This window comes from Bufo gargarizans, chromosome 2, assembly GCF_014858855.1.
Source record: "Bufo gargarizans isolate SCDJY-AF-19 chromosome 2, ASM1485885v1, whole genome shotgun sequence".
Classification (NCBI taxonomy): Eukaryota; Metazoa; Chordata; class Amphibia; order Anura; family Bufonidae; genus Bufo; species Bufo gargarizans.
The window spans coordinates 598559352-598685976 of NC_058081.1; the positions used below are offsets into that span (position 1 = coordinate 598559352).

The 126625-nt window shown below is 44.9% G+C and overlaps 1 protein-coding gene across 3 annotated transcripts; it reads left to right on the plus strand.

Moving 5' to 3' along the window:
• The first annotated feature begins 41909 nt into the window (after nucleotides 1-41909).
• Nucleotides 41910-120830, plus strand: LOC122928746 (collagen alpha-1(XII) chain-like). Of its 3 annotated transcripts, XR_006387925.1 has the most exons (17): nucleotides 41913-42594; nucleotides 80500-81066; nucleotides 86040-86318; nucleotides 86499-86774; nucleotides 87703-87978; nucleotides 88555-88827; nucleotides 91050-91325; nucleotides 92195-92461; nucleotides 95115-95390; nucleotides 97915-98190; nucleotides 98659-98925; nucleotides 100097-100372; nucleotides 105579-105854; nucleotides 107013-107285; nucleotides 115380-115649; nucleotides 117621-120394; nucleotides 120451-120830. XR_006387925.1 is itself a non-coding variant. In XM_044281912.1 (16 exons), exons 1-16 carry the CDS (start codon nucleotides 42522-42524, stop codon nucleotides 117659-117661), a joined length of 4242 nt encoding a protein of 1413 aa, XP_044137847.1. In that variant the 5' UTR covers nucleotides 41913-42521; the 3' UTR covers nucleotides 117662-120830. The 3 variants fall into 3 exon arrangements, 2 of the variants coding, with proteins under 2 accessions (XP_044137848.1, XP_044137847.1); XM_044281912.1 differs by having other exon boundaries at nucleotides 117621-120830; XM_044281913.1 differs by lacking the exons at nucleotides 98659-98925; nucleotides 100097-100372 and having other exon boundaries at nucleotides 41910-42594; nucleotides 117621-120830.
• The last annotated feature ends 5795 nt before the right edge of the window (nucleotides 120831-126625 follow it).

Below are 126625 nucleotides of genomic sequence, written 5' to 3' on the forward strand. Positions count from 1 at the left end.
GAAGACGGACGCAGCTGAAAATACAGCTTGCATGACTCTTTAAAGCGGATAAAATCATCCACACCCCCAGAAAACCGATCAGGGAGAGCAACCTTAGGTTCAAGGCTGGACTGACTCCCACCAGCAGAGCCATGAAGCAGAAAATTCTGACTAAATGAAACTGCATTGCGGATGTCAGCTACCTCCCAAGTTAACTCCTGCATGCGATCAACCAACGAATCAATTGACTCCATCTCAAAGCTGCTGAGAAATGGCAGTCTAGGTTTTGGCGGGTTATAATGTCACGCTGGACAGGATACAAGATACCACAGAAAACCACAAACAAGTGTCTAGGCCAGAAGCTGGGGAAAAAAGGTCACCTAACAAATCCCTACCAGCTCTCCCTAGACTATTGTGCCCACGTTCAGACCCTGAAGGTGGGAATAAACGTGCCCCCGTGCCTAAGGCTGAAGATACCCTCAAATCCCTAAGATGGTGACAGGGGAAAAAAGACAGCCTGCTTCCTCAGAACCTGGAGGAGGCAGGCGTCTCCTTAACAGCCTAGACAGAACACCCAAAAGAAAACCAAAATCAACTTATCTTGTCACAGAGCAGAAATGGCCCTTACTTCCTTCCTTCCTCTATAACCCGCACGGAACACTGGGAAGAGGCGTGATATAAACTCCTACAAACAACCCCACCCAGAGCACCTGAAGGGAGGCGGATACAGCTCAACTCCAAAACAAAAAATAAAAACTACACACGTGCTGCTAACCTGGCAGACCTCCGCACATAATCTGAGCAGGGCATGACATCTGAATACTTAATGTGGATGCAAGATTTTAGTTTTTCCTTTTTAATAAATTAGCTAAATATTTCTAACATTATGTTTTCACTCTCATGGGGTATTGGATGGGGAAATTTTTGAATTCATTTTTATTTTAACACAAGACCGCAATATAACAAAATGTGAAAAAAGGAGAGAGACTATTATGCCACTGTGGGTTTTTAGCCAATATATGTGCATTGTCTGAGGGTATTCTTTCTCATTATAGAGAGCTCCTAGTGTGCCAGGCCAGGTAATGCCCCTCTGGGATTCCTAAGCCTGCCTGATGCCAGTAGATGTAAGCTCTGCTAATTTTCATGTACTTTTCCCAGAAACCCAGAGGAACATTAACTAGGTTACTATACTCTTCATAAATACCCAGTGCCTTCTATAAGAACAAATAGTACCCCAAAAAGGCATCTCAGGTGTTCTTGGCCACTGTTAGGCACCTTTCACACGGGTGAGATTTCCGTGCGGGTGCAATGCGTGAGCTGAACGCATAGCACCTGCACTGAATACGGACCCATTTATTTCTATGGGGCTGTGCACATGAGCGGTGATTTTCACGCATCACTTGTGCGTTGCGTGAAAATCGCAGCAAGCTCTATTTTGTGTGTTTTTCACGCAACGCAGGCCCCATAGAAGTGAATGGGCTGCATGAAAATCGCAAGCATCCGCAAGCAAGTGTGGATGCGGTGCGATTTTCATGCACGATTGCTCGGAGACGATCGGGATGGGGAACCGATCATTATTATTTTCCCTTATAACATGGTTACAAAAAAAATAAAATAATATAACTCACCTTAATCCACTTGTTCATGCAGCCGGCATCTCTTCTGTCTTCTGTGAGGAATAGGACCTTTGATGACGTAAGTACGCTCATCACATGGTCCGTCACATGATCCATGGTAGCGTAGTGACGTCATCAAAGGTCCTATTCCTCACAGAACAAGACAGAAGAGATGCCGGCTGCACGAACAAGTGGATTAAGGTGAGTTAAAAAATTATTATTATTTTTTAACCCCTCCAGCGCTATTGTACTATGTATTCTGTATTCAGAATGCTATTATTTTCCCTTATAACCATGTTATAAGGGAAAATAATAATGATCGGGTCTCAATCCCGATTATCTCCTAGCAACAGTGCGTGAAAATCGCACCGCATCCGCACTTGCTTGCGGATGCTTGCGATTTTCACGCAACCCCATTCACTTCTATGGGGCCTAAAAAACACGGAATATAGAACATGCTGCGATTTTCACGCAACGCACAACTGATGCGTGCAAATCACCGCTCATGTGCACAGCTCCGTAGAAATTAATGGGTCAGGATTCAGTGCGGGTGCAATGCGTTCAACTCACGCATCTCATCCGCGCGGAATACTCGCCCGTGTGAAAGGGGCCTTATGGTATCTGTACATGGACATACAATGGTCGCTTACATTCATCTTGTTCTTTAGCGTCTATTCTTTCCAACACGCCCCCAAAAATGTATTTTAATACCATATGCCATTTTAATCAATGAGCTCTTTGTCATGTCCTTGTAAGAGAGCCAAAACTGAGTGAAATCTCCGTCTGTTCTGGGGTCAGAAAAGAAAGAGTATTCCAGATATGTTGATGTAAAGCTAAAATGATAGGCATTACGTTATTTGGTTAGATTTCAAGAGTGCTTTCTCTAAGGGACAAAAGTCGCTAAGAAACATGTCATGATCCTACAGGAAGATTCCTCAACATCAGAACAGAAACATCCATTTGTAACTCAAAGGAACTTAAAGAATTGCTAAAATGCAGTACTGAACAGGATTTTATGAGAGAGGATGCCTACACAGGTCATTCCCATGTTTCTGGTTACTTTGGAGCTGCTAGCCTTTTAAGGAATCAGAGGATTTGTGCGCTTACAGGAATTGTTTGATTTTAAGAAACTCTTAACATAATTCCCCCGAATATAAGTTGATCACAGGGTGACCCACTCCGAAGACCCATAGTGATCAGCTTTAATCTGCTTGGAGAACGTTGTAGCAAGTGTTCAGTGCTCCCTCAGCGCCATCACTGGGGAAATGAAGTGTTTCCTGGTGCTGATCAGTAACATTGGACTGTGTAACGCATGGTACTTCACAGATAGAGACACTTTTTGTAGCTTTTCTCCATTTTAGCTTATTGACAGAGGTCCCGAATTAAATATCTCCCCTTCTATTGACACATACTTCTGTAATATGGGATTTGGAAATGGGCCAGACAACACCTTTAAAACGAGAAGGCAGTCCAAAGCATAGACTATTGCTATCACCATAGTATACTCATGACCATGATACATAAGAACCTGACTAGAGAAGCCAGACATCACAAAATTACATCTTTTTATATTGACAAGAACCTCAAAGACCAGCCTAGAACCAGCCCTGTACCTCACATGAATCCACATGGATCTACTAGATTCTGTTCAGGCTGACAGCCCAAAGGGAGTGTTCCTTTCTCAGGCCGCATCGCCGTTCTGCTGCAACTCTCTCCCTGTAGCCGCCACATCTTCTAACACAAGCTGGAGGCAATTTTAAAATGGAACTGAGCATGTGCGACCACCTGATGAAGTAGAGAGAATATCTCTATACTGGAGCATTGGTAACAGAAGCTAAATTACATAACATTTAATGGCGGCACAACACATTTAATAATTGTAGAATTGTAAGTTCTTCTTTTACTTGGGTGATGTCTCATTTCCAAATGATGATTGTCAGGGGTTGCAAAGGTCAGAGTCACCTAAAGAGGGGCCCAAAAGCCTCTCAGTCTCATAAGACAACACCATTATGACACATGGTAGGTGGGGGCCTAGAAGTTTCAAGTTACACCTCTGACCATATGCATCTTATATTGGTCACCCATAGTGAAAGGTAATAGATGACATATTTCTAAGAATAGCAAAAAGTTATCATGGAGAAAAACCACCACAAACTGCTACAATGTGGAAACCATACTGTAACAGTGAATGCAAGGAACCTAAATCTTTACAGTTACAAAACACATGGAGGGAGTGCAAAGACTGCACATCTGTAGCCCCAGAAACCACATAAGGCATTTAGAGAGACTTTACAAAAGAAAACTAATCCGAGTCCATGATATGTCGGATGTTTGGTATTGTAGTCTATATGGCAGGTGCCAGCAGCCTTAGCTGACGGTGAGATGAGAAGGTTCAGTCTATACAAAATGATTTACTTTCCATTTGACTCATTATACGGTATATACTTACATCACTGTAATTTACCGCAGGGACTCGAAAAGACTTTCTGGGGAATATATTATTTCTTTGCTCTTTCTACATTTCCCAGTAGACTTGATCCTGTGGTTTCAGAATTTGCAAGCGAGAGAAAAACATATGAAAGTAAGGGGATGAGGCATCCAAATGACATGCTAATTAGAAGGTAATTATAAAGGACAGTCATTGACAGAAATGGAAGTATCGCACTGATTATATTTCCCACGGTTTTCCTTACAAAATTGCTAATCTACAGACTGCACAAGTAGAGCATGCATAGAGAGAGAGAGCGCTGCATTGTTACTTTCTATGGGTTTATTGTGGAGTAATTATTATACATGCATTACTCTAATGGAGTATAGAAAGAAAGCGAATGCTTATTCATAACCCATTACTGGAGCAACAGAACTGAAAACGAGTAAAGAGGAACCTAGGGAGATGTGAGGATAGATTAGGTAGATGGATGGACGGACAGATACAGACTGTACACCTTCTAAGCATTACATTCAGGTGTTTCATTCTGTCCCATAGCCACAGGTGTATAATGTCCATCCTCTAGCCTTGCAGTCTGCCTTTACAAACATTTGTGAAAGAATGGGGCATTCTAAAGAGCTCACTGCACTCCAGCGTGGTCCTGTAATAGGATGGCACCACTACTCCAAATCAGCACATGAAATTTCTTCCCTCCTAGATAGTCCACCGTCGACTGTGAGTGTTTTTATTACAAAGTGGAAGTGTTTAGGAACCACAGCATTTCGGCCATGAAGTGGAGACCACATAAAGTTACAGAACGGGTTCACCGAGTGCTGGGGAGCATAGTGCATAAAAGTCACCAACGCTCTGCTGACCCAATACCTGCAGAATCCAAACCTCCTCTGACATTAACATCAGTGCAAAAACTGGGTGCTGGGAAATTCATGGCATGGGGTTCCATGGTTGAGCAGCTGCATGCAAACCTTACATTACCAACCGCAAAGTGTTGGATGGAGTGGTGTAAAGCATGCGACCACTGGACCCTGGAGCAGTGGAAGTGTTTTCTGTGCAGTGAGGAATCACATGTTCTGATGGACGAGTTTGGGGTGTAGCTATAATAGAAGCAGGGGAAGCGTCTGCTATGGGGCCTGAACTCAGAAGTGGCCCGCCCAAGAGGAGGACTAAAATATTTTATTATCAGTGCCCTGTATTGTACAATAACATTATATACAAAGACATGACATACAGTATATATGGGTGCAAAACGGACAGAGTGGCTTCCGGGCCTGACCTAAGAGAGTGATCTTGACTAGCCGCAGGAGTGGGGGTTGCACGGGAGGAGGGGGTTGTAAAGAAGTTGCTGGGGGGAGGTAGGGAGAGTTGCTGTGGGACCCTGTCAGTTCTAGTTATGCCACTGCGTGGTTGGTAGAGTTGGTTTCAATGAACTTGACTAGCCTCCACTGAGTCCTGACCTCAACTGCATCGAACACCTTTGGGATGAACTAGAACAGTGATTGTGAACCAGACCCTCTCCTACAACATCAGTGTCTGACCTCACAAATATTGTTCTGGATAAATGGGTAAAAAGTCCTACAGACACAATCCAACATTCTGTAGAAATTTGCCCTAGAAGAGGGAAAGTTGTTTTATTCATTTTATTCATGTTAGTGGCCATTGCTTTAGAATAGGATGTAAAGCTCCTTTTGGTGTAATACATAGGCACCCTCATACTTTTCTTTACAAAGTGTAGATAGATGCTAGATAGATAGATAGATAGATACATACATACATACATAGCATTTGGAAAGTCTTCAGACCCTTTCACTTTTTCTACATTTTGTTATGTTGCAGCCTTGTGCTAAAAAAAATAAAAAAATCTTTTTCCCCCCATCGTTATGCACTTTGTACCCCAAAATAAGGCTACTTTCACACTAGCGTTCGGGCGGATCCGTTCTGAACGGATCCGCTCATAATAATGCAGACGGAGGCTCCGTTCAGAACGGATCCGTCTGCATTATATTAGCAAAAAAAAGCTAAGTGTGAAAATAGCCTGGGACGGATCCGTCCAGACTTTCAATGTAAAGTCAATGGGGGACGGATCCGCTTGAAGATTGAGACACATTGTGGCATCTTCAAACGGATCCGTCCCCATTGACTTACATTGAAAGTCTGGACGGATCCGCACGGATCCGCACGCCTCCGAACGGCCAGGCGGACACCCGAACGCTGCAAGCAGCGTTCAGCTGTCCGCCTGTCCGTGCGGAGGCGAGCGGAGCGGAGGCTGAACGCCGCCAGACTGATGCAGTCTGAGCGGATCCGCCTCCATTCAGACTGCATCAGGGCTGGACGGCTGCGTTCGGGTCCGCTCGTGAGTTCCTTCAAACGGAGCTCACGAACGGAAACCCGAACGCTAGTGTGAAAGTAGCCTAACAAAGTGAAAACAGAATGTTAGAAATCTTTAGTAATTTATTGAAAAGGAAAAACTAAAATCTTGCATTGACATAAGTATTCAGACCTTTTACTTCTGTACTTAGTTGAAGGACCTTTGGCAGCGATTACAGCTTCCAGTCTTCTTGGGTATGATGCCACAAGGTTTGCACATCTGGATTTGGGGATTTTCTGTCATTTTTTGTGCAGTTGTTTGCTTAGGGTCATTCTCTTGTTAGAAGGTGAACCTTCAGCCCAGTCTGAGGTCCAGAGCACTCCAATCAGGTTTTCATGATAAAACTCTCTGTCCTTTACGACTTTCACCTTTCCCTCAACTCTGACTAGTCTCCCTGTCCCAACCACTGAATAACATCCCCAGAGCATGATGCTGCCACCTCAATGCTTCACTGTGAACCAGTGCCTGACATCTTCAGACATAATGTTTAGCATTTTGGCCACAAAATTAAATTTTGCTTTCATCAGACTAGAGAATCTTGTTTCTCACAGTCTAAGAGTCCTTTAGATGCTTTTTGCAAACTCCAGATAGGCTTCCATGCAGCTTTTATGGAGGAGAAGCTTCTTTCTGAACACTCTGCCATAAAGCCCTGATTGGTGGAGTGCTGCAGTGATGGCTGACCTTCTGGAAATTTCTCTCATCTGCACACAGGATCTTTGGAACTCAGACAGAGCGACCATTCAGTTCTTGGTCTCCTCTCTTACCAAGGCCCTTCTCCCCCGATTACTTTGTGTTATGGATCAGTCCAACCAATTTGACTTAGGGCTAACAATAAGAGTGTCATCCTGGTGCTTCTCCAGTATTCACCCTTTAACCCTTGCACAGGGATCTGAACTTCACTGCAGGTAAGCAAGGGCCGTTACCTCCTGGGATAGCCCCGGTGTGGTTGGCAGATGACCCACTGGGATCAGGGACTTACAGTCAGGTCCATAAATATTGGGACATCAACACAATTCTAAGATTTTTGGCCCTATACACCACCACAATGGATTTGAAATTAAACAAACTAGATGTGCTTTAACTGCAGATTGTCAGCTTTAATTTGAGGGCATTTACATCCAAATCAGGTGAACGGTGTAGGAATTACAACAGTTTGCATATGTGCCTCCCACTTGTTAAGGGACCAAAAGTAATGGGACAATTGGCTTCTCAGCTGTTCCATTGCCAGGTGTGTTTTATTCCCTCATTATCCCAATTACAATGAGCAGATAAATGGTCCGGAGTTTATTTCAAGTGTGGTATTTGCATTTGGAATCTGTTGCTGTCAACTCTCAAGATGAGATCCAAAGAGCTGTCACTATCAGTGAAGCAAGCCATCATTAGGCTGAAAAAAACAAAACAAACCCATCAGAGAGATAGCAACATTAGGCATGGCCAAAACAACTGTTTGGAGCATTCTTAAAAAGAAGGAACGCACCGGTGAGCTCAGCAACACCAAAAGCCTCAGAAGACCATGGAAAACAACTGTGGGGGATGACCGAAGAATTCTTTCCCTGGTGAAGAAAACACCCTTCACAACAGTTGGCCAGATCAAGAACACTCTCCAGGAGGTATGTGTGTCAAAGTCAACAATCAAGAGAAGACTTCACCAGAGTGAATACAGAGGGTTCACCACAAGATGTAAACCATTGGTGGGCCTCAAAAACAGGAAGGCCAGATGAGATGTTGCCAAACAACATCTAAAAAAGACTTCACAGTTCTGGAACAACATCCTATGGACAGATGAGACCAAGATCAACTTGTACCAGAGTGATGGGAAGAGAAGAGTATGGAGAAGGAAAGGAACTGCTCATGATCCTAAGCATACCACCTCATCAGCGAAGCATGGTGGTGGTAGTGTCATGGCATGGGTATGTATGGCTGCCAATGGAACTGGTTCTCTAGTATTTATTGATGATGTGACTGCTGGGAAAAGCAGCAGGATGAATTCTGAAGTGTTTCAGGCAATATTATCTGCTCATATTCAGCCAAATGCTTCATGACCCAAAGCATACTGCAAAAGCAACCAAAGAGTTTTTTAAGGGAAAGAAGTGGAATGTTATGCAATGGCCAAGTCAATCACCTGACCTGAATCCGATTGAGCATGTATTTCACTTGCTGAAGACAAAACTGAAGGGAAAATGCCCCAAGAACAAGCAGGAACTGAAGACAGTTGCAGTAGAGGCCTGGCAGAGCATCACCAGGGATGAAACCCAGCGTCTGGTGATGTCTATGCGTTCCAGACTTCAGGCTGTAATTGACTGCAAAGGATTTGCAACCAAGTATTAAAAAGTGAAAGTTAGATTTAGGATTATTATTATCTGTCCCATTACTTTTGATCCCTTAACAAGTGGGAGGCACATTTGCAAACTGTTGCAATTCTTACACCGTTCATCTGATTTGGATGTAAATACCCTCAAATTAAAGCTGACGGTCTGCAGGTAAAGCACATCTAGTTAGTTTAATTTCAAATACATTGTGGTGGTGTATAGAGCCAAACATCTTAGAATTGTGTCGATGTCCCAATATTTATGGACCTGACCGTACATGCAAACACCAGGAGCTCAGGATGCAGAAAACACACCAAAACCGCAGGTATGTGTGAACAGGCACTTAGACAGGCTTTTGGTAACTAGGCGTCCTGGCCTTACAGAATCACGAGGACACAAGTTGAAGCTTGTAGACAGAGTGGTAAGCAAACTTAAGCAGGGCAAATAGGCTGAATACTGGGCAGGAGCATATGCAGACAAACTAGGTAAACAGAACTTGACACTGAAAGCTAGAGGTACTGGAACACACGGGTGGAGCAGGTAAACACTGGAGAACACACAGTAACACAGGTAGGGGATAATGCAGATATAACGCAGGCAAGAACCCTGACAATAGCTGAAGCACCAAGGGATCAAGTAAGGCTACTTTCACACTCGCGTCATGAACGGATCCATTCAGATAATACGACCGTCTGCATATGTTTGTATTATCAAAATGGATCCGTTTCTATTATCTTTAACATAGCCAAGACGGATCCGTCTTAAACTCTATTGAAAGTCAATGGAGGACTGATCCGTTTTCTATTGTGCCAGATTGTGTTTTTAGTGTCCGTCTCCAAAGAATTCATTAGAATGCAAAATGATCCATTTTGGACTGCTTGTGAGAGCCCTGAACGGATCTCACAAACGGAAAGCCAAAACGCGGGTGTGAAAGTAGACTAAGGCGTAGTTTGAACACAGTCCAAGGTCAGGGCAGGATTAATACATGCGTATTCCAGATAGCAAATCCAAAGTCAGGGCAGGCAGCAAGGAGCAGACTCGGCAGATAGGCAAGGTACGGTACATGTGTAGTTAGACAAGAGATCACAACTTCACTGGTTACTAGACACAAGAAAACCCAAAGGTTAGGCACCATCCCGTTGGGGAGGCTGTCTTATATACCAAAGAACCTTAGCCATTGGCTAGGGAAGGATTTGCAGGTGTGCACAATGGCCCTTTAAGAAGCCACATGTGAGCGTGAGCACCAAAGGCCCTATTCACATGACCATATTTTTGCTCCGTATCTGATTCACATTTTTTGCGGATTGGATGCAGATTCATTTTGTCAAGGCACAATGCCAAACATGCCAATAAAAGTACCAATAAAAACGTCTACTTTTCCTGCAAAAAACAAGACCCTACACAAGACGATCAGCAGAAAAATTAAAAAAAATCGGAGACACAAAATAAAAAATAATAATAATACACATATTTGGTATTGTCGAGTCGGTAACAAACTGCTGTATAAAAATAACACATGATCTATCTTGTCAGGTAAATACAGTGAATACCGTAAAAAAAAAAAATACAAAAAGCAGAATATTGAGCGATCAAAAATCATATGTAAAATATCACCAATAAAACTGTCACCTTCTCCTGTAGATTCCAAAATAGGGTTACTTTTTGGGAGTTTCTACTGTAGAGGTGCCTCAAGGGGTCTTCAAATGAGACATGACAACTTAAAATTATCCCAGTGAAATCTGCCCTCCAAAAATCATATGGTGCACTTTCCCTTCTATGTCCTGGCGTGTGCCCTTACAGCAGTTGATGACCACATATGGAGTGTTTCTGTAACCTGAATAATCATGGTTATAAATATTGAGGTTCGTTTAGCTGTTTACCCTTGCTGTGTTACAGGAAAAATTGATTAAACTGGAAAATCTGGAAAAACAGATGTTCTTGTGGAACACTTAAACAGTTAGCAAAGTTTGTAAAATCCGTTTTTGATAACTTGAGGGGTGTAGTTTCTAAAATGGGGTAATTTATAGGTGGTTTCTACTATGTAAGCCCCACAAAATGATTTAATAACTGAAGTGGTCCTTAAAAAAGTGGGATTTGGAAATTTTCTAAAAATTTTTAAGAATTGCTTCTAAAATTCTAAGCCTTCTAACATCTAAAAAAAATAAAATGATATTTAAAAGTAGACATATGAGAAATGCAAAGTAATAACTATTTTATGAGGTATCACTATCTGCCTTAAAAGCAGATAAATTTAAACTTTAAAAATTGCAAATTTTTTATAATAAAAAAAAAAGGTAAAACATATTGACTCAAATTGATCACTATACTCAAGTACAATGTGTCACGAGAAAACAATCTCAAAATGGCTTGGATAAATAAAAGCATTCCAGAGTTATTACCACATAAAGTGACATGTCAGATATGTCTTAATATGCTTAAATAAACTACCGTATATGCCGGCGTATAAGACGACTATGCGTATAAGACCACCGCCAACTTTTACACTGAAAATATAGAGTTTGGGATATACTCGCCGTATAAGACTACCCCCTTTTCAACACACACCAAAGAAAAATTTAAAAAGCATTAGATCTGATTTCAATATGGTAATTTTAATTCAAATAAGTATGACATGCTGTTTGTCATCAAACATGTAAAAATAAAACAGTGCAAGTGGATTAAACTGACTTAATGGGATAGAAGAATCACCTTCCGGCTTCCCACTTAACCTCCCAACTTCCCCTAAATAACACACCAGCCATTATAGTGGTAAAATATGGCCGTAGCGGCTACCTTTATTAACTTTACATAAAACATACCTTTTATTTTAACATAATACACATTTTTCAACCATAATAAATAACAGATCATCATTTAAACTTGTAAAACCGCTGTTATCCTTTACGAGAGATCCTGGGAGGCAACCCCAAACACGTTGTATTCCCTCATCCAATTCCTTATGACTTTCCTTGCCCTTGGCCGCATTTCACCGACCCAAGGACACCTGTTCCACAAACTTCCAAGTATTCAACTCCCTAGGCCTTCTTAGCCTACAGGAGCCGCAACCACCATATTTACCTCCAAGAGACGCGTATCACACTATATAACGCATCTCTTAGCCATGAATTGCCCCCCAGGATCCCAATATCAAACACTGCCACCAACGACCACCGGTGACACCTCACCTGTGGGCGTCCTGCCACACCTTGAGAGCCAATTCCAAACCATTCTGAATCCCTAGGGCCCACATATCAATCCCCAGGTCATTCAGATGCACCCCGTCCGCCCTTTGAGGCGAAGCAGCCTCCAACTCTTGATGACGCACCACCAATCCACCCTGGCGACGGACAAAGCGCCCCACCTCTTTATTTAACTTCGCCCGCGCCTTGTTAATACGGTTGACGGACCGCGCAAACCGCCAACACCTCCTGGCCACTACGTCCGACCATACCACAATCAAATCTGGGAATTCCGCCAGTAAGTGGAGCACATCCAACTTTATATCCCGAATAACGTCCCGGGACCTGCGGACTCCCAAATCGTTCCCCCCCACATGGAGCACGACAACGTCGGGTACCTGGTCCAACGCGACATTGGCGTGAAATTCAGGCAGCACCCGCCCCCACAGAAGGCCTCGCAAACCAATCCAGCGGACCCTTAACACAGCCGGGGAGAAAACCAGCTGCCTACCATTCCGCCGTATGTCAGCCCTCAAGGCACCCCAGTAGACGTACGAATGGCCAAAGATCCACGCCAAGCAGGTCGCCGAACCTACAAAACAAAATAAGAACATCCGGCTTAAAACTCCACCCCACGATGAACCAAACAAATAAACGTACCAACAGAACAGCCCTTTGTCCTACCCTTAAAGCAAATGGGGCCGCACATACGCTTTAAAACACGATGACTCCCAACGACCTATTCCTTTTATCACACTCTCCCCCATCTTGCTGCCTCTGTTGCCGCGCCTATGCGAAAGGAATGCGATGCATAATCCTGCGACGGCAACCCCGTCGCCCTCAAACATTTCCGAAAAACCGCAACAAATTGGAAAACTGACAAACTGGATCCGTCCTGATGCACCAGCAACGGGATAGGCCCAGCCGGCCGCACCGCCAAAAACTCCTCCACACACCGCACTGAGCATAGCGCCGAGCCCGCCAGAGACCGCAACCACAACACCGCGCCCCTACCCTCCTGATCGGTTTTCGACCTCCGCAATCGACACCTCAAAACTCCGTCCTGTATACTAACATCTTCCCGCAATAAACCCCCGTTACCTCTGCGAGTAGCTGACACCAACTCGGAAATCTGAAACGCCCCAAAAAAAGCCAAAGAAAAAGCAACCCGGAACAAAAGAACCTCACAATAAGACACACAAATAACCCCCAGCTGTTCCCACAGTTGCAACAACACCTCAAAAGAAACCGGACGTCGGGCATCCCGATGAACCCTTCCCCGCCTATAACCCTTCAAGGCCTGCCGCACCAAAAACCCTTTTGTCCCATCCACCAAGCCCCACAGCCGCAACCAGAAAGATACTGCAGCAACACGCTTAGAGGCAACCGAAAAAGAGACTCCCTCGCCAAACATCATCCCCAACCAGTATATCAACAAGGTCTGATGGTCCGCAACTGAACCACCTCCCCCCGTTCGCACCAATAAATCCTCCCACAGAGACCAAACCACAGAATAAGCCGACCATGTCCCACTACTCACGGACCGACGAATCAACTCTGCCGAGACCCCAAGGCCATGCTCCAGAGCCACTGGGGGCATGACAGCCCGTCCACTTCTGCCTCCGGGCCAACTCCCGAAACCGTTGCCACTGAAAACGAGAAAGGGTGTCATCAATCGATTTCTCCACCCCCGGAAGATGAACAGAAACAAAACAAGCACTCAACCTCAAACCATTCAACACCAACAACCGAAGCAATCTCAAGGCCGGAGGAGAAAACGCAGATTGGCTATTGATCGCTTGCACCACACCCAAATTATCGCAGTAGAAACGTATCCGCTTATTCCGCAACCTGTCTCCCCACAGAACTGTAGCCAGTACGATCGGGAAAAGCTCCAACAGAACCAGATTCCCCAGAAAACCTGCCTCCCTCCACTCTGCCGGCCAAGGCCCAGCACTCCACTGCCCCCGGCAATAAACGCCGTACCCACACGAACCCGAAGCATCCGAAAACAACTCCAAGTCCACGTTGGAAACAGGCGCCTCCATCCACAGAGCCCGACCATTAAAATCCGCCAAAAATACCCGCCAAACCCGCAAATCATCTCTCACCTCCCCCGACAGCCGCAAATAATGAAAGGGGGCTGAAAACCCAGCAGTGGCCTGCGCCAGCTGACGACAGAACACGCGCCCCATGGGCAATATCCTACATGCAAAGTTCAACTTGCCCAAAACCGACTGAACCCTCCGCAATTGCACCCTCCTGGCCCGAACCAGATAAACCAACTCCTCAACTAAATCCCGCACCTTATCGCCCTGGCAGGCGACATTCCATTGCCACGCTATCTATCTCAATCCCCCAAAAACGCAGCACCGTGGAAGGACCTTCGGTCTTGTCCCGCGCCAACGGCACTCCAAAACATGCCGCCACCCTCTCCATAGTATGCAACAACACCGAACAAACCCGCGAACCCGCAGGGCCAATAAACAAAAAATCATCTAGGTAGTGCAACACTGAGTTCCAACCCGACTCCTGTTTCACCACCCACTCCAAAAAAGTACTAAAACGCTCAAACAAAGAACAAGAAATCGCGCAACCCATCGGCAAACAACAATCAACATAAACCCCCCCCCCCCCCCAATGAAAATCCAACAGGTGAAAACTCTCAGGGTGGATAGGCAGCAAACGAAACGCCGCCTCTATGTCCGTCTTGGCCAATAGAGCCCCTTGCCCAAAACGCCAAACCCACCGCACCGCTGCATCAAACGACGTGTAAGATACTGAACACAAGCCATCCACTATCCCATCGTTCACCCCACCACCCGGCGGAAAAGACAAGTGGTGAATCAACCTAAATTTATTGGGCTCCTTCTTGGGGACCAACCCCAATGGTGAAACCCAAAAATCCGGTAACGGCTGATGGCTGAACGGACCCACAACATTACCCGCCGCAACCTCCTTAGCAATTTTTTCCGCCACAACCTCCGGATAACGCAACGCCGAAGTCAAATTCCTCGGAACCGCACCACTACCCACACCCTGACACGGAATCCGGAAACCCCCCTGAAAACCCGCCAACAAAATCTCAGCACTCTCCCTATCTGGATACCTCCTTAAATAGGGCACCATCTCTCCCACCTTCACCGGCATCGCTCCTCTTTGCAGCAACCTCGGGTCCTTTTCCCTTTCCCCTCCGAAAACATTTGGACAAACTATGCGCTCCGCCACAACCGGAGCACTCATGTTTGAATCTGCAATCGGCCATGAACCGGCAATGACCCTCGTTAAATTGCCAACAACACCCTTTTCTCCCAGACCCATGTGATTCCCCGGCCGAGGGACCCCCGGCCCCGCCCCAAAATGGCGCCGCACTCCCTTTTGGCGCCGTCATCAACCTCATCCAAAGACTAATGTCTTTGTGATCCCAACGAATGCAGGGCCTAACCGCTTTTCTCTGCCGAAACTGCTCATCATATCGCAGCCAAGCAACTCCCCCATACAATCGATGAGCCTCACCAATGGCGTCCATATAGCAAAACAACGCAGAGCAATGTTCTGGCGCCTTCTCCCCGATCACACTAGCAAAAATGGCAAACGCCTGAAGCCAATTCTGAAAATTCCGCGGTATAAGCCTATACCGCCTTTTTTCTTCCTCCTCCCGTTTACCTTCGTCCGGCCTACCCCTATCCAAGTTGAACTTCTCCAATGGAAACAGCGAAAAAATCTCAATGTACTCATCACGCCATATCTTTTCCTTCACTTCCTGCTTCAAATTGGCCCCCAGCGGGCCCTCAAAACAGACGTATACCTCACCCTTTGCCGCATCCGCCAACCGAACCCCGTCCCCTGCAACGCTCCCTCGCAGAGGGGGAGCCGCCACAGCCGCCTCCACTTGGACCACTGGGCCCACAGTCCCACCAACAACCCCCGCACCCGCCTCAGCCGTGCCAACCACCGCACTCCCGGGGACCCCAGAGCCAGTAGCCCCCCCAGAACCAGCACAAGCCGCACCCCCGGCCGAATCCCCTTGGACCCCCGGACCAGTAGCAGCAACCACCCCTGGACCCGCTAAATTCGGAGCAGGCGCCCAAACCGCCGCAGGGGACGGCGGCGCCCCCTGCCCCAACCGCGACAACAGGGCCAACATCCCGGACAATAACTCCTGCACTATCCCCGCCGACCCCAACCCCGCCAACTGCCCTGGCATAACACCCACATCCCCCCCACCCTCCATCCCCAGCCCCGTCGTCTTCTCACCTGGCCGTTCCCGGGCAGGAAAGCCGGCCGCCGCGCCATCTCCACCAGCAACCGCAGACTGGACCACAGGAACACCCGGCCCGGAATCCAGATCCACCACCTCCATCGGGCCAACTGCCACCATAGATGATGAAGATTCCTCTTCCAGCTCTCCCTCCTCTGGACTCGCCTCAGACATTGACCCACCGCTACGGCTCCTAGCGAGGGTGTGCTGACCATCCTCAGGCTCCAATCTTCCCAGCCGAACCGATGACCCTGAGGACAATCCCGTCCCAGGCACCGCAACATCTCTTCTTGCCGGGTCCCCAGCGCGAGTACCTCTACCCCTCTGCTGGGACCGGCCAGACCTCTGTCCCGGGGGAACAGGCCCTGCAACCCCCACTTCCAAGTCCTCACTGCAGTGCCGCCGGCCCACCACTAGGGGCCGCGGCACACCCCGCTCTTGACTGCTCCTTACTGAAGGCCGGGCCGCACCACCCGCCTCACGTGGCCATGCCACTCCCGACTTCGATCCTCTCTCTGCGTCCACCTCTGCCCGGGCCTCAGCAAGCTCCCGCCCGGGTCGGCGGTCTCGCCAGTGCCAAGGCGCAGCGTGCGGAGTTCGTCGAGAGAGGAGCGGGCGTCCCCTGGGCCGGTCCCCCAGTCTGGGAGGAGGACTTCTGGAGCGGTAGTGCCACGGCGGATGGCGGGGGCACGGGGTCGGCAGCTGTTGGCGGACTCACCTGCAGCTACGGGGGGGTGTCCTTCCTGCGGGAGGCAAGACGGCCGGGCGGGAGCTTGCTGAGGCCCAGGGCAGAGGTGGACGCAGAGAGAGGATCGAAGTCGGGAGTGGCATGGCCACGTGAGGCGGGTGGTGCGGCCCGGCCTTCAGTAAGGAGCAGTCAAGAGCGGGGTGTGCCGCGGCCCCTAGTGGTGGGCCGGCGGCACTGCAGTGAGGACTTGGAAGTGGGGGTTGCAGGGCCTGTTCCCCCGGGACAGAGGTCTGGCCGGTCCCAGCAGAGGGGTAGAGGTACTCGCGCTGGGGACCCGGCAAGAAGAGATATTGCGGTGCCTGGGACGGGATTGTCCTCAGGGTCATCGGTTCGGCTGGGAAGATTGGAGCCTGAGGATGGTCAGCACACCCGAAAACAACTCCAAGTCCACGTTGGAAACAGGCGCCTCCATCCACAGAGCCCGACCATTAAAATCCGCCAAAAATACCCGCCAAACCCGCAAATCATCTCTCACCTCCCCCGACAGCCGCAAATAATGAAAGGGGGCTGAAAACCCAGCAGTGGCCTGCGCCAGCTGACGACAGAACACGCGCCCCATGGGCAATATCCTACATGCAAAGTTCAACTTGCCCAAAACCGACTGAACCCTCCGCAATTGCACCCTCCTGGCCCGAACCAGATAAACCAACTCCTCAACTAAATCCCGCACCTTATCGCCCGGCAGGCGACATTCCATTGCCACGCTATCTATCTCAATCCCCCAAAAACGCAGCACCGTGGAAGGACCTTCGGTCTTGTCCCGCGCCAACGGCACTCCAAAACATGCCGCCACCCTCTCCATAGTATGCAACAACACCGAACAAACCCGCGAACCCGCAGGGCCAATAAACAAAAAATCATCTAGGTAGTGCAACACTGAGTTCCAACCCGACTCCTGTTTCACCACCCACTCCAAAAAAGTACTAAAACGCTCAAACAAAGAACAAGAAATCGCGCAACCCATCGGCAAACAACAATCAACATAAACCCCCCCCCCCCCCCCAATGAAAATCCAACAGGTGAAAACTCTCAGGGTGGATAGGCAGCAAACGAAACGCCGCCTCTATGTCCGTCTTGGCCAATAGAGCCCCTTGCCCAAAACGCCAAACCCACCGCACCGCTGCATCAAACGACGTGTAAGATACTGAACACAAGCCATCCACTATCCCATCGTTCACCCCACCACCCGGCGGAAAAGACAAGTGGTGAATCAACCTAAATTTATTGGGCTCCTTCTTGGGGACCAACCCCAATGGTGAAACCCAAAAATCCGGTAACGGCTGATGGCTGAACGGACCCACAACATTACCCGCCGCAACCTCCTTAGCAATTTTTTCCGCCACAACCTCCGGATAACGCAACGCCGAAGTCAAATTCCTCGGAACCGCACCACTACCCACACCCTGACACGGAATCCGGAAACCCCCCTGAAAACCCGCCAACAAAATCTCAGCACTCTCCCTATCTGGATACCTCCTTAAATAGGGCACCATCTCTCCCACCTTCACCGGCGTCGCTCCTCTTTGCAGCAACCTCGGGTCCTTTTCCCTTTCCCCTCCGAAAACATTTGGACAAACTATGCGCTCCGCCACAACCGGAGCACTCATGTTTGAATCTGCAATCGGCCATGAACCGGCAATGACCCTCGTTAAATTGCCAACAACACCCTTTTCTCCCAGACCCATGTGATTCCCCGGCCGAGGGACCCCCAGCCCCGCCCCAAAATGGCGCCGCACTCCCTTTTGGCGCCGTCATCAACCTCATCCAAAGACTAATGTCTTTGTGATCCCAACGAATGCAGGGCCTAACCGCTTTTCTCTGCCGAAACTGCTCATCATATCGCAGCCAAGCAACTCCCCCATACAATCGATGAGCCTCACCAATGGCGTCCATATAGCAAAACAACGCAGAGCAATGTTCTGGCGCCTTCTCCCCGATCACACTAGCAAAAATGGCAAACGCCTGAAGCCAATTCTGAAAATTCCGCGGTATAAGCCTATACCGCCTTTTTTCTTCCTCCTCCCGTTTACCTTCGTCCGGCCTACCCCTATCCAAGTTGAACTTCTCCAATGGAAACAGCGAAAAAATCTCAATGTACTCATCACGCCATATCTTTTCCTTCACTTCCTGCTTCAAATTGGCCCCCAGTGGGCCCTCAAAACAGACGTATACCTCACCCTTTGCCGCATCCGCCAACCGAACCCCGTCCCCTGCAACGCTCCCTCGCAGAGGGGGAGCCGCCACAGCCGCCTCCACTTGGACCACTGGGCCCACAGTCCCACCAACAACCCCCGCACCCGCCTCAGCCGTGCCAACCACCGCACTCCCGGGGACCCCAGAGCCAGTAGCCCCCCCAGAACCAGCACAAGCCGCACCCCCGGCCGAATCCCCTTGGACCCCCGGACCAGTAGCAGCAACCACCCCTGGACCCGCTAAATTCGGAGCAGGCGCCCAAACCGCCGCAGGGGACGGCGACGCCCCCTGCCCCAACCGCGACAACAGGGCCAACATCCCGGACAATAACTCCTGCACTATCCCCGCCGACCCCAACCCCGCCAACTGCCCTGGCATAACACCCACATCCCCCCCACCCCCCATCCCCAGCCCCGTCGTCTTCTCACCTGGCCGTTCCCGGGCAGGAAAGCCGGCCGCCGCGCCATCTCCACCAGCAACCGCAGACTGGACCACAGGAACACCCGGCCCGGAATCCAGATCCACCACCTCCATCGGGCCAACTGCCACCATAGATGATGAAGATTCCTCTTCCAGCTCTCCCTCCTCCGGACTCGCCTCAGACATTGACCCACCGCTACGGCTCCTAGCGAGGGTGTGCTGACCATCCTCAGGCTCCAATCTTCCCAGCCGAACCGATGACCCTGAGGACAATCCCGTCCCAGGCACCGCAACATCTCTTCTTGCCGGGTCCCCAGCGCGAGTACCTCTACCCCTCTGCTGGGACCGGCCAGACCTCTGTCCCGGGGGAACAGGCCCTGCAACCCCCACTTCCAAGTCCTCACTGCAGTGCCGCCGGCCCACCACTAGGGGCCGCGGCACACCCCGCTCTTGACTGCTCCTTACTGAAGGCCGGGCCGCACCTCCCGCCTCACGTGGCCATGCCACTCCCGACTTCGATCCTCTCTCTGCGTCCACCTCTGCCCGGGCCTCAGCAAGCTCCCGCCCGGCCGTCTCGCCTCCCGCAGGAAGGACACCCCCCCGTAGCTGCAGGTGAGTCCGCCAACAGCTGCCGACCCCGTGCCCCCGCCATCCGCCGTGGCACTACCGCTCCAGAAGTCCTCCTCCCAGACTGGGAGACCGGCCCAGGGGACGCCCGCTCCTCTCTCGCCGAACTCCGCACGCTGCGCCTTGGCACTGGCAAGACCGCCGACCCGTCCGGTCGCCGCCGCTGGGAACAGGAGGGACTCTGCAACCTTCTCCTCACACGTGGAGTCGCCTCAGGGCTGAGCCGTTCTGGAGGGACCGAATGGCGCGTCCTAGTCCTCACCTCCCCCGATCCTCCAGAGGTAGGAGCCGCATGCAGGGCCACTCGCAGTTGATCCTGCAACCACGCCGTCCCGTGCTGCTGCACCGCGTCCCGTACCGCCGCCATCAATGCTTCAAACTCCGCCATCCCTAACTTTCACCTGGTCACTCTCACCCCTTCCTACACTTCCTTCCCTCTCTCTATATACTGCCCGCGAACTCGTTCCCTGACTCCGCCCCCACTCTAACTCCCGTCTAGCCCTTCTCCACATTTAACCCCTGCTCTGCCTACAGTCTTCCTCCCAAGTCAATGGTGCATTCCGCTATGCTGCGCACGCTTCATTGCTGTTCTTTTCCTAATTCACTCTTAAGCTGAAAGCAAGGGAAATACAATAAACCCATGGGAGCTGCCATGCTGTCAACCAAACTGGAACTGATAGTGATAGGAGGAAGATAACGATGCACATATGCACATCTGCGCCGCACTTAGATACGGCGCACGGAGATCTCGCACATGCGCAGGATCGACATGCGAGCGGCCGTGAGGATCCCGTGTATCCACGCTCGCCGCATAAAAATCCCGCACATGCGTAGGAGCGAGATGCGAGCGGCCGGGAGGATGGCGGTACAAGGAGTATACAAGGTACAGAGCAGGGGGGAGGCATACAAGGTACAGAGCAGGGGGCGGTATACAAGGTACAGTGCAGGGGGGGGCATATGCCGTGGGTTACATCGCAGCTCTCAGCTGCTGGGGATGCATGGCAATAGCCCGGGCTCTCTCTGTTGATAATTCGGGCGTCCCGGCACTGCAGCGCCCGCCATACCCGGCGTATAAGACGAACCCCCACTCTAGAAAATATTTTCTAGGGCTCAAAAGTCGTCTTATACGCCGGTATATACGGTATGCCATTATCACCTCTCACTGCCTTTCCATTGCTTATAAAAAGTGTTTTATCAATATGCAAATTACCTTACTTTGTGCCCAAGGGGCTGTTCCTCATTCAGTTCTGTGCCCAGCCGCGCCCCAACTGCCGTCTCCTAGTGCCGCCCAGCTCATTATTATTCACTGCACTGGGCGGCTTTATTTTCTCCCGATGCGGCGAAATACCGCGCATGCCCAGTATTATCTTCCTGGCATCAGCTTCATCTTGTCTCTCAGTGCCTGCGCCGGATAAGGTCCCCGGCACCCTTCAGCTCCAGTAGAAGATAATACTGGGCATGCGCGGAATTTCGCTGTGTCGGGAGAAAAAAAAGCTGCCCAGTGCAGTAAATACTAATGAGCTGGGCGGCACTAGGAGACGGCAGTTGGGGCGCGGCTGGGCACAGAACTGAATGAGGGACAGCCCCTTGGGCACAAAGTAAGGTAATTTGCATATTGCTAAAAAACACTTTTTATAAGTAATGGAAAGGCAGCGAGGGGTCATAATGGTATAGTTTAATTAAGCATATTAAGACCAATAGAAGAATATACTGTATGTCACTTTATATGCTCTAACGGCCTGTCAGTGTCCCTTTAAGGTGAAAAGTGGCTTGGTACTGAAGGGGTTAAACTTAATGGTTTAATATAATTTAACAACAGTTCATACAAGTTACAGACAATACAAAGCTACTGTAGATAAAAGAAAAAAGGTTTACATAAAAAACTAAACTTACGTCCCTAAAGATGTGGGTCATGTTTTTCTGCCAATGAATTTGCATTTTCTTATAGTCCTTTCATCCAGGGAGCTGTTTCCTGATGTCATCTAATGGCCCCACATACATATTCTGCCCACACATGACTAGGTGGGTATTTTAAAACTTTGGCTGGGCAAACACACCCTATGTTCACTTTGCCCAATCATATGGTTAACATAGAATGTTATCTGATGTGTCCTGCCCTCAAGTCAATCCATTTTGGTGACCGGAACTAAAGAGGCTTGAGGCTGCGGACCAAAAAATATATACAGTCTTGTGAATGCACCCCAATGAAATGGAGACTGGACTAGTGGAGACAGCTGCTTGTAGAGGTCACAGGATGTCATGGTAAGTAGCAGGCAGTGATGGCCAGTTTCAAATGCGGTCACCGGTAGCAGGCAGTTCCGAGAACAGCCCGATGAAGGCCCCGGCGGCTGTTCTCGGAACTGCCTGCTCCCGCTGACCGCATTTGATTTCAGACCGGCTCGCAGCACAGGCACAGTTAAGGGCTTACCTGTGCATCGCCGGACTTGTGCGTCAAGATAGCAGTCCGCATTTGTTCGCAGACGAACACTGCGAACTGGCCATCACTGGTAGCAGGGCAGCGATGGACAGGCACCGCTGACCTAACACTTAGTTTGGTGGGACAACCAGCTCTAGGAAGAGTCATGGTTGTTCCAAACTTCTTCCATTTATTAATTATTTAGGCCACTGTGCTCTTGGGATCTTTCAGTGCAGCAGAATTTTTTTTCACTCATCTCCAGAACTGTGCCTCCACACAATCCTGTCTCTGATCTCTACAGGCAGTTCTTTCCTCCTCATGGCTTGGTTTTTAATCTGATATTTATTGTCAGCTGTGAGACCGACAGAATTTCCCCATAGTGGACTCCAATCAAGATGTAGAAACACCTTAAAGATGATTGAGAGAATTGGGAGGCCTCCAGAGCTAAATTTCAAGTCGTAACATGGAGTCTTAATACTTATGTCCTTGTGATATTTTAGTTTATTTTTATTTTTTTATGATTTGCAAAAATATTTAAAATTCTTTCTAACTGCTTTATTATGGGGTCTTGAGTGCAGATTGATGGGGAAAACTCAATTTTAAAAAAATTTTTAGAACAAGGCTACAACATCACATGTGAAAAAGTTGAAGGGGTTCTGAGGGCTATCCTCAGGATAGGTCATCAATATCAAATTGGCGGGGGTCCGACACCCGACTCCCACGCCGATCAGCTGCATGAAGGGAAAGCGTGCGCAGTGCGGGTGAGCCATCTCCCTTCTCTCTTCCTGCTCACCATAGATAATACAGCAGCGAGTAGGAAGAGAGAAGGGAGACGGCAAGTGCATACTGCGTGCACTTTCTCTTTATACAGATGCACCCCTGCCGATCTGATACTGATGACTTATCCTCAGGATAGGTTATCAATATTAAAAGCCCAGAGAACCTCTTTAAGAGGTCTGAAGACTTTCCGAATGCATTGTAGATAGAGAGAGCTTAGCTTAGGTACTGGAAATAAAATAGAGAGAGCAAATTAAATCTTAGACAGCGTCTATAAAAACTACTTCCTGAAAATGCATCTTGTTTTTCCTACTCTTGATCTTCACAGTGATAAAAATAAATAAAATTGTATAAAGTTATATATACTCCACACCGGAGGTCGTGTTAAATACAGGAAGTGACTCCCGTCTAAGAAGGAAGTGAAGCTCTCAATCTAGATATGGTCAATCTTGAGTCACTTCCTCTAATCTTCCCTGTTGGAAAAGTTGCACATTCCATGGCAAAAACATTTTTTATGGAATCTTATTTGTCTCATCAGTATTCGGTTACTATAAATTGATTCCTTTTATAGGACTAACGCAAGATCGTGAAGCTATACTGAATTAGTGAAGACTCTGTTTTTTGGCACCTGCTAAGTACAGAGAGATCAGTCTCTTCTGTCAGGGCCTTATAATTAATTCTGCAGTTTTATAACACAAGAAGCCTAGCTAAGGAGTCTCACAATTGACTTTGCATCATTTGTCCAGTAGCTGGCAATGGTCCTGGATGTTGTCAAGATAAAAAATAGTTTAACAGAGTACTCCCCTTTGTTAAGCCACATGCAGAACTTTTACAGGACTTGGCCTAGGTATTATGTTCATGGTGGTCTTTATTAAAGATAAACGGAATGGGGGAAATTTATCAAAACTAGAGCAATGGAAAAGTGGAGATGTTACCCATAAAAACCAATAAGATTCAATTTTTTTTTTTTGTATGGCCTACCTAGTCCCTACTGGTTTGTACTCTCTTTGTGCATCGCCATATGATGCAATGCTTCTATGGGGAGAAGACCTATATAACACAACATGTCTGAAAAACCTCTCTGTAGGTTCATGGCACAAATAGGTATAATATGGGCTCATGGTGCAGTATTGCGCATCTGTATAACGTGAATCGTAACATTCCTGACTCCCAATCTACTGAAGGAGTATATTGGTACGTGACTACCAGGGCAATGATTGCCATGAGTGAAGTTACTCTTGCACCCCCATTGTCCTTTTGCTCAATCAAAATTTCAAGTCATGTTCGGACAGCCATAGGATCGAGATGTCTTAAAAAGAGTGAAAGACAGTGGACCATATATTTAATGTCGTTGGCATACGTAGAAGAAAGGAGAACTCATAGCAAAGATCAAATTGATCCCCCATTATGGTGTAAGTTTTTGACACACAAGGACAGAAGGGCCTGTTGTTTTTTTTACAGCTCCATGTCCTTTTCATTAAAGAGGTATCCCTACCTGGGAAATGTATGCCATATCAATAGGATATGCCATAAATGTCTGATAGGTGCAGACCCCACCTCTAGAACCCCCTCCTATCTCAAACATAGGGTCCTTGAAATGACCAGAGAGCACACTGTGCATGCAGTGTGCTCCTGGTGAATGGAAGGACGGCTGGACTTGAAAGGCTTGCACTCCATTCACTGTTATGGGTCATCTGAAAATAGCCAACCTTGATCGCTAGACAAAATCCCATTGCAGTGAATGAAGAGTACACCATGTAAGTACGTTGTTCTTTCCATTAACTTCAGGACCATGTTCCTGAGATAACTGCACTTTACCCACTCCTATCTGACATGTATGGCATATCTTATTGTCATGTCTCATGAGTGTCCACTTTTTCAACAGCAAATATTTGGTGTCCAAAAGCAATTCCTACCTACTCCCCTGGTTGTCAAAGTATAGAGGGGAATAAGCCATTGTCAGACACCTCTGGTGGTGGCTTATCCTCTGCTAGAACACATTGCTGAATGATTTCCACTGATAGATGATGTCAGGGAAAAGAAGGATCAGAATATGAAAAGAGTCTGGATAAGCTCCCTCTCTCCTCGCCCACATGGTAAGGATTGACAGTTTTATCCCTAGATGAAAATTGTCAATCATCAGTGGCTAGGGGAGGGAGATGGAGCTCATGAATCACTGTGACTCGTCACCGGCAGTGTGTGACTTCACCCACAGCGTGTGACTCTTCACAGGCGGTGTGTGACTCTTCACCGATAGAGTGTAACTCTTCGCTGACAGTGTGTGACTGTTCACCGACAGTGTGTGACCCTTCACCCGCAGTGTGTGATTCTTCACGCACAGTGTGTGACCCTTCACCAGCAGTGTGTGACTCTTCACCGACTATGTGTGTCTCTTTACCGGCAGAGTGTGACTCTTCACCACAGTGTGTGACTCTTCACCGGCGGTGTGTGACTCTTCACCGGCGGTGTGTGACTTTTCACCGGCGGTGTGTGACTCTTCACCGGTGGTGTGTGACTCTTCACTGATAGAGTGTGACTCTTCACCGATAGAGTGTGACTCTTCGCCGGCAGTGTGTGACTGTTCACCGGCAGTGAACAGATCCATCACCCACAGTTTTTGACTCTTCACCAGCAGTGTGTGACTCTTCACCGGCAGTGTGTGACTCTTTACTGGCAGTGTGTAACTCTTCTCCAGTAGTGTGTGACTCTTCAAACACAGTGTGTGTCACGGATGGTGTTGCAGAAAACTAGAAGACACAAATGAAGATCCGACTGACTTGATCCAAAACTAAGGAACAAGAGGGTAAGCCCTGTAACAGCCCTAGCACTCTCCCTAACTGCTCAGCCTATGCAAAAATCTCTATGGTAGATAATTGCATACCCTCGTTCCTCGACTGTATGACACCTGAACACCCTATAATAGTGAGGGGACACGACCACCGGCTCCCTACACTAAATACGGAGGGAGTCAGGGTCATCTAGGATCAAGACCACAGGAAAACAGAAATAAAGGAACAGACTTATCTTGTGGATGCAGCAGTAGCAGCAGCTTCTAGCATCAGCACAGTCCAGGAAGTTGTATAAACCGCCAGGTGAGGCAGTATGGGGAGGAGATATATAGGGAGGCAATCACTGCTAACAGATGACAGCTGGGAGAGGGAGGAGAGATGTCAAAACAAAAGCAAAACAAAAGAAGATCATGCAGGAAGTACTGAAGAACGTCTATCAGAACTTCTCAAAGATCTGGTGGTGACAGTGTGTGACTCTTCACTGGCAGTGTGTGACTCTTCACTGGCAGTGTGTGACTCTTCATTCGCAGTGTGTGACATCTTCACCAGCAGTATGTGACTCTTCACGCACAGTGTGTGACTCTTCACCCGCAGTGTGTGACTCTTCACCGGCAGTAAAAAAAAGGCACCTTTCCCTGTCTCAATTGTATTCACTGTTCCAGTGTTATTAAGGGACCACATATCTCACATCCGCATGTGAGCAGATCCCAGCGAAAGGACACTTTACTTGTAATAGTACATTTGTTGTGTATTTATTGAAATGCCCGTGGGGTCTTTGCTACGTAGGGGAAACTACTATGCGCATGAAGGACCGCTTTGGCAAGCATAAGTCCACTATACACAACAAAAGGTATTGTTACCCATCCCATACCATTTCAATCTGTTGGGACATAGAGCCGAAATGCCCAGACTGTGGGGGAAATAGAGCTGATATGCTACTCAAACTAGAGGCATATTGGATTCACAGAATTTTTGGTTTGTAGAAATTAACACCCACCCAAGGGGTTAAATCGGGATTATGCTATGACAAGCTTTTTATGATTAATTTTCTTTTTGTGCATATCATTTTTCAGGATAATTTGATATCTTCTCTTGTCTTATTATGCATATTTATAACTTTTCACAGTGCAACTAAGAAATTTCCATAACCCGACTACGGAGAGGAACTACAGAATTTGCATAGTCACTATGTATATTTTTTTCACTTGTTTTGTTACCGCCCACTGTTTCCCTGGTGACGTGACGCTGAGGTCATGTGACTCGGGCGGGCTATTTAAATCCTTGTTCCTTTGTTTCTTTGCAATCAGCTGTACACTCACTGTTTGACAAAGGCACATGTACGTGTCGAAACGCGCGTCACTGTATTCATGAGTGACTAATAAAAAGAATCATTCAGCAATTTATTGGAGTGCCGGTTTTCTCTCATCGACTTATCTGGGATGACACCCGCTGACCGAGCACCCACATCGCAACGCAGTGCCGCCCGACAATTTTGCATAATCTTCACCGGCAGTGTGTGACTCTTCACCCTCGGTGTGTGACTTTTCACCGGCAGTGTGTGACTCTTCACCCTCGGTGTGTGACTCTTGACCCGCTGTGTGTGACTCTTCACCCACAGTGTTGGACTCTTCACCCGCGGTGTGTGACTCTTCACCGGCGTTGTGTGACTCTTCACCCGCGGTGTGTGACTCTTCACCCGCAGTGTTGGACTCTTCACCGGCGTTGTGTGACTCTTCACCGGCGTTGTGTGACTCTTCACCCGCGGTGTGTGACTCTTCACCCGCGGTGTGTGAGTCTTCACCGAATGTGTGTGACTCTTCACATGCAGTGTGTGACTCTTCACATGCAGTGCGTGACTCTTCACATGCAGTGCGTGACTCTTCACATGCAGTGCGTGACTCTTCACATGCAGTGCATGACTCTTCGGCTCATACTGCCAGGTTAAAACAGTAAGTTCTCGGTAACAACTTTACATAACCAAATACATGACAGACTACTGAAATCAGCATGTCTGTCACTACTTTATACTGCCCTTAGGGTACGCCTAATGGTCCCCTGCCATGTGGCAAGCTACACGATGCAGGCCATGCACACCAGTGTCTCATACGGTTATCGGCTGCAGCTGGCGGGATTGAGGTGCAGCCGGCCATACTGCAACCATTCAGTTGTCCATGCCTTCAGTGAGGGCAGCATAAAGGCTATCTCAGGTTCCTGTACATTGCACAGACCTGAGCTTTTAACATATTCCTGTGTAGTGATCTAGGAGGATAGAGATTGGCAATAGATATTTTTAAAAGACACCATTAAACAATCCAAGGTCTCTCCATCCCACGCAGTTCTTGACTGTGGTATTTTTGTACCGCTCTCGTAACTTGTCACGTAAACTGAGTCACACGTGTAATTGGAGGAACCTCCTTTCAGACAGACAAGCTGACACAACTCTGCAACTTCTAACACAGTCCACACCCATAGACACAAATTTAGTTACCCTGAGTCAGAAAGGCAAACATGATCCAATGGTTGGAAAGGTTCCTAGAGGTAGGTAAACAGAGGTGTGAAGACACAGGCAGCGTCAACCAAGAATTAGCTGCTGGAATCCTTGCAGGACACAAGAAGATCACTACTACACGTGTAGAGCAATGCTATTTAGGGAGCTATAAATACATTAAACTGCTTAACCAGCAATTCCCTGATGTAGGAACAGTATTGGTGCATTCTCTATGGCCATGCACCTATGTATAATGTAACTCCAAGGTAGAGATTCAGTATTCTTAATGGGGCACTGTTACTAGGATTCACGCATATGTTTTTGTGGCTCTTTGCTATTTTTTTTAAGCATTTTTTTTTTGCACCTGTGTTTTCTTTCTTTCTTTATTTATTTATTTTTGCAGAAAAACAACAGCTCCAAGTGTTACTATGGGGATGTATATATATATATATATATATATAATTTTGGTGCTCCATATCTGATTGTAAGGCTCTGGAAAAAGTTATGGTGCTTCTTGTCTTGTATAGAACTATATGTTATGACTGCACTCCACATATCGCTATAGGCTGTGTATAAAATCATTGAGAGAGATTTATCAAACTGGTGTAAAAGAAAACTGCCCATAGCAACCAATCAGATTCCACCTTTCAGTTTCCAAAGGAGCACTGAAAAATGAAAGGTGTAATCTGATTGGTTGCTATGGGCAACTAAGCCAGTTTTCCATTACACCAGTTTGATAAATCTACTCCATTGTGTCATTGTGGCCCATTTTTCACTCTAGGACTCTTAGGACTCTCTCTCTCTCGCTCCTTGTCTCACTATAGGACGATAATTTTATATCTGTGTCCTAACTATACTATCTGCTCCATGTGAGTGGGAAAGGTATATAGGGGAGCATTTAATAAGACCAGTGATTTAGACGTCGGTCTTAGTCCATGTCCGCTGACGCTTGATGCCCCTAAGTAAGGAAAAATCGCAGATTCGGACGTAAATCCAGTCGCAGATTCGGCCGCAAATCCCCTTTGCAACCGAATCTGCGGCAAAAGTTTGCCAAAAAGATCCAGTTTCTGCCGTAAATAGAAATAATGATGAATGAGCTGGGGTCCATGGCCCCATCGACCCTTTGCCCTTACCATGCCCCCTTTTCATAAAATTTGCCTAGAAACAGCCTGAAAAAATCTATTTCGACTAGAAAAGTTGCAATGGCATTGAAAAGCCACAAAACGCATGGTTTTGCGACTTTTCTATGCCAAAACCAGAATGAATTATGTCCATTGTTGCCAGAAGTCCCAAATTCTCAGAGACACTCCTAGCAAGTTTAGCTTGCCCCAACCCATTCTGGGGTGAGTTTGGGGTTTACCCAGGGGTAAGGCTTAAGTTTAGCAACACAAATGTAAGTATGCAAAAAAATATAAATTGCATCACACTAGTGTAATGACCCGGAGTGCCATTACCACTTCCGCACCCCGCGACTGTCTCCTATAGGCTAATTCCATCTCATCTGTGTATTTATTTCAGGTCCGTCACAATGTGCCTATCTATTTCTTGTAACTGTTATGTTCAAATGTAATGTACCTAGTTCACCAGAGGTGGCAGCAAACATGTCAGTTTTACTTTGCAGAGGATGGAACCCTTCTTTCCATTCTAAACTCCCTCTCTAAGGAAGGGAGGAGACTAGTTAGTGAGGAGTCAGTCTAGCTTATCACCTTCTAGGGGAAAGTTTTGTTTTTTACTCCCTGCCAAGCGAGGAAGCAGATCTACGTCACTGCTGGACGTGGCTTGCCTAGCCAGCTAGAGCACCTTCAGCTCTGCTGGATATGGAGGCCACAGCTTGGAGCCTCATCAACCAGGAGGTATAGTTCCCTGGATTAATCTAGAGTCAGACTACAGAGAGAGAAGTTGCAGCCGAAAGCAGAAAGAAAAGATTCCATTTGAGCCTGTCAGTACAGCAGAGCCAGAGAGCAACAGATGTAGCAGAGAGGAGTTTGCCTGCCAGAGTTAATGCTAATGCCTGCTGGAGCCAAGATAAAGTTTGTAAACTGTTGGAGAAACGTTTATTCAAGTAAAGCTGCTATTGAACTTCACACAAGGTCTGGACTCAGTTTATTACTTTTCTTTTGCACCTAGCGGTGCTGGCGTCACGAACACCAGGGACCCTGCCACCAAGGCACCTTAACAAAAACCCATTCCATTTAGGGCACCTCAAACACCATCTGGTGGGATTCCCTGGACAAACAGAGAGTGCCCAGAAGGAACTGGTGCCGTTCTTCCAATCACTGCATGCCGGCCCAGGGAGGCTCCGCTAACCGTGAGTAAATTAACTACTACCCCCATCAGCCCACCGTGCCTCACGTGTTTCCCCTGCGCACCCGGTCGCTGCACTAGTTCATATGGTGCAAGATGAGCTGTAGAAAAGTGAATCCAGATGGGCTGCAGTGCCAGTAACAGCCTTTGGACATGAATGGCACTAATTTTTTAAAGAAAAAAAAAACATACCCATAAGATATTCATTGTAATTGCAAATTGGTGTAAACCTCATCATCATTATATATTAATATAGCTTTGCTACGTCAACCTCCAGAGCAACATGGGCCTCCACCATATGTCACCTGGGCAGGGCTGTAGCTATAATAGAGGTATTAGTATTATGAAAAGTGGCCCCATGTAGGTGAGTCCAGTTTGACAGAAGGCAGGGCTAACACAAGTAGACTGGGCCAGCAAGACCATATTGCCGCCAGGGGTGCACCACCAACAAGGCCAGGTGAGGCGATCGCCTCAAACAGCACCAGGTAGGGGCAATAGGGGGTCAGCGGAAGGGCCATAGGCAATGAGTGCTTTCATTGTGGCAAAGGAGTAAGAAATTAGCATGGGGGGGGCGCCGTTTCAGTTTTGACCTCAGGCAGCAGAAAGGCTAGGTGCACCCCTGATTGCAGCACAAAATACCACCCCGGTAGAGCAAAATATCTCAGTGTAACACAATAAACTGCCCCAGCAGCAGCAACAACCACAATGCGGAACAAAATAATGTCCCAGCAGCACAAAAATACTATTTTGTGGTGGCCAGCACCAGCTGCCACGTTCTTCCATGTCCTCCTACTTCAGTTGAATTCAGGAATCAGAAGGGTATCTTTGGTCGCCAGCCAGGTACATAACTACTTGACGCCCCCAGTAGGGACAGATAATTACTTACCTGGCTGGTGGCCATGAGGATGACTCAGGCGGCCCACTGGGCATCAGCCCACCTGGAAATTTCCCTGTAGAGTCTATGGCCAATCTGCCCCTAGTAAGGTCCAGATTTTGCTTTTGGACCTAGGAGCTCCAAATTACACCTCCGCAACTGGCAAAGTGGGTGATTGAGGGGGGCATGCATAATAATGGTTTCTCTACTATGCCATAACTGACATTTTCAGCTCATAAAGGTTCTTTGTGTTCTGCAGTTTTAATGTCAATAAAATCATGGGATTACTGCGTTGCACTGCCTCAGGTAAAGAAAAGTTCCGTATTACTTTACAAAACTTTTCCGGACATTGTGTCGCCTAATATGTGTAGGATTATCTAAAGACTCAGCAGGATTTGCTGTCTGGGTGGCTGTAAATCAAGAAGGTTGTCACTTTATGTGTTTGTCTAGAGAGTGAATAACCCATCTGCGCCTTTGCTGCACCACAACCAAAGAGATGACAATAACTACATTTTATTGGAGAGAGTTCCTCCTTTTTATGAGGCCCAGGTCACCTATAGAAATTGCATCATATCTATGAGCTGCCACATCAGGGCCAGGTTTGCAGAAACTCAACTGCAAAATGCAGAATAACAGAACCGCAGTTTCTGATTCTCACCTAGGACCAGGGCTGTAATCACAATTACCTTAAAGGGCTTCTGTCACCCCACTAAACATTTTTTTTTGTGTTTTTTTTGTGTACTTAAGTTATAATCCCTATACCGCGATTTATCCATACATAATGTGATTAATCATTTTGGTTCAGTAGATTTTGCTAAAAACGTACTTTTATAATATGTAAATTACCTGTCTACCAGCAAGTAGGGCGGTTACTTGCTGGTAGCAGCCGCATCCTCCTATTATAATGACGCCCCCTCCGCATGTTGATTGACAGGGCCAGGGAATGGGATCGTTCTCTGCTGGCCCTGTTTGCATTCAAAATCTGGCGCCTGCGCCGAACCTGTCTTCAATCTGCGCAGGCGCACTGAGAGGCGGACGCTCGCTCGGCCACTCCATCCTCAATGCGCCTGCGCCGATGACGTCACATCTACACCCGGCGCAGGCGCATTGAGGATGGAGCGGCCGAGCGAGCGTCCGCCGGCCGAGCGAGCGTCCGCCTCTCAGTGCACCTGCGCCGATTGAAGACAGGTACGGCGCAGGCGCCAGATTTTGAATGCAAACAGGGCCAGCAGAGAACAATCCCGTTCCCTGGCCCTGTCAATCAACATACGGAGGGGGCGTCATTATGATAGGAGGACGCGGCTGCTACCAGCAAGTAGGTAGACAGGTAATTTACATATTATAAAAGTACGTTTTTCGCAAAATCTACTGAACCAAAATGATTAATCACATTATGTATGGATAAATCGCAGTATAGGGATTATAAGTACACAAAAAAAAAAAAAAAAAAACAGTTTAGTGGGGTGACAGAAGTCCTTTAAAGGGGTTTTTATATTGATTGCCCATCCTCAGGGAAGGTCATCAATATCTGAATGGTGGAGGGTCTGACTCAAGGGACCCCGCTGATCAGCTGTTTGAAGAGGCCCTGGAGAACTGCAGCCTCTACCTAGGCCAGTAATGTCACGTTCATTGGATAAATGGTCTATATGCATTCAAGTGAATGGCCTTGGCTGCAGTACCAAGCACAGCCACTATACAGTATATGGTGCTGTGCTCGGCATGCTATGAGGAGGCCTCTTCAAACAGATGACGTCAGACCCCCACTGATCAGATATTGAGGATAGGCCATCAGTAGTGAATTCCCTCAAAACCCTTTTAACCCATTGAGGGTTTAATGTAGGCTTGCCTCTTTTCTGCCCCAAATTGCTGCAAAAAAGTGCAATAAAACTGGACCTTTCACTGTTGAAGGATCTATGGTCCACATGACCATCTGTGAAGATCCTGAAGCCAGTAAATATAACTGCAAAGCTCCACAGAAGGGTGGGGGCTGTGAGCTTTCTCTGTGTGTGTCTGTATTTATTCAGGGGTCTGTTCTGGTGCCTCTATTTACTCAGGGGTCTGGTCTGAGCTCTGTTTTCATTCAGAGGTATGCTCTGGTGTTCGTATTTATTTTGGGGTCTGGAGCCTGTATTTTAGGTCTGGTCTGTGTTTTTATATTTTAGGGGCTTTTAGTTTGTATTTACTCTGTGATCTCGTCTAAGTATAGTGCTACTATAGTATGCGGTATACCACGTGACCGATAGTCTATAGAACCAGCGGTGGTGTAATCCTTCTCTCCCCATTACATTTTAAACCATTCTCAGGTTCCAATGCTCTACTGAGTCCTCACATAGCGTGCGGTCCCAATGAGTGGGCCGCACAATGTAGCGCTATTGTCCTAGTAATCAGCACCTCCCAGTGCGCAGTTGCACGCTGCCATGGCAAAGACCTAGAGGAAAAAAGAGACAATGCAGCAGCACCCTGCATGGGTGTAGGAACCCAAAAAAATCTGGAGGGGGACAGCATTTTTGCTCGCCTGGTATATACTTATTCAGTAAACTGCGAGTTGTTTATATAGTTAAATTTTAAGTGTGTGTGTGAAAAATCTCACAACAAAAAAAATATGCAAAAGGAACAGTTCATTGTTTATCAGGTCACAGAAATTATATTGGATTGGCCGGGCAGAAGGAGTGTGGGAGACTGTGAGGCCTTTTTCTCCAAGCTGCTCCGGATCAGTGCTCTGGGCAGCTGGGCTCCGGGCTGGAAGTGGGCACAATAAGAAAAAAATATTTTTCATTACACCTCAGATCAGACCATCAATCAGACCCCCAATCAGACCTCAGATAAGAGCCCCATGCCTCATAGCAGCCCCCAGTGCCTCTTATCAGCCAGTAATACCAGACCCCCCCAATCATGTGCCAGTAATTCCAGACCCCCCCAATCATGTGCCAGTAATGCCAGACCCCCCAATTATGTGCCAGTAACACCAGACCCCCCTCCAATCATGTGCCAGTAATACCAGACCCCCCCAATCATGTGCCAGTAATACCAGACCCCCCCCCAATCATGTGCCAGTATTACCAGACCCCCCCAATCATGTGCCACTATACCAGACCCCCCAGTCATGTGCCAGTAGTAATACCAGACCTCCCCCCAATCATGTGCCAGTAGTAATACTAGACCCCCCAATCATGTGCCAGTAGTAATACCAGACCCCCCCAATCATGTGCCAGTAGTAATACCAGACACCCCCCCCCCCCAATCATGTGCCAGTAATTCCAGGGCCCCCCCAAATTATCTAATCATGTGCCAGTATAATACCAGGGCCCCCCCCCCCCCCATCCATTATGTGTCAGACTGCCAGTTAAAAATAAAATAAAAATTAACACTTATACTTACCTCTTTGGAGCGATGCGATGCAGGCCTCTTCTGGCCTGTGTCCCGACTCCAGCGCTGTACGGCTCAGGTGGCGCAATGACGTCATCGCGCCGCCTATCAGAGGAACAGGAAAGGGACACTTCTGTTTGTATTGCTGTCCTGAGGACGGCGATACAAACAGATCACTACACTATGGAGATGAGCGCTTCGCTTCCACAATGGAAATGCCTGCCCCGCCGCCGCCGTACACACACACTGCCGCTGGCCTGGGGGGATTTGATCAAACCTGTCCCCCCCCCCCCATTATTTCCTGAGGGGGATCCGTCCCCGTCCCCCCCGCTTCCTACGCCCATGGCACCCTGCATGTACAACAATGCCTTAGTCACAAAAATGATAGTGCTAATGCTACGCTTATTTAGATAGTGAGATGCTTGGCCAATGAATTTTGTACAAAACCATCTGAGCCCGTCTGCCGTACGTCAAGGCGATCTCTGTTAGACGGGCCCTAACACTAAATACTACCTGTTATGCGCCATAATGGCCACCATAAAATTCAGGGAGTGTTGGATCCATATGCATGCTGGATCCACTCTGCTTTTTACCATTTTTGGTGCCATAATGGCCTCCATTACAAGGGATGCAGGTACCAACATGCATGCCGGACCCACTCTATACCTTTCCTTTCCATTCCAATGAATGTAGTGAGAGCAGGCTACAGCTTTATGCTGAAACTAATGGACTCAGCATGCATGTTGGTACCTGCATCCCTTGTAATGGAGGCCATTATGGCACCAAAAATGGTAAAAAGCAGAGTGGATCCAGCATGCATGTGGATACAACATCCCCTGAATTTTATGGCGGCCATTATGGCGCATAACAGGTAGTATTTAGTGTTAGGACCCGTCTAACAGAGATCGACTTGACGTCCGGCATTGGCCTAGCATCTTACTTTATAAATAAGCGTAGCATTATCACTATAATTTTGTGACTATGGCATTATTGTACGTTATCAGATTTGCAGGGTGCTGCTGCATTGTCTCTTTTTTCCCATTGATTCCCTTAGTGCAACGAGGCACTTTTTTCATACTGAGCCACTCCTCTCACTTTGCCTAATGCATTACTATACACATCCAATCCTGCCTTGTCCCCTTAATACCCCCACATAGTAATTATGTAATACCAGTGGTAATAACCACATTGTGTCCCTTTCACTGTAGTTATGCACACATTGTGCCCCCTTCACTGTAGTTATGACCACATTGTGCCCCCCTTTGTAGCGTTTTTTGGCAGATTTTCCATTTTTATCCATTTTTTTCTTTAACACATCGAGTGTTAACAGCCAAACAAAACTCAATATTTATTACCCTGATTCTGCGGTTTAGAGAAACACCCCACATGTGGTCATAAACTGCTGTATGGGCACACGGCAGGGCACAGAAGAAAAGGAGAGCCACATGGTTTTTGGAAGGCAGATTTTGCTGAACTGCCATGTCCCATTTGAAGCCCCCCGATGCACCCTTACGGTAGAAACTCCCAAAAAATTACCCCATTTTGGAAACTAGGGGATAAGGTGCCAGTTTTATTGGTACTATTTTTGGGTACATATGATTTTTTGATCATTCATTATAACACTTTATGGGGCAAGGTGACCAAAAAATTGGTTGTTTTAGTACAGTTTTTATTTATTTATTTTTACAGCGTTCACCTTAGGGGTTAGGTCATGTGACATTTTTAAAGAGCAGCTCGTTACAGACGTGGCGATACCTAATATGTATACTTTTTCTTATTTATTTAAATTTTACACAATAATAGCATTTTTGAAACAAAAAAATAACGTTTTAATGTGTCTATGTTCTGAGAGCTATAGTTTTTTTTATCTTTTAATTTTCTTTTGTAGGGGCTCATTTTTTGCGGAATGAGGTGACAGTTTTATTGGTACCATTTTGTGGGACATACGCCTTTTTGATCACTTGGTGTTGCACTTTTTGTGATGTAAGGTGACAAAAATGGCTTTTTTTTACACCGTTTTTATTTTTTATGGTGTTTATCGGATTGGGTGGATCATGTGATATATTTATAGAGCCGACCGTCACGGACACGGCAATACCAAATATGTCTTTTATTTTTTCTATTAAAAAAAAATTATATTTATTCCTTACTTGGGAACTTTTTTTTTTTAACACTATTTTTATTTTATTTATTTTTTACACTTTTCGTCCCCAATAAGGTCATACAAGACCTCTGGGGGACATTTAACTTCACTTTTTTGTTTCACTATTGATTTCTCCTGTAAGTAGGGCTGACATAGTAGCTCCAGTTACAGGGGAAATACACCCCCCAGAGAGGCTGTACAGCATGGCCACCACTGCTGGATTGCTGGGTGGTCTGTAACCATGGAAATGAGCAATGTATAATGTGATGGAAAAATTAATCCAGCCAGCAAAGGAAGCAATATGGATAATAACAATACATTAGTAAGTGCCTTGTATTAACTTTCTCTACGTGATAAATGCCACTTAACCTGTGTTAATTGTCACTGGCTGGGGAGGTCACATACAACTGGGTGGCCCCTCAACTTAATAAACTCCTCTGACGAAGGACTTTCTCCCTCTTTGGACTCATCCAAGGAAAAGCCCACCCACTAATCAGGTTGATATTTATTATCTTTGTAGCTATTAGGTTGGTTTCACACGGGCATTGCGGGAAAAGGTGCGGGTGCGTTGCGGGAACATGCGTGATTTTTCCGTGCGAGTGCAAAACATTGTAATGCGTTTTGCACGCGCGTGAGAAAAATCGGCATGTTTGGTACCCAAACCCAAACTTCTTCACAGAAGTTCGGGTTTGGAATCGGGGTTGTGTAGATTGTATTATTTCCCCTTATAACATGGTTATAATGGAAAATAATAGCATTCTGAATACAGAATGCATAGTAAAATAGCGCTGGAGGGGTTAAAAAAAATATATATAATAATTTAACTCACCTTAATCCACTTGCTCGCGCAGCCCGGCTTCTCTTCTGTCTTCTTCTTTGCTGTGTACAGGAAAAGGACCTGTGGTGACGTCACTCTGGTCATCACATGGTCCATCACATGATCTTTTACCATGGTGATGGATCATGTGATAGATCATGTGATGACCGGAGTGACATCACCACAGGTCCTTTTCCTGTACACAGCAAAGAAGAAGACAGAAGAGAAGCCGGGCTGCGCGAGCAAGTGGATTAAAGTGAGTTAAATTATTTTTATTTATTTTTTAACCCCTCCAGCGCTATTGTACTATGCATTCTGTATTAAGAATGCTATTATTTTTCCTTATAACCATGTTAAAAGGGAAAATAATAATGATCGGGTCCCCATCCCGATTGTCTCCTAGCAACCGTACGTGAAAATCGCACCGCATCAGCACTTGCTTGCGGATGCTTGCGATTTTCACGCAGCCCCCCTTCTATGGGGCCTGCGTTGCGTGAAAAACGCAGAATATAGAACATTCTGCGATTTTCACGCAATGCACAAGTGATGCGTGAAAAACACTGCTCATGTGCGCAGCCCTATAGAAATGAATGGGTCCGGATTCAGTGCAGGTGCAATGCGCTCACGTCACGCATTGCACCCGCGCGGAAATCTCGCCCGTGTGAAAGAGGCCTTACTGTTTTATTACCCTGGTCATAATGTTCCTTCAGACATGGTGACAGATTGGATTTTTATCACAGGCTTGTTTTGGTGTAGTCTTATCTTCCTCTCTTCTTAGGTGTCACAGCCGGCTGTGTGGAAGGACCCTGGTCTGTTCCTACTGAGAGCTAGAAGTGAATTGGACACCTAACACACCTACCAAGACATGAACACCACGACCACAAGGTGATGAAATCGAGCAATAGGTGTAGAGAGTGATTAATAAGTTCCCATGCAGACGACTAAATCCGCTTTGCGGTCTGCAAATTGCGGTTCCGCAAAATACTATTGTGGGCCATGTTGCATCCGCATTGACTTCAATGAATCCACGTTGCACATTTTGCAGACAAGTATAAGACATATTCTATCCTTTTGCGGAATGGACATAGCGATGCTGAAAGCACACGGATGATCTGTGTGCTTTCCGCATCCATATGTCAGTCTATCTTTTTGCAGAACGATGTCCACAAAATGCAGATCATGGACCCACTGAAAACAAGGGGTCTGCAAATAAAATGTGGACCGCACACAGACCACATACGTATTTTGCAGATCTGCAATTTGCGGACCACACAATGGGTACAGTTAAGTGTCTGGGGCTGTAAGGGGATTTTTTTTAGTATCGATGACCTATCTTAGGATAGACCATCAGTACGTGATTGGTGGGGGTCCGACACCCGGCACCCCTGCTGATTAGCTTTTTGAAGAGACTCCAGTGAGCACCAATGCCACCTCTCAGCTTACCCAGCACAGCACCATTCATTATATAATGGCTGTGCTTGGTATTGCAGCTTGAATGGGACTAAGTTGTGCCTAGGCTATGTCACCCATGAACGTGATGTCACTGGCCTAACAGCTGATCGGTGGGGTGTCAGAAGTTGGACCTCTAACCAATCATATACTAATGACCTATACTGAGGATAGGCCATCAGTATTATATAGAAACATAGACATAGAAACATAGACTGTGTCGGCAGATAAGAACCATTTGGCCCATCTAGTCTGCCCAATATACTGAATACTATGAATAGCCCCTGGCCCTATCTTATATGAAGGATGGCCTTATGCCTAGTCCCATGCATGCTTAAACTCCTCCACTGTATTTGCAGCTACCACTTCTGCAGGAAGGCTAATCCATGCATCCACTACTCTCTCAGTAAAGTAATACTTCCTGATGTTACTTTTAAACCTTTGCCCCTCTAATTTAAAACGATGTCATCTTGTAGCAGTTTTTCTCCTTTTAAATATTCTCTCCTCTTTTACCTTATTGATTCCCTTTATGTATTTAAAAGTTTCTCTCATATCCCCTCTGTCTCTTCTTTCTTCCAAGCTATACATGTTAAGGTCCTTTAATCTTTCCTGGTAAGGCCCCTTTCACACGGGCGAGTTTTCCCGCGCGGGTGCAATGCGTGAGTTGAATGCATTGCAACCGCACTGAATCCGGACCCATTCATTTCTATGGGGCTGTGCACATGAGCAGTGATTTTCACGCATCACTTGTGCGTTGCGTGAAAATCGCAGCATGCTCTATTTTGTGCGTTTTTCACGCAACGCAGGCCCCATAGAAGTGAATGGGGCTGCGTGAAAATCGCAAGCATCCGCAAGCAAGTGCGGATGCGGTGCGATTTTCACGCACGGTTGCTAGGAGATGATCGGGATGGGGACCCGATCTTTATTATTTTCCCTTATAACATGGTTGTAAGGGAAAATAATAGCATTCTGAATACAGAATGCATAGTACAATAGCGCTGGAGGGGTTAAAAAAAAAAATATTTAACTCACCTTAATCCACTTGTTCGCACAGCCGGCATCTCTTCTGTCTTCTTTTGTGAGGAATAGGACCTTTGATGACATTACTACGCCCATCACATGGTCCGTCACATGATCCATCACCATGGTAAAAGATCATGTGACGGACCATGTGATGAATGTAGTTACGTCATCAAAGGTCCTATTCCTAACAAAAGAAGACAGAAAAGATGTCGGCTGCGCGAACAAGTGGATTAGGGTGAGTTAAATCATTTTTTATTTTTAACCCCTCCAGCCCTATTATACTATGCATTCTGTATTCAGAATGCTATTATTTCCCCTTATAACCATGTTATAAGGGGAAATAATACAATCTACACTTCAACTAACGCAAACCTGAACTTCTGTGAAGAAGTTCGGGTCTGGGTACCACAGTTGTTTTTTTATCACGCGCGTACAAAACACATTGCACCCGCGCGATAAAAACTGAACATCGGAACGCAATCGCAGTCAAAACTGACTGCAATTGCGTACCTACTCGCGCGGGTTTGCTGCAATGCACCGGGACGCATCCAGACCTTATTCGGACACGCTCGCGTGAAAGAGGCCGAAGTTTTATCCTGCAATCCATGTACCAGTTTAGTAGCTCTTCTCTGAACTCTCTCCAAAGTATCAATATCCTTCTGGAGATAGATTAAACACTCGGAAAACTCCTTTAACTATAATTTACTGGGTTTTTATGCTTTGACAAAGCTGTGTCCGACCCTCACTTTCACCCATCCCACCAATATGTGCATGTCCCGACAGTCGATATCAGAATATGATGTATATATCCATATTATTTACAGACACGTCCATAGGCATACCTCCCAACTTTTTAGATGGTCAGAGGGCCACTTATGGTTCATTGTGTGAAAGATCCATTTTTCCTGCATATCGATAGACTTCAATAGTTTTCTCCTATGAAGTAGCACAAAAATTCATATTGTATCAAATAACGAAATAAATTACAAGGAGGGCTCTAATATGCACATGGGGACCAGCCAAACACTTTCTGGATCAATATTGTACATGTAATAATGAAAATGTATACCTCAGGTCAAAAAGAGGGGCATTTATGGAGCAAAGAGGGACAGAGGGACTTGGGTCAAAAAGAGGGACACCTGGGAGGTCTGCATAGGAAATATTTCTTGGCTTGTACTGTATAATATTTAGGACAATGATAATGATGTATAATGTTCAGAATATGCTACCCTTTAATAAATCACATGATAAACATGGAGCGCGCCTTTAAATCACTTGACTTTGTGGTCGCAGGAACATTTTCCTCTTCTGAACATTCCCAAAATGACACTTGTTTCCGATGTTGTGATAGCAGAGAGCCCCGGGCTGCAGCATTTCACTCCGTGTCCATAGTTTCTACAAGTCCTGTACATGTGTATCCAGCTGTTGCTGTGTGTGAAGTCACCCAGTACATGAATACCTCCCTTCACTTACAGACTGGCTATAGGACCCTGCAGAATCCCTGCCCTCCCTGGTGTCTGAGTCCACAAAGGGTGTGTAGACTCTGAAAATCAAACTTTTGCTTTTCCTTCCATGTGGGGCACAAGGAGCCTTGGACGACTTTACCGCCTGTCTCTGCAGTTGCTGCAACCTGCCCCTCAAGACGACCTGCATTCTTGTCCTCACATGGTTAAAGCCGAAGTCATTGGAGAAAAACTTCTCATCTTCCCAAAGTGGGTGTAGCAGAGTTCTCCTGGCACTACAAAGACAGCTCCTGGGCAGGAAAGGGTGTCAGTCATGAAATTAAACTAGCCCCATAAGATACCCCAGGGATGAGATCCTTCCAAGAAGAAGAAGAAGAAGGAACCTGTGATGCCCCCTGCTGAAGAGGACTATGCCTGATCTGGAGAAGACGTTTTGGTAGCTGCAAGTTTTGCCAACCTGCACTTTGATATGTTTGTCTTGCTAGTCTTCTGCCTGCACTCACTGCTCTCTCCTGCCCTAGGACAGACTATCCCCGAAGCAGGTAAGTGTCCTCCTCAGGTGGCATTCATACAATGCAGTTCTTCAGGAAACCTGTCTGGTGGCATTATTGCCCAGGAGAAGTAATCAGATACCTGTGAATAATCTCCTGAGTCCAGGATAAGCAGGTAATAAATACACAAGAGTGGGAGTTGTGCTCCAGTGGTGTGAGCGTTGGGTTTCAACATTCCTGGCTGCTTATGCCTGGGTAAGGATGCTGAGAGTTTTAGTTCTAAAGGAGCCGGGAGCAACATGATAGGACTTTACGTCTGCCAATATTAATGTGAAGGAGCAGGGGTGTGACAAAGCATTGCACATGTTGTGCCTTCTTTATAAAGTTGAAATGTGCTTGTGTGCCAGCGGTTTGTGCCAGTCCACCCCATTTCTATAATATATGGGATATTTTTGGAAAGTTTGGCACAAGCACATCAATATTCAATGCCATTCCAATGTTCACCGTGGAACCTATGATTATACATGTCCCCTAGGAGGGAACCCTGTTATGATCGTATTTATTGTATGTACCGCTATCTGGCTAGAGGACTGGGATTACAGTAGGAAGCTGCGCTGCCTTAAACGCCATGGGCGTGATGGGCGGTGCAAATTTATTCGTTTAAAAAAAAGTGCTTTTACTATATGTTTTTCTATTTTGCCCAGCCAGTTGGATGTTGTACAGTATGTGAACTGTAGATAAGGGCTCATGCCCACAAACGTAAGGGCTCCGTGCACGGGCACCGAACGTGGGGCAACCGCATGCGGATTGCAAACCTATTCACTTGATCCGCATCCGAAGGTCCGCACCACAAAAAAAGTAGTGCATGCACGGCCAGAAACAGTGAATGCGGGTATGTAGGTCCTTTAGTCCAATGATCACTTCATTTTAGGGGTGACGTGTTTTGCGGTCCACAAATTGCGGGTCCGCAAAACACGGATGCCGCCCGAGTGCCTTCCGCAATTTGCGGAACAGAATGGACGGCCCATTATAGACATGCCTATTATTTGCAAATAAAATTGGCTGGCTCACAGTAATTTATTTGCGAATTTTATTAGATCCCCCTTAGGCCTCATGCACACGACCGTTGTGTGCATCCGTGTCCGTTGTTCCGTTTTCCGTGATTTTCTGCGGACACATTGACTTTCAATGGGTACGTTGAAAACTCGGAAAATGCACCGTTTGTCATCCGCGTCCGTGATCCGTGTTTCCTGTCCGTCAAACCTATTTTTTGGACGGACAACGGTTCGCGGACCCATTCAAGTCAATGGGTCCGTGAAAAAATACGGAGGCACACAAGATTGTCATCCGCATCCGTGATCTGTGTCCGTTTTTTTCCTATCATTTTCAAGGCAAACTTGACTTAGAATTTTTTTTTCACTTTTCTGGTCTGATGATCCTCCAAAAATCAAGGAAGACACACGTAAGAAAAAACGGACACAGATCACGGAACAACGGAACCCCGTTTTGCGGACCGTGAAAAAATGTTGTGTGCATGAGGCCTAATACATACAAAAAGCATTCTATGAATTTTTAAAATTTCTATACAAAAACACTACACAATTCATATATTGTTAAAACCTTATATAAAATTAGATGTTCCAAGTCCCCAAATGTGGAGCTCCTGCATTTAAAAAATAGAATAAAACAACAAGCGGCTATATGATTAACGGGATATTTCCTTCTGATATATATTGAATCATAGTGAATCACGGAGGTGTGCTGTCTGTGTTCTCCGCGTACACCACATGTACCCATTTATTTTTAATGTGTTTGTCCACACATCAGTGGTTTTCCACTGACCATGGAGACATGCAGTACTTTGGTCCGTTATGTAAACGAAACACGCCAATTGAAGTCTATGGGTCCATGAAAAACTACTGACACAACACGGACGGTCCATAGATAGGAAATTCTCTAGAAATGAATTTCCAGCTGAGCAGCGTCCATTGAACAACGATGACACACGGAGGGCAAAAAATGGACACATGGGCCAATCATGGATTCTTCATTCATATCTTCACTGCTGGATTTTCCACAGACATGAAACGGACATGGAAATGTGAATGAGACCTAGCAATACCTAGACTTTTTGTCGCACTTTTAATTGGTTTTAATGGTCAAATGCACAAGATTTCATACAAGTCAATTTACTGCTGTGGACTGCAGGTACAGCTCAACAGATAAAATCAATTAAAAGTGCAACAAAAATGTTAGGTATATAAAAAAGGAACTGTAAGGATTAAATGAATAGCTGGGCATTTAGGCTGGTTCACCTACACCAGGGGTCGCATGCGGCTCTTTGCCTCTTCAAGTGCGGATCTAGCGGTGGAGCTGGGAAGCAGTCAGACCAGCGCACTCGCCACCCCATGCTCAGATCTCCTTTCCTGATCGGGCACCGTTGCTACCCTGCAGGTCCAGCTCGCTCGCCACTACGTCCTGATGCGCACAGTGTCAGAACGTAGTAGGTGGAGACGCGCACTATGACCTGACACTGTGCGCATCAGGTCACAGCGGAGACCGTGTCAGACCTGCAGAGTAGAAGGTGCCCGATCAGGAGAGGTAGACGATTTCTTTAAATTATAGTACTGAGCATGGGGGTCTGATCTAAGCATGGGGGTCTGATCTGAGCATGGGAGGTTCTGATCTGAGCATGGGGGGGATCTTATCTGAGCATGGGGGGGATCTTATCTGAGCATGGGGGGGATCTTATCTGAGCATGGGGGGGATCTTATCTGAGCATGGGGGGGATCTTATCTGAGCATGGGGGGGATCTTATCTGAGCATGGGAGGATCTTATCTGAGCATGGGGGAGCTTATCTGAGCATGGGGGTATCTTGTCTGAGCATGGGGGGATCTTGTCTGAGCATGGGAGTCTGGTCTGCAAACGGGGGGGTCTGATCTGAGCACGGGGGTCTGACACTGGGAGTCTGATTAGTATTGTCTGATCTGAGCATTGGGGGTCTTATTTTGGGGCTTTGATTTGGAGTTCTGATGAGGATTGGGGATCTTATCTTAGGTCAGATGAGCATTGGGGGTCTGATGAAAAATTTTTTTTTCTTTTCTTCTCTGCTAATGAAAAATAAGAAAAAAAAACTCAGATCAAATGAAAAAAAATAATTTCTTCTTATTTTTCTCCGCTAAAACCTAGGTGCATCTTATAGGGTGAAAAATATGGTGACTCTTATGTAAATGTATAGCTTGTGGCTCCTGGTAGTCATACATTTATTTATTTATTTTTATTTTATTTTTTCTGTAAGGTTGGCCACCCCTGACCTAGACTTTTTGTAGCACTTTTGATTGATTTTAAGTATTGAGCTACAGCCGTTGTCCAAAAAGTAAGGGGACTTGTATGCAGTCATGTACCTTTAGCTGTCACTCGAAAAGTCTAGGTGTCACTCCAGTCTAATACATACTCCCCATCAGTGGCGTAGCTAGAAATGACTGGGCCCCCATTCCTGTGGCTAGTAAAGATCACTCTCTCAGACCAGGCCCGGAAGCTGTTCCATCCGTCTATACTGCCACTGTATATAATTTCACTGTGTAATACTGTTGAGGGGGCCCTGACAAAATCTTTTAGTCCTCCTCCTCCTGGATGGGCCCCTTCTGGTTCAGGGCCCCAAAGCAGCCGCTTTCCCTGCTTCCCCTATAGCTACCCCCCTGCTCCCTATTTACCTCCACCTACATGCAATGCACAAGTGCAAATCCCAATGCATGGTCAGCTGGCCACCATACCACATATCTGTAGTAGTACCCAGTCACTAGTTAAAAATCTATTAAAAGTGCAAAAAAAAGTTTGTGTAGCCCCTGCCTAACCACCCAAACATTGAGGCATGAAATCTAAAACCCCTGCTCCCAGTGTGACTGCTGCACATTTGCAGCATTGTTACAGCAGTGGACGCGAGACACCGCTACCCTGACTAATCCTGCCCAGCGGCCCAGTCCTGCCTCCTGCTGCCTTCCTTCAGGTGGGTCTGACTGCCAGGTCTGCTCTGTTCTTCCACACAGTAGGGCACATGCACACTCCTCCTCCTGCCCTTAAATGGCTAGTATGCATGTACCCTCATCTTCACCAGCCAATTGCTGGCAATCCTATGGGAAGGTTCCTGAGTAATATGTCAGCTGTTAATCATAGAGAGACTTCTCCAGGAGGTAGTGGCACGGTTATTGCCATGCAGCAAAGTTCAGATTCCTATACAGGGTTTAAAGGGTGCATATCAGGGGAATGCCAGGATAGCACCCATAGGATTAGAACAAAGTCAGATCTGTTGGTTAATGCCACATTTACACGTCAGTGATTTCCATCATGGATTATGAGCTAAAACCAGGACTGGAGCCTCCACAGACATAAGGGAAAGATCTGCACCTGTTCTGGGTTTAGAGCCGCACCTGGTTTTGGCTCACAATCACCCATGGAAATCACTGACCGAACACGTGAATGAGGCCTAACACAATGGTTGCACATCCACTGCCCTTACACCTGTGAAGTATTGTAGCTGCAGACACTTATGACCACTGATTAGGACACATGATTGAGATCTGCAATGTCTGAAAATGTCAAGAAAAAAACATTTATGCAAAGAAATATCCTAATATCTTTCATTATTCAAGTAGATACTCCAATAGGATAACTATGAAAATAATTTATTATTATTGACTGGAAGGTTCTTACTCTAACAAAGTCACATAGATGAGTTTATTTCCCCTCACCTATGACAGCACCCATGTGAGAAGAACCTCCCACCCAGGACATGAAACCTGTGGATATAAAAAAGTTCTGACCCCCACCACACTTCAGTTCAGGTTTCCTGTCCTCCAGGTAGGAAGTCCTGAGGGAGCTTTTGCTCGTTAGGAGTTCACACCAGGGACTGGGAAAGGTCCTTGTCTTCAATACCGTAATGTAACCTATACCAGGGCAGCATAAGCCTCTTGTGGGAGCCGTTTGTCAGTCTGCTTCTCCTCCATCTCTTTACCCAGGCCCCCTCTTTGTTGGGAGCCGCTGTGATAAGATAACCACGGCAGTTTCCGGGCAAGCTTTCAGTGACGTCACTTCCAATGTCCTGACTTCATTTCCAGCGCAGGCCCACACCCGAGGCCTCTGTGCCGGGCACATTATAAATTGGCAGTGGGTGACAGAAGCTAGCCCATCCTGTACACAGTGCTGTGCTTCAGTATTCTTTGCCATTTCGCGCCGACCCTTCTGAGCCCTCGAGACCAGTGAGTCTGGTATTTGGCAAAGGGATTAGGGTCCCTAGGTTTCCTGTCCTGGATGGGAGGTCGTTCTCACATGGGTGCTGTCATAGGTTTCAAGAAAAACAATTACCGGTTATAGCAATTTGTGTTTTGAACCAATCAAGTAATTTTATCTCAATTAGTTTTGCTATCCTATGCCCCCAGATCCTTGGGTAGTCAGCAACAAATTACTAGGCAACATGGATATCTTGTCTATAACCAAATAATAATAATAATAATAATCATAATGATAATGAATGCTCTGATAATATGTGTCTATCTGTTTTTTTGCTACTTGTAGCCCACTAAAGAGCCAGAGGGATCTGTGGACTTTGCAGAGGCGGCTCTAGACTTTGTTAGGCCTTAGGCGAAACTCGAACATTAAGCCCCCACGAACACAAGATATGCAAGCGAGAAGGATATCATAATAAGGATTTGGAGAAGGGGCAGTGGGGTCGCAGAGCAGGGAGAGGCTGGTGCTGCTACTAGGGGGTCATACCATGGGGGAGTAATAAAACAGAAAGGAGGGGGGTACTCCTGCGCTGCTGCTAATCTATGCAACCTACGTGTCTGATATGGCCCTAGGAATAATTCCGGGGGCCGCTGCTGGGTTCCGATAGAAAGCCCTGCCTGGACTTAACAATTAAAATCTAAAATAGAAACTATAAGGTTAATTGGATCCATCGCTGTAAAAAAGACACTTCCCTTGGATACTACAAAAGATATGACCTGATGTAACAATCCTGTTATATGCAGCGTTCTCACCTGCAATAGATTGCTGTCAGTTGCCTCCAAGTTCCCGGTGATGTAAGTAGGATGCGCGTACTGTCCAAGTCCCTTTTTCCTCTCTCTATTCTTTCTTTATTTTTTTTCTCGTGGTAGTTAACTGGCTCTGTCTTCTCGACTCCCCTCTCCTGCGCGCGCCGCTCCGGCCAGTAGCTGGCGTGAGCGCGGGGAAACCAAAGAAAGTAAGTCCAAGAACGGTTCCTGTCGGTACGGGTGCCTTCAGAGGAAAAAAACATAAGTAATAAAGCCCACCATAATGCCCCCCCCCCCCCCCTCCCCAGTAGAAATAATTCTCCTTATAATGTTAGTGCAAAAAATACCCCCTTGTAATGCCCCCAGTTGAGCTGATGTTCCCATAGCGTCCCCATAATGTGTGCCAGTATAAAATACCCCTATATAGTGCCCCCAGTAAATGCCCCATAGTGCTCCTCTCCCCCCTTCTTCCTAGTGCCCCCATAATGCACAGTATAAAATACCTCTTCTTAGTGCCCCCCGGAGATGACCCCATAGTACTCCTCTCCCCCTTCCCCATAGTACCCACCATAATGTGTCCCAGTATAAAATGCCACTGTACAGAGCCCTCCATATAACATACCCCTTCTTTGTGGCCTCAGTAAATGCCCCTATAGAGCCACTTAATAATGTGCCAGTAAAAAGTGTCCCCCAAGGATGCCCCCCGGCCTTAATGTCACATTACTCCCCCTCCATCCATGTCACATTTCTCCCCCTCCATGTCACATCACCCCCTCCTATTTACATCACTCCCTTCGTGTCACATTTCTCCCCCCCCCCCCCGCTCCATGGCAACACTCCGCCCCTCCCCCTATGGCACATTTCTCCCCCTTCATCGGCCTGGCAGCAGCACATCTTACCCCCCCTCTTACCCCCCCCAATGGCACATTTCTCCCCCTCCATCGGCCTGGCAGCAGCACATCTTACCCCCCCCCCCCCCATGGCACATTTATCCCCCTCCATGGGCCTAGCAGGGTGGCAACAGCACATATTACCCCTACCAACCCATGGCACATTTCACCCTCTTCATGGGCCTGGCAGGCTGGCAGCAGCACACCATGGGCACATTACTGGCACCAATCAGTAAGTTATTATCAGATCAGGCCAGCCGGGGAGGGGGGGCACAGTGGTCAGCAGGACACATGCCTGAGTCAGGTGACCACCTGACCTTGGGATTCTTTTTCGGGCACCAGTCCACAGTGAGTCCACTGTCTTCTGGGCGGCGCCGGTGGCAGTCAGACACGGACACACACAAACACTGAGTGAGGTGAGGCAGGGCCCTGGCGGCTGGCTCCTTCTCCCTGGCTGTGCAGCGCTCTGAGGGCGGGGCTGCCGTTGCTTTCAGTCAGAGACGAGCCTGTGTGGCTTCACACTCCGAGCCCCAGCAGCCACTGCTCTCTTAAAGAGGCAGAGAGCAGAGGGGCTCAGAGCGGCCTGGCCACGGTGGCTCTCTTCTTATCTTATCTTATTAGCCGTCTGTACACTGGTCTGCAGGCCACCCCCAGCCGGTCCGGAAGCCAATAAAATTGCGGCGGTGTCAGGTGCGGGTGGGAGCCAGAGCGAGACCCCCACCAGCGCGAGGCCTTAGGTGGCGACCTAAGTGGCCTAATGGAAGAGCCGCCTCTAGGACTTTGTAACCAAAGGATCTGAGGCTTATTGGACTTCATAATTACAAGGCACAGCCACAGTAAGGCCTCTAAGCAGAAAATAAACTTACTTGCTAATCACTGATTTCTAGTATTTAATAGGATTGTCTGGAAGGTAAACATTTTTTTTAAAGATTACAAAGTTCTTCACTTCCTAGTTTCCCTCAACACAGGAACTGTGACTGTTCTGCCAATCAGCGGTCATATCGGTGGCCCTCCAGAGATTGGTTAAGCAGTCATGAGGGACCAGAAAATAGAGATCAACGGCGAGCCAGGTAAGCATCAGAACAGTAACAGGGAAACTGTGAGGTGAGTATAGCAAGTCATTCTAATTATTTTAAAAATAGGCTGGTTGAACAACCTCTTTACCACTTTTTTTGGATTATTTTACAAATAACCTATAATTCTTTATAAATATAAAGAGTTTACAATAAAATGAAAAGTACAAACATGTCTGTATAATTAAAGTGTGGGACCTCAGAAAATATTCCTCTGGAGGCCTCAAGGTATTTCATTCCCAACCTGCTACTTTGACAGCATGAAACGTTCAGTTAGGTCCACATTTGTGACTAGGAATTTATCAACCACTAGTTCTCCCGATAAAGCTCTATCACTTAGGATGAAAACAGCTGACACTGGCCATTGGGAATGGAGACTTGTGGGCAGAACAACTCATAAAGCCCTGGACAAACAATCCCTTTGCTAATCTTTAGTAGGGGTGGTTACAACTAAGGATAGACAAGTCTAACTGGTTACTACAGAGCAAATATTTGGCAAACTAACCGATTGATGGACCTTTGAAAGGGCCATAGTGAGTGTCCTTGAACTCTTCAGCAAGACCCATTCTACTGCTAATTAAGGCAGATTTTCTTGCAGAAAATTTCTGCACCTGAAAAACACTTCCGTTAATATGAATGGAGTTGTTTTGACAGGAAGCACATGGATTTGTGCAAGCTTCATATAACAAAACTGCCACATCAGAAGGCACCTGAAGGGTAGCTCAACAAGTTGAGGATTACATGTGTTTTTTAATTTTTTCAGCTCTGATTTTCATGAAGAAATCAGTACAGTACCAACAAAGTGAATGAGATTTGACAAATCTCATGCATGCTTTGCGCATCTTTTACTTGTGGAAATTGACCTGCTGTGTGGATTTCAACCCTTAACCTGCTCAGGACCGCCGTACGCAGGATTGCGTCTTTGCAGCGGTCCTGTTTCTCTGGGTGGACGCGCCGGTGCGTCCTCTCGCGAGACGCGAGATTTTGGACAAAGTGGGCTGGGCATGCACATCGCGGGCCGGCAAAATTTAAAAGACAAGTTCGTCATCAACCTGCCAGCCAATGATCGTGGCTGGCAGGTTGATGATTTTCAAAAAAACAAATCAGAAGCCAGCTAACACATCATATTTAGTAAATATGATGTGTTAAATGGCTGCTGTGCTCCTCTGCTCGTTCTTTTGGTCGGTTGGTTCCAGCAGAGGAGCACACATCACTGTGAGTACCCACCAACACCACACTTAGCCCCTAGATCACCCTCCATCACCCCAATTAACCCTTTGATCACCCCTTTGATCGCCACTGTCAATCACTAATGAAAAGGAAAAAAGTGATCAGTGTAAACTGTCACTTTTTTTTCCACTGGTATTGACTGATAGGTTTTAGGATAGTTTAGGTCCCTTGGTTAGGTAGTTTAGCGATCGGTTAGCGCCCAGCCCACCGCACCGCAGTCACTTATTCACTGATTAGCGTATCGCTAATCAGCATTTGTACTTTTATAGTATCTGTAAGTGATCAAAACTGATCACAGTCAGATCTATAATTGTGTTAGTGTCACTTTAGTTCGCCCTCCACCCAAAACGCAGTGTTTCCCGATCAGGCCTGATCGTTCGCCCACACGTGCGTTCACCCTCGCCCGCCCCACCGCAGTGACAAAAAATTTATTTATTTTTTATCACTGCACATTCACTTTACAAGCGCTGCGGCGATAAAAAAATGAGTTTTGATATTTTTTATCAACCGCAGCGGCCTCCGGTACTTCGCTAGCCTCCCATTTGTAAGACAGGCTTGCTTTTTTTCTTGGGTAGTCTCAGGGAATACCCCTAAATTTAGTTTCCCACATGTCAAACAGGGGGTATTCTTCTGAAGAGGCCTACAGGCTTCTGACCCAGTCGGATGAGGAATGGGAACCCTCATCTGGTGAATCTAGCGGGTCAGAATATGAACCTGTAGAAAGCAGTGGCAGTCTAACCCAAAGTTCGGACGAGGAGGTTGAGGTCCCTGATAGCACCAGGCGTACCCGGCCCCGTGTCGCTAGACCACAGGTTGCGCAGGATCCGTTTCAAGGGCAGCAGAGTGGGGCTGGCGCTGTCGGATTACGTGGTGAGGCATACACCAGCAGCGCAGCCCATCCTGGACCTAGTACCAGCACTGCCGTATAACATGGTGAAGTGGCGAGCACCAGAAGGGCAGTTGAAGCTGGTACGGTGGCACGTGCAATAGTTACCCCGTCGCAGCCACCGCAAAGACGGGCCCGTAGACCCCCTAGAATCCCTGAGGTGCTGGCAAACCCTGATTGGCAGTCCCCAACTTCAGCCGCACCTGTAGTTCCCCCTTTCACGGCCCAGTCTGGAGTTCGGGTTGAGACAGCTCAGATCGGTTCGGCCCTGGGATTTTTTGAGCTGTTCCTGACTGCGGAGCTCTTGGACTTAGTCGTGGCAGAAACAAATTGGTATGCCACTTAATTTATATCCGCCAACCCGGGAAGCTCTTATGCCCAGTCTTTCCGGTGGAAACCAGTCCAAGTTTCCGAATTTAAAATTTTTCTGGGCCTTCTCCTGAACATGGGTCTAACCAAAAAGCATGAATTGCGGTCATATTGGTCCACGAACCCAATTCATCACATGCCCATGTTCTCTGCTGCTATGTCCAGGACACGATTTGAGACCATCCTGCGTTTCCTGCACTTAAGTGATAACACCACCTCCCGTCCAAGAGGCCACCCAGCTTTTGACCGGCTCCACAAAATTCGGCCCCTCATAGACCACTTCACATTTTACCGGGCGCCTTTGCTTCAAACAATACATCCCAAGCAAGCGCGCCCGGTATGGGGTCAAATTGTATAAGCTCTGTGAAAGGGCCACAGGCTATACCCACAAATTTCGTATCTATGAGGGTAAAGAATAGACCCTGGAGCCGGTCGGTTGCCCTGACTACCTGGAGAGCAGTGGGAAGACAGTCTGGGACTTGGTGTCACCCTTATTTGGCAAGGGGTACCATCTTTATGTGGACAATTTCTACACAAGTGTGGCCCTCTTCAGGCATTTGTTTCTAGAACAGATTGGCTGCTGTGGCACCGCACAAAATTAGTCGCGCGGGCTTCCCCTAACGGCTCGTTACCACCCGTCTTGCAAGGGGGGAGAGGGCTGCCTTGTGTAACGAAGAACTGCTTGCGGTGAAATGGAGAGACAAGCGTGACGTTTACATGCTCTCTTCCATTCACACAGACATGACAATCCAAATTGAACGGGCAACCTGTGTCATTGAAAAGCCCCTCTCAGTCCACGACTATAACCTTCACATGGGAGGGGTGGACTTCAATGACCAGATGTTGCCTCCGTATTTAGTGTCCCGCCGCACCAGACGCTGGTATAAGAAGGTGGCTGTATACCTAATTCAATTGGCTCTGTATAATAGTTTTGTTCTCTACAGTAAGGCTGGGAGAACTGGATCCTTCCTCAAATTTCAGGAAGAGATCATCGCAAACCTCCTGTATCCAGGAGGTTCCGTGGCCCCATCCACCAGTGTAGTTAGCCGTCTACACGAGCGACATTTCCCCAGTGTCGTTGCTGGTACCTCAAACCGACCGCCACCCCGAAATAAATGTTGTGTCTGTAGCAGGAGTGTCTCCTTTCACCTGGGATAAAGTGCATAATGTACTTCGCCACATCTTTGGGCGATTTGCGCTTTGCACATTGTCCCATGGGGAAGGAGAGGTTTGTCCTATAAAGGTAAAAAAAAAACAAAAAAAAAAAAAACACCAGTAAGCAAAAAAGTTCAAGTTCAGTTTCAAAAGGAATTTGGGCACCTTTGCACATCTAGGCTGCAAAAAAGTGTCACACATGTGGTATCGCCGTACTCAGGAGAAGTTGGGGAATGTGTTTTGGGGTGTCATTTTACATATACCCAATACCCATGCTGGGTGAGATAAATATCTTGGTCAAATGCCAACTTTGTATAAAAAAAAATGGGAAATGTTGTCTTTTGCCAAGATATTTCTCTCACCCAGCATGGGTTTATGTAAAATGACACCCCAAAACACATTCCCCAACTTCTCCTGAGTACGGCGATACCACATGTGTGACACTTTTTTGCAGCCTAGGTGGGCAAAGGGGCACACATTCCAAAGAGCACCTTTCAGATTTCACCGGTCATTTTTTACAGATTTTGATTTCAAACTTCCTCTCACGCATCTGGGCCCCTAAAATGCCAGGGCAGTATAACTACCCCACAAGTGACCCCATTTTGGAAAGAAGACACCCCAAGGTATTTTGTGATGGGCATAGTGAGTTCATGAAAGTTTTTATTTTTTGTCACAAGTTAGTGGAATATGAGACTTTGTAAGAAAAAAATTATAATAAAATAAATCATAATTTTCCGCTAACTTGTGACAAAAAATAAAAGGTTCTATGAACTCACTATGGCCATCAGCGAATACCTTAGGGTGTCTACTTTCCGAAATGGGGTCATTTGTGGGGGTTTTCTACTGTCTGGGCATTGTAGAACCTCAGGAAACATGACAGGTGCTCAGAAAGTCAGAGCTGCTTCAAAAAGCGGAAATTCACATTTTTGTACCATAGTTTGTAAACGCTATAACTTTTACCCAAACCATATTTTTTTTTTTGCCCAAACAATTTTTTTTATCAAAGACATGTAGAACAATAAATTTAGCGAAAAAATGATATATGGATGTTGTTGTTTTTTTTGCAAAATTTTACAACTGAAAGTGAAAAATGTAAATTTTTTGCAAAAAAATAGTTAAATTTCGATTAATAACAAAAAAAGTAAAAATGTCAGCAGCAATGAAATACCACCAAATGAAAGCTCTATTAGTGAGAAGAAAAGGAGGTAAAATTCATTTGGGTGTTAAGTTGCATGACCGAGCAATAAACGGTGATTGCATGTTGTTAAGCTTTGTAGTGTAAAAAATAAAAATAAAAACATTTTTAAAAATATAAAAAATAAATTAAAATAAAATCACACCCTTTGCCCTGAATAAAAATAAACAAAAAAAATAATTTTTTTAATAAAAAGTGATCATAAAGTCATGGACACCCAAAATGGTATCAGTTTTTTCCAAAGTTTTAATTTTTTTAGTGTCCAAAACACAAGAAAAACTATACAAATAGGGTATTGCTGTAATCGTACTGACCCAGAGAAGGAAGTTAACAGGTCAGTGTTAATAAATAGGTAATGCCATAAAAACAAACTCTATAAAAACTGTGGTGGAATTGCAGTTTTTTTCCAATTTCACCTCATTTGGAATTTTTTTCCAGATTCCCACTACGTTGTATGCAATAATAAATGGTTTCATGAGAAAGTTCTTCTTGTCCTGCAAAAAACAACAACAGCCCTCATATGGCTATGTGAACAGAAAAGTAAAAAAAAAGTCATGGCTCCAGAAGGGGGTTAAAATCTGCAGTTCTTTTAATGCAGTTTTTGTATGGATTTAATGCAAATTTTCTGCACACAAATCTGCAACTTGTGCAGGTAGCTAAAAGGGGGGTCTACATACTAGTTCTACCACTCCATTATTCTGCCAAGGAAACCCTATGGACAGAATCAAAAGGCTACTCGATCTGACACTGGAAGATGAGTACCCCAGATCGGAAGTTGTCCAAAATGCTACTGTACAAGTAGCACCAGAAAGAATGAAGCAACTGGGCCAAAGCTGAAAGGATGCTCAGCTGCAGATGTGGCAGGAGGTGAAGGGAAAGTCTGATGCTGTAAAGAACAGTATTGTATAGGAACCTGGAACGTAAGATCTATGAACCAAGGCAAGTTGGAGGTGGTGAAAGGTGAGATGGCAAGACTCAACATCGACATCTTGGGAGTTAGTGACTTAAAATGGACAGGAATGGGTGAATTTAATTCAGATGACCATTATATCTACTATTGTGGGCAAGAATAGAGTAGCCCTCATAGTCAATAAAAGTCAAAAAAGCAGTACTGGGTTGCAGTCTCACAAATGCCAGAATAATCTCTGTTCGAATCGAAGGCAAAAAGAAAATTAGAGACATCCAGTGAACATTTCACACTAAAATGGGCATGATAAAAGACAAAAATGGTAGGGACCTAACAGAAGTGGAAGAGATTAAGAAAAGATGGCAAGAATATACAGAAGAACTATACAAAAAAAATCTCAATTTCACTGATAGTATGACCTAGAGCCAGACATTTTAGAGAGTGAAGTTAAGTGGCCTTTAGAAAGCATTGCCAACAACAAGGCTAGTGGAGGTGACGGAATTCCAGCTGAGCTTTTTAAAATAGTAAAAGATGATGCTGTTAAAGTGCTGCACTCAATATGCCAGCAAATCTGGAAAACACATCAATGGCCACAGGACTGGAAAATGTCAATTTACATCCCAATGCCAAAGAAGGGCAATGCCAAAGAATGTTTAAACTACCAAACAATTGCCCTCATCTCACATCATAGCAAGGTTATGCTAAAGATTCTGCAAGCTAGGCTTCAGCAATATGTAAACCGAGAACTACCGGAAGAACAAGCTGGTTTTCAAAGAGGCAGGGGAACCAGAGATCAAATTGCCAACCTATGTTGGATTATGGAGAAAGCAAGAGAGTTCCAGAAAAACATCTACTTCTGCTTCATTGACTACACCAAAGCCTTTGATTGTATGGATCACAATAAATTATGGCAAGTTCTTAAAGAGATGGGAGTATCGGATCACCTAACATGTCTCCTGAGAAACTTGTATGCAGGTCAAGAAGAAACTGTGAGAACTGTACATGGAACAATGGCTGGACGGTATCATGGAAGCAACAGGCAAGCTTCGAGAGACAGTGGAAGATAGAGGGTCCTAATGTGCAGTGATCCATGGGGTCGCAAAGAGTCGAGCACAACTGAATTGCGACTGAACACATACTTCTACCCATGTAATAAATAATGGCGCCCATCCAGCGGACATATTGCCATTAAATAACCATATGTTATACTTCTTCTATTCACCACTACCTTCAACAACTACATAGACTAAAGGATCATTTATTAAGAAATACGTCACTTTTTTGTGTATTTAAGGTGAAGATTTTGTCGCAAAAGGGTATTGTGGCAAAATCTGCTCCTTTTCCCTGCTCGCGCCACTTTTCCAAAGTGGCAGAAAAAAGAGGGCGTGGGTGGGGAAGAGGGCCTGCCGATCTCATTTACCATTTTCTACGCTGGTTTATGGCGTGAAAAATGGTCTTAAACTAAGCAAGCAAGGGTGCTAGTGTACAAGCTTAGACCATGTCACATGTCCGTTTTTAGCACGGATACATGCTCTATTTTGTCCGTCCATTATAGTCTATGGGTCCATGAAAACCACAGATGCAATCCGTGTTGCATCAGTGTATTACGCATCATTAAGAAGAGATGCTTTGAAAATTATTTTTCAGCTGTTCAGTGTCCGTGAAACACAGATGCAACATGGACAGCAAAAAACGGACACAAGGACCCAACACGGATCATTCACGGACAGCTTCACGGATGCATCACTGACCACCTGCTCATGGATTTGAGCACGGACACGGACGTGTGAATGAGGTTTGTTTCTCAAGCTGCTGTAGCCATAGTTAAATGATGCTTCAGGGTCCTATATATTTGAACTACACCACTGTGATATCTTGTGTTGCAATTATTATATCACCTACATACTAATTTCCTTCTCGATCTCCATGCATTCCCCTTGGAGTAAACCATAATGCCGGGATAAATCTCTCTTCTCTTTCTGATATTAAAAAACATAATCGAATAATAATTATTACATACAGCTCTAGTCTGTTAGCTCAGGTATTAATATGACATAAAGCAGAATTTGCCATCGGCATAAAAAAATAACAAAGAATCATTGAACTCTGTTCAGAATACTAACGTTCAGATGTTTCCTGGCTTAATATAATTGTTTTCTCATTAATTACCCTTTGTGAAATCCGTCCACCCACAGAATGTAATGAGACCTTAGTATCCTGTTTCCTTGTTTGGTGCTAACAAGCCTGTGTCTACTTCAGATCTTCCAGAACAAAATTTGTACAGTGCCTAACGATACACAATTTTTGGGCTAAACCACAAGATGCAATTATCCAAGGTCTGTCATTTGTGTGCCAGCTGGCTTAATACCATAATTGATGGTATGTGTAATTCTTTTCTTCTCCTGTGGAGGCACTGTGGGAGAACTAAAAACTTGCCGCCAAGTTCTTTCAGAGATCAAAGCTGACTGTTGGTGATTTCAGTAGTGGGACATCCTATGATCAACATATTTTCAAAGGAGCCTTCCAGCAAAAAAAAAAGCTGGAGTGTAGCAGTTGTACACTCTGAGTCCTTTAAGTGCTTTTTGCAAACTCTAGATGGGCTTTCATGTGCCTTTTACTGAGCATAGGCTTCTGTCTGGCCACTCTGACATAAAGCCCAGATTAGGGAAATGTTGCAGTGACGGTGGACCTTCTGGAAGTTGATCCCATCTGCACACAGGATCTTTTGAGCTCAGCCAAAATGATAGTTTGGTTCTTAGTCACCTTTTTTACCAAGGTCCTTCTTTCCCCGATTATTTAGTTTGGTGGAGCTCTAGGAAGAGTCCTGGTTGTTCCAGACGTCTTCCATTTAAGAATTATGGAGACCACTGTGCTCTTGGGAACATTTTTGCAGAAAGTTGTTGTACCCTTCTCCAGATCTGTGCCTCCACACAATCCTGTCTCTGATCTCTACAGGCAGTTATTTCTTCTTCATAGCTAGGTTTTAGCTGGCATATTTATTGTCTGCTGTCAGCAGTGATACCTTTTATATAGTTTTACTCCTGTATCCAAGGAGAGCTCACGGCACATGCACAGTGTGTACTTCATTTACTGCTATGCAAATTCCAAAAATAGCCGAGGGAGAACGCTCACCTATTTTCGGAAGTCCCATATTGGTGAATGGAGAGCGCACCACGCATGCAGAGCCACCTCTCCATTCACCGCAATGGGATGCCAGAAATAGCTCAGCCAGCACTCGGCTATTATCGTAACTCCTATAGCGGTGAGCGGAGGGTGGCTTCTCATGCACAGCTTCTCTCCCTTCACTTGGGGGCCTCTTCTCGAGATAGGAACGGGTCCCAGAGGTGGAACCCAGACCTATGTGACATTCAAAGCATATCCTAGCCATCAATATCTGAGATGGGAATACCCCTTGAATGAAAAGTCATGTCAAGAGAGTGGACAGGAGTGCTATGGTAGTATTTATGTTAGCTATGATACATATTTTATTAGTAGCCCCTGCTCCTATTGAATACCGCATTTAAGCTGTTATTGGCAGAAAGCTACTTCCATATGGTAAATATGTGCACACTGTGATGTAAGTGAGAAATACATGAAAGTTGCCAATACTTATGTGATCAACCGGCAGATATTTTAGTACTGCAAATCTTGATATGGAGGATGAGATGGATTTTTTTGCCCGTCTGTTTCCATTTATTTCATCAGGCTTATATAGAGTGTAAATAAAAATAAGCAATTATCATTTACTGAGGGAGATACATCAATGAATTTTATATAAGTTGATTTAATAGTGTAATATGCTGCCTTCCATATTATTGAAACATACTACTACAGTATGTTGCTCTGTCCATAGAGACAGCTACATCTTTGTGAAGTTATCCGTCAGGTCCGTCTTTAACGGGGGCAAAAGGGGCAGCTGCCCTGGGCCCAGTTGCTCCTGTGGGGTCCAAGGCAGCTCCCTCTTGAGCCCTGCTAGCCACTGCCCTGGGTGTCGGGCTGGCAGCTACACAGGTGGGTGCTGCCATGCCTGCCGTCACTCCAGGCAGCGAACTGTGAGAACTGTGATTCTCTTAGGAGAAAGGACCTTAGATGACATCATCACAACGTGACCAGTAACCCAGGTTGTTATGGATGTGATGATACCTAATATGTATACTTTTTTTTATTTTTTTATTTCACTTTAGCACAATAATAGCAGTTTTGAAGCAAAAAAAAACATATTTTAGTGTCTCCATTGTCTGAGATTGATAGCTTTTTTATTTTTTGACCGATTCTCTTAGGTAGGGTCTAATTTTTTATGGGATGAGGTGACGGTCTGATTGGTACTATTTTGGGGGCATACGCCTTTTTGATCACTTGCTGTTGCAATTTTTGTGATGTAATGTGACAAAAATAGCTTTTTTTATACTTTTTTTTTTTTTACGGTGTTCACCTGAGGGGTTAGGTCATGTGATACTTTGATATAGCTTGTTGTTACGGACGTGACAATATTTAATATGTATATTTTTTTATGTATTTCACTTTAGCACAATAGTAGAAGTTTTGAAACAAAAAAAATGATGTTTTAGTGTCTCCATGTTCTGAGAGCTATAGTTTTTTTGTTTTGGGGCGATTGTCTTAGGTAGGGGCTCATTTTTTGCGGGATGAGGTGACGGTTTTATTGATACCATTTTGTGGGACATACGCCTTTTTAATCGCTTGGTGTTGCACTTTTTTTGTGATGTAAGGTGACAAAAATGGCTTTTTTTTTACACCGCTTTGATATATTTTTACACCGTTGTGATATATTTATAGAGGCGGTCATTACGGACGCGGTGATACCTAATATGTGTGTGGGGGGGTTCTTTTTGGTTTTTAATTATAAAATAAGGGGAAAGGGGCGCTTTTTTTCTTTTTTTGCTTTACTTTATTTCTGATGTTCACGTTTGGGGGTCTGAGGCCCTCTGCAATGCATTACAATACATATGTATTTTAATGCATTGCCTGTTAGTGCATGACACTGAGTCATACAGTCATGTGAAAAAATTAGGACACCCTTTGAAAGCATGTGGTTTTTTGTAACATTTTTAATAAAAGGTTATTTCATCTCCGTTTCAACAATACAGAGAGATTAAAGTAATCTGACTAAACAAAGAAAACTGAAGAAAAGTCTTTTCAAGATCTTCTGTAAATGTCATTCTACAAAAATGCCTATTCTAACTGAGGAAAAAGATAGGACACCCTTGCCCCTAATAGCGAGTGTTACCTCCTTTGGCTGAAATAACTGCAGTGAGACGGTTCTTGTAGCCATCTACCAGTCTTCGACATCGGTCTGAGGAAATTTTACCCCACTCCTCAATGCAGAACTTTTTCAGCTGTGAGATGTTTGAGGGGTTTCTTGCACGTACAGCCCTTTTCAAGTCACCCCACAGCATCTCAATGGGATTCAAATCTGGACCATTCCAGGACTCTCCATTTCTTCTTTTTCAGCCAATCTTTGGTTGATTTACTAGTATGTTTTGGGTCATTGTCATGTTGCATGGTCCAGTTCCGCTTCAGCTTTAATTTTCTAACTGATGGTCTCACATGTTCTTCAAGCACCTTCTGATACACAGTAGAATTCATCGTGGATTCTATGATGGTGAGCTGACCAGGTCCTGCTGCAGCAAAGCAGCCCCAAACCATGACACTTCCACCTCCATGCTTCACAGTTGGTATGAGGTTCTTTTCTTGGAATGCTGTGTTTGGTATACGCCAAACATGTCCTCTGCTGTTGTGTCCAAATAATTCAATTTTGGACTCATCTGTCCAAAGAACATTATTCCAGAAGTCCTGGTCTTTGTCAACTTTATCTCTGGCAAATGTCAGTCTGGCCTCGATGTTTCTCTTGGAAAGCAAAGGTTTCCTCCTTGCACACCTCCCATGCAAGTTAAACTTGTACAGTCTCTTTCTGATTGTAGAGGCATGTACTTCTACATCAACAGTAGCCAGAGCCTGCTGTAGTTCTCGAGATGACACTTTAGGGTTTTTGGAGACCTCTTTTAGCATCTTGCGGTCTGCTCTTGGGGTGAACTTGCTGGGGCGACCAGTCCTGGGCATGTTGGCAGTTGTTTTGAAAGCCCTCCACTTGTAGACTATCTTCCGGACAGTGGAATGGCTGATTTCAAAATCTTTTGAGATCTTTTTAAATCCCTTCCCAGACTCATAGGCTGCTACAATCTTTTTTCTGAAGTCCTCTGACAGCTCTTTTGCTCTCACCATGGTGCTCACTCTCACTTCAACAGTCAGGAGCACACCAAACTAAATGTCTGAGGTTTAAATAGGGCAAGCCTCATTCAACATGCAGAGTAACGATCTACTAATTATGTGCACCTGGTGTGATATACCTGTGTGAGATCTGAGCCAATTTAAGAGGGAATACATGTGAGGGTGTCCTATCTTTTTCCTCAGTTAGAATAGGCATTTTTGTAGAATGACATTTACAGAAGATCTTGAAAAGACTTTTCTTCAGTTTTCTTTGTTTAGTTGGATTACTTTAATCTCTCTGTATTGTTGAAACGGAGATGAAATAACCTTTTATTAAAAATGTTACAAAAAACCACATGCTTTCAAAGGGTGTCCTAATTTTTTCACATGACTGTACACTAACAGGTTGCCTAGAAGACTCAGCCTGAGGCTGGATCTCCTCGGCTCCCATAGAAGGCAGGTCCCGATGCCGTGCAAGGCATTGGGCAGCCTCTGCACGGCATCGGGCTGCCTTGTCACGCATTGGGTCCCCGCCACAGCAGCGCGGGGACTCGATGCGCTCACTCATCCGACACAAACCCTTACTATGTTGCGGTCAGTGCTGACCTCGGCATAGAAGGGGTAATCCACCGGCATCGGCTTTTACAGCGATGCCGGTGAATACAGCAGGGCCCGGCTACCAGGAACTGCCGGGCCAATGCAGTGATCGCGCGTGCACCATGACGTACTATTACGTCAAATTGCGGGAGAGCGGTGGTTCCCATGACGTAGTAGTACGTCATGTGTCGGGAAGGGGTTAAAAAGCACAACTGTATATGTTTTTTTTGGTATTTGTATGCTATGTCACTTAGAAACAGCCTTTGAGGTGGAGTCTATGTTAATTGTTCACACCTGTTTTTGTTGATATCTTTCTCTATTTATGTCAGGTGAATAATTCAGTTTTTTGTCATGAGTAAGGGTCCACACATAGACATGTATGTATTGTATGTCGGCTTTTAAGGCACGTATGTATTAAAGATTATCACTTTTCTTGTGAAGCTGGATTTTTCTTCTTTTTGATTTTTTGCATTTGGCGCTTGGTTCCTGACGTCTATCCGCGCCTCCCTTGGATTTTGAACAGCCGGGTGAGCACTGCAATCTGACTTTGTTTACCTACAGCCACGTTTTCCAAATTCCATCTAAAATCATCCTGAAAAGCTCACAAAATCCATTAAGTCTGCCTTCTTATGTTACACCTGGTCTTTCTTGCCTATAGTCTCAGTTTGTGCCCTCTCATTCTCTAGTTCACCTTCTCTTGGAAAGTGTCCAAGAGACATTAAATTCTAAACTTTCTTTCATATTCTTTCTTGGTCTTTCTTCTTCAAGGACTCGCCTGTTAAAGGGGTATTCCCATCTGAAAAATGTATGATAGGCCCCCGATAAATGTAAGATAGATGCACCTTCCCCTCAGGGGCATAGCTAGAAGCTCATGGGCCCTGGTGCAAGAGTTCCGCTTGGGCCCCCGTCCCTCAGTGCTTGTTGGAAAGGGGCAGGGAAGCACGTAGCTTTCCTGCTGCCTGAGGCAAACATTGAAAGGGCATCCCCCATGCCAAATTATTAACCTAACCCCTTCCCTCCAGCCAGAGGTGTAAATTGACCAGTATGCACTTTCTATAATGCCAGTGTCTTATGTGGCACAAGGGTCTTTGGGCCCCTCAGGCTCCTGGGCCCGGTAGTGACTGCTACCTCTGCACCCCCTATAGCTACGCCCCTGCTTCCCCTAGAACAGACCCCCTTCTATCCCACCCCCATACCACTTTGATCACTTTGGTGCAGGGGTCAGGTGTTGCCAGTACTAGGGAAACTACACGGGGGCTATGCTACACTGTTTCCCTAGCATCCATACAAGTGAATAGGAGTTACGAAGCTATACTGTTTCTCCATCTAATAAGTTAGAGAAACAGCTTGCTGTGATACACAGTTTCCGTAACTTGATTTAACTTCTATGGAATCTATAGAAATAGCCTTCTCTGCTGCTTCTGTAGTTTCAGACACCTCTGGTCACCCCATCCAAAGAGGAGGAGAGGGTCGGAAGGGTGTTGGCAGCTGAAATGAGAATACTCCTTTAGGTTTCTCAAATATTTCCCTATATTTCTTATCTCCCTTATTTCCCAGACCTTTCACATTTTCTTCTCATCTTTGAAGACGCTCTATCTTATCAATCCATTTTTGTAGGTGAGGTTTTAAGAACTGACCCCAATCATAATATTCCAAATGGGGTCTAACTAAAAATTTGGCCATTGCTGACATAGGGTGTGTGTATACAATGAAAAAGGAAGCTACTGCGGACTGTATTAATCTATCCCTACAATGCTAGGAAAATTTTCATGCAATACAGTCTCGATATGTTATTTCTGCAATATGCCATGGCAGGTGAGAAATGCAATTCGTAAACTAAATAGAGATCTTATTAAAATAAACTGGGAACTGGAATCCATCCCCTAAAGCTCGTACTTAAGATCTGTCAGTTTTGTATAGTCTTCACCAAAACTCCATTGCACAATATATGTTGAGTGATGCTGACATATTAAGGAATTTAAATTGACTTAGGCTACTTTTGTTGTTTTCCGGTATTAAGATCCGGCAGAGGATCTCAATACTGGAGAAGAGACGTTTCCGTTTAGTCCTCATACATTCTGAATGGAAAGAGATCCGTTCAGAATGCATCAGGATGTCTTCCGTCTGCAGCATTCCGGTTTGTGACCGGACACAAAACCGCTGCAAGCTCCGGTTTTGTGTCTGGTCATAAAAACTGGAAAAAAACAATCCGGCCCTTAAAACAATGTAAGTCAATGTTGACGGATCAGTTTTATTAGAAGCCTAGAAAAACGGATTTGTCACCCATTGACTTTTTTTTCCATTTTGATTTCACACAACCTCATCCTAACTGAACGGATGCATCCTGATGTATGAGATGCTGATCATGAATTACAGTCCCCAGTCCTCTGTTAAAGGGATTGGCCCATCGGTGACATTGATGGCATATCACTAGGATATTCTATCAATGTTACATTGGTGCGGGTCTCGCCTATGGGACCCACTCCTATCTCCAGAACGGGGTGCCCTGAAGTGAACCTCATGGCCAGCCACCCTCCATTCACCAATATTGGAGTTCCGAAAATAGCTAAACAGTCCCATAGCAGCAATATTTCTGCATCATTATGTATTGCATGTGAGATTTTTTTTGGACTTCAATGGCAGTGTCTACTGCTTGGATAGAGAAGCATTAATGATTTAATGATGAATCGTGACCATTAAAGGACATTATTTTGTTCAGATCCAAAAGGACCTCGAAATTTATTAAACTGGGGCAGTTTCATACCCCATTTGTAGACCGTGGCAAGCAACTTATAGCTTCTGAGGAATTGTTCAGGAACATTTGGGAAGAGGAATATAGTGTATATTGTAGTTCCAACTAAATGAACATGTGTCACGGACATACGAGACCTACGGACGTTCTTGCGACAGGTGGCAGGAGATCTGTGAGACTGCCTGGCAACACGTGGTTTGATCTGACATGTTTTCCTTTTGGATCAAATTACATCTGTGTTGTTTCTGGTGCTTGCCATGCCTTCTTTCCCCAGGTGTGGCTATTGTTGTTTCTCCCACGATGCTATGCGGTTTATAGCTTCTGTTGGACTTGTGGTTAGCTTGTGTTTGGTTCTCGGCTGAGTTCCTGGTGCTACCAAAGCTTCATTGAAGATAAGTGTTTCCTTTCCCTTTTGTATTTTGTTTATATACAGTATATGTGTGCGTTGCCTTTCCCTGTTGTTTGTCATTAGGCCTGAGGGAGACTCCTGTTTGTCCTTCACTTTGGAGGAACTGGTAGACTCAGTTCTGACATTATTTCCAGGGTCCTATAGAGTGAGATAGGATTCTAGGTATCCGGTGTATGAACTTGCCTAACTTTGGGGCCTGTTCATACTGGTAAACTGTCAGGACTGGAGTTAGGGTTTTCTCTAGGAAGTGTCCATCTTCCTTTCCTAGTTTCCAGGCCTTATTCCGTTATCCCTTTTCTCTCCTATGCTTGGTGTGGTGTTTTCCTCCCACACACGAGCGTGACAACATGTTTGGTTTTATTATTTCTAAACCAGAGGTATACATACAAAAGTGGAGCACCAGTAGCAAAAATCTAAATGGGCCTTGCCTCCAAGTATGGTGCTGGGTCTCTCCACCATGAACATTAGGTCCTAGTGTTTTCTTTTTCCGTCAACCCCTTTCCATGATACTTCAGTTAGTCCCCTATCCCTTGTTTCTCAACATTATAAGCAGAGATGCAATCAACCACAGCTGGGTCTCTTTTCTAGAATATCTTGCTAGTCGAATTGGTATGTCTCTAAGGTATGTGCAACTTAGAGCAAAATCCATTCTTGTAAGTCATGGTAATTTCCAAACAGTGCAAAATTGATTCAAGTTTTTCAGATCCTTTATTCCCCTTTTGCAGATCCTTCAATTATTTTTGGATACAACAAGCATTGCAGAATCTGAAAAGAAGTGCATGATATGTTTCAAGAAGCCTAGATTAGTCGTACATTGGGGTCAAGACTACAGCATGTGTTTCTTTAAATGTCACTTGGAGGTTGGGCATGTCTGCTCTTCTTGAGCTGATGGTTTCCTGGCAATGAGGTGGTTTATTCGGCCAGTCTTTTGTGCCACTTGAGTCACAACAGTGCTTTGTATTCGAGGCCTGCCAACATACGCAATGAATGTTGGGTACTTTTCACTTGCAATGGAAAAATCTTGCTAGCATTTGCCACTCTCCAGTGGAGTTCAGATTCACAGCGACCTCCTTAGAAACCAGGATTAGAACTTCCCTCCTTGCTGGAAGCCAAGGCTGAAAGTTCCCCTGACTGATTGTCTCTTCCATACGTTTCCTAATGCTTCAAATGTGATGTTTCCAGCCACGGTTTCGTTCTTATATTTTACTGCACTTATTACAACTTAATGTTCCACAAGCCATTACTCCCATTGGTATTGGAGTGCAGTGACTTATATACTTGGCATAATAACATACTTCTGCAGAGCTAAGCCCTTCTATTAGTGTTTCTGATTTACAATTTGGAAAGTGACGGGGGGACAGAAAAAAATATGTTGTGTACCAAATATATTGCATGAAAAAGGGCTACAATCAGTCTGTGCAGTGCAGAAAAAATGTCAGACAAGAATTATGACCTGATGTTAACTTATAGGGTTTCTGTCCTTTTTTCTGTACTTTTATAAGCAAATGCAGTGTGCGTTCCAACGTTTTGCAATCTGTTGATCTTCATTCAGCACAGCTTTTAGGGAAATAGAGTAATGTCTATTTACTTAGCTGTATCCACATAGATGCCTACATTATACAACATATCCCAATATCCACATCATAATTCATGAGACATTAAAGGGGTTTTCTGAGATATTTTTACTGATGACCTATCCAGGACCCCCGCCAATCAGCTGTTTGAGAAGACGGCAGCACTCGCAGTAGTGCTGCGGCCTTCTTACAGCTTCTGCAAGGACAGTGATGACGACACAGCCCCATTCGGTCTTCACCTTTTAACCCTTGTACAGGGATCTAGATTCCGCTGCAGTCTTTGTTCAAATGACTGCTGACTCACAAACATAGAAACACAAACATAGAAAAGGATTCTTTACGGTAAGAGCAGTGAGACTATGGAACTCTCTGCCTGAGGAGGTGGTGATGGTGAGTACAATAAAGGAATTCCAGAGGGGCCTGGATGTATTTCTGGAGTGTAATAATATTACAGGCTATAGCTACTAGAGAGGGGTCGTTGATCCAGGGAGTTATTCTGATTGCCTGATTGGAGTCGGGAAGGAATTTTTTATTCCCCTAAAGTGGGGAAAATTTACTTCTACCTCACAGGTTGTTTTTTTTTCCTTCTTCTGGATCAACTTGCAGGATAACAGGCCAAACTGGATTGACAAATGTCTTTTTTCGGCCTTATGTACTATGTTACTATGTTACCAGGGCCAGAGCATAAAGGGAACAGGCAAAACAATAGTCAGGGACAGGCCGAGTTCAGGGTGGGCAGTTCAGAGTAAGCATGAAGATCAGGCAGAGTTCAAGTCAGGCAGAAAAGGGTCAAACCCAGGCAGAAGTCTGTACACAGAACAAGCAAACATACATATGGCCCACCTGATATCGCTGTTTGCTCCTTTGTCTCGTTCTCACAACCGAAAACGACCGCCAGAGGTACAATCAGGAAATCCTTGGTGTAATGTGCGTCGATGTGTGCGCAATTCCTCCAAAATAACATCACAGAGACGTTCTCAATTAGGATCCAATAATGTGCCTGCTTCCAGCGGCTAGGCGAGGTTTATTTATACCAGAAGATGGAAGGCGGTCTCACAATCATGACCAATGGGGAGACAGGTTATGGTATGAAGTGATTGGCTGGAAGGCGGTCTTACAATCATGACCAATGGGGAGACAGGTTATGGTATGAAGTGATTGGCTGGAAGGCGGTCTTACAATCATGACCAATGGGAAGACAGGTTATGGTATGAAGTGATTGGCTGGTAAAGATGTGAATGATTGCACACTTATTCACGCCCTTTCTGTTGCTGCACTTATCCTCGTGGATAAGGAAACCTTTGTTCAACGGTTCCCATCCCTCCCGCCTCAGCCTGCGCCATGACACTGGTATCCTGCAGTAATACCAGGCCAGGCAAAATCAGCTACAGGTCGGGATGACCAGACCATCAGGCGAAAGTTTCTGCACGATGCGAACGCGAACGAATCTGCGCATCTCCATAGGATAGATGGCGAACAATAATTTTTCTACAACACACCTTAGCAGGAAGCTACCGAACTAGAACCTATTGTTCAGGCAGCTGAGCAATAGGTCTAAGGAAGTCAGACATAGGCTAGGGAAGAAGAGGGTGCACATGCTGGCACTTAAGAGCTGAATGGAGTATGTGTCCTATGGGTATTGATAGTTCATACCAGCAAAAAGTAGTCCTCAGCCTGCAGATGGAAGTGCAGCGCTAGTCTTGTGGCTGCGACTATCAGGCAGGGAGAGGAAGACACCAGTGCGACTGGGCTGCCAGACCTCTGGGACGGTGGGGTGGTAGGTGAGCAAGGCATACCAGCAGGAGAAGCTATCGTAACATGTATGATGCTTCACAAGCTGCAAAATTGTTTTGGTGCCTGCAGAATTTAAGTAATCACTGGTAAATAGTGTCTTTTTGGGTTAAAAAAAAGTCCATCATTTTTAAATTTCCATTAGCGGTAGATATGGAAAAGTCCATTTACTGGCTGTTTAACTGCTTGATTTTCAATGGTCTCCACCTCTTCGTTTACCTAAAAACTTGGCACCTCGCTGCTGATTGCTGTTCTTTGTCTGCTGTAAGCTATAGGAGGCAAATTCAGGCAATGAAACCTCAACACCTGACCCAAAAGTCCATACCTCTTTGAATTGCTTTCAAGCTTGAGAAAAAGGATGGGGCCATAATATGAAGGTCACAGCTAGACAAAATCTGGTAAACTCAGGAACTCGAGGTCTGCTGTGACTACTGGGGAAGTCAAGAGCGAGCTGGAGAGTCAGGACAAAGCTGTTGTGACTAGTAGGAAAGTGGGTAACTTCCTGCTGGTCTCACTGCTGTAACTAAAGGGCAGCTCGGTTCTGACTCAAGGGATGAGTAAGGAGTTCTTTTTCAACCAGGTGGTGTAGATGTGGTCTTACAGCGTGTTGGGCTGGCTGCTAGAGCTGAATAAGATTTACCAAGGACTGATCTAAATATAATGATGCATTTAGCTGTCAATCATTATGTTTTCACATTGACATTTACCCTGATGAACGAATGATGTTCTGTGTTTGGTATGTACTAGACATGTTACCTGACAGTTTTGTAAGGTAAGAAAAAAAAAAGGCATACCACCTTGGTATGAATGAATGCTGTAGGGGTTTGCTGTACGTCGACAGTCAAGGATGAAATGCATCCCATTTTCCACAAGTCTGAGGACACTGCTGCTCTGAAATAAGAAGATCCTCAGTGATATTAGGATTATGTAGGGAAACCTCACAAATGACAGATAATGTGCACTGCTGTGAGGGGTCATGTTGGAGAATGGTGCCCCCTATCCACTGCAGAGCTGCGAATGACTGGTATCAGTTACAGCACTGTCACTAGATATTCTGCAGTTTGTCAGCAACGTCACCATCCGGGGTGATAACCTGTCAAGTTCAGAGCCATTGATTTCTATTGTCAGACAGCTTCTAGGGCTTAAAGGGAAACTGTCATCTGTACTGTGCTACCCTCCCTTAGGGCAGCATAGTGGTGGCAGACTCGCTGAATTCTGTTGATCATGAATTGGCAATTTCGTGATGTGTACAGAGAATTCCAAATTGTATCGTTTTCTTTAATATTCTTCTTATAGTTTCTTTAATATTCTGGTTTCAGCATATATGATATCATATTTTTCTGTATAAATTTCTAGGCAGAGAAGTATCTCCCAGGGAAAGAGAGCTCCACCTTCTGGAAGTGGCTCACTATCAGTCAGAGTAAGACTTTTAACATACCGTAAGACTTTTTAACATACCGTACCTTGGACATGACAAGGGTAAAAAGCCAAGCCAAGTTTGTTTTTTTCCCCTTGTCATGTTCTAAGGCTTGTTGAAGTAACGTTCTACATGTATTTGCTAATACTAGAATACCACTTTGACTGATACTGACCATTAAAAGGTTTGTCTCATCTCAGGCAATGGGGGCATAGTGCTAGGATATGACCCCATTGTCTGATAGGTGCAGGTCCCACCGCTGGGACCTTCACCTATATCGAAAACGCAAAGTGGTGGCTGGAGGACTGCGGTCTGGCCACCATCAAGCGCGCTCCCCATAGAAGTGAATGGGAGTGCACTGCACATGACCAGCAACCACTCCCATTCACTTCTATGGGCCTGACAGAAATAGTCGAGCCAGCGCTCAGCTATTTTCGATGGCCCCATAGAAAATAAATGGAGGGCGGCTGTGCATGTTCAGTCCGCCCTCCACCACTTTCGGGGCTCCGTTCTCAATATATGTGCGAGTCTCGGCAGTGGAACCCGCACCTATCGGACAATAGGGGCATTTCCTAGCGATATGCCCCCATTATCTGAGATGAGACAACCCCTTTAAGGCTGGAGCTCCACAACAACTTTTCTATGGTCATGAAATGTATGAGAGGAAAAAGTCACAGGTGACACATCAATAGGAAGCATTCAGACCACATTGGAATTCTTCAGACTATTGCTCAACTATCTCCTCCTTAAATAAACATTGAGATAGCCAACCAGAAGAAATGATTCTGAGGATCACCCGTCCATCTGTACAGAACATGTTACAGATGTAGGCATGTGAACCTTCGTATTGATGGGATTGAGAAAAAGAACAGAATGCACATGGAAGCTACAGTATCTGTTTTACACGGATTCATTGTTTGCAGACCAAAAATCGGTTATGACTGTGAGGCCTTAATCTGGTGAGCCAATCTGACGTTGACTGTGATGCATGTTAGACCATTTCTTGTAGTGATATCAGACAACGCTGTTTTGGCACTTATGGAGTAAATGGGTCCCTACGTATATGTTGGTAAGGGTTAAGATGATTTAACTAGTCACAAAGCATAAATGCTGGAAAAAGTTTTATAACCACTAATCTAAACTAAGAAAGCCACTTAAATGGGTCATTTGCATAAACATGGGCATATGGGAAAGACATGCAAATGAGCAGATACTGCCATGTTTTTCAGCTGTCATACGATTATGAAAACCAATAGATGACGCTATTGAGTTATGAACAGCGGCATCTATTGGTTTCACAGTCTTATGACAAGAGTAGACTAATAGTTTTGTCATAAGACTATGAAACCAATAGATGGCGCTGTTCATAACTCAAGAATATTAGCAATCTACACTGAGTTATTACCCAGCTTTCCCAGTGTCCGATATCATCCTAGTGTAGATCGCGAATATTTTAAAGGCTACACTACACACTCCCTGGAGAACCTTTGTAGTAGAATGGCTTGCTTGGGTAGCTGTAGTCTCTGAGGTGAAGATTATCTGAGCACAGGCCTAGCTTTGACATATAAGCACAGGTAGATCCTCTCTCTTCCTCAGCTAAGCTCAGACTCTCCACTGACTAACTAAGGGGTGGACCCAGGTCCATCTCCTAGCAATCTAAAGGGATTGAATCAAGGTGTTAACCATAGTTATCCATACAATGCTGCTGGGCAAAGAAACAAAGTCAATCAGAAAAAAAATTATATTTACTTAGCAATTTAACATGACATTAGATTACCCTTTTGCTGTGACCCTATTCTGGGGAGCTGCATTAACACCTGTGTATTTTAACGATAGATAGATAGATAGCACATTCTTCAGAATCTCTATACTCGTGTGCTAACAACCTAATCTATTCTGAAGCTGATGGATTTCAGCCCATAATAATATCAATAAAAGAACATGATCTGTCACATTTATTGATCTTTTGCTTGAATAATTTTCCATGTTGTCCTAACTCTGTATTATTCTTGTAAATGCAGCAGATGCTTCCTGATTTATGAGCCCTCCTGTGATAATAGTGATATATTTAATCATTTGTCTGCTCCTCTCTGGCCTATGTCTGTAGCACCTACCGTAGTCATCAGTCTAAACTATCGACTTGTGGATATGTAACAGAAGGTGCCATTGAGTTCAGGCACGCACCATGAGAGATGTTCTAATATTTTACCATCATAGAGCAGCAGAGAGATTGACGTTTCTGTCTCCTGTCATGAAGGATGACTGGAATGACAAGCAGGTGGCAGTTTTCTATCTGTCTGTCGACTGTAAATTGAATGTAAATGGGCAACGATTTCTGAAAGTGGTCAAATGCTGGAAATAATCATCTACAGGGGGAGAAAAGTTTAATGTAACAAGACAAAAGGCATCACCGCGAAATAGCGGCAGGACGGATCCCACAGGGTGAAATAGCGGTAGGGCGGATACCACAGGGTGAACAGCCTGTCGGATCCGTCCTGCCGCTAGTGTGAAAGTACCCTTAATCTGCCTTGTTTTTTGATACTGCTTGGGGGGGATCTGTTGGAATACCCTTCACCCCAACAATGGATGTGAATATTGTGAAAGCAAATGTCATGTTCCTGCGAGGTTTGGGAAGACGCCAAGGCGGGTTGTATTACTGTTGCGGGTTGTATTACTGGAATAGCCTTCCTGCAGAAGTGGTAGCTGCAAATACAGTGAAGGAGTTTAAGCATGCAAGGGATAGGCATAAGGCTATCCTTCATATAAGATAGGGCCGGGGCTATTCATAGGATTCAGATATATTGGGCAGACTAGATGGGCCAAATGGTTCTTATCTGCCGACACATTCTATGTTTCTATGATTCTATGTTTCTATGTTACATTTATATTCTTGCTTTCTTTTGTGTGCAGCAGGAACATAAAATCAACCGAGACCATTAAACAGTTAAATATTCCTGCACAAATAAAGTGAATGAACTGGAAGCGAGCAAGAAAAAGCTCCATTGTGAGCGGTAAAACACTAACAAATATATAAATGTCTGACCTTTTCAAGTGGACAAGTGTATAATGCAGAATAAACAATGTGATATTTACAAAATGGAAATCCCCCCAGAGCGAGCGGGAGAAGAAATGTCTGTGTAGTCTCTGTCCCGGCAAATACTGACGTCACCACCAAACTAATCTGTAAACCAAGTCTGATAGACATGGACAACCTAGATTCATTGGTGTTATCAACTCTGCATATGCCAGATTTGTGTTTGCTGTCAGTGAATAGATACATTCTTGCTTTCATCCAAAATGCGTTTAGACCAATGGTTCTCATAGCTATAGTGTATCCAGTCTACACAGTACATCAGCAGCACAAATATTTCCTGTCCTGATAATTTACTATTATTTATCAGCCCAGAGCCTGGGTCGTTTCGCTCACAGAGGATTGTTTAGACAGGATACAATTATAGCAAACTCTCAGCGGGTGTAGAGAACCAATGCCAGTGTTGCTGTTCTATTATAAATGGAAGTAAAGGGTTTTTTCAGGAGGAAAATATTGAGGTCTTATCTGCAAGATAGGTCTTTGCTATCTGATCGATTGGGGGCACCAACAGCCGGTACCCTCACCAATGAGCTGTATGAAGAGGCCATGGTGCTCCAGTGAGCACTGCAGCCGCCTCACCAATCACAGCGCCGTACGTTGTATAGTGGCTGTGCTTGGTATTGCAGCTCACACTATTGACTTGAATGGGACTCAGTGTACTTTCACACTTGCGTTGTTGGATTCCAGCAGGCAGTTCCGTCGCCGAAATCTGTACGCAAATAGATACCATTTGTAGACTGATTCAGATGCGGATTAGTCTCACAAATGCATTGCAATACTGGATCCGTCTCTCCGGTTGTCATCTGGAAAAACTGATCCGGTATTTATTTTTTCCACATTTTTAAAGGTCTGCGCATGCGCAGACCACAAAACTGGATCCGTTTTTCCAGAACACTTGGGGTCGGATACGGCATTCCAGAATTTTGGATGGAGAAAATATTGCAGCATGCTACGGTATTTTCTCCGTCCCAAAAAACGTACAGTGACTGATCTGAAGACATCCTGATGCATATTGAACGGATTTCTCTCTATTCAGAATGCATTAGGATGAAACTGATCAGTTTTTCCAGTATTTAGCCCGTAGGATAGAACTCAATACCGGAAAAGTTTAACGCAAGTGTGAAAGTACCCTGAGCTGGGCCTAGGCCATGTGACTAATGAACGTGATGTCACTGGTCTAGGAAGAGACCACAGCTCTCACCGGAGCACTGTGGCCTGTTCAAACAGCTGATCGGCAGGAGTGCCGGGTATCGGATCCCCACTGTCTGGATATTGATGACATAATGTATATAAAAGCTGATTGTCCTTGTATATACATTACATTACTTAGCTTATAATAATCCTACATATATCAGATGTTGAAAGTGAGACATTTTACCATTTGATGAAAAAAATTTACTAATTTAGAACCTGATAAAAGCAGCACTCAAAAAAGTTGGGAGAGGGCCATGTCTAAAATTGTGTAGCATCAACGCTCCTTTATTAACAATCTGTAAATGTTTGGGAAGTGAGGAGACCAATTGCTAGAGTTTTAGGAGAGGAATGTTGTCCCATTCCTGGTGTAATGTGCATATGTTGTTCTAAATCCTCTATATACTGTTCAGCATTGATAGTGAATTTACAGATGTGTACATTTCCCATGCCATAGGCACTAATAGAAGCCCATACCATTAGAGATGCTGACTTTTGAACTGTGTGTGATAACAAGCTGGATGGTCCCTCTCCTCATGAGTTTGCAGAACACAACATCCATGGTTTCCATAAAGAATTTCAGATATTGATTCATCTGACCACAGAACAGTTTTCCATTTTGCCCCAGTCCATTTTGTACTGGATTTCTGTGGAAGTGGCAGTCTCCAGAACATAACTGGACAATATGTGGAATTTCAGAAATTTGTTGTAGACCGACCTTACAACAAGTCTAACCTTTTACACATGAATGTGTAGCATAAGTCAACTGCTTAGTAATACCTCCATTTTTTCAGGGCCCATCTCGCCGTTAGCACCATTTGGTCTGCACCTTAGATCCACCAATCTGACAAAGCTCAAGCACTGAGTGAACCCAATCAAACAATGTAAATCACCAAGAAAGATGGTAAAAATATATTAGTATTGTTGGCATTTATGCTGGCAAGTAGCAACTACATGATCCTCAGGTAGATTGCATTAGTTGAGTGTAGCCACAGTGCCTATAAATACACCATGAAAGGTGTCTCCTTGCATAGAAGTGGATGTACATACTGGTGCGCCTACATTCTGCATGTTTGTGTTTGAATCTGTCCACCTGTCTGTATCTAGGGCCTCATGCACATGCCTTCATCATGTGGCATTGTTTTCCCATTGTATACAGAGGTACAGTAGTGCGAGTTTCTCCTGTGGGCTAATTTAGGCTTCTGCTTTCATGGGGTTGTGGTGATGTGAACGATAAAGTGAATAAGGATCCCGGAAGAGGGGTATATCTCACTCAGGTTTCTCAACTGGGTGACATAAGTAAAGTTCCAGAGTGGTGCTGGCTTCAGCAAAGCATAGTTGCTGGAGCTATTTTGTTTAGTATTTAAGGGCTTGTTTAGTATTTAAGGGCTGGGTTTTACTTGGATTGGGAGCTGGGTTGGTAGAGGGAGCTGCCAATCCACCCCTCCCATTCCAGGACAGGTTTTCCCTAGCATGAGGGATCCATAGGTGTAATCACCTGGGATCATTACTGGGGAGTAAAAGCCCATCCCAGACTGTCAGTCGGGGCATGGTTGCAAACAGAGGCCGGGTGAGGCTCTGGGTGTGTGGTTCCTAGCCGGGCTAGGCTGAGAAACCACGAGGCAGGGACGTAGCCTGGACTGACCGATTTACAGCCTGGGGGGCTGGTGTACGCTTGGCTGAGAAAGCCGGACCTGACACTGTGTCTGAACAGCACTCTATAGGTGAGTCAGGGATTCTACCCTATGTTTAGTTAGAGCCCAGCCGGGCAGGTGTTTATTTTGTATTATGTTTGTTTTGCTGAGGTGCCAAATAAAAGCGATGTTTGGACCTTAAACTTGGTGTCTGGCAAAGATACTTGTGTGAATGACCCCTGGAGAAGAGCTAACCCCCACAGGGTCTATGGGTTTAGTGTTTATGCCCCTGCATGTAACCCTAATAAAAATAATGGGGGAGATTTATCAAAACTGGCTTAATTGCCCAAAGCAAACAATCAGATTCTACCTTTCATTTTCCAAGGGAGCTCTGAAAAATGAAAGGTGGAATCTGATTGGTTGCTGTGGGCAACTAAGCCAGGTTCCTTTACACTCATTTTTAATCTACCCCAATGTGGTTAGCTCATGTAGGTCTCCAGGGATGGTCCATTCTTCCAGAAACAGCTACCTGTCGATGGCTTCAGCTCTGCTTCATTTCAGGGAATGTGGTTTGGCTGCAATACCACACACAGCCTCTGGACTAGTGCGGCACTATTTTAAGAAGACAGCAGCTATGTTTTGCTAATCCTGGAAAACCCTCTTAACAAGCACACATGACTAAAGAGCCATGCGGCATACGTAGGTCGGATGTGTTTGCTGTAATCACAGATAAGCGCACAGCAGACAATAGACCTGCTATGGGTCACACCTCACACCGGCGTGTCTGCCAGACTGACACTTCCACAGGTCTCTTCAGGCCAAACTGTTTTTAATCACTGGCAGGATGTATCTGTTTTTGCCAGAGTTCCTGGGTGTGCCGGGCTTATTGGCACACTTTTGGCTGGAAATATGTTTGCTCTTGTTCTTTTAACCCCATGAACTGCTGAGGTGAAGGTGATAATTTCCACTGTCTGCCGTGGAAATCATCACAGAGCACAAATCTGAACTCTATAAAGGGCATTTCCTCTCAAATGTAACTAAAAATACTACAACCCTCGCCAGGGCCGAAAAGGAAGTTTAAACTAAAATATAACTTTTAACGCGATCGTTAAAAAGTCTGGGAGTACCAGCTATCAAAGGACAAACATAGAAAAACAACTAACATAAAAAAAATGTTGTCCCCCTGGGACTTTAGTATTTTAGTTGTTTTTGTATGTTTGTCCTTTGATAGCTGGTACTCCCAGACTTTTTAACGATCACAATAAAAGTTATATCTTAGTTTAAACTCGGCCCTGGCAATGGTTCTTTGATATAATCAGTTAGACTGTTGGAAGTAATTTTCCCTATCTTGAATTTTTTGTTTGGTGTTATTGTTAAAAATACTATGAAAAAAAAAGTTCTTGAGGCATTCTCCTCATTGAAGTTCTTCATATCTTTAGTCAATTATTTCATGGCTACGGCTACTTTCACACCAGCGTTTTTGCTGGATCCGCCATGGATCAGCAAAAACGCTTCCATCGTGATAAAACAACCGTCTACATCCGTTATGAACGGATCCGGTTGTATTGTCTTTAACATAACCATGACTGATCCGTCGTGAACACCATTGAAAGTCAATGGGGACGGATCCATTTTTTATTGTGTCCGAGAAAACTGATCCGTCCCTGTTGACTTACATTTTGTCAGGACGGATCCATCTTGCTCCTCACCACATTGCGGACAGAAAAACGCTGCTTGCAGCGTTATTCTGTCAGTGATGAGGACACAGAATGCATTCCGTTTCGCTCAGTATAGTTTTTTCCCCATTGACAATGAATAGGGACAAAACGGAAGCGTTTTCCTCCGCTATTGAGAATGGGAAAGCGCAAGTGTGAAAGTAGCCTACTTCTGCTTCTGAAAAAGTTGGGTGACGACCAATATGCTTCCACAGGTGCTGTCCCCAAGGTTTTTTGGGGGGATCCTGAACAGCTCAGCTCAAACAGCTGATTGACGGTCATAGGTCATCAATATCAGAAGCGTGAAAAAAAAAAACTTTAAAACTATGCTACCATTTTGTGTATACAGCTCCTAGGCAGATTTGTGTGCCTTCGTGGTTACAGACTACATTATTACACCATGTGTGTCAGTCATACTGCTGTCCCTCTGTTCCCTACTTTTTTAATAACATAAACTTCATAGCTTAGCCAACGTTGGTGCAGGGATGCAGAAGTATATTCAGTATGGTAGGTTGTTACTTGCTGATGAACCATGGCAGATTCAATGATAATATATAACATTTTCTTAGTGGGAGAGGACTTGTGTAAAAAAAACACACTTCATTCCTATGAAAGAGGGCCACCTCTCCTCACCGTACGCCAAGGTAGATATGTAGTAGAATATTGAGTATTTGGGTTAAAGGGCAGTTGTTTCAGATATATCTGACATTTTAAGATGTACAACATTACTGAGGCATGAGGTAAGCCACAGAGTATGAGATTTATGTCTACAGTGATGTCTGTCAAAAGATGTACATGTGGCTAATATGAAATTCCTGATTTATTGACAAGAAGATCTAGAGAACTGAAGTGCAGGTGTTACTTATGTACGTGTTAGACTGTGAGGACACAGAGTCTGAGTGGCGTATAACTTTTGTCAATGTAGATGAGTTTACATGTATAAGAAATTCTCTGACATGATTATGGTCTACAGCCAGAGCTGGGCATGTAAAGACCAGAAGAGTTCACAGTGCATATAATAGGACATCCACTTGCTCCTCTTATTATAAGATGGTGGGCTCAAGGTAATCCAGTCCAATCATTTACACAAGTCATATTTTGCAGATCACAGGCAGGAGTGGACTGAGCAGTTTGTCCAAGGACTTCCATCTTCCCATGCAGTCAATGAGACTCTATGGTGGACCACCACCTGAAACCATTATTATATTTCTGTTCTAACAACTTATCACTGGGCCATCTCCCAAGCAATCTTCTATAGTCTTGCTGATATAAAGTGCAAAATTTGGGTCTGAGCTTGCTTACAGACTTGGCTGTAGATTTCAGGTAGGAATTTAGGTCTTAAAGTTGGACAATGTGTCAAGTAAGTCAAAACTTTGTAAAGAACAAAGGAACCTCAAAAAACCCAAAGTCTTAATATGACCGGGAATTTACCCACATCTAATTACGTTAGTAACTTATGTCAATAGAGAGCTTCCACCCAGCATGTGCCATTTATAATGCTATGCCTGTGGCAGAGGAGCCTTTGGGTCTCCCAGGCGCCAGGTACACACATGCATCCACTATAGCTGTCTCTGCTTGAATGTCTGAGGATTTGATTTTTCCCACCAAAAACAAGCAAATCAAGAAAATCAGAAGCACATCCATAAATTACCCACAAATAGGGACTTTTCTGAAGAGTATAGTATTTGTCAGTTTGATGGACATTTATGGTATTGAGTGGCAATAAATGAAATGGATTGGGGTGGATTGTGCCACAAAAAGAACTTAAACATTTGGAGTTTTGACATTTTTGTAAATGGTTGTGTTTTTTATTATTTCATTTTAGATTATTCCAGCTTCATCCCAGATTCCGAAGGTGACCTTTACTTCCTACTGGACAGTTCAGGAAGCGTCAGCTATGATGAGTTTTCCAAAGTCAAAGAGTTCATTGGAGATCTTCTTCAACCCTTCAAGTTTGGTCCACAGGACGTTCAGGCTAGTGTTGTTCAGATCAGCACCAATCCTACACTGGAATTCTCCTTGAACCAATACCATTCCAGTAAGGATGTCATAAAAGCCATCCAGAATGTACGGCAGCGAATGGGGGATACAAATACAGGCAAAGCTATTGATTACGTAAAACAAAATCTATATGCAGAAAACTTTGGTTCTAGGGGTGATGTCCCAAAAGTTCTGGTTTGGATGACAGATGGATTGTCCACTGATGACATCTCTACGCCAATGAAGCTTCTCAAGGACATGGGTGTTTCAGTATTTATTATTTCCACGACGGGTCGAGGAAATTTCCAGGATCTATCTGCTGCAGCCAGTGAACCAGATGAGAAATACCTAAAGTTTGTTGACAAGGATGATCTTGGCATTATTACAAAGGAGCTGCGGGACTCGATCATTGGTATGCGGATTCATGTCACTGAGTGTATGAATCATAATGGCTGGTGGAGAAACCTATCATAAGAGGTCAATTAGAAGTGAAGGGGCCTGTGAGTTATGTATCCAGTTTGTATTAAAGACCTATCCTTAGGAAAGGTCATCAGTGTCTGACGGGTCTGGCGACCCCACCGATCAGCTGTTGGTAGAGGAAACGGTGCTCCATGTAAGTGCTGCTTCCTCTTCATTACCCTGCCCATCATTAAATAGAGCGAGTACTTGTAATTACACTACGCCACCGCTACAGGGGAGACGACGTCTAGTGTAATAAAGAGGAAGCAGCTGTCGCATCAGATATTGATGACCTATCCTGAGGCTAAGTCATCAATATAAACAGGCTGCACAGCCCCTTTAAATACTGTTGATCTTCAAAAACACATATGTCTAGCCTTAGGAGCGTGTGCGCCCTCTGCAGTCAGACCAGATGTATCAGCCACTCCTTAAGAAGTGGGTGCCACAGATAGCCTGGTGGTCCATTGCTTGAGACTATTGTGTATCTTAATATTTATTGTACAGCAGTAATATTTAGCTATTCTATAGGATTATAGAGCTATTATTTTAGCAATGTATGTTGGTATTTATTTAGGCATTATATAAAGAATATTATTTTTACAGGATATGGTGGTATAAGCACTGTATTGTACAGAAAGTGTTAATTGACTAGCCTATAACCCAAATATTAAAGGGGTTTTCCAGGCTTTTAATATTGATGACATATCCTCAGGATAGGTCATCAATATCAGATTGGCGGGGGTCCGACTCCCGGCACCCCCGCCAATCAACTGTATGTTGAGAAGGCACGCGCCATGTGCGTGTGCCAGTCTCCTGTCTCTCTTCCTGCTTTTCCATAGACATAGTAGCAGCGAACAAGAAGAAAGACAGGAGGCGGCACGCGTGCACAGCGTGTGCCTTCTCTTCATACAGCTGATTGGCAGGCGTGATGGGTGTCATTATATAAATTGGTGCCTTAAAGGGGTTTTCCAGGCTTTTAATATTCATGACCTATCCTCAGGATAGGTCATCTTTTTTAGATTGGTTGGGGTCCGACACCCAGCACCCCTGCCGATCGGCGGGGTGCCGGGTGTCTGAGGATAGGTCATCAATATTAAAAGCCTGGAAAACCCCTTTAAGGTAACAATTTATATTATAATTAGGCATTGTTTGAGCCTGAAGGTACCATCCAACATAAGGCTGGCCCTAGATATATCCCTTTAACAATTCCTCAGCCTTATCACAACATTTGGTAGAAATATGGTCATGTCTAGTCTGAATGTACTTCAGCGTTAGTGGAATGTAAGATTAGAATTAGGCCAGGCAGTCTTGCTGTATATCCATGAGACAATTGCACTTTAAAAGATCTCCATCTGTTTAGCATCTCTCATGATTTATCCATTGTATGTTTTAGGTTATTACTATATTGTATAGAGAGCGAGCTGTGAGAAAAGGCTACGATACATAGAAGCTGCAGAAGCCAAACAGTGCAAAATTCTTAATAAAACCATAGCTTTTAAAGTGGTTTTCCAGGACCTTTCTTCAGGATAGGTCATCAATATTATATTGGTGGTGGTCCAACTTGCGGCACTCCCACCCATCAGTTATTATGGCCAACTGCTAGTGATTGAAACTGTACAGTGTAATGAGCTGGAAGCAGAAGGCTACGTCCACAGTGTAGTTTCTGATGCCAGCTTACTGCAGATCAAACAGTATGCAATAAGCTCCCTCTAGTGGTGGCTGTAGCTAGCCAGAATATCATCAATCAATTTAAAGGGCTTCTGTCACCCCCCAAAACTCATTTTTGGGCATATTAAAATACTTATTGGACGACTATTCCCTATACAGGGCTCTTACCTTGTTCTGTGGCTTGGTTTCACTAAAAATCGATCTTTTAAAATATGCAAATGACTTCACTACCAGCAAGTAGGGCGTCTACTTGCAGGTAGCCGTCGCACCCTCCTTTCAAAAAAACGCCCCCCCCCCCCCCTCCTGCTAATTGACAGGGCCAGGGAGCGCTCTCCTCCTCCGGCTGGCCCTGTCTGCAATTCAAATCCCGCGCCTGCACCTCATTCGGCGCAGGCGCTCTGAGAGAAGGACGCCCGCTTCCTCAGCACTTCCTCAGTGCGCCTGCACCGATGACGTCTTCTCTTTCGGGTTTAGAGGTGACGTCATCGGCGCCGGTGCACTGAGGAAGTGCTGAGGAAGCGAGCGTCCTTCTCTCAGAGCGCCTGCGCCGAATGAGGTGCAGGCGCGGGATTTAAATTGCAGACAGGGCCAGCCGGAGGAGGAGAGCGCTCCCTGGCCCTGTCAATCAGCAGGAGGAGGGGGCGTTTTTTTGAAAGGAGGATGCGGTGGCTACCAGCAAGTAGACGCCCTACTTGCTGGTAGTGAAGTCATTTGCATATTTTAAAAGATCGATTTTTAGTGAAACCAAGTCAGAGAACAAGGTAAGAGCCCTATATAGGGAATAGTCGTCCAATAAGGATTTTAATATGCACAAAAATGAAAAATGAGGTTTGGGGGTGACAGAAGCCCTTTAAGGTCTATGTAGGAGATTTGGTGCTCAGTAAGGTATCAATAAAATCAGGGCTGTAAGATTTTTATAAACTAGATATACAAATTAGATAAATATCTGATGCATATGACATCAGTCTAACCATTGCCTGAAGTCTGTCATTGAGGGAAGCAAGGATCTTACAGGTTTTATTTCATACCTGATCCTTTGTTCCCCCAGGAGATAAGAGTTGCCAGAAATGTCTGACGGCACTAATCTCTCTTCAAATTGAACTAAACATGCATGCTCAGCTACTCCAGTGGTAATGGTGAACCAGCAGCTCCCTTATGTGTATGGCCAGCATTAGTTTTACATTTTGTTTGTATTTACTATGATGTTTTTTCCTCCTTGCCTATTTCTATGTTTAACTGTCTCATCAGTGCTAGATCAAAATTTTGTAACAGCAGCAAATACTATCTTTAGACCTGAGTAATGCACAGACATGCCTGTGGTTACTAGACACCTATCAGATCTTTATAATGCTAGCTCACAGTGAGATGTCTATGACCGAGCAAGAATAAGATCCATCTAAATACAGACACTTCTGAGTCACTTTTACGAGCTGCTGCTGCGCTGTTCACTCGCTCCAACGCTCCGGCAGCGCGTACCTGCCCTCCTCTTTCTCCCTTTCCCAGTGGGCCTGGCCTACAGAATAGCTCGGTTTATCCACATAGGCTGTGGCCTACTTCTTGCCACCTAGGCCTCTTTTTGTCAGACAACAACCTAATCATCCCCAGCCAATGGTTGGCCACCTTTAGGTACTTAAGGTACTTTCCCATGTGGGAAGGTGCCTGAGCAATAGGTTCTAGTCTGCTAGTGTCCTGCAAACATGTGTCATTCTACGATTGTCTGCACATGTACCTACTTCTGCCTGTTTCCCCGATTTGACTCTTTGCTGTTTGACCTGATCTCTGCCTGACTTCTGTACTGACCTTGAGCTGTCCGCCCTGACCTCAGACTGTTCATTGGATTGAATGACCCCTTCCTGGCATCATCATTACAGCAAATTCTCCACACAGGCTGACTATGCACAAAGCATATACCGCTTTAGCAGCGGGCTGCACAGTAGTGTTACAACCAGCCCCCCTAGCTTGTAGGTCACTGGAGGTTGAGGGCACTTGAATGTTCTGGAAAACATGATACATACAACCTTTAATACCAAACACATTTCACTCTGTACATGTCAATGTTATCTTCACAGGGACCACTGGTCAGTGTTCCCCAGGCTCTCAAATGGTTCTCATAAGTGGTTACTGTGTTGGCTCACTGTCTGCTAATTCAATATAGCAGTATAACTGCTCCACTCCAGAGGTTCACCTAATGCACCAGGTCACCCACAGCTCTTCTCGGTCCCACATCACTCCTCCCAATCTCCAGTCCATCACAGTTTGGTATGTGCACGCCTGTACTGACTTCAAACACCCCATACCCCTCCCTGGTGGAACAGGATCAAGGCCTATATGTTACACTAGCCAACATCAGCTCCAATGAGAATCACTCATGGAACTTACACCCTCTCCCCTATTAACACCAAAACCACTTTCAATTGTCCAAAAGACTAGACTTGTGTTGCAGCTGCAAGTACCACATGCCAGTTCCTTCACCACCATCAGACGCCGACAACTCATAGCCATGATGGTGCCCTCTCACTACCAACCTGATCCACGAGGTGCCTGTATGGCGTGGGTCATAGCACAACACAAAACATGTGCAGCAGTTGCAGAGAGAGCTGAGCCTCTAGGTGTAACGGCAACGCCCCTGTGGCTCCTGGAGGCTCATTTGCATATATTAAAACATCACTTTTCTCAGCAATGCGGGCACATATATATATATAAACATGGGACCAACACAGATGCCTTCAGCTGCCAAGCGCACATGTAACAGGTCAGCCAGTTTCATAGGTACAAACCTGCTGACAGATGCCCTTTAAATCTGATTGTTATAGAAATTGAATATAAATATTACTACTAATAAGCATTATAGTATACTGGTAGAGTATCCACTAATATTAGTTGGCATAATATGCAGCGTAAGTGGAGCACAACATAAAGTTACATAAAGTATAAAGGCTCCAGGCATGTAATATTCTTAAGAAGAAAAAAATGCAATATTCCATTGGATTATTTTTTTTATTTTTTTATGTGCATTATTTTTCCTAAAACCTGCTCTAATGATGCCCTACATATTAAATTGTGAGTACCTCATAAGAGAACTAAGCCAGTGTGTTTCATTTTTAAGCAGAACAGAAGCCCCTCAGCCATCTCAACAGAGGGGAATTTTGACTAGATTCAATGCTGCCATCTTGTGTCCATTTTGAGGCACTCCAGATATAGAACAGTAATTTTGTGTTATACCTGAATACAGTTAAATGTGTATATTTCATATTTCAGAACTGATTCAAACGAAGAGATTTCATGCAGTAAATATAACAACGACAAGTATCCAGCTGACCTGGCCAAGATTATTGTCCAAGGATACAGGACATTATGTTTTAGAATATGTCCCGGTAGCTGATCCAAGGAAGAAGTTACAGCATACTCTGCGCGGGGATCAAACAAGCTTAGAGATTACAGGGTTAACTGCAGATACCAGTTACAAGGTCACACTGTACCCCGAGTCAAACATTGAGTATCTCCAGCCTCAAACCATAGAAGTCTCTACTCTTCAAGGTAACATTGTTGTAAAGATTTAGAAGTGCTCAGCATAATGTAACATGGCACTCATGCAGATGAATGATCGACCTTGAAATACATGGGTGAAGATAGTCTTCCCAGTGGCTGTCTGTTCTGTCTAATAGCAGGGGGTCATGAGTTCTGCAGATCCATAACCAAAATATTTTCCCATTTCAGAAGTGAAGGAAGAAAGGAATTTGGAAGCCCTGAATATAACAACCACAAGTTTCTGGTTGACTTGGTCAAGGTTATCTGGAGATACAGGGACGTATCTCTTGGAGTATTCACCAATGTCTGACCCCAGAAGAAAGTTACAGAAGACGACATCAGTGGAGGAGACTAGTGTGGTTCTTAGTAATTTAACCCCAAATGCCACCTACAAGGTCACACTCATACCTGAGTCCAATTACCCAAATATTCAACCTGAAACAATCCAAGTGTCCACGCTCCCAGGTATGGTCCATATTCTCTGTACATCCCTGTTCTTATTGCTGTTAGTGTTTGCTCCATTCTTTGCTGAGGAGTCCAGTGGGTGGTCCCAATCAGTGATTCACAGCCTTCCGTATATGACTGTGTATACAGAGATAGCTGTCCCTCACTGTTAGGACCTCCTACTGAATTTCTAAGCATAGAAAGAGCAGAGTTTTAAGTGACTATAATGGACTATAATAGAATATATCCTACATAAACTAAACTATCAATCTGTTCAGGTCCTCCTTTAAAGGTGGCCTGCCACCAGGAGACAACCCTTTAAATTGAGATGCCATGATGGGCACATACACAACATGCCAGGCCATGGGGGGACACTCTGGAATTCACTGCACCCATGGTATTGGATGTGACTGTAAGTGTGTACTGCACTTCCACACTTGACTTCACACTCGCCTATAACATTAGGTTACCAAGGAGTTAAGCGACCACAAACACATCCACACACAGCGCTGGCACCACCCATCAGTATGGCCGACAGGACGCCTAGCTACAAACACACCAGCCGTCACAGACAGACAGTGTGTTCTACTATACCACAGGCAAACCTCTAGCACACAGGTCTTTAATGGTAACACAGCAAAGTGGCACTTAGAGGGTGCGAGTATGTTTAGAGCATCAAGGAACGACTTATTAGATTTGAGATTTAACATCCAAAAGGAACTAAAAGGTTACAAAAGATAATGAAAAGCTGTACCAGAGGCTATACACAGACACATCGCATTCTCATATTATATGAGGCTATTCTGGACACACTGGACACATACATTATATATATATATATATATATATATATATATACAGTATATAAACCCCAGTGGTCACTCTTAGCTAATCAGCGCTATCATAATGTAATTTACTGACCTTTCCATCTCTAATGTATGTTCTACAGATTATATCCCAGCAAGAAGTCTAAAGATTTTCAATATCACTTCCACCAGTTTCAATGCCAGCTGGTCCAAGTTAGCAGGTGACACAGGACGTTACTTTCTGGATTATGCTTTACTATCTTACCCAAGGAGAAAGACAAGAAAGACATTCTATGGATACCAGACCAGTGTGGTGGTCGGCGGTTTAACACCAAATACCACCTACCAGGTCACATTTATTCCTGAATCCAATCTGGAGGCCTCGCAGTCACAGACATTCCCAGTCACCACTCTACCAGGTAGGACATCTGTTTTCTATAGCTAGGAATATTAATTGTCATGAGCAGTGATGGCCAGTTCGCGTGTTCGCCCGCGAACACATGCGGGCTGCCATCTTAAATCACAAGTCCGGCGATGCACAGGTAAGCCCTTACCTGTGCCTGCGCCGCCAGCCGGTCTTAAACAAATGCGGTCACCGTGAGCAGGCAGTTCCGAGAACAGCCCGATGAAGGCCCCCGGCGGCTGTTCTCGGAACTGCCTGCTCCCGGCGACCGCATTTGTTTCAGACCGGCTCGCAGCGCCGGACTTGTGATTTGAGATGGCAGCCCGCACGTGTTCGCGGGCGAACACTGCGAACTGGCCATCACTGGTCAGGAGTACACAGAACCTAATGACAAAGAATAGAATTGAGGAGCTCCTACTTCCAGAGCAGATAAAGGCAGTGGACTGGGTCATTTTGAACCGGCATGACCATTGTAAGCACTGTTAATGACTGAGAAGTCATGAAATCTCAGATCAGCAAGTTCTCAGAGGAGCTATCAAAAAAAGAAGGGTTTGATTACGTTTACCATAGGCTGCTCCTTGTTTTGTTATAGACATAATCCAAGCAAGAAATCTACAAGTCTACAATATCACCTCAAGGAGTCTTCATTTAAGCTGGTCCAGACTAGAAGGTGATACAGGCCATTATATAGTGAATTATGTATCGGCTTCTCAACCACATGCAACAGCAAAGATGTCACTGCACGATGAGAACAGTGTGGAAATTAGAAACCTAAGACCAAACACCACCTATCAGATCACCTTTGTTCCAGAATCCAACAGGCAATACATCCAGCGGCAGTCAATAGAACTCACCACCCTCCCGGGTAAGACGCCATGTTTCTCATTCAAATATTTATAACTCCCAACAATACTGTATTTCAAGAAATTCTCACAAAACTGACCTTAAATTGATGGGCTATGGATAAATATGTTACAGTGGGTGCTTCTGAGTTGTTTTGTGGGCATTCCTGTATGGATCAGGGTGAGCTTTTTAAATATATCCCTGGGATGTTTGGAGGTCTGCATGCAGCAACCCAGTGGGAGCACAGAGAGGAGAATGGTGTTGGTGGTTGTGGCAGTAGTTGTCTTGTCTCATGGTGGATGGGTCCTCCTAACTCACTACCAAGGTTGGCACAGTGATGATAGGATAAAAGTGGTAATAGTGGTTTTCCTTGGGGCACACCCTTGATGGGGAGGTGTGGAATCAGAGGCAGGAGACCAGAGCAGAGTTGAACCAGGTAAGTAGTAGATGCAAAACACTTCCACACAGGATGGAGGCACAAATCTTGTAAAACAGTTAGCTCCAACAAGTTCTAGCTGAACAATGGGTTATCTCCAAAGTCTCTCTGACAGGCAGATCCTTACATAGCAATTCATTACACACACTGTAACCTGAGGCGTGCACACAAATCCAAAAATTCTGTAATTTCTTACAGCAAGGTGTAGATTCCACAAAGCAGGACTACAGACTGCAAACAGATATGGAGCTGGAAGCTTTGAAACCCAGTCAGATGCTATTAGGTTTATTAGCCATAGATGAGAACCTTGCATTCCTTCTTTTTATCTCAGAGTTTTTTTTAGCTGCACACATTCAGGGGTTCACTGGAGTCCCTTGGTATCATAAGTGACTGATGCTGACTGACAGGACTAGTAGTTTCATCTCCAGCTGTCTATTTCAAGCATATATTTATTTTAATGTTGATGATTATGGCTTACAGGCAGCTAATGAAAACGCAAAAGTCAGTATCTCAGAAGACCAATAAAAAAATTATTTGTAATACAGAAATGTTAGCCTGCTGAAAAGTATGTACAGTATATGCACTCAATACTTGGTCGGAGCCCCTTTTGCATGAAATACTGCATCAATAATGCGTTGCATGGAGGTGATCAGCCTGTGGCACTGCTGAGGTGTTATGGAAGCCCAGATTGCTTTGATAGAGGCCTTCAGCCTGTCCACATTGTTGGGTCTGGTGTCCCTCATCTTCCTCTTCAAAATAGGTCAGGCGAGTTTGCTGGACAGTCAAGGCCTTGTTAGCAGAGGGAAGCATGAAGCGCTCTAAAATTTCCTGGTAGACGGCTGCTCTGACTTTGGACTTGATATAACACAGTGGACCAACACCAGCAGATGACATGGCTCAACCAAACTATCACTGACTGTGGAAACTTCACACTGGACATCAAGCAATTTGAATAATGTGCCTGTCCACTCTTCCTCCAGAATATGGGACCTTAATTTCCAAATGAAATGCAAAATGTACTTTAATTTGAAAACAGGACTTTAGACCACTAAGCAACAGTCCAGTTCTTTTTCTCCTTAGCCCAGGTAAGACGCTTGTGATGTTGACTTGGGGTCATGAATGGCTTAACACAAGGAATGTGACAGTTATAGCCCATGTCCTGTATACTTCTGTTTGTGGTGGCTCTTGAAGCACTGACTCTGCTGTCCGCTTCTTGTGAATCTACTAAAATTCTTGAATGGCATTTTCGTGACAATCTTTTCAAGGCTGCGGTTATCCATGTTGCTTTTTCTACTACACTTTTTTTCCTTACACTCAACTCTCCATTAATATGCTTGGATACAGCGCTCTGTGACCAGCCAGCTTCTTTAGCAATGACCTTTTGTAGCTTACCCTCCTGGTGGAGGGTGTCAAGGACTGTCTTTTGGACAACTGTCAAGTCAGCGGTCTTCCCCATGATTTTCTAGCCTACTGAACCAGACAGAGGGACCATTTTAAGGCTTAGGAAACCTTTGCAGGCGTTTTGTTGATTGTCTGATTGGAGTGTGACACCACGAGTCTACAATACTAAACTTTTTCACAGTATTCTGAGATACTGACTTTTAGATTTTCATTAGCTGTAAGCTATAATTATCAACATTAAAAGAAATAAACACTTGAAATAGATCACACTGTTCTATATGAGTTTCACTTTTTAAACTGAATTACAGAATTTTCTATTATATTTTAACTTATTGAGATGTACTTGTATGTTCTGTGAGTTTTTATGTTTGTGATTTATATGTAATGATATTGATCCACCTCTGTAGAACATACCCGGACAAGGAATTTGCAGGCTCAGGACATCACAAGTACTGGTTTTATCTTAACCTGGTCAAGGCTGCCTGAAGATGAAGGGCGTTATGTTTTGGAGTACGTTCCAGTTTCTGATCCAGGGAGGACACAACAGAAAATTGTGTATGGAGATGAGACCAGTGTGTCTGTAAGTGACCTGAGATCAGATACCACCTATCAGGTCACATTGATACCAGAGTACAGTGGAAATTATGCTCTTCCTGAAGTCATCATGGTTTCCACTCGATCAGGTTAGTGTACAGTTTTCTAAATGAGGAAGAAAGATATATATTGGTTGAAGAGCAAGTCCTCCCATTTGAGTAAATATAGTACAATGCATCACCTATACCTTCTGAAATTGTGGTCTACAAATGAAGACATATGGCCTAACCTACACAGAAAATAATGTTCAGCAAACAATCTCCTTTGGCCCAGTGTTCCTCAACTCCAGTTCTCAGAGCCCACCTGCGGGTCATGTTTTAAGAATTTTCTTAGGATTAAGCAGGTGATATAATTAGTGTCAATGCATCAGGGCTTACCACAGGTATTCATTCTGTGGGATATTCTGAAACCATGCCCGCAAGGTGGGTCCTGAGGACTGGAGTTGAGGAACACTGCTTTGGCCTTCTTTTACTTCTTTACCTGAATTGGAGGGACCTGAAACAAGATGGAGGTAGTCTCTTGTACAGTAAATAATAGGTGTAGCTATATGAATATACATTTTTACCAACATAAACTGCTAAAGCCTGTAAAATGGCACTGAAAAAGTATATATACACAGTAATTTCCTTCCAACATATGCATCCCAAATTACAGGATATTTTAAGCCTGACCAATTTTGTACAGGAATTTCCTGGATTCAGGATAATGATGGCCTATCCTCAGGATAGGCTATCAATATCAGATTAATGGGGGTGGAACATCCCCACGATCAACTGTTTCATAGGACCACGGTGAAGCCTCTTTATTGTTTCCTTCGGTCTTCAACCTACATGTGATCTACAAGTAGATGGCTTGCAGATAGATGGCCCATGTAAACTCTGAAGAGATTGTTAATTATATGGCGTATGTTTATTTACACAGATTTTCAAAAGTAATAATGGTACCGTCTTGTTTTTAGAACCAATTCAGCCAAGGAGTTTGCAGGTCATTAATATAACAGCGACGAGCTTCTTGGTAACCTGGTCCAGGGTTCCTGGAGACTGGGGCAGTTATGTTCTGGAATATTCCCCAATATTGGATCCAAGTGCAAAATTCCGAAAGACCTTGTCTGGGGATGTGAGTAGCGCGATGGTTAGTAACTTAGCCTCCAATACCACCTATCAGGTCTCGCTTATCCATGAGTCCGGTGTCCAGTATGCCTCAATTCAAGTATCTACTCTCATGGGTAAGTTTACTGGGGGTGCAGTTTGAGTCTAGTATTATTTCCTTGGGGGTATTCTGTAAATTAAACATTTAGACGTTAGCCTATAATCAGTCTACATCAAACATTAGTTAATCTTACAACATAATTGCATTCCTTATAATGTATTAATGCAGATTTACAGCCTGTATTATAGTCCAGAGCTGCATTCATACTTCTACAGGCTTCAGAACTGAAATATCCCTTAATTCTTGGTTCACAACTGGAGAAGTGTAGGCTGCACACCAGACACTGTACAGTAAAGTCTCCTTTACACTGCTTAATTGACAATCGCCTGCTCATCAGTGGAGGTCACAGTATGGGGAGGAGTGATACAGAATCATTGTTTGCCGACAGAACAGTGTGATTAAACGGCACGATCTGCTGCCAGCAAATGATGATTTAGGTGACTGCACCAACGATCTATTACACGATGAATGAGCGGATAATCGCCAGGACCTTATTATCGCTAACAAGCTTTCCTATGAACAATTATCAACGATGATCTGCCCGAAGTTCAGTAAGTGTAAAGTCTGACATTCAGCATAAACCATTACTGTCTTCCAAATAAGAGGACTGTTCTTTGTAGTATAACTTGTTTATTGGTCAACATGTTGTACTCTCTGCGCGATGCGCGTGAGTGAGAGATTGTACAAGTGTGCGGTAAAACTAAAAGAATACAAATAACATGTATAAGTATTACATATAGAATAGCATGTACTGTAACATTTGCATAACACTGAAGTAGGGATCAACCGATTATCGGATTTACCGATATTATCGGCCGATATTCAGGATTTTGAACACTATCGGTATCGGCATCTATTTTGCCGATATTCCGATAGTGTATGGGGAACACAGATCGCGCTGCTGACAGCGCTCTCCGTGTTCCCCTTAGCAGCACAGGGGAGAAGGAGCAGTGTCTCCTCCCCCTGTGCTGCTGCTGCCGCTGCCGCCAATGAGAGGACAGAGGAGGGGAGGAGCTATGGCCACTGCTCCACCAATGAAGATTAATCTATCATTCATTCATATACAGGAGGCGGGAGCTGCAGGATCACATAGCCGGCTCCCGACCTCTATGAGCTGTAGCTGCGATCTGCGGTAGTTAACTCCTCAGGTGCCGCGGATCGCAGCTACTGCTCATAGAGGTCGGGAGCCGGCTATGTGATCCTGCAGCCAGCTCCCGCCTCCTGTATATGAAATTAAGCTTCATTGGTGGCGCAGTGCGCCCCCCCCCCCCAGTATTAAGCATTGGTTGCGCAGTGCGCCCCCCCTCCCCCCCAGTATTAAGCAATGGTGGCGCATAGGGCCCCCCACCCCAGTCGCAGTGCGCCCCTCCACAGGATCCCCTCTCCCTTGCTCCTCCGATCGGAGCCCCAGCAGTGTAATGCTGGGACTCCGATCGGTTACCATGGCAGCCAGGACGCTATTGAAGCCCTGGCTGCCATGATAAGCTCCATGCTGCTGTGTGCACAGAGCACAGAGCAGCAGGGACAGTGTGAGCTCCTATTCACCCTGATAGATCTCTATCAGGGTGAATAGGACAAGGGTTCTAGTCCCTAAGGGGGCTAAAAGTTAGTTAAAAAAAAAAGTTACAAAAAAAATAATAAAAACACCAAAATATAAATGAAAAAGAAAGATTTTAAAAAAACAAATACACATTAACAATAAACATTAATTTTCAGCAGATTTGTGGGAATTTTTATTTTTTTTTCAAAAATGAACATTCCCAGAATATCGGTATAAATTATCGGCTATCGGCCTGAAAGTTCACAAATTATCGGTATCGGTATCGGCCCTAAAAAATCAATATCGGTCGATCCCTACACTGAAGCACAATGGTAAAATGGCTGCCTAACATAGGACTGCATGTCTAACTAACAGTAGTAACAACTCTGAGTAACAATTACAACTGACTGAACAGCTCTGCATAACATAATATCTCTGAAACAAAGATAGATCTCTCACCAGATATGATTTTACAAGGATGGTGGAGTTTGAGAAGGAAATATGCAGAAGGACAGCTCTGCTGATGTTTCCTGGTGACTGGAGACTTCTCTTTCCCAGGATGCTTTGCACAAAACAAAGTGAAATACAACTTAACACCACTAGATGGTGCTATAACCACACTAACCACTTGAGAAATACCAAGACTCTGGCAGAATGAACTAGAATGATTCTCTAACTCTGCTGGGCGGAACAGTAAAGGAGCCTTAATACTGTATGCGTATAGTAGAATAAAGTGAAGGGGCGGCACTGCCAACGTCTCTAGGTAAATGGCGTGTTCCTATGTGTACCTGTACATATCAGCAGTGACTTATACTTATACAGCCTTAATACTGTATATGGACAAAGTAACTTTCAGAGATCTTCCTGCCAAGGGTGAAGCCAGCAGAAGTCTGAATGCAGCTCTGAGATAAAATGCAGACTGTTTCTGTATAAGTTATATCTGACATTAACAGATACCAGATTATCAAACATTGCAGATTCATAAAATGATGTAAGGAGGTAAATAAAAATTGTCACAGTTCTGTTCTATGAATGCCGGCTAAATCAAATGCTAAAATATGTCATGTATGATGGCGGCACTATATAAATACCTGATGATGGTTATAAAAGTATGTTTCTATGTTGGCAGATCGAATCGAAGCAAGAAACCTGCACGTTCAGGACATAACGTCTACAAGTTTCCAGTTGTCCTGGTCCAGGTTGGCTGGAGACACAGGGCGCTACGTGTTGGAGTATGCACCATTAACAGATTTAAGCAAGACAATACAGAATGTTTTATATGGAGATCTGACTAGTATGTTATTCAGCAACCTAAACCCAGATACCGTCTACCAGGTTACCTTTATCCCTGACTCCAAGGGGCACTTTAACCAGGTGCAGCGTATCAGAGTCTCCACACTTCCAGGTAAGTGTGTAAATGTGGTTCAGCATATTGGGACTTAAAGGGAACCTGTCACCCAAAAATCTCTTACTAAGCTGTTAATAGTACCTTATAGTGCTGCATAGTAGTTTCCTAATGCATTTTTTCTTTGTTTAGCCGCATCTAGCCTCCTTGAGAAATCAATGTTTTATTCAGCCGCTGCCCCCTGCTTCAAGTCAGGTTTGAAGTCAAGGGGGCAGCGGGCTAGGCGTCTCCAATCCTGCTCTCCCCGCCTCCCGCCTCCTTTATTGACACACCGGATCTCAGTGCCAGGACCGCGCTCCCAGCCCGCATGCGCAGTAAAGGGCTGCTGTAGCGCGATCCCGGCTCCGGCTCGTACACTCACCCCGGCTTCAGTTTCACTACTGCGCATGTGCCCGGCATCTTCTGTAACTGCGCTAGTATGTAAGGCTGGCGGGCGCATGCGCAGTAGCGAAACGGAAGCCGGCTGAGTGTACGAGCCGGAGCCGGGATCGCGCTACAGCAGCCCTTTACTGCGCATGCGGGCTGGGAGCACGGTCCTGGCACTGAGATCCGGCGTGTCAATAAAGGCGGCGGGAGGCGGGGGAGCAGGATTGAAGCAGGGGGCAGCGGCTGAATAAAACCTTGATTTCTCAAGGAGGCTAGATGCGGCTAAACTAAGAAAAAGTGCATTAGGAAACTACTATGCAGCACTATAAGGTACTATTAACAGCTTAGTAAGCGATTTTTTTGGTGACAGGTTCCCTTTAAAGAGGTTTTTCCATGTAGGAGTTGGTAACATGCAGCCAGCAGAATTCTGAATGCAGCTCTGTGATAAAATGCTGACTATTTCTATATGGCCTCTTTCACACGGGCGTCAGTTTTTTTGCCCGGATAAGAGCCGGGTGCGTTGCGGGAAAATGCGCGATTTTCCCGCGCGAGTGCAAAACATTGTCATGCGTTGCACTCGCGTGAGAAAAATCGTGCATGTTTGGTACCCAAACCCGAACTTCTTCATAGAAGTTCGGGCTTGGGACTGATGTTCTGAAGATTGTATTATTTTCCCTTATAACATGGTTATAAGGGAAAATAATAGCATTCTGAATACAGAATGCATAGTAAACCAGCGCTAGAGGGGTTAAAAAAATAAATAAAAATATTTAACTCACCTTAGTCCACTTGATCGCGAAGCCGGCATCTCCTTGTGTCTCCTCTGCGCTGAGCGGCTGAACAGGACCTGGGGTGAGCTGCTCCATTAAATATCGGTTAAGGACCTTCGATGACGTCACTCCGGTCATCACATGGTATGCCACATGATCTTTTACCATGGTGATTCACCATGGTAAAAGACCATGTGATGACCGGAGTGACATCATCGAAGGTCCTTAAAGGGGTTCTGCACTTTCATTTCACTGATGATCTATCCTCTGGATAGATCATCAGCTTCTGATCGGCCGGCGTCTGACACCCGGGACCCCCGCCGATCAGCTGTTTGAGAAGGCAGCGGCGCTCCAGGAGCGCCGCTGCCTTCTCACTGTTTACCGCCGGGCCGCCCGCCCTCTGACGTCACGACTTGTATCAACTAGAGTGGGCGCGGCTAAGCTCTGTTCACTTGAATGGAGTTTAGCCGCGCCCACTCTAGTTGATACAAGTCGTGACGTCAGTGGGCGGGCGCCCGGCGGTAAACAGTGAGAAGGCAGCGGCGCTCCTGGAGCGCAGCTGCCTTCTCAAACAGCTGATCGGCGGGGGTCCCGGGTGTCAGACCCCGGCCGATCAGAAGCTGATGATCTATCCAGAGGATAGATCATCAGTGAAATGAAAGTGCAGAACCCCTTTAACCGATATTTAATGGAGCAGCTCACCCCAGGTCCTGTTCATCAGCAGCGGAGACACAAGGAGATGCCGGGCTTCGCGAGCAAGTGGACTAAGGTGAGTTAAATTATTTTTTATTTTTTTTTAACCCCTCTAGCGCTGGTTTACTATGCATTCTGTATTCAGAATGCTATTTTCCCTTATAACCATGTTATAAGGGAAAATAATAATGATCGGGTCTCCATCCCGATCGTCTCCTAGCAACCGTGCGTGCAAATCGCACGGCATCCGTACTTGCTTGCGGATGCCATCCGATTTTCACACACCCCATTCATTTCTATGGGGCCTGCGTCACATCGAAATCGGACAATATAGAGCATGTTGCGATTTCAACTGAACGCACAAGTGATGCGTTAAAAACAACGCTCATGTGCACAGCCCCATAGAAATGAATGGGTCAGGATTTAGTGCGGGTGCCATACGTTCGCCGCACGGATCGCACCCGCACGGAAAACTCGCCCGTGTGAAAGGGGCCTATAAGTTATGTATCTGACACTGACAAATACCAGATTATCAAACATTGCAGATTCCTAAAAGTATATGAGGAAGTAAATAAAAAAATTGTCACAGTTATGTTCTATGAGTGCAGCCCAAATCAAATGTTAAATATGTCATGTCTGATGGCGGCACTATATAAATACCTAATGATTACAAAAGTATGTTTCTATGTTGGCAGATCCAATCAAAGCAAGAAACCTGCACATTCAGGACAGAACGTCTACAAGTTTCCAGCTGTCCTGGTCCAGGTTGGCTGGAGACACAGGGCGCTACGTGTTGGAGTATGCACCATTAACAGATTTAAGCAAGACCATACAGAACGTTTTATATGGAGATCTGGCTAGTATGTTCTTCAGCAACCTAAACCCAGATACCGTCTACCAGGTTACCTTTATCCCTGACTCCAAGGGGCACTTTAACCAGGTTCAGCGTATCAGAGTTTCCACACTTCCAGGTGAGTGTGTAAATGTGGTTCAGCATATTGGGACTTAGAGGTTTTTCCACGCATGGGCATGTTAATATTATTTGCTGCTACCACCAATAACTGGCATCAGGGGTGATGTGGTCACAAGCGGCACACCACCTCTGAAGCCAGCCATTGTCTGCAGTGGAACATGTGACCATAGAAAAGCCTCTTTAAATGGCTTTCCTGGATTCAGGATAATGGATATCCTCAGGATAGGCCATCAATATCCAATCAGTGGGGGTCTGTCTCTCTTCAGCACCACACATGATCAACTGTTTCACGGGACCACGTTGAAGTCTCTTTATTGTTTCCTTCGGTCTTCAACCTGCGCGTGGTCTACAAGTAGATGTCCCCATGTAAACTCTGAAGAGGTTGTTAATGTTAATTATACTGCACATGGCGTATGTTAATTTACACAGATTTTAAAAAGTAATAATGACACCATCTTGTTTTTAGAACCAGGTCACCAAAGGAGTTTGCAGGCCATTAATATAACAGCGACAAGTTTCTTGGTAACCTGGTCCAGGGTTCCTGGAGACTGGGGCAGTTATGTTGTGGAATATTCCCCAATATTGGATCCAAGTGCAAAATTCCGAAAGACCTTGTCTGGGGATGTGAGCAGCGCGATGGTTAGTAACTTAGCCTCCAATACCACCTATCAGGTCTCGCTTATCCATGAGTCCGGTGTCCAGTATGCCTCAATTCAAGTCTCTACTCTCATGGGTAAGTTTACTGGGGGTGCAGTTTGTGTCTAGTATTGTTTCCTTGGGGGTATTCTGTAAATTAAACATTTAGCCTAAATTTTGTCTACATGAAACGTGGGTTAGCCTTACATTCCTTATCATGTATTAATGCAGAGTTACAGCCTGTATTATAGTCCAGAGCTGCATTCACACTTCTACCGGCTTCAGAGCTGAAATCTACCAGAATTTCTTGCTGGTTCACAGCTGGGGAAATGTAGACTGCACATCAGGTACTGTACAGTAAAGTCTCCTTTTACACTGCTCAATTGAGCATTCCTTCCCAACAATCCCCTGCTCATCAGTGGAGGTCACAGTATGGGGAGGAGTGATCACTTCACTGATGCCATCACTCCTCCTCATACAGATTCAATGTTTTCCGGCAGCAGAGTGTGATTAGGCGGGAAGACTTGCTGCCGGCAAACAATGATTTAGGTGACTGCACCAATGATCTACCAGTGTTTCGCTTTTTCATTGGGTAATCTCCAGCACCTTTACACCAGCAGATTATTGCTAACAAGCGTTCCTATGAACCCTTGTCAACGATGATCTGCCCAATATTCAGACAGTGTAAAGGAGCCTTAAAGGGGTTATCTAATTTTAAGAAAACCCCCGCACATGTTCCGGGCCCCTCACCGGTAATATACTTACCCTGCTTCCGGCGCCGCTCCTGGTCCCCGCACCGCCGCTGCTGCTTCTCCCTGCACACGGATGAAAACATCTGGTGTCAGGGAGGATCAGCCAATGGCAGGCGGGGACAGGGACGAGCCTCCCTGTTGTTATCCGTGTGCAGGGAGAAGCAGCGGCGGTGCGGGGACCAGGAGGGGTGCGGGGTAAGTATATTACCAGTGAGGGGCCCGGCACATGTGGGGGGGGGGGGTTTCTTGAAATGCATAACCCCTTTAATATAGGGAAAAAGTAACTTTCAGAGATTTTCCTGCCAACAATGCAGCCAGCAGAATTATGAATGCAGCTCTGAGATAAAATGCAGACTGTTCCTGTATAAATTATGTACCTGACATTAACAGATACCAGATTAGTAAACACTGCAGACTCCTAAAAGGATGTGAGGAAGTAAATACAAATTGTCACAGTTATGGCGGCATTATATAATAGTACCTAATGATTATAAAAGTATGTTTCTATGTTGACAGATCCAATCAAAGCAAGAAACCTGCACGTTCAGGACAGAACATCTACAAGTTTCCAATTGTCCTGGTCCAGGTTGGCTGGAGACACAGGGCGCTACGTGTTGGAGTATGCACCATTAACAGATTTAAGCAAGACAATACAGAACGTTTTAAATGGAGATCTGACTAGTATGTTATTCAGCAACCTAAACCCAGATACCGTCTACCAGGTTACCTTTATTCCTAACTCCAAGGGGCACTTTAACCAGGTTCAGCGTATCAGAGTTTCCACACTTCCAGGTAAGTGTGTAAATGTGGTTCAGCATTTAACAATGCTTGTCTAACAAGTGACAATTTGTTCTTTTATCATTTTATAATATAGTCTGCCTTTGTCCACATTTTTATGATCTTGGACAATTCCTTTAATGGTTAAAATACACACAAGATGGCACTGTTGCTTTACATTACTAACCACAAGCTGAACACCATAAAACACTTGATAAATGTGTCACTCTCTAACTTGGGTGCCTGTTTACTGCACAAGAGCCTCACCCCTGGACTAAGCTTCTTTAGACAGGCCACTACTCACCGAACTAGTGGATGGTCATCACTAACCCAGATCCCTTCTTCTTTACTACACAACTTCTTACAAAAATATCCCTGTTCAGTCTGCTGCATCTGCCAACTGAAATAATTAGGACACTATAAACATCCACATTCAGATCTTCAGTTTTTCACTAGACCCCACCAAGCTGGTCTCTATCATGTCCCTAAACTGGACCCAGCTGCAATCTCCCCCTTTGTTGATCTTGGCACAACTCACTCCTCCCTGACTACCTCAAGGCTGACATTGTCCCAAAACTAACCCACTCACCAAAGATGAGAAGACACGCATATACTTCTTTAACGGCGGCCTACACACTGCAAACTGCCGCTCTCCACGGTTAGCCTCTTCTAGGTCCAGACTAACCAGGCCTTGATTTATGAAGCAGTTAAACCACTTCCATCAGGGACTTGCCCTCACCAAAGCTTCTCATCAGTAATGTCAACTCACCATCAGCTCACCAGGGGACAAGTTTCTCCATCGTCTAGACCACTACTACCAATGATCAAGGCCTGCTTCGAGCTCACTGCTAACTTCAAAGTGGACAGGCTTAAAGGGTTTCTCTGGGAAGTAAGAAACTGAAAATACTCAAATATTACTTTATTATAAATATATTCTCTAATACCTTTCATTATTTATAATGGCTCGTTTTGTCTGAGGAGCAATCATCAGGGGAAACAAAATGGCCGCTGTCCCATTAGTTCACACAAAACCTGTCACACACAGGACTAGTTACTTTACAACACTGAGGTAAAGAGCTGCCCCATCCTCCTCTCTACTTGTCAGGGATTATGATCCTGCATACAGATGATAAGAACTTTAGCTGAATGTCTGGGGACAGGACAGACTGTGGTAATGTGGGGCTGTGGTAATGGAGACTGTAAACAAGTGCTGCTTCTCATTAGCCACACCTCACCCTCCTCTCATGTCTCCTCATCTTCTCCATTCCCATAGAGATTCACGTGTATTCAGGATCATGATTCCTGACAGGAATGGAGGATAAGGCAACACTATGGCTCATTGTGGTGAAGTAACTTGTCCTCCTGTGTGATTAGGACAGGTTTTGTGTGTACTGATAGGACAGTGGCCATTTTATTTCTCCTATTGATTGCTCCCTATACAAAACAAGCCATTCTAAGTAATGAAAGGCATTTGTGAATATATTTATTATAAAATAATTAAGTATTTTCATTTTTTTAATTCCTGGAGAACCCCTTTAAGGCCTAACTGTCTCTTAGGCAAACAGCTGTTCCTCTTGGCACCACATGCATACCAGCTGCACTCTCTTCTATTGGTGCCAGACCATTCCAGTGTAGTGGCACATTTTTGTCTTCCTATCAGCACCAGTCTCTCTCTGGGTCTATTTTGATAACTATCCCTCCTCTTGTAGTTCATATCATGGTTGAGCTTCAGGGTATCACGACATGCCATCTAGACAATTCGTAATATAAATGCAACATTTACAGTGCATTTGGAAAGTCTTCAGACCCTTTCAATTTTTCATGTTTTGTTATGTTGTGCTGAAATAATAAAAATATGACACATGAAATTTACCTCTGGGGGTCTCCCATTTCTCTGGATCATCTTTGAGATGTTTTACACCTTGATTGGAGTCCACCTGTGGTGTCCAGTTGATTGGACATGATTTTATAGAGCCCTGTCTCTATAAAGTCTCACAGCTGACAATGCATATCAGAGCAAAAAACAAGCCATAAGGAGGAAAGAACTCTCTGTAGAGCCCAGAGACAGGATTGTGTGGAGGCATAGATCTGGAGAAGGGTACCTATAATTTCTGCTGCACTGAAAGTTCCCAAGAGCACAGTGGCCTTCATAAATCTTGAATGGAAGAAGTTTAAAACAACCATAATTCTTCCTAGAGTTGACCTCCCCACCAAACTAAGTAATAGTTGGAGAAGGGCCTTGGTAAGAGAGGTGAACAACCTAATGGTCCCTCTGGCTGAGCTCCAAACATCCTCAGTGCACATGGAAGAAACTTTCAGAAGGTCAACCATCACTACAGCACTCCACTAATGTGGGCTTCATGGCAGAGTGGCCAGAATGAAGCCTCTCCTCAGTAAAAGACATATGGAAGCCCACCTGGAGTTTGCAAAAATGACCTAAAGGACTATGTGAGAAACAAGATTACTGATCTGTTGAAACCAAGATTGAACTTTTTGGCCTTAATTCTAAGTGTCCTGTCTGGAGAAAACCAGGCACTGCTCATCACCTGCCAAATACTATCCCTACAGTAATGCATGGAGTTGGCAGCATCATTGTGGGGGTAGTTTTGAGTGTCTGGGACAGGAAGACAATGACCCTAAGCACACAGCCAAGACAACACAGGAGTCACTTCGGGACTGTCCTTGATTGGCCCAGCCAGAGACCTGATTTGAACCCAATTGAAAATCTCTAGAAAGACCTGAAAATGGCTATCAACGTACGGTCCCCGTCCAACCTAACAGCGCTTGAAAGGATCTGCAGAGAAGAATGGCAGAAAATCCCCAAATCCAGATGTGCAAACCTTGTGGCATCATACCCAAGAAGTCAGGAAGCTGTAATCAGTGCCAAAGGAGCTTCAACTAAGTCCTGAGTAAAAGGTCTGAATACTTATGTCAATGCAAGATTTTCTTTTTAATAAACTAACAAAGATTTCTAACATTCTGTTTTCACTTTCTTGTCATGGGTTATTGAATGCAGAATGATGGAGGAAAACTTTATTTTTTTTTATTTTTTTAGTACAAGGCCGCAACATAACAAAATGTGGGGGAAAAAATTTAAGGGTCTGAAGACTTTCCGAATGGATTGTGTATAGTATGGTATTTATACAGTAATATAGACAAAGAAACTACTGGCCACTTTTTAAGATACTCATATAGTCAGTTTAAAGTAATAGGCAGCCATTTATAAGAGATACATACTTAGTCCATGCACTGTAAGGGAGAACATACGGTCCATAAGCATAAAGTATACTCAAACAGCTAGACAAAAGATAGGCCCCCAAAAAAGGGAATCCAGCATTAATACCAACCAGGCTGTGACATGTTCAGAACATTAAACAGACCAACCACCTCATACAGGCATTGCACGGTCCGCTAGCAGTTCTGAAATGGGGGAGAAAGAAGAATCCTAAACAAGGAGGAGAGTGGGTAAGCAGTGTATAATAATGTATATAAATCATCTGCTGCATTAACCTCTTGCCTACCGCAGCACGACTATATATATGCTGTGGCAGTAAGATCTCATCAGTAACCCGATTTATAAATGCGTTGAATTACATTACGATCTTCCAGCAAACCATGGCGCTGCAGATCTGGGTGACCGCACTGTCATCAGACAGCTGCGGTCACAGTAAGTATTCCAGGGACCAGCCAAAGTGGTCTCCTTGCGTGGCATCACTGTAACAGCGATTCATTGCTATGGTAACAGCGATTCATTGCTATGAAAAGTCAAAAGGCCTACAGTGACACTCTCTTCTTTATGTGAGGGCACCCCCTGCTGGCTTTAAAATTAAAGGTGAACCTGCAGTTTGTGGAAGGGTGGGGTGAATTCACTTTTTTTCCATACATTTTTTTAATAAAAAGTAAATAAAGTTAAATAAAAAAAAATTAATAAAAAATAAAAAGTGAAATAAAGAAGATAAAAAATAAAAAAGTTATAGCTATAGTTACTAGTTTTAGAAATAGTATAGGAGACTAAGTACACACACATACACACTTTTACCCCCTTTGTCGTTCATAAAAAAAATTAAGCAAAAAAAAAAAGAATTATTCGTTTTATCAACAGTATAGCAGACTTTTTGGGTGGTAAAATATAATTTTTTTTTTCCTTTTAGCAAATTTCTCCAAGATAAATACCTAGGGGTCAACATAAAAAAGTCACTTTGAAGTAGTTTCTAATTTTTGGGCACTGTACAACATCTGTACTGGCAGTACGGTGCCATAGAACCAGAAATAGAAAAATAGGCAGCCAAAATGCACTCTAATCCTTTTAAGTCTTGCGGTGGGCCCAGCCATTAGATACATTTCACAAATAACATCCATTTTCACACTGCAAACTTATAGTTTTAGAAATATTTTGTCTTGAAACCATTTGTACCCGAAAAAAAATCATAAAGGAATTAATTTTTTTCATCATTTTCACAGTTTTTCCTTAAATATATATTTTTATAATATTTATATCTGTCATCTAATGCCACAAAAGAAAGGTCTAAGGGTCCATTCACACATCCGCAGTGTTTTGCGGATCCGCAAAACACCGGGCCGGCACCAGAATAGAAATGCCTATTCTTGTCCGCAACTGCGGACAAGAATAGGACGTTCTATTTTTGTGCGGAGCCGCGGATCGGAAATGCTGATGCGGACTGCACACTGCAGAACGGATCCGGACCCAAAGTTCGGACGTCTGAATGGAGCCTAAGGCAGGGATTCTCGACTCCAGTCCTCGGGACCTGCCTACCGGTCAGGAATCTAAGGATTTGAGAATATCCCACAGAATGAATACCTGTGGTGAGTCCTGATGAGAGGACACTAATTCTATCACCTGCTCAATACTAAGGAAATCCTGAAAACATGACTGGTAGGTGGGTCCCGAGGACCGAAGTTGAGAAACCCTGGTCTAAGTTGTCCCGTGAAGAAAATTATCAAGTACATGTAGGCTGGCTAAGAGATTAGTTATTTGTAGTTAGATAGGACTATTGCTAAACTTGAAAAACTGGCCTGGTAAGGAAGGGGTAATAAACACTCCAGTAATGAAGCAGTGAGTAAATCCACTGGAATATACTAAAACTGTGGATGAGCCAGGCATCGGGGAGACACAATGTGCATGGCAAAATTTCTATATACCATAACCAAACTACATACAACGATATAAAGAATTAATGACCATGCTTCCTTATCTTCACAGAAGTGAACCAGAGGAGACCTCTATATACCCGGGATATTACAACATCAAGTTTCCAGCTGGACTGGTCAAGGGTGCCAGGAGACAATGGACCCTACATAGTGGAACTTGAATTAGTGTCAGATCCAAGGAGGAAACTTAGAAAGACTTTGCCTCTTGAACAGATGAATGTGATATTTAGTCATTTAAGCCCAAATACTCAATACCGGGCCACTGTCTTCTCAGAGTCCAATATCCAACATGTTCCACCTCAGAGCATTCAAGTCTCAACACTTGAGGGTAAGTAGCAGAGTAGCAACCGTGACTTGAAGGAAGCTTTACAAATATGAATATGTAACTAAAATGTATCTGCCCACTCGCGCTACCGTGGCCACTTGACACTCCTTACCCGTAAGGGAATCGCTGCTAGGTTGGCAAACACAGTCTGCTGCTTTGACCGCTGAAATTTAAACACACGTATGTAAAGAGAGTCTGGTTTCTAAGAAAACCAGAATGGGAACCTGCGCTGATTGCGGTGTAGTCAAGGGTTTAGAAATATAGATGTAAAGTGCTATGAGTTGGTACCTTTTAAGAGAACGATCTATACATGGAAGATCCTCTGACGAAGCAGCCCGACTGGCTCAGAAACGTGTCGGATAGTTTTTTGTCCCCTGAAGGCATCCATACAGAGGGCAGTGACGTCACACGCCGAAATTCCCGGACTTCAAACTGGTGGTTCCCTCGCACGAGTGATTTGCTGCCGGTCGGAGCATCACTCACGCTAGAAGGTTGAACCTGAAGCCATCCGGACACCAGCTTCCCTTCAATAACCAGGAGGATCTTCCATGTATAGATCGTTCTCTTAAAAGGTAACAACTCATAGCACTTTACATCTATATTTCTAAACCCTTGACTACACCGCAGCGGAGGTTCCCATTCTGGTTTTCTTAGAAACCAGACTCTCTTTACATGAATATGTAACTATTCAGATAGCTAATTCTATTTCCACCAGGATGACAAAACCATGGCTGCCATCTTCCAAAACCAGCGTACACCAGTTGTGTGGTTTTATAGTTCAGCCATGCCCACTTCAATAGAGCTAAGCTGCAATGCTAGACAGAACCACATGTGGCACGGTTTCTGGTAGAAAGCTAAATTTTTTTGTAATGCTGTCCAACCCCTGTAAGCATATGAAAAATGGAAACTATGTTGGATGCTTGGGGGCACATTTATAAAGCCCCATAGCTGGTGGAGGATATGCTGAAGTTATGAAAAGGCATAGGCATCTCCATAACTTCGGCGCTTCCTAACTGTCTTACAGGCAGGGAAAAGTAACATATAGTGACGCAACTAACTGTTGCACCGCCATCTGCGCCTTAATATGCCTAATTTAGGAGTATTTCATATTAGTAAATGACCCCCTTGGATCTTAATTGACATTTTTGGTTTCTTTTGCAGAACAGCTTTCTCCATTCCAAATCTTAATCTCTGACCCCAGTGCACACAGTTTCCGGGTGAGTTGGGGTCCCAACCTTGACAGTGTTGCTGGATATGAAATTCAATACGGACCGATCCCCAGCAATATCGTACGAACCTTGCAGGTGGACAGCAGGTTGAATAGCACTGTTCTGGAGAACTTGAGATCCAACACAACGTACCTGGTTACAGTGTCTGCCATCTTTAAATCTGGCGGCGAGAAAGCTTTGTCTGCCATAGCATGCACAGAACACAGTAAGTGATTGCGTTATGGGGCAGATAATGAACATATTATTTGTGGAACAATTTGCACTTCTTGCTACTTTGTGGTGAGAAAGGGGGAAGGGCTCAGAGGGAGGGGGGGGCAGCCATGACTGGCCAGATTTACTGTAATTTACACCAGTAACTGGCATAAATTATAGTTCAAATGTACACCAGCTCATAGTTGGCATAGATTTGAATTTCTGGTGCCTTGGAATAAATTTGCCACCATCTTACTCCAGCAGTCTTTTTACTAAAGCGAAATTCTGCATTGTAGGGGAAAAAAAAGAATTGACATGTAAGTTCCTAAAGGTGTTGTGTCACAAAGCATATTCTACTTTTTTCAAACCAGCACCTGGATGTCAACACTTTTGTAATTGCATGTAATTAAACACTTCGTACAGCCAGTGAGGTATTCAATAAAATGTATCTGTACAGCGCCACCTGCTGTTTGTTCTTTTCCTTCATTTTTGTCCATCTCACTGAGCTGGTCGAACGCGCTCAGTTTAAATCTTCAGCTGCCACCAGCCATATGTTCTGTTAGAAGCTGTGGCAGTTTCAGTGTGACTACTGCAGCAGAAAGGACACACCCCCCCCCCTCCTCCCCCCAAGCTGCTAGGATCAAAATAATCTATCAGAGCAATTACAGCAGTGAATGTGGAGATCTCTGGATCCATGTGAAGTACTAGCTCTGTTAAGAGATGTACTATATGATGTCTCATTATAAGTTTTTACATCAATCATGGCATAACCCCCGTTAAATTGTTTTACTACACCGATACCGTGGCGGATAGCCACATGCAGATTAGTCCCATTGATAGGGGGTTAATTCACGTGCAGACCCACAGCAGTTCAAATTACAACATACTCTGTCATAAATTTCACAGCAGATTTTTCTAATAAATACAGCCTGAGGCTCTTTCCACATTAGTATTAAGAGCCTCTCTCAGGAGTTCCATCACTTTTGACCACAAGAGTACCGCTATTCCTGCTGTTAAAATAATGGAACCCATTATAAGTTATGGGGTCCATTGCTCACCCATCTGAATCCTTAAAAAGACAGAACTGGCACAGTGTGAACAGAGAGCGAGTATCAGGGGTCAGAATAATGACCTTTTTAAAAGAAAAAAAAAGGATTTATGAAGGACCTGTAAGCTGAGCTAGACCTACAAGGCATTTTGCCTGGTGAACAGGACAGAATTAGTCAGGGTCTATTCACACGTCCGTTGTTTCCATTTCATCCACCATGACGGCTCTACTATGAGATTGACCCTTGACCTCTGTAGGGGCAGGAATACACAGAGTTTAAAAGGCCACCACCCACACTCACCCTCAGTGTTTCCTGTCCCTACGGGGTCAAACACACAGAGAGCCCTCCTGGTGGAGGTGAAGAGAAAAGTTTATTATTTTATGTGAATACCTGAGGATTCCGTCCTCGTCCCTTGCCCTCCTGCGGTCCAGTCCAAAGCTCTCGCTTCTGTAGCAGGAGCCTGTATCCCTCCCCACAGTGCGGTTCCCCTTCCCCATGTAAAGGAAGCTGACCACAGGAAGCAGCATGCTGAACGCCGACTCCGGGAGGCCTCAGCATTACTCTCTGCTTCCGGCGCTGGAGGCGGAAGGGGCGGAGCTTGGATCGGGCGCTCGGCGGTGACGTCAGACGCCGGACATACTTGTGGCGGCAGATTCAAATAAGGCAGTGGCACCGATCTTCCTCCTGGCGCATACAGCTCTGATGTCTGCTCCTGAAGCCCCGGACGCCTCTACAGCCCAGATGGACCCCGAAGCTCCCTCGGCTACTCCAACAGTGAGTTCCCCTGTGGGGAAAGACAAAATGATGTATCTCTTTTTGACTTACTTGCTGGTTTGTCTATTGATACCTGGCTGCTCCTCTCTTATAGGGAGTTAAAGAGCCCAGGACAAGGTCTAAAGTGCAAAGATGTGCAACTTGTAATAGAAAGCTTCCTGAGAATTATAAAGCTCTGCCAGAGTTGCATAAAAGATCTTATAAAAGAGGAGCAACCGTCAATTTTGTCTGAGGTCAAAACGCTTATTCAGAACGAAATTAAGTCCTCTTTGGCCTCCCTCAGATCAGCCCCGTCTACACCGCCTCCTGCAAAAAAACCTAGATTATCCGCCCCATCCTCCTCTGTTTCGGAGATTATGGACGAGGGGGCCTCCACCTCTGGACAGAACATGGGCCTTGACGTTCTATCAGAGGGGGAGATAATGGAAGATAGTAAGAAATATTTCTTTTCTTCCGAGGATATGGAGGAGCTATTGGGAGCCGTCAGAGCAACCATGGGGATTGAGGAGGTGAAAAAACCAAAGTCCGTCTTGGACGAGATGTTCGGGGGACTCAGAACAAAAAAGTCAAAAGTTTTCCCAATGAATGAAAATTTAAAGGACATGATCTTAGACGAGTGGACTGACCCCGAGAGGAGACTAGGGGTATCTCGTGAATTCAGAAACCGTTTGTTGTTTGATCCAGCGGACGTCAAATTGTTTAACGAGACCCCCAAAATTGACATCCAAGTGGCAAAAGTAGTTAAGAAGACTTCCCTCCCATTTGAGGACTCTTCACAATTACAGGACCCAATGGAAAGGAAAGCCGACTCTCTCCTAAAAAAATCCTGGGAGGCAGCCATGTTTGGGGTCAAGACCAATATTGCCGCAACATCGGTCGCAAGATCTATGTGTTTCTGGCTTAACGAACTAGAAGAACACTTTAAAAACAAGACTCCTAGGGAGGAAATTTTGAGTTCTATTCCACTCCTCAGATCTGCCACGGCCTTCCTGGCGGACACCTCGGCGGAGTCGGTGAGGTTCGCCGCTAAGGATGCGGCCCTCACCAATTCCGCAAGGAGAGCTTTGTGGATGAAAGCCTGGGGAGGGGATAGAGCATCAAAAGCGAAACTGTGCTCCATAGCGTTTTCTGGAGAATACGTTTTTGGACCCGTATTAGACTCTATCTTGGAAAAGGCTGCAGATAAAAAAAAAGGGGTTCCCAGAAGAGACCAAAAAGAAGCCCTTTCGTTCTTCCAACCCCCAAACTAGACCCTATAGGGGCAAGGGAAAGGGGGGTAGATGGAGTTACCAGAAGGGGGGAAAAGGCAGAGGTTTCCTTCTTAACCCCAAAAATAAAGATAAACAATGACGCCAGAGTAGGGGGAAGACTGCGGAATTTTCTGTCCCAGTGGGAGTCCATCACAAAAAATCCATGGGTCCTAAATATAATTTGGGACGGCTACCGGATAGAATTTTCCTCAGTCCCCCCAAAGAGGTTCAAAATAACCTCTCACAGTCCAAAAATAATAGAAAAAATCTGGCAGGGTATCCTGCAACTTATAGACTCAGGCGTTGTGACAGAAGTCCCAAGTGCAGAAAGGGGAAGGGGCTATTATTCCAGTCTATTTTTGGTACAAAAACCAGATGGTTCCTCCCGCACCATTATAAATCTAAAGGGATTAAACAAAGCGGTCGCATACAGAAAATTCAGGATGGAATCTGTAACATCCATCATTCCCCTGATCAAAACAGGAGATTTCATGACGTCCATAGATTTAAAGGACGCGTACTATCACGTCCCCATAAACAGATCATCGCAAAAATTCCTCAGGTTTGCCCTAGTGGACAGCTCAGGAATTGTAAGACACTTCCAGTTCACCGTGTTACCTTTTGGGATCTCATCTGCTCCAAGGGTATTCACAAAACTAGTAGTAGAAATGATATCCCCCCTGAGAGCAGAAGGGATAACATTTTTCCCATATTTGGATGACTTTCTGGTCCTGGGACCTTCGAAGCAGGAGACAAACAGCATCACCAGAGACCTGATGCACAGATTTTCAGACCTGGGGTGGGTAATAAACCTGAAAAAATCAAGCTTAGTCCCCTCAACCAGAATGAAGTTTCTGGGGGTAATACTGGACTCGGTCTCCCAGGTGACATCCCTCCCTCAGGAAAAGGTCACGTCGTTTATGGAAAAAACACAAAAATTCCAAAGTCAATCCCAGTGCTCCATTCGCAATGCCATGAGCCTCCTAGGCACAATGACCTCCTGCATAACAGCGGTATCCTGGTCTCAGGCCCACACCAGGATTCTCCAATCTTGGATCCTGAGGGTTTGGGACAAGAGACAGTGCTCTCTAGAGAAAAAAATCCCCATCCCGAATCAGGTGAAATCAGATTTAAAATGGTGGACGAAAGAGGAAAACCTGCAAAAGGGCGTACCCTGGGTAAAAGATCTGGAGATTCAAATATACACAGATGCAAGTGGTACCGGATGGGGAGCAAAAATAGGCTCAATAAATTACCAGGGCACTTGGTCAGACGCCATGAAAAAATGTTTCTCAAATCACAGAGAATTGAGGGCAATCTGGGAGGTACTGAAGTTATCACGGGACAGGGTCTCCGGAAAACACCTAAAGATCCTCTCGGACAACGTAACAGCCGTAGCATACCTAAAACATCAGGGGGGCACACAATCATTAGGCTTAAAGGAGTTGGCAGAAAAAATATTCTCCTGGGCGGAAAAGAACGTTCTATCCATCACTGCTATCCATGGGTACAGAAAACATACAGGCAGATTTTCTCAGCAGAGTAACCATAGATCCGGGGGAATGGGCCCTAAACTCAATCGTTTTCGAGCAGATTACCAGGAGATGGGGAACCCCCAGGATAGACCTGTTTGCATCAAAAAAGAACGCAAAGGTCCATCCCTTTTGCTCCCTAAACCCAAGAGACAACCCGTGGGCGACAGACGCATTCTCAGTCAGGTGGTCTTGGGATCTAGCCTATGCCTTCCCCCCTTGGCCTTTAATACCCAGGGTGCTGCAGAAGATAAGATCGGACCCAGTAACCATAATACTAGTTGTCCCGTACTGGACAAAAAGGAATTGGTTCCCAGTGTTAAAAGAACTAGCTCTGGAAGAACCCTGGATAATCCCCCCACAGGAGGACATTATCTCTCAGGGTCCAATTCTTCACCAGAATCCAGGTCTTTTCAGACTTTCGGTCTGGATCCTGAACGCGAGATCCTAAAGAGCAAGGGGATATCAGAGAAGGTCATAAACACCCTTAAGTCCAGTAGAAAAGAAGTTACTTCTGCAATATATCTGAAGATATGGAAGAAATATTGTAGTTGGCTAGGCCAGACTCCTCCTGTAAACTCTTCCCCCAATATCAAAAAAGTGCTAGACTTCCTCCAACGTGGGTTAGATCTAGGCCTTAGACCAAGCACACTCAAAGTACAGATCTCTGCTTTGGGGGCTTGTTATGATACAGACCTGGCCGGTCACAGGTGGATAAGGAGGTTCATAAAAGCTGCCTCAAGACTGAGACCTTCCTTAACCCCTAGGACGCCTAAAAAACCTTACGAATTTGCCTTTTTCTCCTACGCAAGAGATGTCTCTCAGACACCTATCCTTAAAAGCAGCCTTCCTAGTGGCAATCACTTCAGCCAGACGTCTGGGTGAAATCCAAGCGCTGTCCTGCAGGGAACCATACCTCACGATCTTCCCGGACAGAATAGTTTTACGTTTAGATCCTGGTTTTCTCCCTAAAGTAGTGTCGGACTTTCACAGAGACCAAGAGATCATCCTTCCATCTTTTCCCAAGGGCGACCCATCACAAGATCAGTTCCAGCTCCTGGACGTCCGGAATACTATCATACAATACTTGGACTCAACAAAAGAATTTAGGAAAGATGATAACCTTTTCGTTCAGTATGGGGGTCCTAACAAAGGGAAAAAGGCATCCAAAGCCACGATTGGAAGATGGATCAGATCTACTATTATTTGCTGCTACCAGAAGTCGGGTCTAGACAGCCCCACGAATATAAAAGCTCACTCTACAAGAGCTATGGCGTCCTCATGGGCAGAAAGAGGTGGTGTCTCCCTTGACAGGATCTGTAAAGCAGCCACCTGGTCCAATATAAGTACTTTTATCAAACATTACCGGATCAATGTATCAGCTTCTACGGATTTAACCTTCGGTCAGAAGGTTCTACAAGCGGTTACCCACCCTGTTTAATAATCTGGTAGTTCTCATAGTAGAGCCGTCATGGTGGACGAAATGGAAAGACCGTAATTAGACTTACCGGTAATTCTGTTTCCTTGAGTCCACCATGACGGCCCAGATTTCCCCCCCTGAGTTTTAAGGAGGGGTTGAGTATGAATTAATACTCAAAAAAAAAAAAGTATATATTCATATACTTGCCTAGGTTAAGGCTACACCCACTTGGTAATTTGGAAAGCACTGAGGGTGAGTGTGGGTGGTGGCCTTTTAAACTCTGTGTGTTCCTGCCCCTACAGAGGTCAAGGGTCAATCTCATAGTAGAGCCGTCATGGTGGACTCAAGGAAACAGAATTACCGGTAAGTCTAATTACGGTCTTTCTTTCCTGATCTGTTCCGTTTTTTTGCTGAACAGATCTGGACCAGATCTGGACCCATTCATTTTCAATGGGTCCTGAAAAAAAACGGACAGCACAATGTCAGATTTTTTTTCAGGACCCATTGAAAATGAATGGGTCCAGATCTGGTCCAGATCTGTTCAGTAAAAAACGGAACAGATCAGGAAAGAAACAACGGACGTGTGAATGGACCCTTAATGTAATGATAACTTCGCAATCCATTGCTTCATTCTAAAAAAAAATACTTTAATGCATATGAAAATGAGCAGTTAAGTGCACTAGGGGCAGGTCCAAGCCAATTTGTGCACCCTTGCTCCTCCTGCTTCCTCTGCCAGCCCCTCCCTCTCCTTCTTGATTGACAGGGTCAAGTTCCTGCATAGTCACCTTGCTTGGCCCTGTCAGTCAGGGCTGGCAGAGGATGCAGGAGGAGCAAGAGGTTGCACAGAGTGGCTTGGGCCAGCCCTCAGTAAGGTTAGATGATGACAGACTCCCTTTAAACTGGACATACTTCAATTACCCAGAAGGAGGAATACAGAGGAGAAGAGTTATAGTAGCAAAAATGGAGGTTGCAGTTGGTACTCACTCTGGCGCTCGCCTGGGCCGTGCAGTGATGGGAAGGGCTCACCTTTCTTCCCTTTGGGACACATCCTGGTCCTGTGGTTTTCCTGCCTGATGGTGGTTTGGGTGCCCTTGGTGGTGAGGAATGATGAAGTGCAAGGCAGGGTCCCGTGCGGTGTTGGAGGAGGCAATGATGAGGCAGTTTTGTTGGAAAACTGTTCTTTACTGAAGATTCAAGTTCAAAGGCTATGTACACCTTAGGAGGCATTTTACTCATTTTTGGCTATAAATATATTTTTTTCAATTGGCCTTTATTAAAAATATTGAGCTGTTCGCAAAGGGTTAACTGTATTTCTAGCTGTGTGACTGGTACTTTCGCTTTCACTTTGTGCCTGGTCATCTAATAAACCTTATCTCTGAATTACTGAGAGGTTATAAACACATAAGCCACATTCTTATCAGTAAGATAACAACTGAGCTAAGATGAGTGTTTTTATAAGGGCAGTGAGCAGAGATAAGGAGTCCGTATGCTCCTGGTCTGACAGAAAATTCATGTCAGAGCATGTCAGTTCTGTACAGAAAAAAGGACTCCATATTTTTAATAAAGACCAATTTAAAAAAATGTATTTCAAAATGAGTACAATGCAATAATAAAAACATTTGCCCCCAAAGGTGTACACAGCCTTTAAAGAACTTTTCCAAGATTTTTTTTACTGATGACCTATCCTCTGGATAGGTCATTAGTATCTGATCGGTGGGGGTCAACACTCTGGACCCCGGAGGATCAGCTGTTTGAGAAGGCACCGGCGCTCGCACCACTGCCTTCTCTCAGCTTTCCCTATGCTGAGTGACCACACATTGAAATACTAAAAACACCATTCATATGCAGACCTGTGTGGAGGAGAACCCTGTGTGCTGTCTGATCCTGCAGTCATGGGTTATTCCACTCCCTCTATCCTTTCAGACAGAAGAAGGATCAAACTACAGACATGTCTTGTTTGCAGTCTGAAACCATGATGTCACATTGGTTGCAGAGGTGGACATAGCCTTTCATCTATGTGTTTGTTTCCAGCATTCATCAGACCTCTGACAATAGTTGTAAACATTTGTTTCTTTTTATTAGATGAGACAAAGGTAAAGTACCTGCATTTAAAAGACCTGGGCTCCAGCACTGTGAAGGCCACATGGGGATCTGCAGATGGAGACGTGCAGGGTTATCATGTGCGGTGCAGAAGGCAAGCGGGCCGTTCCACAGTCATCAGTGTAGCTCCACAGGCTAAAAGTATATATTTGACAGACTTGGCAGAAGGAACCATGAATAAGATCTGTGTCATGCCTATTTATAAGGATGGAGATGGGAAAAATCTGTGCCGAAAGATTCAGATGCAACCAGGTAAGTGACAGAACCGATGGATAGTCCATACAAAGCTCAACAACCTAAGGCCTCATGCACAAGATCATAGCAGGTCCATGGCCATATTGTGGCCCGCCAACAGCGGGTCCGCAATATACGGGCATCGGCCGCGTGCGCACTGTATCGTGGAGGGGAACCCGTTCATTTGAATGGGTCCGCAATCCAGAAGATACGGGACGGTATAGAGTGGAGGCATGGATCGGAAGTTTTCTGTCCACATGGGTTTTTTGTCTGAATGAACAAATTTTTTGTGGTGCGAACCCTCTGATGCGGATCGCAGACCCCATTCAAGTGAACGGGTCCACGTCCGCAGACGGCAGGCACACAGTCGTGTGCATGAGGCCTATATAGGTAGTCTAGGATTAGAAGAGGTGCTTTGTTTTTTTGTGTAACTGGCATTGCATTTACTTGAATGGGTATAAGCTGCTAAACAAGACACAGCCCACAAAGAAGAATGCCATTGATTCTGGAAACACAGCACACCCTTTTTTCTCATCCATTTACCGTTTTGTGCCTACAGCTTTTAGGTAGCGCTATGTGTTACAGAATACAGGTCTGTGCACTATGGTTACAGATTACATCCTGCAGCCATACTCCCACTTGTCCACTTTTTCTTGGTAACTTACATTTGGTGGATTAGCAAGAACTAGGAGACAGATAGAAGGCAAACACTTGAGTCTGCCTAGGAGCTGCATACACAAAATGATAGGCTATTTAAAAGAAAATTACTGGAGCAATAGATGGGATAGTTGGTTGCCAAGGTGAATATATTTTTGAAAAAGCTAGCTATATACCCTTTCCAGAATGTCATGCATCAGGCTGGACCAAAGAGTCATACACAAGAAAAGTAGGGTAAGGGAAGTGACAGCTTCTCTGAGGACGTTGTGTTCAGTTTGCAAGCATAATAAGCCGTTAGCTTCACAAACTAAGATGAATCCATTCAGTACATCAGAAGTAACGACCAGCACGAAGCACAGAACTGAGCGCTGAGGAGTAGTTACTCTTTAGGTCTGTTCTTCTGACTGTTTGTCTTCAGGCCATTATAATGAATTTCTCCAAGCAACAAGCTGCTAAAAATAGAAATAATTTACAACAGAAGCAAGTGGTTCCAAGTCTTCAGCCACCCTTAATAATATTGAGTGAGCTTAGCCAGGAAGGTTGGAGATATTCACAGAGCTCTTTGTATGAAATTATGAACTGTCCTTGATAATGGAATAGAGATTGAATGCAATAAGCAATTACTCTCAGTATTCAATATGATTAGGGATCAAGCAGTATCCTTGACAAATGCTGAAGGTTCATGCCAAGAAACTGTATCTCTGCATTTAGCAAAAGAGAATTCAAGAGCTTCTCAAAATAAAGATGATTTGACTTCTGCAGATCATCTTACTGGTCATACAATGGCTGATTTCTACCATTTATGGATAAATTGAATAGTAAAAAAAAAAAAAGCCTGGTAAATTGGGTTGGCAATAAACTAGAAATGAAAAAAAAAAAAAAGCTAAATCTTGACTTGGGGGTAAGAATATGATGCAACCAGAAGACAGGTCACAAATGCCACTCATTTCATACAGTAGGTGACACTTTAGACACCTTGGGCCTTTTTCAAACCTTTGGTCTCATGTACATTTCTGTATTATGGCTCTGTACAAACTACAGGTTGTTCGCAGTCCTTAATATGGAGCCTGTAGACTGTTGTACCCCTGATTGGCTCTGATCACATGTGACGGTAAATAGAGGTTCCTTCTGTTGTATCCATCAGATGCCATATTTCGCATTTCTTCTAAGGAAGAATATTTCCTTAATATGGTTTTGTATGAAGGCACCATAGGGCGGCACCTGGAGTGGCTGCCTCTCGGGTACTACGTACGGTTCTGCGCACCAGTGGTATACTAAGACTCTCCCAAACACATTTTCAGCTATTGACAATTTTGTCATTTTTTCTATTAGGAACATCAGCGAACAACTATTCAAGCATATCAACCCGGTAAATGGATGTTAAAAGATGCCATGAAGGCCATCATGAGTGGAGCCACATGAAAGCCACAGGCTCTACAGGATGAGAAACCTTCACTCTCTGGACGTTTCTACAGAAGAAAAACTACTGGGAGCAGAGCTTGGGCATTTAGGCCTGTAGAATAGACGAGATAACCTAGAGCAGGCATGCTCAACCTGCGGCCCTCCAGCTGTTGTAAAACTGCAACTCCCACAATGCCCTGCTGATAGCTGTAGGCTGTTCGGGCATGCTGGGAGTTGTAGTTTTGCAACAGCTGAAGGGTCGCAGGTTGAGCATGCCTGACCTACTGTAACATCCCCGTGTTCAACAAGAGTGACCAAAATGAACCACTTCATAACCACTTCAGACTGTTCCTAACAGCAATTTTAAGGGGTTCTCCAGGACGAAAAAAATTGATGGCCTATTCCGATAGGCTGTTATTATCAGATTGGTGGGGGCATCAACTCTCAACACCCTCTGAACAGCTGATTTGAAGAGGCCACAACGATCTAGTGAGTGTCGCGTCTCCTTCATTGTTTAACAGGCACATCTAGGTACTTTTAGTATTGGCTGTATCTAGTACAACAACTCGGAGCAGCTCAGTCCAATTCAAGTGAAAGGAATTGAGCTGCAATACCAGGTACAGCCACTAGCAAATGTACGACGCTGTGTCTGGTAAACAAAGAAGGAAACCTGTGATCAGGTTTTGATTGGCGGGGTTGATAAGAATCGGACCCCCACTGATCTCATACTGATAACTGATCCTAAGGATAGGCCATCAGTATTTCTACTGGAAAAACCCTTAAACTGTTATGTCAAAGAAGGCTAAGGCTGGTTACCCGCTGTATAATACAATGGACATCTTGCCTCAACATGGGCCTAGGAAATGGTATGGCTGATAACTGAGGTCTTTGAAGAAGCAAAAGATTAATGTTGTGTGTTTTCATATAACTGAGGAAATCTGTTACAAAAGAAAAAAAACTCATGAGCAAAAAGGAATGCAACCAAGATCAGAGTCGAGAGAAAGAAACTAAGGGCCTTTCTACACAGACTTGGATTGGGTCAATTATGGGCAACAGACATTCATAAGAATGGTCATTCCCGATAATTGATGCTGCTGGTCACCCAACAACAGAGCAAAACACTCCTGGTGATCGCATCTTTCATGTAGCACATCAGTCTGTGTAATAACGATCATTCATTCCCTTTTCACTTTGCGTTGGGCCATGTGAAAGGCACTTTAATTATGGGCATCAGCCCACGTTAAATGACCCTAAACCAGTGGGCGCTAACTACACTCATTATCCATCCTTACCCCCCAAGTCACAGACCGGGTGCTACTAAATATTATTGCCTACCTAGTTGAGTAGCACGGTTCATTGTGAGGAAATCTCTCCAGGTCTCATAGCACCTGGTCCTTCTAGACCAGTTTGGTGAAGAGGCAGTAGCAGTTTTCAGCATCTCAGTTTGCTGTCTAGCAGGCACACTTAGCGCCAACTGGTTGAATATTGTATGGACATATTACAGGGGTCAATATTTAAAGTGATTTAGTCTGCAAATCCACTTTTAGGTGACTGCTCCACAGCAAGACGGCAGTGATTGTGATTTGTGGGATTAGCGCTCCACTACTTCAGTGTTTCCACACTACTTTTTGCCATGGTTGTAAGGACACTGGTAATGGACACTAGGTCACTTCACTAGTAATCCCATGTTGGGTCTGCATAGAACCCCCGCTGTATGTACCATATACACCTTACAGGATGCAGTATACACGTCTCTTATTGCTATATGGACAACCTTAAAGGACTCTAAATAAAGCATAACTTGTATCAGTTCTAGAGCAAATGTCCTTAACCTCACAGTAAGGAGCTCAGCATCCGGGGTGTGATGTCCACGGACTCGCGTTACAGGAACGGGCCATGTACATATCCGGCGCTCGGTCTACAGTCTTCTTAATCTGCATGCAAGTAGGGGCAGGAATGGTCAGTGATATAGGATACTTACAGGAACCACCATGTCCAGAAGGTTCTTTTCTTCGGGTTTGTCTCCAATACTGTACAGTATATTAATTCTCTACTGTACAGTTAAAGTGCTTGTCAATGATGAGAAAAATGGCTAAAATATAGCACCACTCTTGTACACAGGACTGAGCAGTAATAGCAGAAATGGCCCATAGGCAACAGAAAAAAACTTGTGTTCCCCATAATATAACAGTTCTGGAGCTTCTCTGTATTGAGTTGTTCCTCTGCTGTTCCTTCTAGAAATGTATAAATAGATTGACAACTTACACATTGAAACTGTTCAGCCATCACTGCCAGTGCAGGGACACACACCTATGCCAAGGAGAATGGTAACGCCCATGTATTTATACATTTCTAGGAGGAATTCCAAATGGACAACTCCACGTAGAGTTTTAAGAAAATATGTTCCAGAATCATGATTTTATGTGGAATACAAGTATTTACCAAAACATATGTTAAAGAGGTCATCTCTCCTGAGGAACCAGGACTTTGGGGAGTTATATTATGTACAATTCCCTAATATTTTATCATTAGTCAAAACACTCCGAATCAAAGCAGAATCGACCAAAACAGGAAATCTACAACTACCTCCATAACAGCGCACTGCAGCAGTGTACGGAGAGGTGCACATCCGCAGCAGTGTACGGAGAGGTGCACATCCGCAGCAGTGTACGGAGAGGTGCACATCCGCAGCAGTGTACGGAGAGGTGCACATCCGCAGCAGTGTACGGAGAGGTGCACATCCGCAGCAGTGTACGGAGAGGTGCACATCCACAGCACTCTTCGTTCACATCCGTAGGAGTTTTGAAGACAGCTGTGCGACAGCGCTCGACTGTCCTCGGAACTGTAACAGAAGTCAATGGAGAGAGCTGCGGATGCACAGCCACCTCTCCATACACTCCAGGGGGGACCAGTTATGGAGATAGATGTAGATCTCGCAGGTGGACACCGTATCTGGAATATGCCATAAAAGTCTGAGAAGGGAGTACCCCTTTAAAACAGAGGAGCTGCATGGAGCCCAAATTCCATGCAGCTTCTTGTAGCTCGTTGACAAGTCTGTAGATATTTCTGTATTTTAAGCATTTTGTACTAACTTTTATAGTTGTTTATTGCACAATAAAAAGTTAACAGTGGGTTGTAAAAGACCGCCTCAGAATTTTTACTGAATGTTTATTAGAAATACAGTAAACTCATATAACTGTTTATCGAAAGCAGTACTGGTCCTCATACTGTATCTGCAGGTAGAAGTCCCAGGGGCATATAGGCCCCTTATGATGTATGGCAGCCGCCGATGACAAGAATAATGCTGCATGTTTCTCATAATTCTCACTTTTCCACACATAATCCACACTAAAAACTTCTCCCATTCGTTTCAATGGGAGGCTGAACTTAGAGCACATTGGGGAGCACATCAGGCACAATAATGAGGGTAGCAGCAGGATAACACTGTTGGGGCACCAGGGTGGGGAGGATGATAGAAAAGTGAGGAACCTAAGATGTCTGTTTAGCAAACTCTGCAGAGATGAGATGTGGCTGAAAGAAGTCGTCACGGGCTGAATGGAGAAGGAAAGAGAAGGTCTACATCAGAGGAGACATCACCTATGAGATGCTGGATGTAATAGGTAAGTGGGCGCTTTATAGTCCTGTATGTTCGGTATTGCTGACTGTAATGTCCTTCCACCAAGTAAAATATGTCTTTATTGCCAGTCTATGTGTGTGTGCGGGGTGGGGGGGATAAATAAAAATGAAATATATCGAAAATTTGTCACTGACATAAAGTATAATGTCAGCAAAAAAAAAGTTATTATGTAAATTAGAAAAATGGGGCTGCGTCCTGAAGGTCAAAATAGGCTTTACTTTTAAGGGCTGTTTCACACGAGTGAGTCCATTGCGGGAATCACGCTCCGTGGACTTGCAGCAGTGCACGGCATTATCATGATTTATAATGCTGTGTGTCTCTGCATGGCCTTTTTTCTACAGAATCTACAGCTTTATGTCACTGATTCTGTGGAAAAAAGGCCATGCAGAGATACATAGCATTATAAATCATGATAATGCCGTGCGCTCCTGCAAGTCCAGAGCGGAGGATCAAACTCACACACGGAGCGTGATTCCCGCAATGGACTCGCTCGTGTGAAACAGCCCTAAGGGTTAAAGTAACCCTTCCATAATCCATCCTCTGAACCTTTTTGTAGCCATCTGTTTGCTTCTTGAACCTGTCTGCTGGTAGTTTCTTCCGCTGCAATTCTCAAGCTCTCAAATGTTTTCAGGGCTCGTTTTCCGATTAGCAGGTTTCGGCTCTAATATAGCCCATTTATTTTCCTTCTTAAAGGGGTTGTCCTTTATATCAAGTTATATTGATGACGTTTCATCAGGTGACGTAGTGTAATTACAAGTACTCGCTCTGTTCAAGTGAATGGACTGAGTACTTGTCATTACACTTCACTTCCGAGATGAGGGGCAGTATAATGACCAGGAAGCAGCGCTGGCATGGAGTGCCACCTCCTCTTCAAACAGCTGATTGGCGGGTGTACCGGGTGTCAGACCACCGACGATCAGATATTGATTACCTATCCTGACCATAGGTCAACCCTGTAACGGACTGAACCGTCACTGGGGCTGCTGGAGAAGCCTGAGGGCCAGCCTCCTTCCTACGGACTATGGACCCAGAACTATGGAGACCCACTCAGACCTTTTGGGGTTACAAGGAACTATGAACCATGATTTATGTGTGGAATTTATATGCCACATATTTCCTATTGCCAATTCATTTACAGGGTGTGGATTCAGCAACACAAAAAGGGTTAACTCTGCACTGAGACTCCCACTGATTGTGTTAGTGATGGGATTAAGATGGCTGACTCTAGGAGCAGCCGACTCCTAGATGAGTAGATCCCCCTATGATACACTCAGGAGATAATCCCATCACATGTGTCTCCTCTCTCCCTATTCATTCATTATGGAGGGGGTGAAGATGTCTGTTTGCATGTTGTTCATGGTTGATTGCGTTATGTTAGACTTCTTGAACTGTATATATACTGAGTTGATATTCAATAAAGGGAGTTCCTGTTTTACCCTCAACATAGAGTGTCCTCTCATGTGTGGGAGGAACAGCTATATTTACTCTGGGGATTGCTATCGGCATTATACTCCCCTGGGATTACAACCACTGGAAGTTGGATCCTGGTCTTGGGCCCAGGGTGGGTGGAAGATGGCGAGACCTCAACCAAGCTGTGGCGGTTCGTGGGGTCGGCAGTGATTACACTGTCAAGTGGAGTGCTTGGAGTCCTCGGGAAGCACTAGGAGCATCCATCAATGGAGGTACCCAGTCGGGTAACATGTTCAAGGCCTCCAGCCCCAGAGGCAGCAAAGCAGCCACAATATTATGGATCCTCCATCATATTTCATTGTAGGTAGGGGGCACTTTTCTGTATGGGTGTCTGGTTTGTCGTCTATAAAACATATTGTTGCTATGCATTGCCAAACACCTGTAGTTTGGCTTCATCTGTCCATAGAACATTTTATGGCAAATTTCAGTTGCTCTTTCTCCTTTCACCTCTCCTGACTACTTGCATTCCCCATGTAATAACAATTCTGGAGAATCTTTTCTTATGTCTGTCTGATGTGCCATTCCTTTTTTATTCCTGATAGAAGTTATGAATGAATTGCTAGCAGCTTGCAATGTAGGTCCAGCTGGGTGTTACCAGTTAAAAAGGACCTTTCATTAGTCCAGACATTATGAAATAACTAGCAGGTTATGTAGGGCATAGTGCAGGGATGTAACATCGATTACTAGTTTGTCCGGGCACTGCTCCGTTCGCCCGCTGTGCCCCCCATTCACTTTTTCAGCCTGGTATGCTGTCCTTCTCCGCTGCGATTGGACAGCACTACAGCCAGGGAGAAAGAGACGCCCATTAAGAAACTGTGCCAATGCTATCTATTAGCATGCCAGGTGGGAAAAGTGAATGGGGGCACAGCAGGCGAACGAGGCAGTGCCCGGACAAACCAGTAAGCGATACTACATCCCTGCACTATGCCCTACATAACCTGCTACTCATTTCATAATGTCTGGACCCATGAAAGGTCCTCTTTAAAGGGATTCTGTCACCTCCCCTCAGCCAAAAAACGATTTAAAAGCAGCCATGCAGCACAGCTTACCTGGATTAAGCTGTGCTGTTTAATCTTGAAATCCGTCCAGCAGTTACTTTAAAAAACGACTTTGATCGATATGTAAATGTGTCCTGAAGGTGCCCAGAGGGGCGTTTTTTTCTTCCTAGTGAGCCCAGTACCGCCCCTCTTTCAGTGCCCAGCCCGCCTTCCTTGTATTTTCTAACTGCCGCCCCCAGCCTGCCACAGCCTCTCCTGCCTCTCCTCCCCCTCCCTCACGCCGAACGAAGTCTCGCACAGGCGCAGTACCCACTGAGGGCTGCGCCTGTGCGATCATCAGGAGACTGAGGGCGGCAGCTTCATCTTCGTCACTGGGCATGCGCCGAGCCCAGTGACGTCCGATGCTCTCTCTTCCCTGCTGACTGAGGGAAGAGCGAGCATCGGACGTCACTGGGCTCGGCGCATGCCCAGTGACGAAGATGAAGCTGCCGCCCTCAGTCTCCTGATGATCGCACAGGCGCAGCCCTCAGTGGGTACTGCGCCTGTGCGAGACTTCGTTCGGCGTGAGGGAGGGGGAGGAGAGGCAGGAGAGGCTGTGGCAGGCTGGGGGCGGCAGTTAGAAAATACAAGGAAGGCGGGCTGGGCACTGAAAGAGGGGCGGTACTGGGCTCACTAGGAAGAAAAAAACGCCCCTCTGGGCACCTTCAGGACACATTTACATATCGATCAAAGTCGTTTTTTAAAGTAACTGCTGGACGGATTTCAAGATTAAACAGCACAGCTTAATCCAGGTAAGCTGTGCTGCATGGCTGCTTTTAAATCGTTTTTTGGCTGAGGGGAGGTGACAGAATCCCTTTAAGGGTGTGTCCTGTACAGTCTGCTGCTGGTAGCACTGATTGGATAGTGTCAGACTGTGCAGGGACCCCCCCTAACTGTTAACACCCATTTGGACCTTCATTGCAAACTGCTAGCAATTCACAATTCATCCATAACTTCTAGCAGGAATAATGAAGGAATGGCATCAGAGCGTCATAAGAATATATGCTCCTGATCTGTTATTGCAAGGGGGTGCAACTTGTTTGTATCTCAGGAGAAAGTACAGGTCCTCTTTAAAGCCTCATTCACACGTCTGTGTCCGTGCTCAAATCCGTGAGAAAGTGGTCAATGATGCATCCATGAAGATGTCCGTGAAGGATCCGTGTTGGGTCTGTGTGTCACTGACACTGAACAGCTGAAAAATAATTTTCAAACCATCTCTTCCTAATGATCCGTGAAACACGGATGCAACACAGATGGCATCCGTGGTTTTCTCACAGACCCATAGACTATTATAACAACAAAAACGGTCCAGCTTCACTGAAGATACTTGAGGCTTTATTCAATCCCGTGCAGATAAAAACCAACATACAGCAATGCAGAAAATCGACCGGTTTGGAATCACTACAAGTACGGATCCTTAGTCATCGTGTGACACATCATAACTAAGGATCCGTACTTGTAGTGATCCGAAACCGGTCGATTTTCTGCATTGCTGTATGTTGGTTTTTATCTGCACGGGATTGAATAAAGCCTCAAGTATCTTCAGTGAAGCTGGACCGTTTTTCTTGTTATTTTGGAACTTACTGTGCGCCAAGGTTCATGGCGAGGTCCGGGCTCCTGGTTCCCTGTGGATGAGCGCGACATTTTCCAGTGTTGTTTTCATAGACTATTATGGTCGTGATGGATCGACAGGACTATTTTTTCTGCCATGTATAACGAAAACAAACAGAACTGGTATGTGCCCCCATAGACATCTATTAGGACGGAGCAAAACGGAATGCCTCTTAAAGGCTTCTGTTTTGCATTCTGTACTAGAATTCCGTTATATTCTGCTATAACTCTGTTATAACGGAATTCAATAACGCCGATATGAACCCGGCCTAAGTCTGATTTTGTCCTTTGTTTCAAACTGAACAGATGATGCCATTACTTGTGTCCCGGCATTGTTTTCAATTTTGAATCCTTTTTTCCTGCCAAGTTTTTATTTTGCTATTTTTGCATTGTGTGCTTTTTCGTATGAAACATTTAAGTTCAGGGACATCCAGGCAGTTTGATCTTAACGCTTAACATCCTTGCAGATTTAGTAGCTGCACAGAGATCATGCAGCTGTGGGACCAGGGAAACCGCTGTCCGTGCTATGGCTCCCCATAAAGAAACAATTTTTCCCTGTCCCTGCCTTGTATACACAGCAATCAATGAGCGCTAGGTCCTAACAATCATGTACTCACTGGGGACCAGGTATCCGCAGGAGCTGCTGAGTCTTAGGCCTCTTTCACACGAGCTTGATGGATTATGTCCGGATGCGTTCAGGATGCGTTCAGTGAAACTCGCACCATTTTCCAAGCAAGTTCAGTCAGTTTTGTCTGCGATTGCGTTCAATATGTTTCGTTCGGGTGCAATGTGTTTTAAAGCGTTTTTCACGCGCGTGATAAAAAACTGAAGGTTTACAAACAACATCTCTTAGCAACCATCAGTGAAAAAATCGTTGCATCCGCCCATGCTTTTGGATGCAATGTGTTTTTCACTGAAGCCCCATTCACTTTTATGGGGCATGGGCTGCATGGAAAACGCAGAATATAGAAGATGCTGCGTTTTTCACGCAAAGCAGAACTGATGCGTAAAAAAAAAATGCTCATGTACACAGACCAATTGAAATGAATGGGTCAGGAATCAGTGCGGGTGCTATGCGTTCACGTCACGCATTGCACCCGCGGGGAAAACTCGCTCATGTGAAAGGGGCCTAAGGGCTCTATTCCCCCTGTAACTGGGGCTAAATTACAGGAGAAAATCAG

Bases quoted from the DNA above. Each gene is read 5' to 3' on its own strand.
- LOC122928746 (XM_044281912.1), top strand. From the start codon at position 42,522: ATGTTTGTCTTGCTAGTCTTCTGCCTGCACTCACTGCTCTCTCCTGCC. The intron at 81,067-86,039 runs GTATGCGGATTC...TTCATATTTCAG, and splicing joins GCTGCGGGACTCGATCATTG to AACTGATTCAAACGAAGAGA. The intron at 115,650-117,620 runs GTAAGTGACAGA...TTTTTCTATTAG, and splicing joins AAAGATTCAGATGCAACCAG to GAACATCAGCGAACAACTAT.